Below are 144,179 nucleotides of genomic sequence, written 5' to 3' on the forward strand. Positions count from 1 at the left end.
AATTAAATTACATTAATGCAAGAATATAACAAAACAAGCAGTATCCTTGTGAGGTGCCACAAACTCAACCGCGCAATCTCTGGCTTAGCTGATAGTTTACGTCCCTCTGTAGGAGAGATAATTAGCATATTTTATTTTCCCAGGGCGCATTGCCTGTAAGTAGAGAAGAGCGAATTGAATCCCACGAAGTGGAATTCGATCCGAATTTCAGGATAAATCCGATTCCCCTAGAAGCCGAATTTCCTCGTGCTTCGTGTCAGCGAATCGATTTAACCTGAAATAGTGTAAAAAAACTAAATTTGCTCGCGACGGACCGCCAGCCTCCATCTTGCTAGACGATCTCGGCTGAAATCCCGTGCGGCGCGATATTACATCATCATGCCGGCCGACGTGATTATGTCATACGTCACCACGCCAGTCGGGGTGATGACCCAATCTCGCGTCTCACAGAATTTTAGCCGAGCTCTTCAAGCAAGATGGCGCCGGCCGGCCTGTCGCGAGCAAATGGAGGTGGTAAGTTTGATTTAATTTTTTTTTATTGTTAATTTTACACTCAGATGCCTCGATCATGTATGAACGCAATATCTGAGGGGTACAATGACGGGGGAGGCGCTATCGCAGCTCCCTGTCATTGCACCCGCTACTTACAAAAAAAATGCACTTCGTGACAAAGTAATTCATCAGGAAGCTAATTTTTTTGTGAAATTTGCAGAATCAGCCGAATCGAACTTTTAAGAAATTCGCTCAATCTTCACCTATAAGTCTCCCTACAGCAACTGCATCTCTTCAATGAGAACTAGCCCCTCCTGGAGCAAGGGAAAGGGGGACTTTATAATAATTATGATAATAGTAATGACAAATAAACAAATACAAATAAATATATATATAAATAAATATAATTAATAATTCCTATTGATGCCTATAGATGACAGCATTTTTCTTTTTAACAATGGGGGAGATTTATGAAACTGCCCAAATGAAAGACAATTTTTGCAACCAATCACAGAGCAGCTTTCATTTTTCAAGAGCACTATAAGAAGTGGAAGCGATTGTGTGATTGATTATTATAGGAAACTATGGGGGGGGAGGGGATTTATCAAACTGGCTTACAGTAGCTGCCCATAGCAACCAATCAGATTCCACTTTTCAATTTTCAGAGCTCCTTTGGAAAATGATAGGTGAAATCTGATTTGTTGCTATGGGCAACTAAGCCAGTTGTACTTTACACCAGTTTTGATAAATCTCCCCCAAAGAGTGTTATTTTTCTAGACATATTATTATTGTCCAGTAATAGTGCCACTCTTGCCCATTGGCTGTGTCTGGTATTACAGCTCAGTTACATTCACTTGAACTGCAATACCAGGGACAGCCAAAAGGGATGCTGTTTCTGGAAAAGAGACCCTTTTTTTGCCTAATCCTAGACAACCTCATTAACGATAATTGCAAGACTACATTAGGAGCAAAAATTGTGTAGAGTTTAGGCACAATATTCCATATGGTTTTATTGTTTTTTTTTTTATTGGTGAATTATGATTTAAATATCTGGAATAGTGTGAAACTCAGTAAAATGGTGTAACGGTGATTATATCCTTTGTTTTATTATCTACTATAGCAAACCCTATTAATCCAGCAGATGGCGCATGGCCTCCTTATGAAAATGCAGCGTCACATGTGACCTTTGGACCACGACTAATAGTCTTTAAAAAAACAACAGCTCAGCCAAACGCGCGTGTCACCCTAAAGCAAACACGGGTTCTGTCCTTTAGTCATGGTGAGTTTAACTGTTGTCCGTCTCCTCTAGGTGGAATTAATCTGATAATTTGGAAGAAGAAAAGTTTTGTTTGATATGATCTGAACGATTAACGAATCACAGCGACAATTTGATGAATATCTCGCCCCCTTTTTAGTATTTTTTTTTGTACTATCTCATTGACCAAAGCTACGCTGCAAACTGAGCAACACATTTCCAAAAATGTGCAAAAAAAAAAAGCCTAAAAAAGGAGGCTAGCATTTAATTTCTCCCAAAGTCCTCTACAAATGTAGCAGAGCTGATATTGTGTGTTTGCTATAACTCCCTGTGAAAGTGTGATACGTTTCCTGTAAGCTATTTTAACTTAGAGCACTATGAGTCTTCGCAGAGGATTCCAACCCAAAGAGTTAAATGACAAACCCGGCCCGGCTACATCTATATTATGACTTTTGGTTATACTTTGGGAATAAAGACAAATAATGTTCTGGTCAGCTACTTTTATATATTCACCAATTCATGAACACGTTATCCCTGTGACTGGATATAATCTGGATGGGCTGCATTTACAAATCTATCCACAGCTCTGTAAGATATTCAGTTCTGAAGTGACCAACTGCTCCAATATTTCTGGCCAATGTGTGTAAGAGATTATAGTTGATTGCAGTGGAGATGCAGAATACATTAGTACTCATCCATCATTCCTGCCCACGCTTAATTTTATTGAAATTATTGGTATCATTTTTATGTTTCTTTCACTTTTTGTAAGATATATTTATAAATATGAAATCAAAGATAATTTTGGAATACTTTTTTTTTTAAATTGGCCAATCTGAAATGCATTATGCTTTATTAACCACTTCTGGACTGCTCCTTGACTATATACTGTACATCCAGTTGGTCCGTGTTTACCTCTGCAAGGACATTCCTGAACGACCTCGCAAAGATGGCAGCGGGACACTGACTGTGCAGCCGCAGAAGTCGGGAGCCTGTTGTCAGTGAGAGGCGGGCAGAGACAGCCTTCTCCATTGCTGTATACATGGTGCTTGAAGGGGTTGTTCAGGGGGTTTATATTGATGACCTATTCTCAGGACAGGTCATCAATATCAGGTTCCAACTCAGTTGTTGGAGGAGGAGGTGGTGCTCGTGCAAGCGCTTATTCCTCTTCAAGATTACACTGCACACGCCATCCAGTTTGCAGGGTGGTGCAGTGTAGTTACATGTGTTGATCCCATTTGTGCAGGGTAATCTTGAAGAGGAAGCAATGCTTGCAACAAGAGCAGTCTCCTCCTTAAGCAGCTGATCGGTGGGGCTGGCAGCAGTTGGATCCCTGTCGATCTGATATTGATGACCTATTGAGGATAGGTCATCAATATAAATCCCCTTTACAACCCCTTTAATGAGTGCTGTGTGCACAGATCAGGAATTTGGTCCTAGCAATTATGTCATCACAGGGGGCTGGATAACTGCACGAGCTGCCAGGTTTTTGCAGACCCAGATCAGCTCTTTAGTGAGGCTTGTAAAAAATTTGGGGTCTGTATTTCCCCCTGTAACTGGGACTAATATGTCACCACAGGAGAAATCAGCAATAAAAAATGTAATATTAAAATGTCCCCAAAAGTCTTGTATGACCTTATGGAGGAGAAGGGGGGACGGGACGGGACATGTAAGTGTAAGATAAAAAAATTATCATAATAAAGTCAAAACAAAAAAAAAAGAACAATAAATAACATTCTTCCCTTTAATTACTGTACTGCTCTTTTTTCTTATCTACCTATGTTTCGCATATGTATCTCCTATCTATCTATCTATCTATCTATCTATCTATCTATCTATCTATTATCTATTAATCATCTATCTATTATCTATCTATTTATCTATCTATATATCTATCTATCTATCTATCTATCTATCTATTTATCTATCAATTATCTATCTATCTATCTATCTATCTATCTATCAATTATCTATCTATTTATCTATCCATCTTAAGTCTATATATTGCATATCTGTCTAGATTTAGAAAGCTTCCACTGTCAGCTTAGTGATGGTAATGGCACCAAAAAAAAGAATTGTTTTTATTTTGTCCTGACAGAATCCAGTACTTTACCTTTGGTTTTTACTACTTGCTTCAGACACATTTGCCTACATTCAGGTAAGTTTCAAATTATTGCTTTAAATTTAAAGGGGTTTTCTGGGATTTTACAGCTGATGATCTATCCTCAGGACAGGTCATCAGTATCTGATCGGTGGGGGTTTGACACCCGGGACCACCGCTGATCAGCTGCCCCGGCCTTCTCTGTGCTTATTAAGCACAGTACCGTTACCGTACATTGTATAGCTGCTGTGTTTGGTATCGTGCTGAGCCCCATTCACTTCTATGGTTCTGAGCTGCTCCTAGACCAATGAATGTGTCGTCACTGGCCTAGGAAAAGCTGTGGGAAGGCCGCAGTGCTCACAGGATCCCCACTGCTTTATGAAACAGCTGATTAATGGAGGTCCCATGTGTTGGACCCCCACTGATCAGATACTGAGGATAGGTTATCAGTAGTAAAATCCTGGAAAACCCCTCTAATGAAACGTTTAATTGCTTTTTAGTAGAGACTATACATGACTGTTCTCAGTGGTCTACACCTGAGGACATGCAGTGGTCATGTGCCATTATGCAAGCATATAACCACCGCTGGTTGTAAACAGTGGAAGGAGTACCGGATCAGCGCTGCAGAGAAAGTACTGGAGAAACGGGTGGGCATATCATGTTTTTTTATTTTATGCAATTGTAGGGGGTTGTGTGAGATTTTTAATTATCTTGGACAACCCAATTAACAGTTTTGCTATTTTCACATCTGCATTCAGAGCCTCCATTGGTAATTATGTTAGTTTGACTGACACCTTGACAGTCAGTGGACCCTATAGGGTGACATTTGGATCCACTATCAATAGACGATACTGTAAATCTGCCATACTTTCTGCTATTTTTGAGAATCTAACTTTTGAGAAGCTGCCATTCTCTAAAGCTGGCAGATCTCCCTGGCCATCAGCTATAGTCTGTGTAGATTTTCTCATAGTACATCATCTCCCTGTTTTCCATTTTCACTGGCAGTGTTTCACTTACCACAGCAATAATTAGTGATTAGCAAAAAGTACTCCTAGTGAATACAGAATCTAAAGGGGCAAGATGTGTATACATTACAGCCACCTTATAGGTTAGAAAAAATGAATACTGTTTGCTGTTTACATGCTGTTACAAAATGATTGTGTGAAGAGTCATAACAGTTGCACAGTATGGCACCACCTGGTGTTCACAGTGTATAACAGTGTGCACATCCACCTACTGAACTGAGTGCTGGTGGACATGCATGCTCAGTCACTCTTCCCACAGCCAAGTCTCTGCATAGAGATCCTCTATGCACCATACAGCAGCTAGTAGAGATAGCTTTCCTCCCTACTAGTCAGGGAATAAGCAGAGTCTCCACAGTAGCATGACAGTATAGCTGAGAATATTCCTTCTGCAGGGGAAATGAGAAGGGACTATATTATCAGCTGCTAGAGGGGGAAGGAGACTGATTCAGAGCCTGTCACCAACAATGACATGAATTAACAGCAGTAACTAGGGGGTCACATGGAATAAATTAAGGATGTGTTATAATACTGTAAACACTCTATATTACCGTAAAACAGTTGTTAATGAGGTTGTCCAAATTGAAATGCTATAATACTGCTGTGGGGTTTGTAAAATAATAATAAATATATAATAAAATAACTTACCTCACCTTCACCAGACCCTCCGACCCAGCTCTCCTGCTCCCGGTTGCAGCTAGTGATGGATTGTTATGGCTGCAGCAGTGATTTCCTGTATACTGCTGCAGTCAATCACTGGTCTCAGCGGGCTGTATACCACTGAGGACAGTGATTGGCTGAAGCGATATGGGACAACAGTAAACATGTCATATTTTTCAGGGATATTACATGTATTGAATTACAGTATTAGACAAAAAAAAGCAGGCTAATTAAAATATCCTTGGTGGTCTAAAGGATTTACACGGCCTGATATTCGGGCAGATTATCAGGAACAAATGTTTCGCAAATGCTCGTTCCTGACAATCTGCCTGTCTAAATGTGCACGCCGATCACCCGATGAATGAGCAAAACGCTAGTTCATTGGGTGATTCTGCCGTTCATGCAGGCACCACCAATCATCGTTTCTGGGCAGCAAATCATGTGGTCTAAACAGCGATTTTCTGCCCAGAAACAATTATTTTGTATGGGGACGAGGGATCGCAGTAGCCATCCCTCATCCTCATACTGTGAAGGAGATCACTGCATGTAAATGTTGCGGTCTACTCAACTGAGTGAGCAGCCAACTGTCTGCTGCTCATTGCAAGGTGCAAATCCGGCCGTAGGGGAGATGTTAATGTATCTCTGGTGGTCAAGGATAGTGGCCTGTTCCATGGTAATTTAGATAGAAGAAGAGGTAAATACCTGTTGGCCTAGAGTAAATATTTTATTCTCTAGTGAGTAAAAGTGAGGTTCAATACTTGGTCAATGGTATATTAGGGGGTTAATACATTTTCCCTGTTTGTCTAGTACCACTACTACTGTTTTTTTCAGTTCCTCAGCCTCCAACAATGTGCCTTGCAGACTCGGAGGTGTAACCTGAAGTTATTAGGTTCAGTGTAAATTCAGGCTCCAGCTACCATGTATTTTCTCTAATTCTGATGTCTTCTTCAGTTTCAGTCTGGGAAACACTCTTGACATGGGAACAGTAACTCCCAGACTGAACATTGCTCCTCTGAAGTGAACTTGCAGCATCATAATGATTTATGATGCTGTGAATTCCCATATCACCATTGATCTACTGAACTGTAGTCACTGCATTATGTGACTACAGTTCAGTAGACCCGCGGTGAGATGGAGATTTGCAGCGTCATAAATAATTATAATGCTGCGAGTTCACTTCAGAAGAGTCCACACGGGAGTGTGTTTCCCGGACTGAATACGCTAATGTGAAACTAGCCTTATGTGTCTGAGGGGTCTTTGGACCCACGTGGCCTTACATATTGAACATCAAGTGTGCCAGAAAACTGGATCACATTTAGGGGTTGTTCACACGACCATTGCCCCTCCTTGCCCGTGCTGTGGACCGCAACTTGCGGTCCGCAATGCACGGTCACAGACCGTGGGGCTGCCGCATGCAGATCGCGACCCCATTCAATTGAATGGGGTCCGCGATCCGTCCGTTCCACAAAAAGATAGAGCAAGTTCTATCTTTTTGCGGTGCGGAGGCACGAAACGGAACCCCAGGAAGCACTCCGTAGCACTTCCGTAGGGTTCCGTTTCCGTGCATCTGTTCCGCATCTCCGGATTTGCGGACCCATTCAAGTGAATGGGTCCGCATCCATGATGTGGAATGCACATGGCTGGTGCCCCGTGTATTGCGGACCCGCCGTATGCGGGCCGCAATACGGCAACGGAGGGGCAACGGTCGTGTGAACAAGCCCTTAGACCAAGGCATATTTTTCTTTTTCTGGCGTACTGAACTCCTGACGATATGGCATGATCCACTCTTAAGCTAGCCATACACCTTAGTCTTTTCTCGGCCAAAACTGCCGAGAACGGAGGGCTCGGCCAACTCTTCCCATCAGATGACGTTGGAGAGACAAGGATTGGGTGAAATTAATATTTTTATTTTATTTATTTATTTTTAATTATTTATTTACTCTTAATAATTCTGGTGGATCATCCACCAGCAAGATTTGCTATTAAGACTACAGTCTTAATACTGGAGTTTGTGCCTTAAAGAGAAATGATATTATGATTTCATCTCCCGGCCACCTACTGATTTTAATGTTATCAGTACTTTTAACTCGTGGAAATGCGATACGTATCCATCAACATTTTGCACTAAGCACAATCTTCTTACGTCTGTACACAAACTTCACACGTTACTGAGTGGAGATCAATTATAGACATGGAAGCATTTTCATGCCACAAAAAGATTTATTTTGCATGCATATTTTTTTGAAGAACTTATAATTATTTTTGCATTCATGGGGAGAATTGGAAAGTTGAATTGAACAAAGATTAACTGCCTAAAGGAACTTCAAGGCAAGAAAAATGGAAGAAGGAAAATCAATTTTCCCAGCCAGAGAGATTTATATTGCGTTCTTTGTTATTTGAATCAATAGTTCTGTTCCTGTGAATAGCTGAATAATCACTTTTTTGTATAGTGTTGGTATACATGTGGACTGAGTCACTGAACCTTTGGATGCAGCACTTTTGATCATTAACAAATTTTTGCTGTTATCCTGATTTCTCTACATCTGTGAATTTAAGTTACAGCTTCGAGCAGAGCAATTATTACACGCTGTGTGTCCAGCATGCCTAGCTATAATAAATTGATTCTTCAAATACGCATTTCCTTTAGAAAAAAAATCACATGAAATGTAATTCACAATAGATATTATAAAATGAGCATGAAGCCCCTAGTAGGATGTCTTGGAGTAAAATGCGTTTAGTGACGTGAATATATTCACAGGGGATCCCACTGATGTTGGCTTTTATGGATTCTGCTATCCTTACAATGTGACATTGAGCTGACTTTTCAAACTTTAAATAGGAAGCAATATAAAAAGTTTTTATTGAATCTAGTATATAAAGTTGAGTGTATATATGTGTGTGTGTGTGTGTGTGTATGTATGTTCACTAAAGGAATCCGCACCGTCGCATTTACAATCACAAAATTTGACACAGGTACATCAGGTGTCCGGGAAGGTTTTAGACCGGGTCTCAGCTCTCTAGCATGTACCGTTCCTGAGATTTAAAAAACAAAAATGCAAATATGGCACATCACCTGACCTACATTAGCCAATACAAGCCTGCAGGTCTTTCTTTGCATATACCAACTGCCATACACACTGTCACATGTCCCTTATCAGCTAATAGAAGCTCGCAGGCCCTTAGTCTCCACATACACACAGTTTTACACCAGGTTTCCATAACAACCCAGCTATTTTTCTTCACTGCTGCAGGTCAGCTTTAAAGGGGCAGGGCGCTGTGGAAGACACTGTTAAGGGAGCGGAGTGCTGTGGAGGTCACAGTTCAGGGGGCAGGTAGGGTGGCCATTCAGGCCACTCTCAAAAGACAGACTTAAAAAACCCGCCACCAGGTCCCGCAAAGCCACACCCCTGATCCGGTTAGGCCACGTCCCCTCCCACTCCGCAGCTGACGGGGATTGAAAAAAATGAAGGTAAAAATCTACTTCTGTCAGCTGCAGGTGTGGGAGGGACAGTGACTTTCTCCCTGCAGCTCACGCTCAGACAGCCCAGTGCTGCTGTCTGAGAGTGAGCTGTTCAAAAGGACATCCCTGTATCCGTCCAGGCCCTGCACTGGACAGAGGACAGGGAGTCTGAAAGCCGTACTGTCCGTCCTAAAACCGGACCTCTGGCTACCCTAGGGTCAGGCTGCTGTGGAGGTCACAGTTAAGGGGACGGTCTGCTATGGAGGTCAGTGTTAAGGGGCAGATTACTGTAGAGGCCACTGTTAAGGGGGAGGGTGTTGTGGAAATCACTGTTAAAGAGATGGATACTGTGGAGGTCACTAATAAAGGGGCGGCCACTATGGAGGTCACTGTTAAGGGGGTGGGATGCTGTGGAGTCACTGTTGAAGGGGCGGGCACTGTGGAGGTCTCTGTTAACCGGACAGCGAATGGTGGAGGTCACAGTTTAAGGGACGGTCCACTATGGAGGTCATTGTTACATGGCGGGGTGCTGTAGAGGTCACTATTAAGGGGGTGGGGGTGTTGTGGAAGTCACATTTTAAGAGAACAGAGCTCTGTGGAGGTCACTGTTAAAGGGGCGGGGTACAGTGGAGGTCACTGTTAAGGGAGCGGGGTACTGTGGCAGTCACTGTTAAAGGAGCAGTCGCTGTGGAGGTCTCTGTTAATGGGGCCAGGAATGTCGGATGTCAGTTATGGGGACTGTAATCTATGGTCAGTGTTAAGGGGCGGGTGCTGTAGAGGTCACTGTTAAGGGGATGGGCCCCTGTGGAGGTCACTGTCAAGGGGGTGGGATGCTGTGGAACTTACTGTTAAAGGGGCAGGTGCTGTAAAGGTCAAAGTTAAGGGGGTGGGCTGCTGTGGAGGTCCCATTTTAAGTAGACGTGGGCACTGTGAGGGGGTCAGTGTTAAAGGGTGGGGGGCTGTGGATGTCGATATCTTTTAACAACACAAACAAACATTAAATGAAATAGATTAAATATACCCGTGCGAAGACGGGTCCTTCAGCTAGTTCTACATAGTTCCAAGTTTTGTTTTATTTCATATGGTATGATCCACTCTTAAGCTGGCCATACAAGCTGGTCTTTTGTTGGCCAAACCTGCCGAGAGCAGAAGGCTAGGCCAACTCTTCCAGTCAGATGATGTTGGTGGAGGCAAAGATCGGGTGAAATTAATATTTTTGACCAATCCTTCTGTTCTCCTGAGGGATCAGCCACTGGCAGAAGTGCCTGGCAGCGGCTTTCTCTGCTCTTCCCGTAGAACACACAGATATGTTTGTCAAGCTGGGAGGCAGTCAGGAGAGATAGATGTACATGGGCTCTGTCTGTTATGGCAGCTCAGACTTATATTTTAACCTCAAACAACTGATGATAGATTACAGATTTTCCAGATTATTATACTGATGCTTAATCAAACTAACTTTGAGGGTAGGGCAACACATGAAGACTAGTGGGCGGTTGAGATAAAGCCAAAAACTGCAAGTTGCAGTGGTTTTCTAATAGATCGTCACCGAAAGAGAAGACGTCATCGGCGCAGGCGCACTGAGGGAGTGCTGAGGAGGCGAGCCTCCTTCTCTCAGAGCGCCTGCGCGGAATGAAGACAGGCGCAGGATTTGAAATGATGACAGGGCCAGCCGGAGGAGGAGAGCGCTCGCTGGCCCTGTCAATCAACAGGGGGAGGGGGCGGTTTTTTGCGGCGGCTACCAGCAAGTAGACTCCCTACTTGCTGGTAGTGAAGTGATTTGCATATTTTAAAAGATCGTTTTTTAAGGAAAAGAAGCCACAGACAAAGATAAGATCCCTATATAGGGAATAGTAGTTAAATAAGGATTTTAACAAGCCCAAAAAATAAAAAAGGGTTTTGGGGGTGACAGAAGCCCTTTAATAAATTACTATAAGCATGGGTAGATTAGTGCCAATATTTGAACCTTTTTATAGCTTTAGTAGTAGTGACTAATGTTGATCGCAAATATTCTAATCGCAAATTTTTATAGCGAATATCGGCACTTCGAGAATTCGCGAAAATGTAGAATCCAGTGCTATATATTCGTAATCGTGAATATTCTAGATTTTTTTTCATCAGTACTACTGCTTCTTGCTTGTGGGCCAATGAGAAGGCTGCAATGTCTTTGTCTGAGCTTAGCAACATCCCTAGCAACCAATAGGAAAGTTGCCTACCCCTTACTATATAAGAACCTCCTTAGCAGCCATTTTCTGTAGTTTTATGGAGTTCTGAGAGAGAGAGAGAGAGAGAGAGAGAGAGAGACCAGTGTTATTGCTGTGCTCTGTGCTTTGCAGACTCCTCTGGATCCTTATCCAATTACATTAGATAGTTAGATAGCTCATATATATAATACAGATAGTTAGTGGGAGATAGTCAGTGTAGAATAGATAGTGATATAGTGTAGCTGATAGGTTCCAGTGCAGGGTGTTAGGTAGTGTGATAGGAGTTACTGTTTCTCTGCTGTCCATACATACATGCTACAGACATAGTGCTGTGATGTCACAACAATACTTAGTGCACCAATCAGTAATATCTACTCAGACCTGATAAAATGTGAAGTTGTATGTAATGCTAAAAAAAAATGCGCATCATTAGTGCCGATTTGCGCAATCGCAAAAATAATGACTGGAGCTCGCAATTTCTAGAATTCGCAAATTTATTGAGAATATTATGCAAAAAATTTACGAAATGTCGCGAAAACTAATATTGTCTATGCTGCTTATCACTAGTAGTGACTAAAAGTTTCAGGTATTGCGTAGTAAACCACACCAACTTTTTCAACTTTGGGCAAGCGTGGCAAAAAAAGTTATTTTTAATTTTTTTTTTGCAAATTGCAATTTTTGGAGCTACTTTATACAAAAAAACTGTTGTAAACTGATTAATAAATGTGAGGCTTAGTATTTTCCACTAACAGCTGAGAACAAGTTTACTCACCGGCGAAGAAGATTTCCATTGATCAGACATACAATAGACATAATTATTATTACCCTTGGATCATAGACAACAATCATTATATCTATGGCCTCCATTTATGAGCCTATTGATCCTAATGTTGAACTGATAATAATAGGACTGGCAGAATATTCACAATAATACGCCGCTGTGAAATGGAAAGCAGCCCTGTTTGCTCTTTCCGGTCTAGAAGAATTAAGAACATCTCAGTTTTCTTTTATTTACCTGTAACAATCTAGGTCACCACTTGTAACCATACTTTAATGGTGGCTATTGATGCATTATGTGGTGTTATATGATGATGTACTGTACAACATAGGTGAACTGCTGTGGATCTAAAGGAGCATAGATGCACATGACGAGAACACAGCTCTACCACTTTACAAATCACTAGTCAGACCACACATGTAGTGTTGTGTAGTTTTAGGTACCAGTGCACAAGGAAGACAGCAGAGCTTGAGCAGGTTCAGAGGAGGGCAACTAAAGTAATATATGGAATAGGTGAACTACAGTACCCAGAAAGATTATCAAAATTAGGGTTATGGCTGTGGGGAGATCTAATAACTATCTATAAATATATCAGGGGTCAGTACAGAGATCTCTCCCATCATCTATTTATACCCAAGGCTTTGACTATGACAAGGGAACATCTGTTATGTCTAGAGAAAAGGTTTCTACACCAATATAGAAGGGCGTTCTTTACTGTAAGAGCAGTGAGACTATGGAACTCTCTACCAGAGGAGATGGTGATGGTAAATTCACTAAAAGAGTTCAAGAGGAGCCTGGATGTATCTCTAGGGGTTATAGCTACTAGAGTTTAGGAGAAGGGTTGTTGATCCAGGAAGTTATTCTGATTGCCTGATTGGTGTCAGGAAGGAGTTTTGTTTTCCACTAAGATGAAGAAAATTGGCTTCTACCTCATTTTTTTTCCTTCTTCTGGATCAACTTCGACAGCTGAAAGAATGAGGTTCAAATATACATTTTATTTGAGAATATTCCCGGAAGTACTATATATATTTCACTTGGCATAGAAATCATTGTTGTTGCTGACCATGAAGACAACTGAAGACTTGACATGAACAACTTTTCTTTGTGATCTATTAACAAATGAGGAATTCAGTGAGTGACCCGAACCCCCATGCAGCTGTCTGTCCAGCCTGCCCCTTGTCCCAGTTCAGCAGTTACAGATAATTTGGTAATAATCCCCTGTGATAATGGCTTGGTGTGATTACACATGTCTGTGACCATCTATATTAAATTCAGTAGTCACTGGTCACATTCTGGCTTTCAAGTGTTAATCACTTTTGTTCTATTGTGCCCTTTGACCTGGTGAGGCGACCTAGCAACCCAATTAATGGCATAATTATGCAGAATATTGTTGTGTGCGTGTGTTCATTATTAGCATACACAAGGAAGGGAGGATATGCAGCAATTAGAGGGAGAGGAAGGTGTGTGATTTCCATATTGACTGGAGAAGCATCCTATGTATTAAGTGTGTGTCTTGTCAATCAACGATTCCTAGGGAAAACATTTGGCTGTTACACTTTCCTTTGGGACAATGTGTTACTGATAGGGCATCCAATTACTTCTGTGCCAAACAAATGCTACACGAACCAATAATTGTTCCTATTAGCGACTATTTAATGCAGTGGTAAAACATTATTCATAATGGCCATAACCGTACCTGATTCTCTATATAGCAGTAAAATATTTTCTATTGACATTTAGTCCCTGGACTATGACAGATTATAATTTAATTATTCTTGTTGAATGAGCAATTTGCTACCAGTTCTGGTCCCATTTATATATAGCAATCGTCGGTGGGCTAGTTAGGATATTTCTGCAGACTGCTATGGCACATAATAAAAAAACTTCACATGACATCTTACCTAAATTAAAACCTAAAAGCTCTGTCCAACTTCACAGTAATTTGGCTTTATTGTCCCAATGTATCTAAAATAAAGGAATGAGCCACCTTCCAAAATAGTCTTGATTAAAAAGGGGTCTACAGCTTCTATGCAGCCTTAGGCCCAGGTCACACATCAGTTGTTTGATCAGTTATTTCCATCAGTTATTGTGAGGCAAAACCAGTAGTGAAGCCTACTCAGAGATAAAGTAGAAAGGAAAGATTTGATAATTCCCAAAAAGTTGGTACAAGGCCACCATTGTGTAGCATCCCTTCTTCTTTCAGCAGTCTTCGGAAAGTGAGGAGACCAACTGCTTTTAGAGTGGAATGTTGACCAATATTTGTCTGATGTAGGATTCTAGCTGCTTAAGGACTCATTTAGACTACATCAGTCCAGTATAGCATTCTTTATGGTACTGTTCGTCTGGATCTTCATGACGATAACACCAGAACTACTATCTCACTTAATGTGCCAACATATATTAGTCCAGGGATGCCCAACCTGCGGCCCTCCAGCTGTTGCAAAACTACAACTCCTAGCATGCCTGGAAAGCCTACAGCTATCAGCCTACAGCCGAGCATGATGGGAGTTGTAGTTTTACAACAGCTGGAGGGCCGCAGTTTGAGCATCCCTATATTAGTCTATAGTTGAATAAAAAATGTAGAAAATGGTTAGTAATCACTACGGGTTTGAATTTGGGGCAAAGTGCAATTTTACAAATGCTATTCTGCCATTCTTTAGGGCCCATGCACTTAGTGGTATTATGGTTCCATATAACCACTAAGTTCTATGAAGCTGAAAGGTGGCCTCTATAGTCTTGTATGAGGTCCTACAGTACCTCTGTACACCTCTAATTTCATACAGAGGCAAATGAGGAGATTTCATGTCTCTAATTATACTGTTTATAAATAATCTGTCTATATTTTATTGCTAATGTGGGTTGATAAGACATTCTACTGGCAAAAAAAGTGAAAAACTTCTGACGGCAGAAACGATTTTTAATTTTTTTTTTTATTAATTCCTCTGACTGTAGTCTCAGTAACCATTACTTTTTACATTTTTTTCCATTGGTTTAATAACCACAAGGCAGAGTCTGGACACAATGACGGATTTTGCTCGATTTAATTGTAATAATATTGTGTTACTTCGTGTGTCAAGGTTGCAATTTTCTTATCATGGAAATTGTAGGGTAAATCATCTGCTTAAAAAAAAAGTCAGTTAGCCAGTGTACAAATGCTTTCAGACTAACACAAATGAAATGGCAATTTTGTTGGTGTAATGTGAGTTAAATTCACTGCAGGATCATAACTTTATCTTTACTACATATTTAATTCATCACCAGTGACCTTCGGATGATAGTGTACTATTATGTAAAATTGGATAATGGAAGACATCTATGTTGCTCAGAATAAAGAACACATACAGATACCTCATATTATGTACAGACAGTATTTCCATTGGAAAAATTGTAATGGAATAAAATACACCGAATAATTCTGAGTAGCTCAATTACTGTAATACAGAACTATAACATTTCTGATCCTTCCTTCCCTATGGGCTCCATGGTGGCTCAGTGGTTAGCATGGTTGCCTTGCAGTGCTGAAGCCAACTGGGGGCCACATTTTCATTGAATTTGGGACAATCTCTTTACAGCACTGCGGAATATTTTGGCTCTATGTATATAGGCATACCTCCCAGTAGTTATGCCCACATTTTCACTGCCTGGCCTTGTCAATCAAAAATGGAGAGAACATTGCAGTTGCAGAGAGAGCAGCACCTCTAGGTGTATCGACAACGCCCCCGTTGCTCCTAGGGGCTCATTTGCATATATTAAAACATAATTTTCATCAGAAATCCAGGCACATATGAACATGGGACCAACACAGATGCCTTCAGCTGCCAAGCGCACATGTAACAGGTCAGCCAGTTTCATAGGTACAAATCTGCTGACAGATGCCCTTTAAAAATACATTCTAATCTAATTATGAAAGTGCTTTCTAATACACATGTAGAGTTGAATCACATTCTAAGACTTAGTAATGGCAGGATAAGACATCCACATCATTAGATTTTATTAGGCGCAATTTTTCAGCCCCATAAAATGTAAAGTACAAAGCAGATATCCCCTGAGTGTGATCATAAAAAGGTGAAAGTAAAAATAAAAATGTATAGGCTTGAATTCACTATATATAGATTTTACATTTATTTTTTATTATAGATCCAAACATTTCAAAGAATGTTTAAGCCGTGTATTTTCTTTCAGGTTGACTAATGGATATTGATTTATGACAGAGAAAAGAAACATGGTGGTGTCAAGGCCATTTGCAAAACACGGATCCTGGCCGAGTGCATGCCACCATTTTTTTTTTACTTCTGTAGAAATGTCCTATCCGTATCTGCAAAATGGGCAAGAGTAGGACATGTTCTATTTTATTTTGTGGGGCAGTGGAAAGGAATCCATTGGAATTAATTTCCATTGGCCATGGAAATGAGTGAGAGTGCATCCGTTCCGCAAAAAATGCAGATTCGATGCGGACCAAACAGACGGTCAGATGAGAAGGTTGGGGTGAGAATGACCGAGGTCCCTCATTATAGCAATCAGTGTCAGTTTCATTGGTTGGACTTCTTCCAGTTTAATGTTTATAAATGTTTTTGGTTGGGATAACTCTTTAATTGTATGTATTAATTTTAGTAATTTAGTGGGCCATTTATTAGGCATATTTCTGGAGCAGATTGCGGCACAAAGATCCTTTGCACTGCAATCTGCGACTTCTCCATGCTCATGCCAGGTCTAAAAACTGGGTATGGTGTGGGCGGGAAGGAAGGGGACTGTCTGGCAGGCCCGTCTCCTTTAGCATTTTCTATGCCTGGTTTAGCCGTAGAGAATGGCCTAAATGTAAGACAGCAAGGCTGTCTTACTTTTAGAAGCGGCAGTTTAGAAGCGGCCGATCAGACCTCCATGGGATTGTTCTTACAGTGAAATGCCAAAGTAAACTGGATGACCAGGAAATATGTTTTTAAAAAACTGACTCCCTGTCCCTTGAGCACAATGGTAAATGATTGCCTGAATTTGGCTGATCCATTACATTTTTGGCAGAAAAGTCTGCCATGGGTCATTGTGAAAGATAGTTTGCACAGCTAACTTTTGTCTCATGTGTATGGCCAGCTTGTGTATGTCTCAATATGAGTACAGTTCTCTTTTCAGGAAATCTACTTTTATAAAAACTAGAAAAGAAAAAAGCCTTTCACTCACAGAACTCATCTTAGTATAAAGTTTGCAGAAAATTTAGTCAGTGGTATTTTTGCTTTTTTTCACTTAGAGTCTATTTTCAAAGCTGTAACTGAGAAGCTACTAAGAAGAGTCTGTCTTCTACGTTAACTAAGCACTGAAGACGCCTGATTTTAACAAGTCAGATAGGCAGGTTGATAGGCGGTGATAGTGATAGGCCACATGTCCGTAGTCAGGGACTGACTGGCTGGAAGCCTCTGCATGTTACATCCAGACGTCTTCTGCTGACTGAATATTCAAGACAGTGGGGAAGATTTATCAAACTGGTGTAAAGTAGAACTGGCTTAGGGTACTTTCACACTTGCTTTAAACTTTTCCAGTATTGAGTTCCGTCCTAGGGGCTCAATACCGGAAAAAACTGATTCGTTTTATCCTAATGCATTCCTAATGCATTAAAATACCCCAAGTGTTTTTCCGGAAAAAATGGATTCGGTTTTGCGGTCTGTGCATGCGCAGAACTTTAAAAATGTGAAAAAGATAAATACCGGATCCGTTTTTCGGGATGACAACCGGAGAGACGGATCCGATATTTCAATGCATTTGTGAGACGGATCCGCATCCGGATCCGTCTACAAATGGTATCCGTTTGCATACAGATTTCCGGATCCGGCAGGCAGTTCCGGCGACGGAACTGCCTGCTGGAATCCAACATCGCAAGTATGAAAGTACCCTAAGTTGTCCATAGCAGCCAATCAGATTCCACCTTTCATTTTTCACAGCCAGTTCTATTTTACACCAGTTTGATAAATCTCCCCCAATCTCCTTAACAACGCTGTTAGAGCTTTGCGAAGAAAACACTTCAAACTCTGTTTTCTAGTAGAAAGAAACATCTTTCCCTAATAAAGTATATTACAGAAATGTTTAACATCTCCGTCCCTACTACACAATAGGAAAAATAAACCGAATCAACAGTTACACTTTATATATTATGTTTTTACTGTAGGATGCAAAAATCCTCACCAAAGCCGTAACGGTAGCAGCAAGCTTCCAAGCAGTGCCAGGACGTGCAGAATTCTGTTAATCATCCAAAACAAAATGATGGGAGTTATAGATACAGGCAAAATGTTCTGTCTGCACATGACAGACCCCACATAATTAATTACCGGCGTTGAGGCGTTGAGTCTATGCCAATCTTGTACAAACTATGATGAAGCGCCAAGTGAAAAAAAAGGCAATTTCATGCTTCATTTTGTCATTAATTCTCTCTTCTACTCTTCGAGGCACTAGATGCCTTTGTTTAAGTTTGGGATAATGGAAGATTTAAGTTTTGATTCCTGTCAAATAAGTCACGGGGGTGAAGAAGAGAGACCCCATTTATTGTTTGTTTTTGTGCAGATGACTGCAAGGATAAGTAAGTGAGTGTTACAGGTGAATCCTTTCTTGGCAATAAGGTATAGGGCTTCCATTAGGCCCTATCAAATGCATTAAGCTGGAAGTCAAAGCCCTGCGCTTTCGGCTTGCTGCTTGTCTATGCCAGAAGACAATCAACCCATAAGGGTCATTTTCTGCATGAACTAACCTTTTCCTCTCTTAAGGTTTGAAGCCTTTGTTGGCAATGAGATGCTCAGTGGGAACATTAAATTAACACTTCATATTCGTGGCTGTAAATTTACTGGCGGGCTGAAGGAAAGTCAAGGAAAACAAACACTCCATCATTTCTGCTTCATTTAGCTCGTGAATGGGGACACTCTCACCTGCAGAGAAAGGAGGTCAGGGCAGACAGGGATAATTTTAATCAGACTCTCAGACTGGTCTTTAGTTGTAGTGGATTGAGTTGCATTGTGTGTTGAACGGAAAGGTGAGATCGAGGTGAGAGCAAGCAAATAGATAATAAGTACTCTGTGGAATATTTAAAAGGGCTCATTGCGGTAACCAAGGCAAGGAGTCACACTCTAATCGGTTGCCAAGGAAACCCGACCGTCTTAAAGATTGTTAATTTTAATCACCAGTGGAAGGAAATGTGTTGTCATCTTAATAAGAGTGTCTGATTTGTATAAACTGACTAGAAAAGAGAAGGGAAGTTTCTCTTCTTGGAAGGTAAATAATGATGACAGATGTCTCAGCTTTTCATTAAATGCGTCCTCTCTTCTTCACAGCTGAAGGTTTTGTATCTGAGAGGCGATGAGCAATTAGGCATATTGACTAGTTCACTCTTTTAAAACTATTATACGGAAAGTTCTATAGACTTTGAAGCTTTCTATTTTAAACTCTGGATAAATTTAAAGTGACGCTCCGGTTGAAGAAAAAAAACAACGCATTAGCTGAGGAACAAACAGAGCACTTACCTGGCGCTCGCCTTTTCATATTTTCAGCTGCAGATCCATTGATGCCTGGGCTTCTCTACTGCATCCAAGATGGCTGCACTGCTCCTCAGACTACCTGATGAATACTGTGCATTTGGTAGCCCAAGACACTTCCTGCTGTTCTCAGATTTGCCAGCACTGCTCACATTAGCAGTCCTGGCCAATCCAAGGGTCGAGCTAGGCAAGCGGCAAGTATATTGGACTACTAAGTGCAGTTTCAGCTATAGTGGATAACATTTTTCAGTGTGGTCCATTACATTTTTGGCAGACAAGAGTCATTGTGAATGATAGTTTGCACTAGTTTTTTTTTTAAAGGACAGTCGCCTGAAAACGGCCATTCAGGTCGATCAGATAGTCTAAGAAGCAGGGCGGCCATCTTGGATAACAGGAGTCCAGGAATCAGTGGAACTGCTGCAGAAAAGATGAGATTGCGGTCACCATGCAAGTATTCTCTTCGTTCTCCATTTAATAACAATATACAGTTGCAAGAAAAAGTATATGAACCCTTTGGAATGATATGGATTTCTGCACAAATTGGTCATAAAATGTTATCTGATCTTCAATAGACAATCACACTCTGCTTAAACTAATAACACACAAATAATTAAATGTTACCATGTTTTTATTGAACACACCATGTAAACATTCACAGTGCAGGTGGAAAAAGTATGAGAACCCTTGGATTCAATAACTGGTTGAACCTCCTTTGGCAGCAATAACTTCAACCAAACGTTTCCTGTAGTTGCAGATCAGACGTGCACAACGGTCAGGAGTAATTATTGACCACTCCTCTTTACAGAACTGTTTCAGTTCAGCAATATTCTTGGGATGTCTGGTGTGAATCGCTTTCTTGAGGTCATGCCACAGCATCTCAATCAGTCATCTTTACAGGACAGCCACTCCTAGGGAGAGTAGCAGCAGTGCTGAACTTTCTCCATTTATAGACAATTTGTCTTACTGTGGACTGATGAACAGCACGGCTTTTGGAGATACTTTTAAAACCCTTTCCAGCTTTATGCAAGTCAACAATTCTTAATCGTAGGTCTTCTGAGAGCTCTTTTGTGCGAGGCATCATTCACATTAGGCAATGCTTCTTGTGAAAAGCAAACCCAGTACTGGTGTGTGTTTTTTATAGGGCAGGGCAGCTGTAACCAACACCTCCAATCTCATCTCATTGATTGGACTCCAGTTGGCTGACACCTCACTCCAAATAGCTCTTGGAGATGTTATTAGTCTAGGGGTTCACATACTTTTTCCACCTGCACTGTGAATGTTCACATGGTGTGTTCAATAAAAAAATGGTAACATTTAATTCTTTGTTTGTTATTAGTTTAAGCAGACTGTGATTGTCTATTGTTGTGACTTAGATGAAGATCAGATCACATTTTATGACCAATTTGTGCAGAAATCCATATAATTCGAAAGGGTTCACATACTTTTTCTTGCAACTGTATGTTTATAAATGACTATATTTGTGCCACAAGCATACTATGAATCTTTAGAGCTATACACACACATAATATATACAAACTAGAATTGTTAATAGTTTATTTTTCAAAATTAACAAAATGCACAGTGAATAAAAATCTAGAGAGATATCTAAAGCCAATCAATATTTGGTTTTCCCGGACTTTTCCTTCTCAAGAGCATCAGTTCTTCTAGGTACACTTGCACACAGTTCTTGAGGGAGCTCGGCAGCGAGATTGTTCCAAACATCTTGGAGAACTAATCAAAGATCTTCTATGGATGTAGGCTTGCTCAAATCCTTCTATCTGTTCATGTAATCCCAGACAGACTTGATGATGTTGAGATCAGGGCTCTGTGGGGGCCATATCATCACTTCCAGGACTCCTTGTTCATCTTAACATTTAAGATCGTTCTTAAAGGACATGTGTCACTGAATTATTTTTGCCCTTTAAAACCATATAGCAACACATATCCCTTTTTCCAATGTTTTATTGTCTGATTGTAATTTTTTTATTCTGTTTCCAGAACTGTTCTTAACAGCATTTAGAGAGATGCTTTACAGCAAACACATAGGCCATAGACACAATGGTCAGGAGGGAACCTCACTGACTTATATGGGAGAGTTTTTTAGGCATGCTCTTTGACCACTATTTTATAGTTTATATACTGCATATACATATAATGTAAATCATGGTTTAACTAACATTTTGAATATAAGATTTTACTTATCTTGTACTGGACTATAATACAGGCTGGACGGGTAATACATGCTAATACAAGTTACCTAATTTTCTATGTAGATTTATTCTATATGCAATATGTAAAATTGTATTACTAAGGGGTGTTTGCTGTTCATGGGCCCTGTGTTAGCCAGAGCAGAGATCGGCTACAGACAACCACCATGTTATGCTTCTTTCCCAGTTGGTTAGAGCTAGGTGAGTGGTATCAGCATCCTCGTTATTGCCTATGTTTTTTGACTTATTACTGTATATTATAATATAAGTGAGTAATATTGTATTTGAAAGTATATATATGTAGGCATGTATGGTGCAGTTTTATGTCGGAATCCCATCTGTAACACTTCTCTGCTTGCCTCTGTGAATAATAACATAGGCTTATTACAGCTGAATAGCAAACTATTATTTCACCTCAATAAGAAGATAGACTTGTTAAACTAATCCATTCTTCAAGATGTTCCTGTATTTCTCAGGCAAATATCGTGAAACAAGCAAGCTTTAGCAAGCCTAGCTCTAGTTACGTGCTGCGCTTAAATGATGACCTTCTGCACCTTCAACTTTAAGTGTACCTTCCATTACAAAGAAAATTATCACACTCACCCCATAGGCAGCTGTAAAAGTACAGTTTATTAGATATAGGATAGACATACATTTTGGTTGGCATCTTGAGTGAGCCTACAAATTCCATAGCACTCTAAGGCCGGCTTCCTATCCATCCGTTGCATTCCAGACCTGATCCCATAATTTTCAATGGGATTGTTCCTTGCATTCAGTGCATCAGTTTTGACACCATATTTCTCCTTGCACCAGACTGAAGGGCCCTCACTGTTTACCTTGGCACTGTGGCTCATCCATAGGCATCATATCTGATTTAGTTGTCTTGATCATCTGGGGTTGAAGAGGTTGGATTCCCACCAATCAAACACTGATGGTTTATCCTAAGAATAGGCCATCCATGTTACTGTCCCAAAGAATCTCTTTAATTCTTTACTATCAATCTGGGAGCGAATGAGAAGGTTTCTATATATCTACAGAGAGCCAGGCAACATGGAACTGCACTACAGGCTGCTAGGTGGTGAGGAATCGGTCACTTTCCCATATTATTACAGATATTAGAGAATATATAGTATATTCACATGTAGTGCAGATTCTGGAAAGAAACATAATGGATATGCTTTAGTAAATTGACCTGTATGTGATCTCTTCTCTACCTTTCATTCATATTCAGATAAAATAGCAATATTGCAACAGCTATCCCACATTTTTTTTTACTCATATATATTGATGTTTGGCAATAGGGGAGCATCAACTCCCTGTCAATGGGGTAGACAGTATGAAAAAGTTGAAAACACCAATAGATTCTTTACCTGTACTACACTGCATGTAAACTACAACTAGTGATTGTGGTTGGTAACTCCTAGAATAGTATAATACTCATGAACAAAGTAAAAACTGAAATAAAAAGGCAAGAATAAGTTAAATACAAGCAGAGGACCTCCATATAGTATCACAAATGCATCTGTAAATCAAGATGGGAAAATCCTAAAAAAAAACTAATATATACTTAATAATTGACTTAGGTTATATAAGCAAGCCCTACAGTCCAGTGAACATAATATATTTAAAAAAAGGAATATGTACAAGTATGTAATAGAAAAAAGTATAAAGATGTAAACATACAATGGGGTTAAGATAGCCAAAAAGGGGAGCTTTCAGTAAAAGCACTGGCCTCCCCAAAATGTATTTGCAAATGCACATTTCGGCGTATGGTGCTGGAATAATAATAATAATAATAATAATAATATGAAAAGTCAGTTTTAGTTATATAAAATTACCTCCAATTTTATTTTTATTGTCTCTGAATTCTGCCAAGGCTAAAACTCCATTTCTACTCTACTGTGAGAAGGTTGAAAAGTGACAACCACATGGTATGCATCATGTTTAGAGAAAAGCTGCTACTTTAAACCTCCCTTTCTCATTAAGGGCTGATGCACATGACTAGAGTGGAGATGAGAAAAAATCTCAGGTTCAATTTTGCTGAATTGGTAAACCGATTTAGTTTGGGTCTAAATCGATTCTACTTGAATAAAAAGTGCTCCAAAATTTGCTCTGCTCTGAAAATTTGTGGATGACACTTTGAGGTCTCCTAGGACTTATACTAGTTCTCTCTGGTCTCCCACTTTTTAATTTATTATTTCTTTAATTTTCTATTTCTCTCTCTTTCTCCAAAATTTGCTGAATCAAATAACCAAAAATTCGGGTTTGGATGCAACTTATGGATTTATTCTCTTAGCCACATTCTCTACTATACAGGAGCACCATAAAGCTGTGCATGGAGTGCTTATGACTCCATGATATGAAATTGTGGAAAATGTAGACTTAACGGTCCTTCTACATATTAGCCTGAATGTTCTTAACAATTGCCAGTGAAATCTGTTTGTTGAACCATAGGCAAACAAGCAAATGATCTTTCATGCATTTTTCGTGTTACATTAAAATGATTGGTTCTTGGTAGCACAATTCCATATGTTAATGAGAATGTACTAGCAACAATAATGAAAGCTTATATGCTGAACAATGTATATACATGTAACTGGAGCTAAAGAGCACTAAGTGACTTGCTATATTGTCAACCGGTGCTCATTTTGGGCAGTAAATCTAACTGTGTAGAACCCTAAGGAGATTAAGCCAACATTTTGTTTTATACTGTAATGGTACAGTCTAAACACAGATTTGGGGGAGACCTTTAAATATATTTCTACTTTGGTTTTCTTGCATGAGTATTGTTGCTACTTTACAAATCTTACAAATCTAATAGAGTCCCATGAATATGCATTTTTTTTCTTGTTTTGACATATACACCAATCAGCCATAACATTAAAATTACCTTACTAATATTGTGTAGCCATCTTCCCCTCCCCCAGTGCCCCAACAACAGCTCTGACTAGTTGAGCCATGGACCCAAGTGCTCTGAAGCTGTCCGATGGTGTCTGGGAAAGTTGGAGGCTAAGTCAACACATTGAACATTTTGTCATCTTCCCCAAACCATTTCTGAACAATTTTTGCAGTGTGGCATGTCAAATTATCCTGCTGTAACAGACCGCTGGCTTTACGGTATACTCTTGACATGAGTAGGTGTACTTGACTTATAACAATACTTAGGTAGGTGATGCGTTTCAAAATAATAATGTTAATGCCAGGACCCATGGTTTCTCAGCGGAATATTTTGCAGAGCCTCATAGTCTGTGCTAATTTGCCCTCTTATGATATTTTATCTTAGTGCCATCTCTTCTCCAGGAAAGCAACGCACACCCACCCATGATGTCCACATGATGTAGAAGAAAATGTGATTTATCAGATCTCTTCCATTGCTCCAAAGTCTAGTTCTGATGCATTTTAAGCCATTTCGATAGTGGACAGGCTCAACATAGGGATATTTTCAACAATTTTGGCTACATTAGCTCTGTGTATTTGTTACCATGTGTATCAGAGAGCCTTAAACACCCATGATGACTGATTCACTGGTTGTCCATCCATGAATCACTAATGGTAGGTACTAACCACTGCATACTGGGGACAACACAGAAAACCTACTGTTTTGGAGATGCTCCGATCTAATCATTTAGCCATAGCAAGTTGAGCCTTGCCAAAGTCACTCAGGTCCATACGCTTGCCCATTTTTCCTGCTTCCAGTAGATCAGCTTCAAGAACTGATTTCCTAATGTACCTTAAAGCTGCCTTTAGACGCAGTAAGGAGAAGCCAATTGTCGTAAAGGAAGCGTTCCTTCCTCACAGTCGGCTGCTCATTCAGTGGAGGTGAAGCGCTGCATTTACATGTAGCGATCACCTGAATGAATGAATGAATAACTTATATAGCGCTACAATTGTGAACTAAATCGCCTCAAGGCGCTTTTGCAGCCCTTGACCGCCTGTGGTTTCAGAAGAGGTGGGTCTTGAGCTTCTTCCTGAAGGCTAGATGGTTTTCTTCTGAGCGGATCTCCGCAGGTAGAGTGTTCCATAGCCGGGGTCCTTGGACTGCGAACCTTCGTTCGCCTTTTGATTTGTAGCGGGTCTTGGAGATATGGAGGAGGTTCTGGTTAGCTGACCGGAGGGGGCGACCTGGGGTGTAGTGCTTTATTTTTTCGCAGAGGTATTGGGGTGCTTTCCCTTGTGCATATTTATGGGTGAGGCAGAGGGTCTTGAATTTGATCCTATCCTTCAAGGGTAGCCAATGGAGGGTCTTCAAGGACGAAGTAATAGATTCCCAGTTTTTTTTTCCAGTTATCAGTCTGGCGGCTGTGTTCTGGACAACTTGTAAACGTGAAATTTGATATTTGGGAAGTCCTAGATAGAGGGAGTTTGCGTAGTCCAGTCGGGAATTGATGTTATTCCAACTACTGCTGCTGCGTCTCCTTCAGGGATGAAGGGAATGAGTCTGCGCAGCAGGCGAAGAAGATGATGGGATCCACTGACTACTGATCCTATTTGTGCATCCATTGTCATGTCTGAGTCAAAGATGACTCCGAGGTTTTTGGTGCTGGGAGTAATGGTTTATCCGAGGATGGTGGGTGGCGTGCATGTCATGCTAGAGTTTTTGTTTCGGTTTGCATGAAGGAAGAGGAGTTCTGTTTTGGAACCACTGAGTTTGAGAGAGCTCTCAGTCATCCACTCGTCGATCAATGAGAGGCAGATTTCGAGGGCGTGGTATTGATCTTTTTTGTTGGTAATGCGTAAGTAAAGTTGGGTGTCATCAGTGTAGGAATGATAGAGCAGATCCTGGCTGCTGATGATTTTGAGGAGTGGTTGGAGGTAGATGTTGAAGAGCACAGGCGACAGGAGTGATCCTTGAGGGACTCCGCATGTGATTTTACATGCTTCTGAGGTGAAGGGTCCTAGTTTCACTTTCTGGGATCGGTTCTCCAAGAAGGATGCGAACCAGGGTAGATCCGAGTCTGCGACTCCGGCTACTTCTGTGAGACGAGTGAGCAGGGTTTGATGATTTACTGTGTCGAAAGCTGCGCTGAGGTCCAGCAGCATCAGGAGGCATGATTCTCCTTCATCTGCTGCTTCGAGGGCATCATCCCAGATTTTGAGGAGCGCCGTTTCTGTCCCGTGGCCAGGGCGGAATCCAGATTGAAGTGGGTCTAAGAGTTTGTGGGTGTCCAAATGGGGTTGTAGCTGTTGTACTACTGCTTTCTCGATAATCTTGGAGATGGTGTTGAGGCTTGTAATCGGTCTGCGGTAATTTGGGTCTTTGGGGTCGTGATTGGGCTTCTTTAGGAGGGGTTTAATTATGCCTTGCTTGAGGGCGATCGGGACTATTCCTTCTTTGAATGACTGGTTTATGAGGTGTGTTATGGTGGGTGCCAGAATGTCAGTGCATTCTTTCAAACGTTTTGTGGGAATAATGTCATTTGGGGATGTGCTGTCTCAAAGGCTTCTGATGATGGTTTTAGTGTTGTCAATGGTGATTGGGACCAGAGTAAATCTCGGTGATTGTGAAGTATTTGTGTGGTTTTTGTCTTCTTGCCTTGGCCGAATGGGGTTGCTTGCTATGTTCTGTTGGACTATTTCTCAAATGTTTGTGATTTTGTTAATAAAAAAGTCAGATAGCTCATTGCAGAATTCTTGTGTTTCGTGTGCTGGAGGCTCTAAACAGTTAGGGTTCATAGTCTGAGCGACGAGTTTGAAGAGTTCGTGGGGACGGTTTATGGCTTTTGAAATAGTGTTGGAAAAATATTCTTTTTTTGCTGTGAAGATGGCTTTGTGGTATTTTTTGGTGAGTTATTTGTAATTTGTGTGGTATTCCATTGTTGGGTTCCTTCTCCAGGCTCCTTCAGCTCTTCTGCGTTCTTGTTTCAGTGAAGTAAGGTAGTCGTTGAACCAACCAGAATTATTTTTGCGGGTGGGTGCTCTACGTATTGGTGCGACTGTGTCTGCTGTCTGTAATAGTGCTGTGTTAAGGGTGTTGAGTGTGTCTTCAGTTGTGCGATTTTGTGTTAGCGCAGCTATTTTGTTAGATAGTGTGGTTTTGAAAAGTTGTATACCTCCACAGTATGACGAGAGATCACTGCTATCGGTCGTCCCCATACATAATTATTGCTCCTGGACAGCAGATAGCTGTTTAGACCGCATGATCTGCTGCCCGGGAATGATGTGTCCACACCTCTAATCATTTCACCCGATGAATGAGCGTTTTACATGATATGCAGCACCTTTAGACAGGCTGATTATCGGGAACAAACATTCATAGGAACATTCGTTCCAGATAATCGGCCCAATATTTGGGCCGTGTAAATCCAACTTAGCCCCTTAACTAGTGCCATTGTAATGAGATAATTATGGTTATTCACTTTACCAGTGGTTTTAACGGACATCAGTGGTTTCAGTGTTATGGCTGAACAGTGTATACTTCAGTGTTCTTTTTAATTTCTAATGTAATTGGTTTTGGGCAGGGTTAGGATTTTTTTTGTATTAGAAATAGTAAAATATATTTTTCTTTGACAAAATAATGGACAGTTAAAAAGTCCAAAGCTTTTTTTTCTTTTGGATCATTTATTTTTTATTTCTTTCCTTTTTTATTTTTTGCTTTATTATTTTTTAGGTATGTAATTTGCTCACAATTTATTGTAATGTGTATATATATATATATATATATATATATATATATATATATATATATATAGCGTTACCCAAAGTTCTTTGTTATGCTTTCACAGTTTCAAATGTGTTGGGAAAGGTGTACAGGGTGGGCCATTTATATGGATACACCTTAATAAAATGGGAATGGTTGGTGATATTAACTTCCTGTTTGTGGCACATTAGTATATGTGAGGGGGGAAACTTTTCAAGATGGGTGGTGACCATGGCGGCCATTTTGAAGTCGGCCATTTTGAATCCAACTTAGTTTTTTTTTAATAGGAAGAGGGTCATGTGACACATCTTATTGGGAATTTCACAAGAAAAACAATGGTGTGCTTGGTTTTAACGTAACTTTATTCTTTTGTGAGTTATTTACAAGTTTCTGACCACTTAAAAAATGTGTTCAATGTGCTGCCCATTGTGTTGGATTGTCAATGCAACCATCTTCTCCCACTCTTCACACACTGATAGCAACACCGCAGGAGAAATGCTAGCACAGGCTTCCAGTATCTGTAGGTTCAGGTGCTGCACATCTCGTATCTTCACAGCATAGACAATTGCCTTCAGATGAACCGAAAGATAAAAGTCTAAGGGGGTCAGATCGGGAGACCTTGGGGGCCATTCAACTGGCCCACGACGACCAATCCACTTTCCAGGAAACTGTTCATCTAGGAATGCTCCTGACACCCATAATGTGGTGGTGCAGAATCTTGCTGGAAAAACTCAGGGAACGTACCAGCTTCGGTGCATAAAGAGGGAAACACATCATCATGTAGCAATTTTGCATATCCAGTGGCCTTGAGGTTTCCATTGATGAAGAATGGCCCCACTATCTTTGTACCCCATATACCACACCATACCATCAATTTTTTTGTTCCAACAGTCTTGGAGGGATCTATCCAATGTGGGTTAGTGTCAGACCAATAGCGGTGGTTTTGTTAGTTAACTTCACCATTCACGTAAAAGTTTGCCTCATCACTGAACAAAATCTTCTGCGTAAACTGAGGGTCCTGTTCCAATTTTTGTTTTGCCCATTCTGCAAATTCAGTGCGCCGATCTGGGTCATCCTCGTTGAGATGCTGCAGTAGCTGGAGTTTGTAAGGGTGCCATTTGTGAGTAGCTAATATCCGCCGAAGGGATGTTCGACTAATGCCACTCTCTAGTGACATGCGGTGAGTGCTACGCTGTGGGCTCTTGCTGAATGAAGCTAGGACAGCCACTGATGTTTCTTCATTAGAGACAGATTTCATGCGTCCACATTTTGGCAAATCCAACACTGAACCAGTTTCACGAAATTTAGCAAGCAGTTTGCTAACTGTAGCATGGGACATGGGTGGTCTCGTAGGGTGTCTTGCATTGAAATCTGCTGCAATGACCCGGTTACTGCGTTCACCAGACATCAACACAATTTCTATCCGCTCCTCACGTGTTAACCTCGGCGACATGTCAATGGCTGTAAACAAAGAGAAACTTGTAAATAACTCATGAAAGAATAAAGTTACGTTAAAACCAAGCACACCATTGTTTTTCGTGTGAAATTCCCAATAAGTTTGATGTGTAACATGACCCTCTTCCTATTGAAAAAACAAAAGTTGGATTCAAAATGGCTGACTTCAAAATGGCCGCCATGGTCACCACCCATCTTGAAAAGTTTCCCGCCTCACATATACTAATGTGCCACAAACAGGAAGTTAATATCACCAACCATTCCCATTTTATTAAGGTGTATCCATATAAATGGCCCACCCTGTATATTCTTGTATTTTCTGTAAATTTTGGTTATTGACTACATTACATTTAAAGTGGTTATCCGAGGCCTAAAACTTTAGTTAGATAGCCTTAAGTCGTCCCCCCAAACAACTTTGCAATTTACTAACATTTGGAATTCTGTTCCATTCGTGCTCTGTAAATTGCGGTCTTTTGACCCTCCAGCCGGCTTCAATTAACAACATCCGCTGCAAAGAGTCATCAGGTCCCAAGATGCACAGCGCTGAAGTCAACTGAATGTCATCAGCGCTGCTTCAACACCCCCCTTGCTGGCCATCCCCGTCAACCTCCCTTGGATATGCCCACTGTTCCCCGCTCCTCCCCATCAACCTTCATTTTCTTATGCGCTGTATCAGCGCGGAGTAGCAAAGTTTACCACAGCCTCCCCTCTCCCTGCCCATAGAGGAGCGCACACAGGGCCGGTGCAAGTATTTTTGCCAACACAAGTGAAGCTACATAAAAAAAATATAACTTACCTCTCCTGCTCCTGGACGCCGCCGCTCCTCACTACCAGCGCTCTCTCTCTCTTCTTCCTGGTTCTTGGCTGTCAGCTGTGAAGGCTGCACACATTGAGGTCACATGGTGCGCAGCCCTTTACAGCAGACAGCCGAGCGGAGGACCAGGAAGCGGTGAGTACAGATCCTTCACTGCTTCCCGGTCCTCCAGTACTAATGCAGCGCTTTCAAAATGGAAGTGCTTCATTAATATTTGCCCCATAATACCCAGGGGCGAAAAATCCGGGGTATTAAAAAAATAAGTGAAATTTTGCCCTAAGGCAGCAGCTTGGTCTGCCTTATTATAGCGCCGGCCCTGAGCGCACAGGCAGCTGAGAGGAATGGTGAAGCGGAGAGAGAACGTCTCTTCCATATTGCATGTAGTGTATATGGGGTTTCTTGCACACAGTGTTGTAGCGGTATTACAGAGACATGGGAATGCTCTGGGCGCGCAGAGCCGAATAGGTAGGGAGAGGGGAGGCTGTGGTAAATTTTGCTAATCCCCTCTGATACAGCACATAAGAGAATGAAGGTTGATGGGGCGGTGGGGAACAGTGGTCATATCCAAGGGAGGTTGACGGGGATGGCCAGCAAACAGGGCGTTGAAGCAGCGCTGATTACGTTCCCTTGACTTCAGCGCTGTGCATCTTGGGACCCAACGACTCTTTGCAGCGGAAGTGAAGCCAGCTGGAGGGTCACGTGACCGCAATTCACAGAGCGCGAATGGAGCAGAATTCAAAATGTAAATAAATTGCAAATGCAAAGTTGCTAGTGGGCGATATTAAAGCTAACTAATGTTTTATGTCTGGGATAACCCCTTTAAGAAACATTTAATATTTTCTGTGAGTTACAAGCAAATACATTATTTTTTAATTCTAATTCTTTTAATACATTGTAATAAAAGAATTTAAATAAGTGAATGACTTATTGTCTGCATAATGTACATTACACTTCTTAACTGACCGATCATCAAAGATATGGAGCATTTAGACTATTTAGGAATGACTATTTATAAGATTATACATTATACCCAAATGACGACCACACCATGATTACAAATAATAATTATTATTTAATGTTGCTTTCCTCTATTATACCTCCTAAACATCTTATTAATCTTAGATAAGAGATCAGTGAATCTGTCTGGGTACCAAACCCTTTAACCAATTGGTCAGTGTATTCCATAAAAACTTTCACTCACGATGCCTCAGATCTGCATATGAACAATCCTATTAGGCTAAAATATAGGCAATTGCATATGCAAATCTGTCTCTTCTAAATCTCTATTCATGTTCGGCTTTAAAATTTATCCCTAATTTGCTTTACAAAATGTTCTTTAACTACATTGTACTTCTGTGGAGATTGGTGAATTGTTTACATCTGTCAGAAATATAGCTGCCAAAATTTATTTAATCACAAAACTATTTTATGTCAAATATTTTTATATTATTTTATGACTTGGATGAAAATGCAATGCTTAATATTTATTTGATAAAAAAAAGTCTGAATTTTCTATAGCAAAATACCATTATAACCTTTTGGTTTCTATGTTATATCCTAAGACACTAATATCCAGTTTATTTTTTTTACCTTTTGACCTATATCTTACTTTGGATGCCTACCCCCAAAAAATTTAAAATCAATTTTAGAATTCTAAACAATATCTAAGTATAAACATTGATAAAAAAAAACTTTTGTAAAATTATTAACAATATAATTAAAAGATCATCAATACATTAAATATAGGTTTTTAGCCTTATATAACCTTCAATTTTACTTGACTTAATAGAATGTTTGTAAAAAAAAAAAAAAAAACTAGTTTGTGCCCAGTTGTAATAAATGGATGACCATCATGATATTAAACAATAATTTGTTTCAGTATTGGAAGTTTTGTATTGGAAGTTTTGAAATTTTTCATATTTCAGTTTGTATCTAAAGCTGTCATAAAACAGCAACTTTTTTTTGTAAGTAAATTATTAATTTCTATAGTTATTTATTTGCTTCTATATATAAATAAATAAATATATATATTTTTATTTATTTATTTATTTTTTGTCTGTGGGAGAGTTCAGTTGATACTATATTAAAATGAGCCTACCAGGTGGTCCCTGAAAGTAGACACACTGTGTCAAGTAAACTGAAAGGCTGGAGCTCTTTGCAGTTCACTGGCTGCTGTAGAGCCTGGCAAATGTTGCATGCTGTGGGGGTTGCACTGATGTAGCTATTGAGGTCCCAGGGAATTCTGTGTCAGGCTTGGTTTACTACAATCAGAGTAGTGATTAGATTTCTTTTGATCGCAGGGTTAGTGTTCATCCTATCAAGGGACTAGAAGAGATGGGATACATATTAATGTCTTGCAGTGGGCCCACATAATTTCCCAGAGGGTCACAAGGTCAGGTTTGTATTTAGTTAGCTGTAATGATCTCGTTAGGGATCTGAATGGACCACCGTCCAAGCCCTTTCAGGGGTATGAACGTGCCTCCCCTTCCCCCTTCTTTCCCTACCTTGTGTGGGCTTACACAGGACTTGAACTGTGATTAATGGACTTCCAGTGCTTAATAATTTGCAAAACAGTATTAAACAGGGAAAGTTGAGGACAATTGGAACTGGACACAGGAGGGGCAGGAGGTTGTTGTAAACAGAACCAGTACAATCCCACTGCATGGAATTAACTAAGATGGATGCATACAATGGCACAGCTGGCCGCTGGCAGGGAGCCAGTTCTGGGATAAAGCCCCATTGCTGTGTCCAGGTGGTCAGACTGAGCTGGGCCTTTTAACTTTGCACGTCTTAAAACAAAAATGGCAAGGGGGAAAAAGACTACACTTGCAGTGGGAAAAAAACACAATGGGAAGCCATTGAGCACAAGAAAGAAAGAGATTACGAAGCAAAGAAAGTGACAAGCTGATAATAGAAAACACGTTCAATAGTAGTAATCCTTGACATACAGGCAGAAATATGAATGCTTTCTTCTAGAATTTAGATGAACTTTCACTTCAATAGTGAAATAAGAGTAGATGTTTAAGTCGGTGCCCACTGAACGAAGGATGACTGAGATAAAAAGAAAAAAAAAAGTCTCAAGTTCATGGTATTGACCTGGCCAAGTCGCCCACACAGACGAGCCAACACAAATAAACAAATAAACAAGAGGCGGGCGAGTGGCCCGGTCTTGTGTGTGCCCCTTGTTAGATGTGTCTGGCTGCCAACATGATTTATGGACGGAGTTGTGCTTTGTTTTAAAGAAATCGACATGTCTTCTCTTTTGAATGAGAGTGCTGTCTAGGAGCAGGAGGGCACATCCCGAGACAGGAAAGCTTCTATACTTACTGCATTCTAGGAAATGGATTCTGAAACACAAGGAAATTAAAGGGAAGGTTCAGAAAAAGTTCAGCCCAGCTACGCTTTTTCTGAAATTGTCTATACCGCAACTTCCTAAAATTATTTTATTTTCTGCAGCTTAAATAGCACCAAGATATTCTACTACACTGTACAGGGCTCACAATCTAACGCCTCTGTGTCAGACACATGCACACTAGGGCCCATTGTATAGGAAGGCAAGGGCCTTGTTTATTGAAACCAACAGTAAAACTGCCCGTGTTCCTTCGCAACCAATCAGGGTTCAGCTCTCAGTTTAAGAAATGAAACCTGCGCAGTGATTGGTGCTATGGGCAACATCTTACTTTGATAAATGAGGTCCGATATGTAGTACCCAGAGGAAACCACAGGGAGATAATAGGGGAGATTTATCAAGGCTGATGCAAATGAAAACCCATAGCAACCAATCAGACTCCACTTTTCAGAGCTCCTTTGGAAAATGAAAGGATCAATCTGATTGGTTGCTATGGGCAACAACGTACTTTGATAAATGAGGTCCAATATGTAGTACCCAGAGGAAACCACAGCGAGATAATAGGGGAGGTTTATCAAGACTGGAAAACCGGCTTAGTTGCCCATAGCAACCAATGAGATTCCACTTTCGTTTTTCACAGCTCCTTTGGAAAATGAAAAGATAAATCTAATTGGTTGCTGTGGGCAACTAAGCCGGTTTTCCTTTGCACCAGTTTTGATAAATCTCATTGCCTTCACAGTTTCAGGTTTTAACTAAGTAATCATAATCTTTAAGTTGATTCCGTATGAATATTAGTTCATATTGGTTCATGACATCTTCTAAATCCTATAAGAATCCAGCTTTATCTGAACTGGAAAGAACAGTGGGGGAGATTTATCAAACAGGTGTAAAGTAGAACTGGCTTAGTTGCCCATAGCAACCTATCAGATTGCTCGTTTTGTTTTTCACAGCTCCTTTGTAAAATGAAAGGTGGAATCTGATTGGTGCTATGGGCAACTAAGCCAGTTCTACTTTACACCAGTTTGATAAATCTCCCCTAGTGTGGCTGCAATCTTGTGGATCATACGGATCATTGCAGTCTCCATCTCAGTCTGTTTATCACTTACGCACACGAACCAGCATGGGGTGACATTTCAGTCTTCTGAACTCAGTTTCCAACTCTTTGATATCAGGAGCAATATTTCACTATGTATGGACCTCTCCAGAAATGGATAATTGGATGGAGTAGTAGGGTATGACTGTCTGTAATAAATGTAATGTTGGTAGATGGGTCCTGCTATGTCTTGTACACCGGCTGCAGGGTTCTCATCATTCTTGCTGAAAAGTTGGAGAAGAGCAATGAAATGTGAAGAATGCAATAAGCTCCTTGGCAGGACTGTGAAAAGCTGCAGAAGTTTATTATGTAGTGCAGCACTGTGATTTTGTCTTTGGCTTTTACTGACTAGTTAAAGGGACCTTCCAAGTTTCATAAAAAATGCAGCAGCAACAGTGAGTGGTCCAAAGTAACAAAAGAAGTCGTACTCACCACTTTTCTCCCCTGCCGCTTCCAGAGCTGCGCTGGGTTCAGCCGTGATGTCCCATGCACACCATGTCACCGCTGCAGCTGCTCACTGGTTCCTGTATACTGCTGAGATCAGTGACTGGCTGCACAGGTTAGCTGGTGTATATGGGACATCACCACTGCAGCCAGGAAGATAACATCAGTCATTGGACCCCAGAGCAAAACTTAGTGCCCTGCCCCACCCAGTTTCGCAGTATGGGCACAACAATCACTCCAGGAAATGCAAAGCACAGTGCCCCAGATTTCTTACAATTTTTTTTTTTAAATAAGTATAAGACATTTTAATTTAAAAAAAGCCTCACTCCACCTCACCCACATTTTCTGAATTGTTGGAATAGATTCTTCCTAAATAGGGCGTTCATTCTGAACACCATGTTTCTCAATCTATTCACAACAGATAACTGCCAAAAGTCTACACACCCCTGTTAAAATGTCAGGTTTCTGTGAGACAAAGATAAATCATTTAAGAACTTTTTCCACATTTAATGTGACCTATAAACTGCACAACTCAATTGAAAAACAAACTGAAATCTTTTAGGTAGAGGGAAGAAAAAAATATAAAAAATAAAATAATATGGTTGCATAAGTGTGCACACCCTTAAACTAATACTTTGTTGAAGCACCTTTTGATTTTATTACAGCACTCAGTCTTTTTGGGTATGAGTCTATCAGCATGGCACATTTTGACTTGGCAAGATTTGCCCACTCTTCTTTGCAAAAACACTCCAAATCTGTCAGATTACGAGGGCATCTCCCCTGCACAGCCCTCTTCAGTTCACCCCACAGATTTTCAATTGGATTCAGGTCTGGGCTCTGGCTTGGCCATTCCAAAACTTTAATCTTCTTTTGGTGAAGCCATTCCTCTTCATGTTCATCTTTCTAGCAGAAGCCTGAAGGTTTTGTGCCAATATTGACTGGTATTTGGAACTGTTCATAATTCCCTCTAGCTTAACTAACGCCCCAGTTCAAGCTGAAGAAAAACAGCCCCAAAGCATGATGCTGCCACCACCATGCTTCACTGTGGGTATGGTGTTCTTTTGGTGATGTGCAGTGTTGGTTTTGGGCCAAACATATCTTTTGGAATTATAGCCAAAAGGTTCAAGCTTGGTTTCATCAGACCATAACACCTTTTCCCACATGCTTTTGGGAGACTTCAGATGTGTTTTTGCAAAATGTAGCCTGGCTTGGATGTTTTTCTTCGTAAGAAAATGCTTTTGTCTTGCCACTCTACCCCATAGCCCAGACATATGAAGAAGACGGGAGATTGTTGTCACATGCACCACACAGCCAGTACTTGCCAGATATTCCTACAGCTCCTATAATGTTGCTGTAGGCCTCTTGGTCGCCTCCCAGACCAGTTTTCTTCTCGTCTTTTCATCAATTTTGGAGCGACGTCCAGTTCTTGGTAATGTCACTGTTGTGCCATATTTTCTCCACTTGATGATAACTGTCTTCACTGTGTTCCATGTTATATCTAATGCCTTGGAAATTCTTTTGTACCCTTCTCCTGACTGATACCTTTTAACAATGAGATCCCTCTGATGCTTTGGAAGCTCTCTGTGGACCATGGCTTTTGCTGTGGGATGCGACTAAGAAAATTTCAGGAAAGACCAACTAGAGCAGCTGAACTTTATTTGGGGTTAATCAGAGGCACTTTAAATGATGGCAGGTGTATGCTGACTCCTATTTAACATGATTTTGAATTTGATTGCTTAATTCTGAACACAGCTACATCCCCAGTTATAAGAGGGTGTGCACACTTATGCAACCACATTATTTTAGTTTTTTTTGTTTTCCTCCCTCCACCTAAAAGATTTCATTTTTTTTTTTCAATTGAGTGGTACAGTTTATAGGTCAAATTAAAGGTGGAAAAAGTTCTGAAATGATTTATCTTTCTCTCATTTTTTTACAGCACAGAAACCTGACATTTTAACAGGGGTGTGTAGACTTTTTATATCCACTGTATATATTTATATATACAGTATATTAGATGCAGTGTGTACAGAAGGTGCAAAAGAAGAGATAGAAGGAGGACATCTTACCACTCCATTCTAGTCTCAGTCGAGAGCTCATAGTGCAGTTCTCCATGCTGTTGGGGATTGAATGACCTGTGATGATGCACTGTGTAGTTCCTTTACTAGAGGTACAGGACCTGTTATGATGATGTCATCATAGACCCTGGCAGATGCTCCTATCTAACCTGGGAACTAGACCGTGCTCTGTGCAGTTCCTTTACAAGATGTACAGGACCTCTGAGGAATTCATCACAGGTCCTTTAGCATTCTCTACCGATGATAGGGATAATATATTGGAGCTGATCAATAATGAGTGTAATTAGGGGTTCACTGCAGGCCCTATTTCCCCCACGGGCCCAATAGCAGCTGCGTGGTCTGTCTCTATTGGAGGTATGCAGCTGAAACCTTTCACTTAGCAATCCATTACTTCATTCTGAAGGGGGGGAAAAAATCATCCATATGCAAATGAGCAGTTAGGTGCACCGAAGCTGTGCCCATGCTACTCTGTGCACCCTTGCTCCTCCTGGTTCCCCTGTCAGCCCCTCCCTCGCCTTCTTGATTGACAGGGCCAGAAGTGATGAATATGGCATGTCCAAAGTAGTTTTTCTCCAGGTCAAAGCAATGGGTCACTAAGTGAAAGGTATCATTACATTCAGTTGAGCTCGTCCTACAAGACATTGTGTCTGTTTGAACAATTCATTTCCCAGTGACAGATTCCTGTTAACCACCTCCGGACCGCCTAACGCAGATTCGCGTTCCGGAGGTGGCAGCGCTGCGCACAGTCACGCATATACGCGTCATCTCGCGAGACGCGAGATTTCGCTCCAAGCCGGCCCGCGCATGCGCATCGCGGGCCGGCAAAAGTTAAAGAACAAGTTAGTCACCAGCCTGCCAGCAACGATCATTGGCTGGCAGGCTGGCGATTTTTAAAAAATCCAATCACAAGCCATATAACAGATCATATTAGTAAATATGATCTGTTATATGGCTTGTCTGCTCCTGTGCTGGTCCTTTTCGTCGGTTGGATCCAGCACAGGAGCAGACTTCACAGTGAGTAGCACCAACACTACACCTTAGCCCCAGATCACCCCCCTGCACCCCAATTAACCCTTTGATCACCCCTTTGATCGCCCCTGTCAATCACCAGTGAAAGGAAAAAAAGTGATCAGTGTAAACTGTCACTTTTTTTTTTTCACTAGTATTGGCTGTTAGGTTTTAGGGATAGTTTAGGCCCCTTGGTTAGGTAGTTAGCGTCAGTTAGCGCCCACCCCACCGCACCGCAGTCACTTTTATTCGCTGAATAGCGTATCGCTAATCAGCATTTGTACTTTTATAGTATCTGTAAGTGATCAAAACTGATCACGGTCAGATCTATAATAGTATTAGTGTCACTTTAGTTCGCCCTCCACCCAAAACGCAGTGTTTGCCCGATCAGGCCTGATCGGTCGCCCACACGTGCGTTCACCCACGCCCGCCCCACCGCAGTGACAAAAAATATATATTTTTTGATCACTGCACATTCATTTTACACGCACTGCGGCGATAAAAAAATCAGTTTTGATATTTTTTATCAACCGCAGCGGCCTCCGGTACTTCGCTAGCCTCCCCTTTGTAAGACAGGTTTGCTTTTTTTCTTGGGTAGTCTCAGGGAATACCCCTAAATTTAGTAGTCCAAAATGTCAAACAGGGGGTATTCTTCTGAAGAGGCCTACAGGATTCTGACCCAGTCGGATGAGGAGTGGGAACCCTCATCTGATGAATCTAGCGGGTCAGAATATGAACCTGTGGAAAGCAGTGGCTCTCTGACCCAAAGTTCGGACGAGGAGGTGGAGGTCCCTGGCAGCACCAGGCGTACCCGGCCCCATGTCGCTAGACCACAGGTTATGCAGGATCCGCTTCAAGAGCAGCAGAGTGGGGCTGTCGCTGCCGGATCACGTGGTGAGGCATACACCAGCAGCGCAGCCCTCCCTGGACCTAGTACCAGCACTGCCGTACAACATGGTGACGTGGCGAGCACCAGAAGGGCAGTTGAAGCTGGTACGGTGGCACGTGCACTAGTTACCCCGTCGCAGCCACCGCAAAGACAGGCCCGTAGAGCCCCTAGAATCCCTGAGGTGCTGGCAAACCCTGATTGGCAGTCACCAACTTCAGCCGCACCTGTAGTTCCCCCTTTCACCGCCCAGTCTGGAGTTCGGGTTGAGACGGCTCAAATCGGTTCGGCCCTGGGATTTTTTGAGCTGTTCTTGACTGCGGAGCTCTTGGACTTAGTCGTGGCAGAGACCAACCAGTATGCCACACAATTTATATCCGCCAACCCGGGAAGCTTTTATGCCCAGCCTTTCCGGTGGAAACCAGTCCAAGTTTCCGAAATTAAAATTTTTTTGGGCCTTCTCCTCAACATGGGCCTGACAAAAAAGCATGAATTGCGGTCATATTGGTCAACGCACCCGATTCATCACATGCCCATGTTCTCTGCTGCTATGTCCAGGGCACGATTTGAGGCCATCCTCCGTTTCCTGCATTTTAGCGACAACACCACCTCCCGTCCCAGAGGCCACCCAGCTTTTGACCGGCTCCACAAAATTCGGCCCCTCATAGACCATTTCAACCAGAAATTTGCAGATTTGTATACCCCCGAGCAAAACATCTGCGTAGACGAGTCCCTAATACATTTTACCGGGCGCCTTGGCTTCAAACAGTACATCCCAAGCAAGCGTGCCCGGTATGGGGTCAAATTGTATAAGCTCTGTGAAAGGGCCACAGGCTATACCCACAAATTTCGTGTCTATGAGGGAAAAGATCAGACCCTGGAGCCGGTCGGTTGCCCTGACTACCTGGGGAGCAGTGGGAAGACAGTCTGGGACTTGGTGTCACCCTTATTCGGCAAGGGGTACCATCTTTATGTGGACAATTTTTACACAAGTGTGGCCCTCTTTAGGCATTTGTTTCTAGAACGGATTTGCGCCTGTGGCACCGCGCGAACTAGTCGCGTGGGCTTCCCCCAACGGCTTGTAACCACCCGTCTTGCAAGGGGGCAGAGGGCTGCCTTGTGTAACGAAGAACTGCTCGCGGTGAAATGGAGAGACAAGCGTGACGTTTACATGCTCTCCTCCATTCACGCAGACACGACAATCCAAATTGAGCGAGCAACCCGTGTCATTGAAAAGCCCCTCTGTGTCCACGACTATAATGCGCTCATGGGAGGGGTGGACTTCAATGACCAGATGTTGTCTCCGTATTTAGTTTCCCGCAGAACCAGACGCTGGTATAAGAAGGTGTCTGTATATTTAATTCAATTGGCGCTGTACAATAGTTTTGTTCTCTACAGTAAGGCTGGGAGAACACGATCTTTCCTCAAATTCCAGGAAGAGATCATCGAGAACCTCCTTTACCCAGGAGGTTCCGTGGCCCCATCCCCCAGTGTAGTTAGCCGTCTACACGAGCGACATTTCCCCAGTGTCGTTCCTGGTACCTCAACCCAACCGTCACCCCGAAAAAGATGTCGTGTCTGTAGCAGGAGTGGAATAAGGCGTGACACCCGCTATTTCTGTCCTGACTGTGCTGACCACCCTGCCCTATGCTATGGAGAGTGTTTCCGGAAGTACCACACACAGGTACACCTAGCATAGGGATTGCATCTCACAGGACAGGCACACAGGGCTATTAGGGCCCTTTTACTCTCAGCTGCTGCAAACCTCTCCTTTCACCTGGGATAAAGTGCATAACGTACTTCGCCACATCTTTGGGCGATTTGCGCTTTGCACATTGTCCCATGGGGAAGGAGAGGTTTGTTCTATAAAGGTAAAAAAAAACTAAACAAAAAAAAAATTACCGGTAAGTAAAAAAGTTAAAAAAGTTTAAAAAAGTTAATATGTTCTGTTCTAAAGTTAATAAAGTTATTGCTTTGCGGCCTGGTTTTTTCTTTTTTGTTTTGTTTTTTTTACCTTCCAGGTGGACCAACCGATCGACCAGCTGCAGCACTGATGTGCATTCGGACAGAAGCATTGTGCTGCTGTCAGATTACACGCAAGTCGGTGTATGCGGCGCTGCAAGACGAGATTTCTCCTCTGCAGTAAAAGATATGTTTGCCGAGGCATATGAGCTGAGGAGGTGGCGGTGTTCATATACTTTGGCAAACACTTTGTATATATAAAAAAAAAAATCCCGGCAATGATTTATTCATCCACATCGATTGATGTGAATGGAGAAATCTGGTTTGCCAGGGCATACGAGCTGAAGTGGGTATGGATGTTGGGCGGAGCTCCTATGTCCTGGCAGACGCCTTTCCCCTCCTTTTTCTTTTTTTGGCAGAGATTTTTTCATCCACATTGATCGATGCGAATGAAGAAATCTGTGCCGTTCATTTTTTTCTTTCAGCCCAGAGGCTGAACGGAAAAAAAAAATCTCATTACCCGTATGCTCAATATAAGGAGAATAGCAGAAACTCCTAATGCTGGGCATACATGTAATGATTGCGGAGACCCTCAAATGCCAGGGCAGTACAAACACCCCACAAATAACACCATTTTGGAAAGAAGACACCCCAAGGTATTTGCTGAGGGGCATATTGAGTCCATGAAAGATTGAAATTTTTGTCCCAAGTTAGCGGAAAGGGAGACTTTGTGAGAACAAAATCCAAAAAATCAATTTCCGCTAACTTGTGCCAAAATTTTTTTTTTTCAATGAACTCGCCATGCCCCTCATTGAATACCTTGGGGTGTCTTCTTTCCAAAATGGGGTCACATGTGGGGTATTTATACTGCCCTGGCATTTTAGGGGCCCCAAAGCGTGAGAAGAAGTCTGGTATCCAAATGTCTAAAAATGCCCTCCTAAAAGGAATTTGGGCCCCTTTGCCCACCTAGGCTGCAAAAAAGTGTCACACATGTGGTATCTCCGTATTCAGCAGAAGTTGGGGAATATGTTTTGGGGTGTCATTTTACATATACCCATGCTGGGTGAGATAAATATCTTGGTCAAATGCCAACTTTGTATAAAAAAAATGGGAAAAGTTGTCTTTTGCCAAGATATTTCTCTCACCCAGCATGGGTATATGTAAAATGACACCCCAAAACACATTCCTTACCTTCTTCTGAGTACGGAGATACCAGATGTGTGACACTTTTTTGCAGCCTAGCTGGGCAAAGGGGCCCACATTCCAAAGAGCACCTTTCAGATTTCACAGGTCATTTACCTACTTACCAGACATTAGGGCCCCTGGAAAATGCCAGGGCAGTATAACTGCCCCACAAGTGACCCCATTTTGGAAAGAAGACACCCCAAGGTATTCCGTGAGGGGCATGGCAAGTTCCTAGAATTTTTTATTTTTTGTCACAAGTTAGTGGAAAATGATGATTTTTTTTTTTTTTTTTTTTCATACAAAGTCTCCTATTCCACTAACTTGTGACAAAAAAAAAAAATTTCCATGAACTCACTATGCCCATCAGCGAATACCTTGGGGTCTCTTCTTTCCAAAATGGGGTCACTTGTGGGGTAGTTATACTGCCCTGGCATTCTAGGGGCCCAAATGTGTGGTAAGGAGTTTGAAATCAAATTCTGTAAAAAATGACGAGTGAAATCCGAAAGGTGCTCTTTGGAATATGGGCCCCTTTGCCCACCTAGGCTGCAAAAAAGTGTCACACATCTGGTATCTCCGTATTCAGTAGAAGTTGGGGAATGTGTTTTGGGGTGTCTTTTTACATATACCCATGCTGGGTGAGAGAAATATCTTGGTCAAATGCCAACTTTGTATAAAAAAATGGGAAAAGTTGTCTTTTGCCAAGATATTTCTCTCACCCAGCATGGGTATATGTAAAAAGACACCCCAAAACACATTCCCCAACTTCTACTGAGTACGGAGATACCAGATGTGTGACACTTTTTTGCAGCCTAGGTGGGCAAAGGGGTCCATATTCCAAAGAGCACCTTTCGGATTTCACTCGTCATTTTTTACAGAATTTGATTTCAAACTCCTTACCACACATTTGGGCCCCTAGAATGCCAGGGCAGTATAACTACCCCACAAGTGACCCCATTTTGGAAAGAAGAGACCCCAAGGTATTCGCTGATGGGCATAGTGAGTTCATGGAAGTTTTTATTTTTTGTCACAAGTTAGTGGAATATGAGACTTTGTATGAAAAAAAAAAAAAAAAAAAAATCATCATTTTCCACTAACTTGTGACAAAAAATAAAAAATTCTAGGAACTCGCCATGCCCCTCACGGAATAGCTTGGGGTGTCTTCTTTCCAAAATGGGGTCACTTGTGGGGTAGTTATACTGCCCTGGCATTCTAGGGGCCCAAATGTGTGGTAAGGAGTTAGAAATCAAATTCTGTAAAAAATGATGAGTGAAATCCGAAAGGTGCTCTTTGGAATATGGGCCCCTTTGCCCACCTAGGCTGCAAAAAAGTGTCACACATCTGGTATCTCCGTACTCAGGAGAAGGTGGGGAATGTGTTTTGGGGTGTCATTTTATATATACCCATGCTGGGTGAGAGAAATATCTTGGCAAAAGACAACTTTTCCCATTTTTTTATACAAAGTTGTCATTTGACCAAGATATTTATCTCACCCAGCATGGGTATATGTAAAAAGACACCCCAAAACACATTCCTCAACTTCTCCTGAGTACGGGGATACCAGATGTGTGACACTTTTTTGCAGCCTAGGTGGGCAAAGGGGCCCATATTCCAAAGAGCACCTTTCGGATTTCACTCGTCATTTTTTACTGAATTTGATTTCAAACTCTTTACCACACATTTGGGCCCCTAGAATGCCAGGGCAGTATAACTACCCCACAAGTGACCCCATTTTGGAAAGAAGAGACCCCAAGGTATTCGCTGATGGGCATAGTGAGTTCATAGAACTTTTTATTTTTTGTCACAAGTTAGTGGAATATGAGACTTTGTAAGAAAAAAAAAAAAAAAAAAAAAAATCATCATTTTCCGCTAACTTGTGACAAAAAATAAAAAGTTCTATGAACTCACTATGCCCATCAGCGAATACCTTAGGGTGTGTACTTTCAGAAATGGGGTCATTTGTGGGGTGTTTGTACTGTCTGGGCATTGTAGAACCTCAGGAAACATGACAGGTGCTCAGAAAGTCAGAGCTGCTTCAAAAAGCGGAAATTCACATTTTTGTACCATAGTTTGTAAACGCTATAACTTTTACCCAAACCATTTTTTTTTTACCCAAACATTTTTTTTTTATCAAAGACATGTAGAACTATAAATTTAGAGCAAAATTTCTATATGGATGTCGTTTTTTTTGCAAAATTTTACAACTGAAAGTGAAAAATGTCATTTTTTTGCAAAAAAATCGTTAAATTTCGATTAATAACAAAAAAAGTAAAAATGTCAGCAGCAATGAAATACCACCAAATGAAAGCTCTATTAGTGAGAAGAAAAGGAGGTAAAATTCATTTGGGTGGTAAGTTGCATGACCGAGCAATAAACGGTGAAAGTAGTGTAGGTCAGAAGTGTAAAAAGTGGCCTGGTCTTTCAGGGTGTTTAAGCACTGGGGGCTGAGGTGGTTAACTTGTGTTGACATGGATTTATTTTATATATCTAGGATACGTGTGTTTTTGTAGTTAAGGTAACGGTACATTTATTAGGCTAGACAGGGAGAGGCTGGGTATTGATTTATCATTTTTACAGATGGAGCCCTTTACAATAGAGTCTGTCAGGGGGCCACTATGGTGTCTATTGTTTTAATGGAAAGTATCTGACACAAACAATGCCAGTGTGAATGCCAGCTTAGCAAAAGTGTAAACATAACTTAACTAATGGGTGCCGGCATAAAATTCCTAATAATATTTAACAACCACAAGTGGCTTGAAATATTATACCCTAAGCTGTCCATACACCATCTCATGTGTATAGGGGCCAGGGGTGGATTTAGCATTTCTGGGGCCCCTAGCTAAGCTAAGTCTGGTGACCCAATTGACAAATAAGTAAAAAAAAATAAAAAATAACAAATGAATAAAACCAGTTCCTAATTGTTTTCCTACTATGAGCGCTGCTGGTTCTAAGTGACGTGGGTTCAATTCACATAGACCTTTAAAACCTAATCAAAACCGTGCTGCTCCCAGTCAAGAAGATAAGTTCAAATCAGTTCAAAGTTCATGGACAGTTTTTTCACAGACGTAATCAATCACTGGTATAGAACAGATGCGGAATCCACTGCAATCGACGACGGATGATGGATATTTTAATTTGATGCTCATATACTTATTAAATTTTGTAAGTATAATAAAGCGCTGGATGAATGAAAAAGTGTTCTGGCTAAATACAGGAGACATAGCAGGGATTGCAGTGGATTCCGCATCTGTTCTATACCAGTGAATGATTACATCTGTGAAAAAACTGTCCATGAACTTCGAACTGATTTGAACTTATCTTCAATGGGAGCAGCGCAGTTCTGATTATGTTTTACTGGTGACCCCATTGCACTGCCAAGCTCTGCCCCATTGCACCACTTAGCTTTTCTCTATCACCTTGTTATGCTCCACCCCTATCGGCCAGCTAAGCTCCGCCCTGTCTGCCTGCTAAGCCCCATTCTCAGCAGTGCACCCTGAGCACTTCTACTACTTGTCTACAGCTTTGATGGGCCCCCTATCTCCCTGAGCCCTTTTGTGATCTTTTTCAGCTAACCACTTGTTGTTAGCATGGGGGCCTCTGATCTCTGTGGCCACAGGCATTTACTTACTCTGCGTGGTGGTAAAATCAGCCACTGATGGGGGTCCCGACTCTCATCCAACAGCAGATTTGTGGGTAAATATGGGTCAGCTAAATTGTATTTCAACTACCCAATCCTTTTGTTCTCAAGGAGATAGCCCCCTGTCCTACTGAGAACACATGCTTGCTTGGCTGAGCTGAGTAGGTAGGTGTATAAGGAGATTGAAAGCATTTGGCTGCCGGCAAACAATTATTCTATGAGAAAGAGCAATGGCATTAGTGGTCGCTCCTCGCCATACTGCGGAGAAGATCCCCATGTTGTGGAGAGGATTGCTGCATGTAAATGCAGGAGTCTCCTTCACTGACAAGCAAGCGGTTGTCATGAAGGAATGCTTCCTTCCTGACAATCACTTAGGTCCCTTTCACACGGGCGAGTTTTCCGCACGGGTGCAATGCGTGAGGTGAACGCATTGCACCCGCACTGAATCCGGACCCATTCACTTCAATGGGGCTGTGCACATGAGCGGTGATTTTCACGCATCATTTGTGCGTTGCGTAAAAATCACAGCAGGTTCTATATTCTGCGTTTTTCACGCAACACAGGCCCCATAGAAATGAATGGGTATGCTTGAAAATCGCAAGCATCCGCAAGCAAGTGCGGATGCGGTGCGATTTTCACGCATGGTTGCTAGGAGATGATAGGGATGAAAGCAACCCCGGACCCCATTAAAGTGTATTCCCTGTATTATTTTCCCTTATAACATGGTTATAAGGGAATATTTTAGCATTCTTAATACAGAATGCTTAGAAAATTGTAGATAGAGGGGTTAAAAAAAATAAAATAATGAACTTACCTGTTCCAATTGATCGCGCAGCCGGTATCCTCTTCTTGCTTCTTCTTTCAGGACCTGCAAAAGGACCTTCGGTGACGTAATCGCGCTCACCAAGTGATGAGTGCGGTGACGTCAGCGCAGGTCCTGCTGAATGAAGATAGAAGATTTCTATCTTCATTCAGCAGGATCTGCGCTGACGTCACTGCGCTCACCACGTGGTGAGCGCAACTACGTCACCGAAGGTCCTTTTCCAGCCAGGTCCTGCAAGAAGAAGAAGAAAGAAGACGAGCCCGCCTGCACGATCAAGTGGATAAGGTGAGTTAAATTTTAAGGATAAGGTAAGTTAAAACGCATTGCACCCGCGCGATAAAAACGGAACATCGGAACTCACTGCAATTGCGTACCTACTCGCACGATTTTCCCGTGACGCACCCACATCCTATCCGGCCCTCACACGCGACGCCCGTGTGAAAGAGGCTTTAGGTCATGTAAAGGGACCTTTGGTCTTAAATTATCTCATTTTGCTGCTGACTTATTGACTAGAATTAATCTGTCTTGACTAGAATTGATCTAAAGGTGCCATAAAAAAAAATCTATGTGGAAGACTGAAAAGGTTAAACATCCTTGATTATTCACTTTTTTGGCATGAAATATACATTTCTCTAATTATTTGCTATCATTGATATAATAAAGTGCTATAGCAGCAAAATATTATGCATTCCTGTATTGAGATCTGATCCTGTCCCCAGTGGGGCTCATAATCTGATTTTCTTTGGGGAACTAACTAGATAATAATGTCAATGTCATTAAAAGCAATTTAGCCAGTAGATTTATGGACTGTGGGAGAACATACAAGCTCAACGCAGAGACAGCTCCTAGTCAGATTGAAACCGTGGACCCTGCAAGACTACACAGCATAGTGTACTGCCCATATTCACATAAAATACCATAACTACCTCAACAACCACAACTACTGTAATTGATGGAATTTTACATTGTTATTTACCAATGTTCACAAGGAGGTGAAGCACAAAAAGTAGAACGTGCAGTACAAATTGTAATAGGCAGAGGCGAAGAGCCATACATTGTCCTTTGGTCTAAAGTCTTGGACAAGATACAGCCTTGATGTACAGAGTAGGTCGCGGGGTTGCTCTGAGATTAATTGCTTGTCACAGGTTTGATGCCTGAACACTGGAAAGAAAATAGGTTGAAGGCTGCTTCCATTGAGTACTTGATGATATTAGACTTCCCTCTGTCATATCTATATCTTTCTTGAACAGTGTGTGTTTGAGGATAATAGGTAGAGAGATTTGAGTGAAATATACTGGTTAAGTAGAAGAAAAAATGATATCTAATTTTCCAAACAATGGAGCACATCAAAGGGACAGTCTGAGTGACAGGGCACACACTAAAATAACTTTTCCAATAGGTTTCTATAGGATGATTGCATAACTAAGTACAAAAGTTTTTGACAGATACTTTCATTGCTGAACTTTTTACATCCAAATCCAATTGTTCATTTCTGTCCTACGTGATGCCATCTGGTTCCTCTACAAGAGCAGGGACATTCAGGGCCAAGAGTATAAACTGGTAGTTTAAATAACTACATTTTCTTCATCCTTTAATTTGTTGAAGATTTTAGTTTCTACTTTTTCAGTGTTTCTTTTTTTTGCAGTTCTAGCTTCTTTAACCCCTGGTGATTATCTGTTATTGGCCAGAACCTCGCGGCCATTCAATTGAAATGTAATGAATGTAATGCATGGAAGTGCCAGGTCTACCACATGGGAACTGTTCTTACAGAGTTGCTCTATGGCAGGGATAGCCAACCTGCGGCCAACTCCCACCATGCCCTGCTGTAGGCTGATACCTGTAGGCTGTGTGGGCATGCTGGGAGTTGTAATTCTGCCCCAGAGCCTCAAGTTGGCCATCCCTGCTCTATGTTCTATCCCTGCTCTATCATAGATGGTGTTCCAGAGCTCAGGACTCCCTGCCCTCCCCCTCCATGAGGATATCTATATATTTTTTTTTAGCAGTGCTTAGATATTTTTGTACTAAGTCAACCCATTTCAGAATTTTGCCTCCCAATGCCTACATCTTCTGAAAAAGAAGTAAATCATTATACTATCACCTATAGGAAGCTACTACGTAATGTTCAAGAGCCTAATCAGTATCATGAAGACTGTCACAGGTCACTGATGAAGAAAATATAATCTTAACTCTTTGACCCCCAGAGTCTGTACCGCAGGTTTAAGATCCTGGGCCTTCTGTGGAGGTTGGAGTCCAACTTAGGTTTCCCCATCCCATGCAGGTGGTATAAAATGCTAAATCTCCCCCTCTCCAATGATAACAAAGAAAAAGACCCAACTGATTGTATCTCAATAAGGAATGTAAAGGAGTGTGAACAAGCGAGGGCCTCCTGTCACAGATTGGGTGGGAGGGGTGATGACACAGATTAGCACGAGCATGGGGCTCTGTTTCTGCTATAAAGTCAGTATAATAGGAACATGTGAAATACTTGATATCTTCCACCGGGCAACTTTGAGGTTTAGGCATTTTGGGGGCATTTTGGTTCACAACTGTACAACACTACTATTTTCATACACTATCCTAACTTTACATGTAACTAGTTGATATAAGTATGAATTATTTAAAGGGAATATATAGTCAGACAAAGACCTATTGTTTAAATCAAATCTTTATGTTAAACATTTTTTAGACGTTTTAGTGATTTTTAAAAAAAATATTTCTATAGCGACTATCTACAGTTAAAATAAAATCTAAAATCCTGCAGTTTTTGAACTGGCCACTAGGCCTAAAATATGTCAAGACTTCTTGTTGTTTGAGAACAGTTATATGGGCAATAGACAGAATAGACTGGGGCTGACCTTAGTGACTTTTATGGAAACTTTTTCTAGGCATGCTTTGTGACCTGTGCAGAAGTCAGGAGGGAGTATATAAGCTGTGATATCATCTATTGTGAATAGTGGATCCTGTGTTATCTATTCAGAGGTAATATCTGGCATTGTAATCTTACCTGTGATGATAATATGATGGCTACTGAAAAGTTACCAGTACAGAACTGGAAGTCTTAACATAGGTCTAGTGGCCAGTACAAAAACTGCATGATTGTATTATTTTTTAATAGAGATAGTGACATGGAAAATTAAAACATTACCATTTTGGACAGCTCCTTTGTAAAATGAAAGGTGGAATCTGATTGGTTAAAAAAAACGTAATTTAAACAATAGTCATTTTCTGATGACACATTCCCTTATTTTTTATTCTATGATGGATACAGAGATATTTATAAAAAGAGCACCAGAATGAATGCCTAGTGAGTAAGGCATTTTAGTATAGCGATACACCATAAATACTAATACAATATCCTGCTTTAGCTGGCTACTCTCTTGAAAAGCCATAGGAAAAAAGGTCTGTTCATTCTGCTTGTGCACGTTGTCAGGAGGAACAATTAAGGCTCCCTCATGAGGCTCCATGTATGCCACTAAATGTCACAAAAGGCTATAGATGTTGAGCTTCCAATTAGAACAAATCCCATTAAAAACATATTCAGTGTATCTAATTTAGTTATGGATTGCTAACTGCATGGCTAAGACATGAAGCAGTGAAAGACAGGGCAGGAGATGGAGGGGACAGCAGCAACCTATTTGTTTAAACATTTTGAAACAAATGGCACTTGTACGTGGAATGGTTAAATAGATTGTAAATGAGGGGACGCTTTAGACGCAGTTTATTGTCTTTTGCTAGTTCTAAGAAATGACAAATGCCTACAGTTCATCGGGTTCTCCCTTAGGTAAAATATCAATGTAGACGTTTTCATTTAGATGTAAATGAACACGAAAAATAAATAAATAAAGATATATATATAAAACACAATAATTACAACTTGAGTAATTGGTTCGAAAGACCCAAAATGTCATCCAAGATAACAGAAAATTAAGATTTAAGAAAAATAACTAAGACAGATAAAAACAAGTCCTTAGATATAACAGTCTGGAATAGCTGCTAACTAGCAACTAATACAAATATTTTACCAGTCAAGTGGCTTTGAATGGTTGGATCTGAGGTTGTATTCTGAGGCCATTGTATCCTGAGGGAGCCAATATATATATATATATATATATATATATATATATATATACAGTCAGGGCCAAAAGTTTTGAGAATGACACAAATATTAGTTTTCACAAAGTTTGCTGCTAAACTGCTTTTAGATCTTTGTTTCAGTTGTTTCTGTGATGTAGTGAAATATAATTACACGCACTTCATACGTTTCAAAGGCTTTTATCGACAATTACATGACATTTATGCAAAGAGTCAGTATTTGCAGTGTTGGCCCTTCTTTTTCAGGACCTCTGCAATTCGACTGGGCATGCTCTCAATCAACTTCTGGGCCAATTCCATTCTTTCATAATCACTTCTTGGAGTTTGTCAGAATTAGTGAGTTTTTGTTTGTCCACCCGCCTCTTGAGGATTGACCACAAGTTCTCAATGGGATTAAGATCTGGGGAGTTTCCAGGCCATGGACCCAAAATGTCAACGTTTTGTTCCCAAAGCCACTTAGTTATCACTTTTGCCTTATGGCACGGTGCTCCATCGTGCTGGAAAATGCATTGTTCTTCACCAAACTGTTGTTGGATTGTTGGAAGAAGTTGCTGTTGGAGGGTGTTTTGGTACCATTCTTTATTCATGGCTGTGTTTTTGGGCAAAATTGTGAGTGAGCCCACTCCCTTGGATGAGAAGCAACCCCACACATGAATGGTCTCAGGATGCTTTACTGTTGGCATGACACAGGACTGATGGTAGCGCTCACCTTTTCTTCTTTGGACAAGCCTTTTTCCAGATGCCCCAAACAATTGGAAAGAGGCTTCATCGGAGAATATGACTTTGCCCCAGTCCTCACCATACTTTCTGCAGAAGATCAATCTGTCCCTGATGTTTTTTTTGGAGAGAAGTGGCTTCTTTGCTGCCCTTCTTGACACCAGGCCATCTTCCAAAAGTCTTCGCCTCACTGTGCGTGCAGATGCGCTCACACCTGCCTGCTGCCATTCCTGAGCAAGCTCTGCACTGGTTGCACTCCGATCCCGCAGCTGAATCCTCTTTAGGAGACGATCCTGGTGCTTGCTGGACTTTCTTGGACGCCCTGAAGCCTTCTTAACAAGAATTTAACCTCTTTCTTTGAAGTTCTTGATGATCCTATAAATTGTTGATTGAGGTGCAATCTTAGTAGCCACAATATCCTTGCCTGTGAAGCCATTTTTATGCAACGCAATGATTGCTGCACGCGTTTCTTTGCAGGTCACCATGGTTAACAATGGAAGAACAATGATTTCAAGCATCCCCTCCTTTTAACATGTCAAGTCTGCCATTTTAACCCAATCAGCCTGACATAATGATCTCCAGCCTTGTGCTCATCAACATTCTCACCTGAGTTAACAAGACGATTACTGAAATGATCTCAGCAGGTCCTTTAATGACAGCAATGAAATGCAGTGGAAATTTTTTTTTGGGGATTAAGTTAATTTTCATGGCAAAGAAGGACTATGCAATTCATCTGATCACTCTTCATAACATTCTGGAGTATATGCAAATTGCTATTATAAAAACTTAAGCAGCAACTTTTCCAATTTCCAATATTTATGTAATTCTCAAAACTTTGCATAGGACCTGGCTTTGCACGGGTATATTTAATCTATTTCATTTAATGTTTCTGTGTCGTTAAAAGATATCGATAGTATCCCCCATAACAGTGACCTCTACAGCACCACGCCCCCCTAACAGTGAACTCAACAGCCCCTCACACCTTAACACTGACCCACATTTGCCCCGCCTCCTTAAAATAGGACCTCCACAGCAGCCTATCCTCTTAACTTTGACCTTCACAGCAGCCCACCCCTTTAACATTAAGTTTCACAGCATCCCACTCCCTTGACATTGACCTCCTAAGGGGCCTACCCCTTAACAGGGACATATACAGCGGCCTGCCCCCTTTAACAGTGACCTCCACAGTGCCAGCCCCTTTAACAGTGACCTCCACAGTGCCCGCCCCTCTAACAGTGACCTCCACAGTGCCGGCCCCTTTAACAGGGACCTCCACAGCAGATGCCCCTTTAATAGTGGCCCCTGCCCCCTTAACAGTGACCTCCACAGCAGCCTGCCCCCTTAACAGTAACATTCACGGTGAACACCCCTTTAACAGTGATCTCCACAGTGCCCGCCCCTTTACCAGTGACCTCCAGTCACTACATAACATTATGTTTCTAACATTTGTCCCTGCAGCCGTTTTTGTAAAATAAGCACTTTTATAATATGCTAATGAGCCTCTAGGTGCTATGTGGGCGTAAAATCAGCACCTAGAGGCTCCGTCTACTCACGCTTTATCCCGCCCAGGTCCCCTGTTCTGCCCGCCCCGCTCCTCTTGATTGATGTCACTGTTCCCTGCATCACAGACGAAATCCCGCGCCCGCGCCATTCACTTCTGTATTCGGCGCAGGCGCAGTGAGTGAATGATGCGCTCCTGGTGCCGGATTTCATACTGTGCCTGCGCCGACTACGTCACAGTGAGGAAGCCGGCATCAGGAGAGCGGCCTTCACTCACTGCGCCGAAGACGGAAATGAACGGTGCAGGCGCGGGATTTCGTTAACGATGCGGTGGACCGTGGCATCAATCAAGAGGAGCTGGGCGGTCAGAACAGGGGACCTGGGCGGGATAAAGCGTGAGTAGACGGAGCCTCTAGGTGCTGATTTTACGCCCACATAGCACCTAGAGGCTCATTAGCATATTATAAAAGTGCTTTTTTTTTTTTACCAAAACGGCTGCAGGGAGAAAGGTAAAAAACATAGTGTTATGTAGTGCTGACATTAGCACATCGCTATATCAGTCAGCTACATAACAGTATTTCTGGTGGTAGAAGCACTTTAACAGTGACCTTCACAGCAGCTGCCCCTTTAATAGTGCCCCTTCCCCCTTAACAGTGACCTCCACAGTGCCTGTCCCTTTAACAGTAACCTCCACAGCGGCCTGCTTCCTTAACAGTAACATCCACAGTGAACCCCCCCTTTAACAGTGACCTCCACAGCGCCCTGCCCCTTTAAGGCTAGAGCTACACAACGACATGTGTCGTGCAGCATTTAGTCGTACCATTGTGGCGCAACTATTTTTATAATGATAGGCTATGGAGTCACACTGCGACATGCTGCGATTGCGACACGACAGTCGCAAAAAATCCATCCAAGATGTATGTATGTAGCAGTGTAGTTGTGCCCTATGTGTCATCTTATTGTCGTCATGTAGCCCTAGCCTAAAGCTGAACTATAGCAGTGAAGAAAAATGGCTGGGTTATTATGGAAACCTAGAGTAAAACTATGTGTATGTGGAGACTAAGGGCCTGCGAGCTTCTATTGGCTAATAAGGGACATGCAAAGCTCAGCATACAGTATCACACAATAGACTTAGATACACAGCAGACAGTATCACACATGATAGGATTAGATACACAGCTCAACAGACAGTATCACATATGATAGGATTAGATACACAGCTCAACAGACAGTATCACACAGAATAGGATTAGATACAAAGCTCAGCAGACAGTATCACACATGGCAGGATTAGATACACAGCTCAGCAGGCAGAATCACACAGGAGAGGATATTAGATACACAGCTCAGCAGACAGTATCACACAGGATAGGATTAGATACATAGCTCTTCAGACAGTATCACACAGGATAGGATTAGATACACAGCTCAGGAGACAGTGTCACACATGATAGGTTTAGATACACAGATCAGCACACAGTATCACACAGGATCAGATTAGATACACAGCTCAGCAGACAGTATCACACAGGATAGGATTAAATACACAGCTCAGCAGACAGTATCACACAGGATATGATTAGATACACAGGTCAGCAGACAGTATCACACAGGATAGGATTAGATACATAGCTCAGCAGACAGTATCACACAGGATAGGATTAGATACATAGCTCAGCAGACAGTATCACACAGGATAGGATTAGATAGACAGCTCAGCAGACAGTATCACACAGGATAGGATTAGATACACAGCTCAGCAGACAGTATCACACAATAGACTTAGATGCACAGTAGACAGTATTACACATGGTAGGATTAGATACACAGCTCAACAGACAGTATCACACAGGATAGGATTAAATACACAGTTTAACAGACAGTATCACACATGATAGGATTAGATACACAGCTCAGCAGGCAGTATCACACAGGATAGGATATTAGATACATAGCTCAGCAGACAGTATCACAGGATAGGATTAGATACACATCTCAGCAGACAGTATCACACAGGATAGGATTAGATACACAGCTCAGCAGACAGTATTACACAGGATAGGATTAGATAGACAGCTCAGCAGACAATATCACACAGGATAGGATTAGATACACAGCTCAGCAGACAGTATTACACAGGATATGATTAGATACACAGCTCAGCAAGGATTAGATACATAGCTCAGCAGACAGTATCACACAGGATATGATTAGATAGACAGCTCAGCAGACAGTATCACACAGGATAGGATTAGATACACAGCTCAGCAGACAGTATCACACAATAGACTTAGATGCACAGTAGACAGTATTACACATGGTAGGATTAGATACACAGCTCAACAGAGAGTATCACACATGATAGGATTAAATACACAGCTCAACAGACAGTATCACACATGATAGGATTAAATACACAGTTTAACAGACAGTATCACACATGATAGGATTAGATACACAGCTCAGCAGGCAGTATCAAACAGGATAGGGTATTAGATACATAGCTCAGCAGACAGTATCACACAGGATAGGATTAGATACACAGCTCAGCAGACAGTATCACATAGGATAGGATTAGATACACAGCTCAGTAGACAGTATCACATAGGATAGGATTAGATACACAGCTCAGTAGACAGTATCACACAGGATATGATTAGATACACAGCTCAGCAAGGATTAGATACACAGCACAGCAGACAGTATCACACATGATAGGATTAGATACACAGCTCAGCAGACAGTATTACACAGGATAGGATTAGATACACAGCTCAGCAGACAGTATTACACAGGATATGATTAGATACACAGCTCAGCAAGGATTAGATACATAGCTCAGCAGACAGTATCACACAGGATAGGATTAGATACATAGCTCAGCAGACAGTATCACACAGGATAGGATTAGATAGACAGCTCAGCAGACAGTATCACACAGGATAGGATTAGATACACAGCTCAGCAGACAGTATCACACAATAGACTTAGATGCACAGTAGACAGTATTACACATGGTAGGATTAGATACACAGCTCAACAGAGAGTATCACACATGATAGGATTAGATACACAGCTCAGGAGACAGTGTCACACATGATAGGTTTAGATACACAGCTCAGCAGACAGTATTACACAGGATATGATTAGATACACAGCTCAGCAAGGATTAGATACATAGCTCAGCAGACAGTATCACACAGGATAGGATTAGATACACAGCTCAGCAGACAGTATCACATAGGATAGGATTAGATACACAGCTCAGTAGACAGTATCACATAGGATAGGATTAGATACACAGCTCAGTAGACAGTATCACACAGGATATGATTAGATACACAGCTCAGCAAGGATTAGATACACAGCACAGCAGACAGTATCACACAGGATAGGATTAGATACACAGCTCAGCAGACAGTATCACATAGGATAGGATTAGATACACAGCTCAGTAGACAGTATCACGTAGGATAGGATTAGAAACACAGCTCAGTAGACAGTATCACACAGGATAGGATTAGATACATAGCTCAGCAGACAGTATCACACAGGATAGGATTAGATAGACAGCTCAGCAGACAGTATCACACAGGATAGGATTAGATACACAGCTCAGCAGACAGTATCACACAATAGACTTAGATGCACAGTAGACAGTATTACACATGGTAGGATTAGATACACAGCTCAACTGACAGTATCACACAGGATAGGATTAAATACACAGTTTAACAGACAGTATCACACATGATAGGATTAGATACACAGCTCAGCAGGCAGTATCACACAGGATAGGATATTAGATACATAGCTCAGCAGACAGTATCACAGGATAGGATTAGATACACATCTCAGCTGACAGTATCACACAGGATAGGATTAGATACACAGCTCAGCAGACAGTATTACACAGGATAGGATTAGATAGACAGCTCAGCAGACAGTATCACACAGGATAGGATTAGATACACAGCTCAGCAAACAGTATCACACAGGATATGATTAGATATCCAGCTCAGCAAGGATTAGATACATAGCTCAGCAGACAGTATCACACAGGATAGGATTAGATAGACAGCTCAGCAGACAGTATCACACAGGATAGGATTAGATACACAGCTCAGCAGACAGTATCACACAATAGACTTAGATGCACAGTAGACAGTATTACACATGGTAGGATTAGATACACAGCTCAACAGAGAGTATCACACATGATAGGATTAAATACACAGCTCAACAGACAGTATCACACATGATAGGATTAGATACACAGCTCAGCAGGCAGTATCACACAGGATAGGATATTAGATACATAGCTCAGCAGACAGTATCACACAGGATAGGATTAGATACACAGCTCAGCAGACAGTATTACACAGGATAGGATTAGATACACAGCTCAGCAGACAGTATTACACAGGATATGATTAGATACACAGCTCAGCAAGGATTAGATACATAGCTCAGCAGACAGTATCAAACAGGATAGGATATTAGATACATAGCTCAGCAGACAGTATCACACAGGATAGGATTAGATACACAGCTCAGCAGACAGTATCACATAGGATAGGATTAGATACACAGCTCAGTAGACAGTATCACATAGGATAGGATTAGATACACAGCTCAGTAGACAGTATCACACAGGATATGATTAGATACACAGCTCAGCAAGGATTAGATACACAGCACAGCAGACAGTATCACACAGGATAGGATTAGATACACAGCTCAGCAGACAGTATCACATAGGATAGGATTAGATACACAGCTCAGTAGACAGTATCACATAGGATAGGATTAGAAACACAGCTCAGTAGACAGTATCACACAGGATATGATTAGATACATAGCTCAGTAAGGATTAGATACACAGCACAGCAGACAGTATCACACAGGATAGGATTAGATACACAGCTCAGTAGACAGTATAACATAGGATTAGATACATAGCTCAGTAGACAATATCACACAGGATATGATTAGATACGCAGCTCAGCAAGGATTAGATACACAGCACAGCAGACAGTATCACACAGGATAGGATTAGATACACAGCACAGCAGACAGTATCACACAGGATAGGATTAGATACACAGCACAGCAGACAGTATCACACAGGATAGGATTAGATACACAGCTCAGTAGATAGTATCACACAACATAAGATTAGATATACAGCTCCGCAAACAGTATCACACATGATAGGATTAGATACACAGCTCAGCAGACAGTATCACACAGGATAGGATTAGATACACAGCTCAGCAGACAGTATCACACAATAGACTTAGATGCACAGTAGACAGTATTACACATGGTAGGATTAGATACACAGCTCAACAGACAGTATCACACAGGATAGGATTAAATACACAGTTTAACAGACAGTATCACACATGATAGGATTAGATACACAGCTCAGCAGGCAGTATCACACAGGATAGGATATTAGATACATAGCTCAGCAGACAGTATCACAGGATAGGATTAGATACACATCTCAGCAGACAGTATCACACAGGATAGGATTAGATACACAGCTCAGCAGACAGTATTACACAGGATAGGATTAGATAGACAGCTCAGCAGACAGTATCACACAGGATAGGATTAGATACACAGCTCAGCAGACAGTAGTACACAGGATATGATTAGATACACAGCTCAGCAAGGATTAGATACATAGCTCAGCAGACAGTATCACACAGGATAGGATTAGATAGACAGCTCAGCAGACAGTATCACACAGGATAGGATTAGATACACAGCTCAGCAGACAGTATCACACAATAGACTTAGATGCACAGTAGACAGTATTACACATGGTAGGATTAGATACACAGCTCAACAGACAGTATCACACAGGATAGGATTAAATACACAGTTTAACAGACAGTATCACACATGATAGGATTAGATACACAGCTCAGCAGGCAGTATCACACAGGATAGGATATTAGATACATAGCTCAGCAGACAGTATCACAGGATACGATTAGATACAGATCTCAGCAGACAGTATCACACAGGATAGGATTAGATACACAGCTCAGCAGACAGTATTACACAGGATAGGATTAGATAGACAGCTCAGCAGACAGTATCACACAGGATAGGATTAGATACACAGCTCAGCAGACAGTAGTACACAGGATATGATTAGATACACAGCTCAGCAAGGATTAGATACATAGCTCAGCAGACAGTATCACACAGGATAGGATTAGATAGACAGCTCAGCAGACAGTATCACACAGGATAGGATTAGATACACAGCTCAGCAGACAGTATCACACAATAGACTTAGATGCACAGTAGACAGTATTACACATGGTAGGATTAGATACACAGCTCAACAGAGAGTATCACACATGATAGGATTAAATACACAGCTCAACAGACAGTATCACACATGATAGGATTAGATACACAGCTCAGCAGGCAGTATCACACAGGATAGGATATTAGATACATAGCTCAGCAGACAGTATCACACAGGATAGGATTAGATACACAGCTCAGCAGACAGTATTACACAGGATATGATTAGATACACAGCTCAGCAAGGATTAGATACATAGCTCAGCAGACAGTATCACACAGAATAGGATTAGATACACAGCTCAGCAGACAGTATCACACAGGATAGGATTAGATACACAGCTCAGCAGACAGTATCACACAATAGACTTAGATGCACAGTAGACAGTATTACACATGGTAGGATTAGATACACAGCTCAACAGAGAGTATCACACATGACAGGATTAGATACACAGCTCAGGAGACAGTGTCACACATGATAGGTTTAGATACACAGTTCAGCACACAGTATCACACAGGATCAGATTAGATACACAGCTCAGCAGACAGTATCACACAGGATAGGATTAAATACACAGCTCAGCAGACAGTATCACACAGGATATGATTAGATACACAGGTCAGCAGACAGTATCACACAGGATAGGATTAGATACATAGCTCAGCAGACAGTATCACACAGGATAGGATTAGATAGACAGCTCAGCAGACAGTATCACACAGGATAGGATTAGATACACAGCTCAGCAGACAGTATCACACAATAGACTTAGATGCACAGTAGACAGTATTACACATGGTAGGATTAGATACACAGCTCAACAGACAGTATCACACAGGATAGGATTAAATACACAGTTTAACAGACAGTATCACACATGATAGGATTAGATACACAGCTCAGCAGGCAGTATCACACAGGATAGGATATTAGATACATAGCTCAGCAGACAGTATCACAGGATAGGTTTAGATACACATCTCAGCAGACAGTATCACACAGGATAGGATTAGATACACAGCTCAGCAGACAGTATTACACAGGATAGGATTAGATAGACAGCTCAGCAGACAATATCACACAGGATAGGATTAGATACACAGCTCAGCAGACAGTATTACACAGGATATGATTAGATACACAGCTCAGCAAGGATTAGATACATAGCTCAGCAGACAGTATCACACAGGATAGGATTAGATAGACAGCTCAGCAGACAGTATCACACAGGATAGGATTAGATACACAGCTCAGCAGACAGTATCACACAATAGACTTAGATGCACAGTAGACAGTATTACACATGGTAGGATTAGATACACAGCTCAACAGAGAGTATCACACATGATAGGATTAAATACACAGCTCAACAGACAGTATCACACATGATAGGATTAAATACACAGTTTAACAGACAGTATCACACATGATAGGATTAGATACACAGCTCAGCAGGCAGTATCAAACAGGATAGGATATTAGATACATAGCTCAGCAGACAGTATCACACAGGATAGGATTAGATACACAGCTCAGCAGACAGTATTACACAGGATATGATTAGATACACAGCTCAGCAAGGATTAGATACATAGCTCAGCAGACAGTATCACACAGGATAGGATTAGATACACAGCTCAGCAGACAGTATCACATAGGATAGGATTAGATACACAGCTCAGTAGACAGTATCACATAGGATAGGATTAGATACACAGCTCAGTAGACAGTATCACACAGGATATGATTAGATACACAGCTCAGCAAGGATTAGATACACAGCACAGCAGACAGTATCACACAGGATAGGATTAGATACACAGCTCAGCAGACAGTATCACATAGGATAGGATTAGATACACAGCTCAGTAGACAGTATCGCGTAGGATAGGATTAGAAACACAGCTCAGTAGACAGTATCACACAGGATAGGATTAGATACATAGCTCAGCAGACAGTATCACACAGGATAGGATTAGATAGACAGCTCAGCAGACAGTATCACACAGGATAGGATTAGATACACAGCTCAGCAGACAGTATCACACAATAGACTTAGATGCACAGTAGACAGTATTACACATGGTAGGATTAGATACACAGCTCAACAGACAGTATCACACAGGATAGGATTAAATACACAGTTTAACAGACAGTATCACACATGATAGGATTAGATACACAGCTCAGCAGGCAGTATCACACAGGATAGGATATTAGATACATAGCTCAGCAGACAGTATCACAGGATAGGATTAGATACACATCTCAGCAGACAGTATCACACAGGATAGGATTAGATACACAGCTCAGCAGACAGTATTACACAGGATAGGATTAGATAGACAGCTCAGCAGACAGTATCACACAGGATAGGATTAGATACACAGCTCAGCAGACAGTATCACACAATAGACTTAGATGCACAGTAGACAGTATTACACATGGTAGGATTAGATACACAGCTCAACAGAGAGTATCACACATGATAGGATTAAATACACAGCTCAACAGACAGTATCACACATGATAGGATTAAATACACAGTTTAACAGACAGTATCACACATGATAGGATTAGATACACAGCTCAGCAGGCAGTATCAAACAGGATAGGATATTAGATACATAGCTCAGCAGACAGTATCACACAGGATAGGATTAGATACACAGCTCAGCAGACAGTATTACACAGGATATGATTAGATACACAGCTCAGCAAGGATTAGATACATAGCTCAGCAGACAGTATCACACAGGATAGGATTAGATACACAGCTCAGCAGACAGTATCACATAGGATAGGATTAGATACACAGCTCAGTAGACAGTATCACATAGGATAGGATTAGATACACAGCTCAGTAGACAGTATCACACAGGATATGATTAGATACACAGCTCAGCAAGGATTAGATACACAGCACAGCAGACAGTATCACACAGGATAGGATTAGATACACAGCTCAGCAGACAGTATCACATAGGATAGGATTAGATACACAGCTCAGTAGACAGTATCACGTAGGATAGGATTAGAAACACAGCTCAGTAGACAGTATCACACAGGATAGGATTAGATACACAGCTCAGTAGACAGTATCACACAGGATATGATTAGATACACAGCTCAGCAAGGATTAGATACACAGCACAGCAGACAGTATCACACAGGATAGGATTAGATACACAGCTCAGCAGGCAGTATCACACAGGATAGGATATTAGATACATAGCTCAGCAGACAGTATCACAGGATAGGATTAGATACACATCTCAGCAGACAGTATCACACAGGATAGGATTAGATACACAGCTCAGCAGACAGTATTACACAGGATAGGATTAGATAGACAGCTCAGCAGACAGTATCACACAGGATAGGATTAGATACACAGCTCAGCAGACAGTATCACACAATAGACTTAGATGCACAGTAGACAGTATTACACATGGTAGGATTAGATACACAGCTCAACAGAGAGTATCACACATGATAGGATTAAATACACAGCTCAACAGACAGTATCACACATGATAGGATTAGATACACAGCTCAGCAGGCAGTATTACACAGGATAGGATATTAGATACATAGCTCAGCAGACAGTATCACACTGGATAGGATTAGATACACAGCTCAGCAGACAGTATTACACAGGATAGGATTAGATACACAGCTCAGCAGACAGTATTACTCAGGATATGATTAGATACACAGCTCAGCAAGGATTAGATACATAGCTCAGCAGACAGTATCACACAGGATAGGATTAGATACACAGCTCAGCAGACAGTATCACATAGGATAGGATAAGATACACAGCTCAGTAGACAGTATCACATAGGATAGGATTAGATACACAGCTCAGTAGACAGTATCACACAGGATATGATTAGATACACAGCTCAGCAAGGATTAGATACACAGCACAGCAGACAGTATCACACAGGATAGGATTAGATACACAGCTCAGCAGACAGTATCACATAGGATAGGATTAGATACACAGCTCAGTAGACAGTATCACATAGGATAGGATTAGAAACACAGCTCAGCAGACAGTATCACACAATAGACTTAGATGCACAGTAGACAGTATTACACATGGTAGGATTAGATACACAGCTCAACAGACAGTATCACACAGGATAGGATTAAATACACAGTTTAACAGACAGTATCACACATGATAGGATTAGATACACAGCTCAGCAGGCAGTATCACACAGGATAGGATATTAGATACATAGCTCAGCAGACAGTATCACAGGATAGGATTAGATACACATTTTAGCAGACAGTATCACACAGGATAGGATTAGATACACAGCTCAGCAGACAGTATTACACAGGATAGGATTAGATAGACAGCTCAGCAGACAGTATCACACAGGATAGGATTAGATACACAGCTCAGCAGACAGTATCACACAATAGACTTAGATGCACAGTAGACAGTATTACACATGGTAGGATTAGATACACAGCTCAACAGAGAGTATCACACATGATAGGATTAAATACACAGCTCAACAGACAGTATCACACATGATAGGATTAAATACACAGTTTAACAGACAGTATCACACATGATAGGATTAGATACACAGCTCAGCAGGCAGTATCAAACAGGATAGGATATTAGATACATAGCTCAGCAGACAGTATCACATAGGATAGGATTAGATACACAGCTCAGTAGACAGTATCACATAGGATAGGATTAGATACACAGCTCAGTAGACAGTATCACACAGGATATGATTAGATACACAGCTCAGCAAGGATTAGATACACAGCACAGCAGACAGTATCACACAGGATAGGATTAGATACACAGCTCAGCAGACAGTATCACATAGGATAGGATTAGATACACAGCTCAGTAGACAGTATCACGTAGGATAGGATTAGAAACACAGCTCAGTAGACAGTATCACACAGGATAGGATTAGATACATAGCTCAGCAGACAGTATCACACAGGATAGGATTAGATAGACAGCTCAGCAGACAGTATCACACAGGATAGGATTAGATACACAGCTCAGCAGACAGTATCACACAATAGACTTAGATGCACAGTAGACAGTAATACACATGGTAGGATTAGATACACAGCTCAACAGACAGTATCACACAGGATAGGATTAAATACACAGTTTAACAGACAGTATCACACATGATAGGATTAGATACACAGCTCAGCAGGCAGTATCACACAGGATAGGATATTAGATACATAGCTCAGCAGACAGTATCACAGGATAGGATTAGATACACATCTCAGCAGACAGTATCACACAGGATAGGATTAGATACACAGCTCAGCAGACAGTATTACACAGGATAGGATTAGATAGACAGCTCAGCAGACAGTATCACACAGGATAGGATTAGATACACAGCTCAGCAGACAGTATCACACAATAGACTTAGATGCACAGTAGACAGTATTACACATGGGAGGATTAGATACACAGCTCAACAGAGAGTATCACACATGATAGGATTAAATACACAGCTCAACAGACAGTATCACACATGATAGGATTAGATACACAGCTCAGCAGGCAGTATCACACAGGATAGGATATTAGATACATAGCTCAGCAGACAGTATCACACTGGATAGGATTAGATACACAGCTCAGCAGACAGTATTACACAGGATAGGATTAGATACACAGCTCAGCAGACAGTATTACACAGGATATGATTAGATACACAGCTCAGCAAGGATTAGATACATAGCTCAGCAGACAGTATCACACAGGATAGGATTAGATACACAGCTCAGCAGACAGTATCACATAGGATAGGATAAGATACACAGCTCAGTAGACAGTATCACATAGGATAGGATTAGATACACAGCTCAGTAGACAGTATCACACAGGATATGATTAGATACACAGCTCAGCAAGGATTAGATACACAGCACAGCAGACAGTATCACACAGGATAGGATTAGATACACAGCTCAGCAGACAGTATCACATAGGATAGGATTAGATACACAGCTCAGTAGACAGTATCACATAGGATAGGATTAGAAACACAGCTCAGTAGACAGTATCACACAGGATATGATTAGATACACAGCTCAGTAAGGATTAGATACACAGCACAGCAGACAGTATCACACAGGATAGGATTAGATACACAGCTCAGTAGACAGTATCACACAGGATAGGATTAGATACACAGCACAGCAGACAGTATCACACAGGATAGGATTAGATACACAGCTCAGTAGATAGTATCACACAACATAAGAATAGATATACAGCTCCGCAAACAGTATCACACATGATAGGATTAGATACACAGCTCAGCAGACAGTATCACACAGGATAGGATTACATACACAGCTCAGCAGACAGTATCACACAATAGACTTAGATGCACAGTAGACAGTATCACAGATGGTAGGATTAGATACACAGCTCAGCAGACAGTATCACACAGGATAGGATATTAGATACATAGCTCAGCAGACAGTATCACAGGATAGGATTAGATACACAGCTCAGCAGACAGTATCACATAGGATATGATTAGGTACATAGCTCAGCGGACAGTATCACACAGGATAGGATTAGATACACAGCTCAGCAGACAGTATCACACAATAGACTTAGATGCACAGTAGACAGTATCATACATGGTAGGATTAGATACACAGCTCAGCAGACAGTATCACACATGATAGGATTAGATACACAGCTCAGCAGACAGTATCACACAGGATAGGATTAGATACACAGCTCAGCAGACAGTATCACAGGATAGGATTAGATACACAGCTCAGCGGACAGTATCACACAGGATAGGATTAGATACAAAGCTCAGCAGACAGTATCACACAATAGACTTAGATGCACAGTAGACAGTGTTACACATGGTAGGATTAGATACACAGCTCAACAGAGAGTATCACACATGATAGGATTAGATACACAGCTCAGCAGGCAGTATCACACAGGATAGGATATTAGATACATAGCTCAGCAGACAGTATCACACAGGATAGGATTAGATACACAGCTCAACAGACAGTATCACACATGATAGGATTAGATACACAGCTCAGCAGGCAGTATCACACAGGATAGGATATTAGATACATAGCTCAGCAGACAGTATCACACAGGATAGGATTAGATACACAGCTCAGCAGACAGTATTACACAGGATAGGATTAGATACACAGCTCAGCAGACAGTATTACACAGGATATGATTAGATACACAGCTCAGCAAGGATTAGATACATAGCTCAGCAGACAGTATCAAACAGGATAGGATATTAGATACATAGCTCAGCAGACAGTATCACACAGGATAGGATTAGATACACAGCTCAGCAGACAGTATCACATAGGATAGGATTAGATACACAGCTCAGTAGACAGTATCACATAGGATAGGATTAGATACACAGCTCAGTAGACAGTATCACACAGGATATGATTAGATACACAGCTCAGCAAGGATTAGATACACAGCACAGCAGACAGTATCACACAGGATAGGATTAGATACACAGCTCAGCAGACAGTATCACATAGGATAGGATTAGATACACAGCTCAGTAGACAGTATCACATAGGATAGGATTAGAAACACAGCTCAGTAGACAGTATCACACAGGATATGATTAGATACATAGCTCAGTAAGGATTAGATACACAGCACAGCAGACAGTATCACACAGGATAGGATTAGATACACAGCTCAGTAGACAGTATAACATAGGATTAGATACATAGCTCAGTAGACAGTATCACACAGGATATGATTAGATACGCAGCTCAGCAAGGATTAGATACACAGCACAGCAGACAGTATCACACAGGATAGGATTAGATACACAGCACAGCAGACAGTATCACACAGGATAGGATTAGATACACAGCACAGCAGACAGTATCACACAGGATAGGATTAGATACACAGCTCAGTAGATAGTATCACACAACATAAGATTAGATATACAGCTCCGCAAACAGTATCACACATGATAGGATTAGATACACAGCTCAGCAGACAGTATCACACAGGATAGGATTAGATACACTGCTCAGCAGACAGTATCACACAATAGACTTAGATGCACAGTAGACAGTATTACACATGGTAGGATTAGATACACAGCTCAACAGACAGTATCACACAGGATAGGATTAAATACACAGTTTAACAGACAGTATCACACATGATAGGATTAGATACACAGCTCAGCAGGCAGTATCACACAGGATAGGATATTAGATACATAGCTCAGCAGACAGTATCACAGGATAGGATTAGATACACATCTCAGCAGACAGTATCACACAGGATAGGATTAGATACACAGCTCAGCAGACAGTATTACACAGGATAGGATTAGATAGACAGCTCAGCAGACAGTATCACACAGGATAGGATTAGATACACAGCTCAGCAGACAGTAGTACACAGGATATGATTAGATACACAGCTCAGCAAGGATTAGATACATAGCTCAGCAGACAGTATCACACAGGATAGGATTAGATAGACAGCTCAGCAGACAGTATCACACAGGATAGGATTAGATACACAGCTCAGCAGACAGTATCACACAATAGACTTAGATGCACAGTAGACAGTATTACACATGGTAGGATTAGATACACAGCTCAACAGAGAGTATCACACATGATAGGATTAAATACACAGCTCAACAGACAGTATCACACATGATAGGATTAGATACACAGCTCAGCAGGCAGTATCACACAGGATAGGATATTAGATACATAGCTCAGCAGACAGTATCACACAGGATAGGATTAGATACACAGCTCAGCAGACAGTATTACACAGGATATGATTAGATACACAGCTCAGCAAGGATTAGATACATAGCTCAGCAGACAGTATCACACAGGATAGGATTAGATACACAGCTCAGCAGACAGTATCACACAGGATAGGATTAGATACACAGCTCAGCAGACAGTATCACACAATAGACTTAGATGCACAGTAGACAGTATTACACATGGTAGGATTAGATACACAGCTCAACAGAGAGTATCACACATGATAGGATTAGATACACAGCTCAGGAGACAGTGTCACACATGATAGGATTAGATACACAGCTCAGCAGACAGTATCACACAGGATCAGATTAGATACACAGCTCAGCAGACAGTATCACACAGGATAGGATTAAATACACAGCTCAGCAGACAGTATCACACAGGATATGATTAGATACACAGGTCAGCAGACAGTATCACACAGGATAGGATTAGATACATAGCTCAGCAGACAGTATCACACAGGATAGGATTAGATACATAGCTCAGCAGACAGTATCACACAGGATAGGATTAGATAGACAGCTCAGCAGACAGTATCACACAGGATAGGATTAGATACACAGCTCAGCAGACAGTATCACACAATAGACTTAGATGCACAGTAGACAGTATTACACATGGTAGGATTAGATACACAGCTCAACAGACAGTATCACACAGGATAGGATTAAATACACAGTTTAACAGACAGTATCACACATGATAGGATTAGATACACAGCTCAGCAGGCAGTATCACACAGGATAGGATATTAGATACATAGCTCAGCAGACAGTATCACAGGATAGGTTTAGATACACATCTCAGCAGACAGTATCACACAGGATAGGATTAGATACACAGCTCAGCAGACAGTATTACACAGGATAGGATTAGATAGACAGCTTAGCAAGGATTAGATACATAGCTCAGCAGACAGTATCACACAGGATAGGATTAGATAGACAGCTCAGCAGACAGTATCACACAGGATATGATTAGATACACAGCTTAGCAAGGATTAGATACATAGCTCAGCAGACAGTATCACACAGGATAGGATTAGATAGACAGCTCAGCAGACAGTATCACACAGGATAGGATTAGATACACAGCTCAGCAGACAGTATCACACAATAGACTTAGATGCACAGTAGACAGTATTACACATGATAGGATTAAATACACAGCTCAACAGACAGTATCACACATGATAGGATTAAATACACAGTTTAACAGACAGTATCACACATGATAGGATTAGATACACAGCTCAGCAGGCAGTATCAAACAGGATAGGATATTAGATACATAGCTCAGCAGACAGTATCACACAGGATAGGATTAGATACACAGCTCAGCAGACAGTATTACACAGGATATGATTAGATACACAGCTCAGCAAGGATTAGATACATAGCTCAGCAGACAGTATCACACAGGATAGGATTAGATACACAGCTCAGCAGACAGTATCACACAGGATAGGATTAGATACATAGTTTAGCAGACAGTATCACACAGGATAGGATTAGATAGACAGCTCAGCAGACAGTATCACACAGGATAGGATTAGATACACAGCTCAACAGACAGTATCACACAATAGACTTAGATGCTCAGTAGACAGTATTACACATGGTAGGATTAGATACACAGCTCAACAGACAGTATCACACAGGATAGGATTAAATACACAGTTTAACAGACAGTATCACACATGATAGGATTAGATACACAGCTCAGCAGGCAGTATCACACAGGATAGGATATTAGATACATAGCTCAGCAGACAGTATCACAGGATAGGATTAGATACACATCTCAGCAGACAGTATCACACAGGATAGGATTAGATACACAGCTCAGCAGACAGTATTACACAGGATAGGATTAGATAGACAGCTCAGCAGACAGTATCACACAGGATAGGATTAGATACACAGCTCAGCAGACAGTATCACACAATAGACTTAGATGCACAGTAGACAGTATTACACATGGTAGGATTAGATACACAGCTCAACAGAGAGTATCACACATGATAGGATTAAATACACAGCTCAACAGACAGTATCACACATGATAGGATTAGATACACAGCTCAGCAGGCAGTATCACACAGGATAGGATATTAGATACATAGCTCAGCAGACAGTATCACACTGGATAGGATTAGATACACAGCTCAGCAGACAGTATTACACAGGATAGGATTAGATACACAGCTCAGCAGACAGTATTACACAGGATATGATTAGATACACAGCTCAGCAAGGATTAGATACATAGCTCAGCAGACAGTATCACACAGGATAGGATTAGATACACAGCTCAGCAGACAGTATCACATAGGATAGGATAAGATACACAGCTCAGTAGACAGTATCACATAGGATAGGATTAGATACACAGCTCAGTAGACAGTATCACACAGGATATGATTAGATACACAGCTCAGCAAGGATTAGATACACAGCACAGCAGACAGTATCACACAGGATAGGATTAGATACACAGCTCAGCAGACAGTATCACATAGGATAGGATTAGATACACAGCTCAGTAGACAGTATCCCATAGGATAGGATTAGAAACACAGCTCAGTAGACAGTATCACACAGGATATGATTAGATACACAGCTCAGTAAGGATTAGATACACAGCACAGCAGACAGTATCACACAGGATAGGATTAGATACACAGCTCAGTAGACAGTATCACACAGGATAGGATTAGATACACAGCACAGCAGACAGTATCACACAGGATAGGATTAGATACACAGCTCAGTAGATAGTATCACACAACATAAGATTAGATATACAGCTCCGCAAACAGTATCACACATGATAGGATTAGATACACAGCTCAGCAGACAGTATCACACAGGATAGGATTACATACACAGCTCAGCAGACAGTATCACACAATAGACTTAGATGCACAGTAGACAGTATCACACATGGTAGGATTAGATACACAGCTCAGCAGACAGTATCACACAGGATAGGATATTAGATACATAGCTCAGCAGACAGTATCACAGGATAGGATTAGATACACAGCTCAGCAGACAGTATCACATAGGATATGATTAGGTACATAGCTCAGCGGACAGTATCACACAGGATAGGATTAGATACACAGCTCAGCAGACAGTATCACACAATAGACTTAGATGCACAGTAGACCGTATCACACATGGTAGGATTAGATACACAGCTCAGCAGACAGTATCACACATGATAGGATTAGATACACAGCTCAGCAGACAGTATCACACAGGATAGGATTAGATACACAGCTCAGCAGACAGTATCACAGGATAGGATTAGATACACAGCTCAGCGGACAGTATCACACAGGATAGGATTAGATACAAAGCTCAGCAGACAGTGGGGCGGGGTGCTGTAGAGGTCACTGTTATGGGGGATACTGTTGATATGGGGTCCTTCTGCTAGTATATATGTATATATATATATATATATATGTGTGTGTCTTGATATTTTCATGTTCCTTTGGTGAAGGCATCACTGCTGCACACACTTAAAGGGGTTCTCCCATGACTAATGTATGAAACGAAAATCAGACATCATATAGTACATGACAATCTCTTTGAAAGCTAGAACCAGTCCTGCACCTCACATGAATCCAGAGATCTCCCCATTCATTGCTCTGCTAGATTTACATCAAACTGACAGCTCAAGAGGAGTGTCTTTTCTGCTGCAGCTAAGGGGGCGTGTCTCTGTTCTCCCTATCACAGCTCAGGAGGCAGTTAAAGGATGACACTGAGCATGTGTGACCTTCTTAATGAGTCGGTCAAAGAAATAAGAAATTAAGTGGCACTATACGGATACATTTTATTGAATAACTCAGTAACTATACAATTTTTTTAAAATTATATGCAATTACAGAAGTATTCAGATCCAGGTGCTGGTTTGAAAACTGTAGAATATTTTTTGTGGACAAACCCTTTAAAATACTGGAAGGTTGTCAATTCCAGCCAACAAGGTTGTGGAAGGTTCTAATAAAGTGATTTTTTTTTTTAATGCAGAGTGCATTACAATGTGTACACTAAGTAAAGGCACCCATACACAATCAATAGCTGTTGGCTAAAAGGTTGTTTGTCTGACAGCTATCTCTTCCAACCCCCTCGCAGCTCTCCTATACACATACATGTTTGGCAGGAGCCAAACACTATGCCCCTAAATGTAATAGAGATGTACTGTGTTGCCTGAATATTCTAGGGTCACACACTGTTCCCCCTGAAAATAATAGAGCTAAACAGTGTTTCTTGAGTATAATATATAATACACAATGCCACTTGAAAATAGTGCCCAACATATTGCCTCTGAAAAAATTCAGTGTCACACAGTGCCCTTATAAAATGTGTCACATAGTGCCCCCCCTGAAAGGAATTGCAGGAAATAATTATCCATACAGTAGGTGGTTACCTAAACATTATTCTAAGGTTTCAACTAGACTTTATTTACCATGTCCATTTAAGCCACAGATGTACATGGATACAGCAAAAAAAAAAAATCAATACGTTTATTTGCACATTAGTTGTTTGCTGTGTTGGTGATATTTTTTTATGCTTTGTTTTATGAGCTTTTTAAAGATATAATTGCAAGATGTAAGACTTGATATTAGTGTTTCAGCCTAATCTTGCTTTACTGCCCATTTTGTGTGACTGCATTAACCATCTATTATTCATACAGCGATTGGAAACCATAGTTCTATTATGTAATCTGCATTATTTATATGGAAAAATTCTACTTTATATGTACATATTCCTATTCAGCATCCCAGGACTGAGGTTACACTGAGATTTATTTTGTGTGAATGCCAAAATGAGTGATATGTATAGCTGTCTCTCCAATATTCATATCTATCTCTTGGTAAATGTTCTCCTCCATATTAAGCATTTGAAGAAATACAGAGTAATGCATTAACAAGCCTGCTGTACAGGACAGTGTTACATAGAACCTATTTGATTTCCATCCTAGCGCCTGAGGATTTAGACAAGGAACTTGACACTGTCTGTGAGGCAGGTGCATGGAAATGAAATCACTATGCATGGGGATAATTATTAAACGTGTTACATTTAGAAATCAGTGTAAAGCCAACAGTAAAAGATTAACGGTCTAGCAATAATGAATCCTCAGCATCAATAAAGGATGTGTGTATTATTAATGTATATATATTTACCATATATATATATATATCAGAGAAAAATGGCAGCACTGGCAAAAAGTGAAAGGTTGGGTGCACGTTCTTGAGGAAATAGGCTCCTTACCCCAATAAATAGTCCAGAAAATGAACGGCACTCCAGTAGGTCATGAACAAATAACTCCTTTATTCACCCGTACGGTACAATGTTTCGGCTCAATACTAGAGCCTTTTTCAAGGCTTTTTGAAAGCCTCGCTTGAAAAAAGCTCTAGTATTGAGCCGAAACGTTGTACCGCACGGGTGAATAAAGGAGTTATTTGTTCATGACCTACTGGAGTGCCGTTCATTTTCTATATTTATATATATATACAGTTGCAAGAAAAAGTATGTGAACCCTTTGGAATGATATGGATTTCTGCACAAATTGGTCGTAAAATGTGATCTGATCGTCATCTAAGTCACAACAATAGACAATCACAGTCTGCTTAAACTAATAACACACAAAGAATTAAATGTTACCATGTTTTTATTGAACACACCATGTAAACATTCACAGTGCAGGTGGAAAAAGTATGTGAACCCTTGGATTTAATAAGTGGTTGAACCTCCTTTGGCAGCAATAACTTCAACCAAACGTTTCCTGTAGTTGCAGATCAGACGTGCACAACGGTCAGGAGTAATTCTTGACCATTCCTCTTTACAGAACTGTTTCAGTTCAGCAATATTCTTGGGATGTCTGGTGTGAATCGCTTTCTTAAGGTCATGCCACAGCATCTCAATCAGGTTGAGGTCAGGACTCTGACTGGGCCACTCCAGAAGGCGTATTTTCTTCTGTTTAAGCCATTCTGTTGTTGATTTACTTCTATGCTTTGGGTCGTTGTCCTGTTGCAACACCCATCTTCTGTTGAGCTTCAGCTGGTGGACAGATGGCCTTAAGTTCTCCTGCAAAATGTCTTGATAAACTTGGGAATTCATTTTCCCTTCGATGATAGCAATCCGTCCAGGCCCTGACACAGCGAAGCAGCCCCAAACCATGAAGCCCCCACCACCATACTTCACAGTTGGGATGAGGTTTTGATGTTGGTGTGCTGTGCCTCTTTTTCTCTACACCTTAGTGTTGTGTGTTTCTTCCAAACAACTCAACTTTGGTTTCATCTGTCCACAGAATATTTTGCCAGTACTGCTGTGGAACATCCAGGTGCTCTTGTGCAAACTGTAAACGTGCAGCAATGTTTTTTTTGTCAGCAGTGGCTTCCTCTGTGGTATCCTCCCATGAAATCTATTCTTATTTAGTGTTTTACGTATAGTAGATTCGCTAACAGGGATGTTAGCATATGCCAGAGACTTTTGTAAGTCTTTAGCTGACACTCTAGGATTCTTCTTCACCTCATTGAGCAGTCTGCTTTACAGGACGGCCACTCCTAGGGAGAGTAGCAGCAGTGCTGAACTTTCTCCATTTATGGACAATTTGTCTTACCGTGGACTGATGAACAGCAAGGCTTTTGGAGATACTTTTATAACCCTTTCCAGCTTTATGCAAGTCAACAACTCTTAATCGTAGGTCTTCTAAGAGCTCTTTTGTGTGAGGCATCATTCACATCAGGCAACGCTTCTTGTGAAAAGCAAACCCAGAACTGGTGTGTGTTTTCTATAGGGCAGGGCAGCTGTAACCAACACCTCCAATCTCATCTCATTGATTGGACTCCAGTTGACTGACACCTCACTCCAATTAGCTCTTGGAGATGTCATTAGTCTAGGGGTTCACATACTTTTTCCACCTACACTGTGAATGTTTACATGGTGTGTTCAATAAAAACATGGTAACATTTAATTCTTTGTGTGTTATTAGCTTAAGAAGACTGTGATTGTCTATTGTTGTGACTTAGATGAAGATCAGATCACATTTGATGACCAATTTGTGCAGAAATCCATATAATTTCAAAGGGTTCACATACTTTTTCTTGCAACTGTATATATATATATATATATATATATATATACAGTACAGACCAAAAGTTTGGACACACCTTCTCATTCAAAGAGTTTTCTTTATTTTCATGACTATGAAGGCATCAAAACTATGAATTAACACATGTGAAATTATATAGATAACAAACAAGTGTGAAACAACTGAAAATATGTCATATTCTAGGTTCTTCAAAGTAGCCACATTTTGCTTTGATTACTGCTTTGCACACTCTTGGCGTTCTCTTGATGAGCTTCAAGAGGTAGTCCCCTGAAATGGTCTTCCAACAGTCTTGAAGGAGTTCCCAGAGATGCTTAGCACTTGTTGGCCCTTTTGCCTTCACTCTGCGGTCCAGCTCACCCCAAACCATCTCGATTGGGTTCAGGTCCGGTGACTGTGGAGGCCAGGTCATCTGGCGCAGCACCCCATCACTCTCCTTCATGGTCAAATAGCCCTTACTTTCAAAGTTTTCCCAATTTTTCGGCTGACTGACTGACCTTCATTTCTTAAAGTAATGATGGCCACTCGTTTTTCTTTACTTAGCTGCTTTTTTCTTGCCATAATACAAATTCTAACAGTCTATTCAATAGGACTGTGTATCCACCTGACTTCTCCTCAACGCCACTGATGGTCCTAACCCCATTTATAAGGCAAGAAATCCCACTTATTAAACCTGACAAGGCACACCTGTGAAGTGAAAACCATTTCAGGGGACTACCTCTTGAAGCTCATCAAGAGAATGCCAAGAGTGTGCAAAGCAGTAATCAAAGCAAAAGGTGGCTACTTTGAAGAACCTAAAATATGACATATTTTCAGTTGTTTCACACTTGTTTGTTATGTATATAATTCCACATGTGTTAATTCATAGTTTTGATGCCTTCAGTGTGAATCTACATATTCATGAAAATAAAGAAAACTCTTTGAATGAGAAGGTGTGTCCAAACTTTTGGTCTGTACTGTATATATATACTAGCAGAAGGATCTGGCTTCGCATGGGTATATTTCATCTGTTTCATTTAATGTTTGTGTCGTTAAAAGATATCGACGGTATCCCCCATAACAGTGACCTCCACAGCGGCCTGCCCCCTTAACAGTAACCTCCACAGTGAACGCCTCTTTAACAGTGACCTCCACAGTGCCCGCCCCTTTAACACTGACCTCCACAGCGCCCTGCCCCTCTAATGCTAGGGTTACACGACCACATGTGTCGCGCAACATTTTGTCTCAATAATTTGTATAATAATAGGCTATTTGACATGCTGCGACTGCGACTCGACAGTCGCAAAAAATCCACCCAAGATGGATTTTTCTGTGACTGTCGCGTCGCAGTCACAGCATGTCACATGTCACAGTGCAACACCATAGACTATCATTATAAAAATTGTTGCATGACATTGGTGCAACATCAATGTCATGCGACACATGTAGCAGTGTAGTTGTGCCCTATGTGTCGTGCGACTTATTGTCACGCGACACATGTGGTCGTGTAGCCCTAGGCTAAAGCTGACCTACAGCAGTTAAGAAAATTGGCTGGGTTGTTATGGAAAGCTGGAGTAAAACAGTGTGTATTTGGAAACTAAGGGCCTGCGAGCTTCTATTAGCTGATAAGGGACATGTGTGTGTATGGCAGTTGGGATATAAAGTGAAAGACTTGCAGGCTTGTATTGGCTAATGCAGGTCATTTTTTGGGAATATCTCAGGAACAATACGTCCTAGAGAGCTGAGACCTTCCAGGACACCTGGTGTACCTGTTTTCTAAATTTGTTGAAGATTGGTCCAGTCGTTTGGTCGCACATAAAGAACAGACAGACAGACGTCGGGACAGACAGAAACTAATTGTGTACCGGCATGTTACCTCCACAGTATTTTTTCCCAGATAGTAAGTGATATGTGTACCAAGTTTAGTAGAAATTGATCGTTAAGTTTTTGAGTTACAGAACAATATGTGTGTAGCAAAAACAGTTGGAGCATACAAACTCCATGCAGCTGCTGTGTAGGGGCGTATGACCCCCACAAGATTTCTTTCCAGGTAGCAAGGGATGTGTATACCAAGTTTAGTTTAAATGGATGGTTGCGTTTTTGAGTGATCGGGGAACATACATACATACATACGCACACACATATATACGTCCTTCTTTATATATATATATATATATATATATTTATATATACACAGAAGAAATCCATGGCACTCCTAGTCTTGGCTTGAGGAAGGTTCTGTGAGAGGACCGAAAAGTCACTGCTGTGACATGTGAATAAAGACACATTTTTTTTCACTATCTATAGGAGTGCCATGGATTTCTTCTGTGCATAAGCATACCCGTGATCAAGGGTTGAACACAGGCACCCAGACTGCATTACCAAAGGAGTGCTGCCCCAATTCTCAACTATATATTTATATGTTAGTGTTGAGTGAGCATGCTCGGCTGAATACCACGTGTGCTCGAGTCAGTTTATTTAAATGTAATTTAGTATCTATTTCTGAAAAGTTTCTGCTAGGATTTGAACTCATAATCCCTTGTACATTAGAGGAAAGGGGTTGATCTACTCAGCTATAAAGCTGAATGCTAAACTGTGTCAGAAAAACCTCATAGTAGTTTCTGATTTAGTGAGTATTCCTATTCAGCAGAAGACTTATTTTATATTTCTGTGTAGGTAAACATGAAGATGTATAGTGTAGTGGTTTTTGTAATTACACATTTTTTTGTGCCATACACTTTTTACAATTACAAAAAAAAAATTGAAAATATAGTTCTGAAATATTTCTGCTGGGATTTGTACCCCCAATATTAGAAGCAAGGACATTAACCTCTACACTATATAGCTATATGTTAACCTGCACAGAAATATAGAATAAGTCTTCTGCTGAATAGGAATACTCACTAAATCAGAAACTCCTATGAGGTTTTTCTGACACAGTTTAGCATTCAGCTTTATAGCAGAGTGGATAAGGTCCTTGCCTCTAATGTACAATGTTGGGAGTTGAAATCCTGGCAGAAGCTTTTCAGAAATTAGATTTAAATACACTGGGGTGTCCCTAAGCACTAACTCCCTATATGGATATAGCTATATATGGAGTAAGAGCAAAGGATTCCTAAGCCGAACTAAAGTCCCAATGCCCTTCCCTTTTCAGAGCAGGGGGTGCCTGGAGTTCTCCCATTGACTTTCATTGTGCTCAGGTGCTCAGTAGAACACCCGAGTATCGCAAAGTGTTCTACACAAGGACTTTGGTGCTCGCTCAACACTAATATATATATATATAGTATATATATATATATATATATATATATATATATATACTACCAGAAGGACCTGGCTTCACATGGGTATATTTAATCTATTTAATTTTTGTGTGCTTTTTTTACAGTGGCCCAGTCTAAGAGCTGCACGGGTCCCCTGTGCAGAGGTGAGTGGGGGCCAGGCTCTCACATGAGAGCCACAGCCCTGCTCTAACAGCCCGGACCGGCAGGAGCTGTTTAACACTTTGCATGCCGTGGGCAATGGCGCCTACCGCATTTAAAGTGCTGACAGAGGGAGAGGACTCCCTCTGTCTCCCATCGGTACCCCGCAAATACGATTGCGGGGTGCCGATGTGTGTGAAGGCTGCCTGGGGTCTGATATATGCCCCAGACCAGCCTTCAGTAATTTTAAAGAGGACCTTTCATTACAATAAAAAATCTAAACTAACTTTTTAGCAAATTCTACTGAACCAAAATTCTTATTTTACTTATGTTTAGATAAATCGCAGTGTAGGGGTTATTATTAAGCAAAAAAAAAAAAAACGGTTTAGTGGGCTGACAGAAGCCCTTTAAGGCCTCTAGGGTACAAGCTATCCAGGTCATAGATCCATCGCAGTTCTCTTTTCTTAAGGATTGCTGAACGATCACCTCCTCTCCTAGGAAGTGTAATCTGATCAACAATCCAGCATCTTAGATCCCGTTCAGTGTGTTGTAGGGATCCAAAGTGCCTAGCAACTGGTAGATCGGTGCGTTTTATCCTTATGGAGTTTCTATGATTGTTTAACCTCAACTTTAATTCTGTTGATGTTTCTCCAACATAAATTAAGTTGCAGGGGCAAGCCAACACATAGATTACGTATGATGAGGAACAGGTCAGATGAAATTTAATGGGATATTCTTTATTCGTAGATGGATGTATAAAGGATCTGGATTTACAGATATAGCGGCAAGTGGTGGGATAAAGGAGGACTTTATCTATGTATCCCACCACTTTCAGCATGTTCTGAGGTGGTGGTGATACATAGATGACGTCTTCCTCCTGTGGACAGGCACGGAACCACAATTGATTGAGTTCCATGCTTACCTAAATAGTATTGATACTGATCTCCAATACACAGTATCTTTCTCAAAGACACAATTGTCATTTTTAGACACTAATGTTCGATTGATTGATGGTTCTATTCACACGGGCCTGTTTGTCAAGTCAACTGACAGAAACACACTCTTGCGGTTTGAAAGCAATCATCCCCGTAGCCTAGTCAAACATCTACCTTATTCACAATTTTTACGCACAAAGCGCATTGTATCAGATCAGACCGAGTTAACAACTACCTTGGAGATGATCTCAGGCAAATTTAAAGAACGGGGTTATCCCCATCGATTGTTGGATGAACAAAAAAATAAAATTCTGCGCACTAACACGGAGATTGCTCCAATTGCCCCTCAAAAGACACGAAGGATACCTTTCATGTCCACATATTCCGATCACAGTGTGGCGATAGGACGTGTTTTGAGAGACAATTGGAACATTTTAAGTAGATCCATTAAGGATGTACCTGAATTTAGTCTTCCTCCACTTCTATCTTATCGAAAAAATAAAAACATTAAAGATTATCTAGTGAGGGCAGATGTCGGTCCTAAGAAGGCCAGCATACAGCGGACATTGGCGCCGTTGGGGCTTGGATGTTATCCGTGCCTCAGCTGCGTCAATTGCCGCTATATCTGTAAATCCAGATCCTTTATACATCCATCTACGAATAAAGAATATCCCATTAAATTTCATCTGACCTGTTCCTCATCATACGTAATCTATGTGTTGGCTTGCCCCTGCAACTTAATTTATGTTGGAGAAACATCAACAGAATTAAAGTTGAGGTTAAACAATCATAGAAACTCCATAAGGAAAAAACGCACCGATCTACCAGTTGCTAGGCACTTTGGATCCCTACAACGGGATCTAAGATGCTGGATTGTTGATCAGATTACACTTCCTAGGAAAGGAGGTGATCGTTCAGCAATCCTTAAGAAAAGAGAACTGCGATGGATCTATGACCTGGATAGCTTGTACCCTAGAGGCCTTAACGTTGAGTTTAGGTGAGAGCCTCTAGATCTGTGGTTCGCTCCCCGCTCCCTCTGTGCGGTATACCTTTCTCATAAAAGTATAACAGTGCAAGAGAATTGTGAAAGAATAATATGTAATTGTAATATAATATATACAAACATTAATACATGTATTTTCTCTTTGCCTTTTAGAACATTTTAATACACATGATATTGGATACGGATCCGTGAACTATGCCCTTTTGGAAGCAACACAGACCAGAGTTGATATCATCGTTCTCTCCTCTATGCGCAAACCCAGATTTGTAACTTCTTTTTATTTACACATATTTACACATTTTTGGTGTGATGCTGTTTTACTATATTGAGGGATGATCCCTCTGTGGCTGCATTATTGCTAGCGGTCAGGCTATTCGTGTCGATGTGGTTCATGGAAATGTCCCCCTCCGACACCTGCGGCTCTTTGGTTCGGTGTCCCTCTCGGCAGGGTGGGATCCCGATCCATCTGCTGACATATGTAGGAGATCCCTACTGCGGCTTTTTACCTTATTCAGGTGACATTCGGTACAGCTCACATCAGTGTATTGTGCAAATATATAGAATTATAGGGCAATTTGCCCTTAAACAAGATGGCGATGTTTGTTTGATACTATAGAACGCATGCGCCACATTCTTTGTATCATGACTCATATGATGACGTTTATCTGGACATGCGCATTGAAGAGACAGAGACGCTCAACGAACGAGATGGTCTATGTGGGCGCTATAACTTCCTAAGGTCTTATTTCTACGATCCGTATTTACTATTACATCACTGTTTTTAAATATGATCTTTATTGGCATTATCTTCACATTATTTATATGTTTTGCTACATAAAGGGATCGACTTCCGAGAATGTGGATCATATGGCACATGTCACTTTATGCACATGCACTTTGTTTTTTTGTAACAGATGTATGTAATTGGACTCTAATTGTAACTTCAATGTGATTGGTCCTACACTTATGATATGCCTTTATATGCCCTCACTTTCACTGTCTCTATGCTTGAGGAAGGCTCTTGTGAGCCGAAACGTCGCAAGTTTGCCATACTATGGGTGATTAAATCATTTATTTTCACTATCATTTTGGAGTGCAGTCCGACTTCTTCCGTCTCTACAATATTAGGGTATAGCCGTTACCCCGTGCTGGACTTTGCACCCACACCTTGGTTGGTGCTCCCGCTGGACTCTCTCCTTTTTCTATATATATAGTTATATATATGTTCCTAACTATGGTTCTAGTTATATATATGTATGTATAATCTATGATCAAAGCCTACATATGTCCCCCTGAAAAAGCAGCTCTGTGCAGAAGTATACATTTTGGGTGGAGTTTATCTAAATGAAGGGTCTTTTTGCAGTAGAAGTAGGGGTTTGCCATTTGCCTTTCTCTTATTGTATGTGTTTTGCATTTTATGGCTCATATACAGTGCATACTCATTTCCCAGAATGAGACAAGGTCCAAATACATTTGGGGGTCAACCTTTTGGGTCAACCTTTTGGAAAATCTCCATTTACAGTATATCTGATGTGCCCATGGGCTATTATTAACCAGACATTTACCAAAAGACTGTCCTTTAATAATACGGTTGTCTGTTACACCTTTGCCAATATACAATTCCTTCCACTGTATCAAAAAGTATAGGAAATTACTTTTTAATACAATAGATGTATGCAACTGTAGATGCCACCTGCCAGTTGTAATGCCCAGTGGGGAACCTATAGGCGCTGCAGACATGGGTTTATCTACCAGGTAGAGCAGCTGCTCTGGGGCCCATTAACTAAGAGAGTGCATTTCTGTACATAAGGTGCAGTTAGTGATGCTCATAGAAGGGGACGTGTGAAATTGAATGCAGCTCCGTTCATCATTCCTTCTTTGTGACATAATAATATATTTCCTACACTGTAAAGTTGCAGGTTTTTTATGCGTTATCTTTGTGCTATAATATTATGGTGTCTATTATCTATGCACTGTGACATCACTATGCATGTTATTCCTGTACTGTAACATCAATGTGCATATTATCCCACCATTTGACATAACTGTGCTCATTTTATCAATATTGTGACATCACTGTGCATTCTCCCTGCGCTGTGACACTACTGTGAACATTGCCTACTGTAGTGTGACCTCACTGTGTATGTTATCCCTGTACTGTGACATTAATGTGCATATTATCCCACCATTTGACATTACTGTGCTCATTTTATCAATATTGTGACATCACTGTGCATTCTCCCTGCGCTGTGACACTACTGTGAACATTGCTTACTGTAGTGTGACCTCACTGTGTATGTTCTCCTTGTACTGTGACATCAATGTGCATATTATCCCACTATTACTGTATTCATTGTCCCGAAATTGGGACATGACTGTGTGCATTTTCTCTACACTGCAACTACACTGTGTGCATTAGGGAAGCTAAAATACTCATTAACTGTTCCACATTCTGACCAAACTGCTGAAGGTGGTCATAGTGGAATAGGGCCGTAGAATGAATGGATTGGTCAGTCTGATCAAGAAGGGTGGATTTGTAATCGGTCCAAATCCTGGACTGAGGACAATCTGCAAAAGAGGAGGAGAGGTTCCATTTAGATTTGGGTTCCCTTATAGTGTGCCCTGTGAAAGCTGAAACACAGTTGTATTCCATCGCTTCACCTTATGATCCTCTGGCACTTTGGGAACTCCATTTAGTGGACGTACTGGTCCTCACGAGTTCAGCGTTGACAGATCCCTAGTCCCAACCTTTTCCATTTCTACAATTCTGGAGGATTTTTTTTAGTTCTTTCCAACCACTGATGAACAAACACCATGAGAATCAAACAGCTTTACTTCAACCACGGATTGTAACATCATCATGCAGTCTGGTTATTTTAATAGATTTCAGACAGTGTCTTCATCGTGAAATCCCACATTTAATAGACCATTATGAAAGTCGTCTTCAAAGACTATCAATGCTTCCTTAAGGAATCAGCTTTTCCTATCAAGTTTTAATTTTCTGGAGCAAGGTTAGCAACTGAAGAGAAAAATGGGATTCTTCGGGCGAGGAAAGTAGCAACATCCAGAGAAATTAAGTTGGTAAAATGTAAAGTCTCAGTAGGGAACAGATGAGTCAACACTTATTCCCCATCTCCCAGGGGGGCACCTCATCGGCAGAGTTGGTAGCATAGCCCGGCATTAGCACTACAGTTGTAAAACTTAATGCTAAAAGCTTATCTTATCTGCATAGCTTTTTTCAAACTGTTCATATAGATTTATTTTGATTCTTATCGCATATCTAATTATATCCTAAACAGCTCGTGCCCCTGGTTGCCATTTCTTATAAGATATTACAGTTATCTGGCAGATGCAGCCTGCTCAGCCTCGGAAATCTTTTTTTTTTTTTTTTATAATTTTGCTTGTGTTTTTATCTGGTGAAATGGATTTTTAGTGTTGTACAGCTGGATTAGTATACTGCTGTTTCAAGGGTCAGCTTGTTTCCAGATGTTAAACGTGGATATTAGTAATAGCTTATAGCTGGCAATGTATGAAAGGCACATACAAATTATTACTTTTCATGTGCGTATTTTTTTAATGTTTAATATTAGTTATTAAAAATAGTATTATCTCCTTGAAAAGGTTGTCCAGGATTTTAATATTGATGACCTATCCTTAGGAGAAGTCTTCAATATCAGATTAGTGGGGATCTGACTCCCGTCACCTTCCCCGGTTAGCTGTTTGAAGGCACAGTGCTATACAATCTGTAGTGGCCGTTGCTGGTACTACACAACACTTTGTCCCATTCATTTTAATAGGAGGGTGCTGCAGTACCATAGACAGCCACTGCAAAATATATGGCACTGTTCCTGATAAACAACTCTGCTGAGCTCATCAGAGTGCCGTGACCACTTCAGGTGCAGAGAGTTGGACTCTAATAAGATAGGTGATTACCATTAAAATCCCAGAAAACTCTTTCAACAAGGTATAATATTGTTGATAAATATATTACATATTTTACATTGCCACCAAGCTTAACCCCTTCTACCTCAGTTTTTGCCCCTCTGCCCAGGCCATGTTTTGCAAATCTGACATGTGTCACTTTATGTGGTAATAGCTTTGGAACACTTTTATTTATCCAAGCCATTCTGAGATTGTTTTCTTGTGACACATTGTACTTCATGATAGTCATAAATTTGAGTCAATATATTTCACATTTATTTATGAAAAAATCCCAAATTTACCAAAAATTTTGAAAAATTTGCAATTTTAAAAATTTCTATTTCTCTGCTTTTAAAACAGAAAGTGATACCTCATAAAATATTTATTACTTAACATTCCCTATATGTCTACTTTATGTTGGCATCATTTTGTAAATGTAATTTTATTTTTTTAGGATGTTAGAAGGCTTAGAATTTTAGAAGCAATTTTTAAGAAAATTTCCAAAACCCACTTTTTAAGAACCAGTTCAGGTCTGAAGTCACTTTGTGGGGCTTACATAGTGGAAACCCCCCCATAAATGACCCCAGTGTAGAAACTACACCCCTTAAGTTACACAAAACTGATTTTACAAACTTTGTTGACCCTTTAGGTGTTCCACAAGAAAATGGAGATGAAATTTCTAAATTTAACTTTTTTGTCAGATTTTTCATTTTAATCAATTTTTTTCTTTAACACATCGAGGGTTAACAGCCAAACAAAACTCAATATTTAATACCCTGATTCTGCAGTAAAAAGAAAAGGAGCGCCATATGACTATTGGAAGGCAGATTTTGCTGGACTGGTTTTTAGATACCATGTCCCATTTGAAGCCCCCCTGATGCACCCTTACAGTAGAAAGTGACCCCATTTTGGAAACTAGGGGATAAGGTGCCAGTTTTATTGGTACTATTTTGGGGTACATATGATTTTTAATTGCTCTATATTACGTTTTTTGTCAGGCAAGGTAACAAAAAAATGTCTGTTTTGGCACCATTTTTATTTTTTACAACATTCATCTGACAGGGTAGATCATGTGCTATTTTTATAAAGCAGGTTGTTACAGACACAATGATATCAAATATGTCTACTTTCTTTGTTTCAGTTTTACGTAATAAAGCATTTTTGAAAAAAAAATTATGTTTTTGTGTCTCCATTTTCTGAATGCCATATTTTTATTTATTTTTCTGCTGATCATCTTGTGCAGGGGCTCGGTTTTTGCAGGAAGAGTTGATGTTTTTATTGGTACCATTTATGGGTACATATGATTTTTTGATCATTCATTATTACACTTTATGGGGCAAGGTGACCAAAAAATTGGTTGTTTTGGCATAGTTTTTAGTTATTTATTTTTACAGCATTCCCCTGAGGGGTTAGGTCATCTGCCATTTTATAGAGCAGGTTGTTACGGACGTGGCAATACCTAATATGTATACTTTTTCTTATTTATTAAATTTTTACACAATAATAGCATTTTAAAAACCCCAAAAATTATGTTTTAGTGTCTCCATTGTCATAGTTTTTTTTGTCTTAGGTAGGCTCTCATTTTTTGCGGGATAAGGTGATGGTTTGATTTGTACTATTTTGGGGGCATATGCCTTTTTGATCGCTTGGTGTTGCAATTTTTGTGATGTAAGGTCACAAAAAATGGCTTTTTTTTGGCACTGTTTTTATTTTTATTTTTATTATGGTGTTCAGCTGAGGGGTTAGGTCATGTGATATTTTTAATTAACTAAAATAGAGATAGGTATGCGTACTAAATCTAAAATAGATAACTGCCTGAAAAGAATGCTAAAATAGATAATTTATTATATGATAATTAAAATAGTGGCTACCCGCCAACAAAACAAAACAGGCTAGGTGTGCTGGGCTAGTGGACTGTGTGTATATATAATCAGCAACTATTCCCATACACACCACTAGGTAAAGTGAACTGTATTCCCTTTTACCCTTTGACATCGCACGGTGTATCTCCTGGCACCACATACAGTTCACTTTAACTAGTGGTGTGTATAGGAATAGTGGCTGATTATATATACACACAGTCCACTAGTCCAGCACACCTAGCCTGTTTTGTTCTGTTGGCGGGTAGCCACTATTTTAATTATCATATAATAAATTATCTATTTTAGCGTTCTTTTCAGCCAGTTATCTTCTGAGAGCTATAGTTTTTTTTATGTTTTCAGCAATTTTCTTATGTAGGAGCTCATTTTTTTGCGGGATGAGGCAACGGCTTTATTGGTACCTTTTTGTGTGACATAAGCCTTTTTGATCGCTCGGTGTTGCACTTTTTGTGATGTAAGGTGACAAAAAAATTTGACCCAGTTTTTATTTTATTTTATTATGGTGTTTATTGGACAGGGTGGATAATGGGATATATTTATAGAGCCAGTCATTACAGATGCGGTGATACCTAATATGTGTGTTTTTTTTCCGTTTTTTTTTCCTATTTTTTATCATAAAATCAGGGGAAAGGGGCATTTTTTTATTTTTTTACTTGAAACTTATTTTTTTTTTTAAAAACACTTATTTTTGCTTTTTTTAAAAACTTTATTTCTGTCTCACTCTGGTACTTCTGCAATGCCTTACAATACATCTGTATTGTAATGCATTGCCTGTTAGTGTATTATACTGAGTAATACACTAACAGGTTGCCTAGGAGACCCAGCCTTGGGCTGGATCTCCTCGGCCCACATAGAAGGAAGGTCCCGATGCGGTGCCTTGTCACCCATTAAGGTCTCCGCCACAGCAGCGCAGGGACCCAATGGGCTCCCTCACCCGCCGCATGCACCTTCTATGCCGCAATCAGCGCTGACCATGGCATAGAAGGGGTTAATCCGCCTTCATCGGCTTTTACAGCGATGCCGGCAGATACAGCAGGGGACCGGCTATCAGGGACTGCCGTGCCCCTGCAGTGATCGGGCCCGCACAGCTCCAGTGCCTGCCTGATTACCATGAGTTACTAGTACGTCAAAATGCGGCAAGTCACTTGCTGCCATGACGTACTATTATGTCATATATCGGGAAGGGGTTAATCACCATGACTTTTGGATGTGTCCTTTTATTACACCGTATCCTACATAAAAGTTTCCTATGTGGACAATGATTTGGAAGGTGCTTGTCATTCTGACATAAAGTGTTCCTCTAATTTATCAGACTTGTTGATTGTTATCCCAGTGCTCCGTGCCTGCGCTGCTGGTCCTACCTGCGGGCACGGGCGTTGGGCTCCCTCTTTCCCTCCTGCTGCCGCGTGCCATGCTTACAAGTGTGGACAGCAGGTACCTTAACTGTTGTATCTGTGCTCCGTGCCACAGTTTACTTCCTGTTGGAGACCTGTACTGTTTGTTAAAGCGTACACAGGCGTGTATCATCTCCCTTTTGAGACAGCATGTACACGCCATCTATCTCCCCAGCCTATGGCTGGGTTGCAAGAAGTATTTAAAGACGCTTCCTGCCCCAGGATGGAGCCTGAGCAATCTTGCTCACTGGCTTGTCTAGTTCCTAGTTGAAGGTGTTTTTGGAGTTTCCGCTTTTCTGTGTACCAGATCCTGCTTTTTGGGTTAACAAATTTTGCTTGTTTGCCGCCTGCCTCTGACCTTGGACTTCTTTTACTGACTTTGCCTAATCGCTGCCTGTCCTGACTCCAGACTTTCTGACCATATCCTTCCCCTCGGTGCTTGCACTGGTATCTCTGACCCCCTGGTCAGCTGCCACTGACTCGGGGACTGCTCTGGAGTGGCACCTGGTAACTACCCTAATGGCCCAAGCTTATCCTCACCATCAGAGGCTCTAGTGAAGACCAGGTAGTTACTTAGTTATGCCCCTCCAGGGTATAGCCAGTCAGTGGTGCAGTGGGTCAACACCCGCTTGCATAACATTGATTTTCAGGCTAATTATCGAGAACAAGGGTTCATAGGAAAACTGGTTCCAGATACCAGTAATTGGCCCATATAATGGTACTTTCACCTGTTTGTCAGCTGATGGCCCTTTTTCATCAGGATGCAAGATGAACAACTATCACAATCACGTCTCCCTATGTCATCAGGGATGTGCTGACGATAATCTTTGGAATGGAATAGGGGGTAGAACAATATCAATAACGATATCGATGTCATAGCAATCATTCCCCCCATTCACTTAGCATTGACCTGTAATAGGCCAATGCAGACAAGCTCTGATCAACATGTTTATCAGTGATCAATGCTCATCCTGCCTGAATTTCGGGCAGGGTAACCGGGTCCTAGAAAAGTCTGGGATATTGGGTACCTGCTGTTTAGGTAGCAATTCCTTCTCCTCTCACTTGCAGTCTGTGTAATCTTCACAGAGCTCTTTCTCTGAATACTTACATACTATGTATTCGCGCACCGATTCTGTGATGAATAGATACACATCAACAGGCATGACTCTAGCCTTGCATATATTAGACTTTAATTGCTTAGTACAGTATAGTCATACTATTTTAGTATTTGGTGGTTTTCTGTAATACACACAGAGGGCTGTGGGGAATGTTAAATTCCAGAGGCTGCTAATGGTCTCCAGATCAGAGGCTGCTATGAAACAACCTATGTTTGCTGAATGGCAGTGGTAGGTAATTCAATCTGCTACTGCTATATTGAAAGGGTTGTCTCACTACAGAAACTTATTTGCAAAGGAAGCCATAAGGTGATTTGCTGACTGCCAAAATAATGTAAAAATCAAGCGAATCAACTGAACTAACTAGGGAAAGTAGTGGCCAGTCACAGATTTCAGCAGCTGCTACCGGGGACATGTTGTGTTACTTGCCAGCCATTCAAACAAACAGGTGACCGTATAATATATGTCAGCATTCACCCAAAGCTAAAAACATCCTTAGATCCACATAATAAAAGAGAACATCCTAGGAAATCTTGCTTACATGTTTCAAATCAAAATGGTTCTTAAGACCCCCTTACATGGGTCAATGATCAGGGCAATTACTGGGAAGGAGCGTTCATAGGAGTGCACCTTCCCGATAACTGCCCTTGCCTAGAACTGCCGCAGATTGCCCAATGAATGATCAAACACTCTCATGTTCCTTTTGTGAAGGCATCACTGCTGCACACACTTAAAGGGGTTATGCTATGACTAATGTAAAAAATGAAAATCAGACATCTTATAGTACATGCCAATCTCTTTCTAACAAAACTAGAACCAGCCCTTTACCTCACATGGATCCAGAGATCTCCCCATTCATTGCTCTGCTAGATTTATATCAAGCTGGCAGCTCAAGGGGAGTGTCTTTTCTGATGCATCTCAGGAGGTGTGTCCATGCTCTCCCTATCACAGCTCAGGAGGCAGTTGAAGGATGAAACTGAGCATGTGCGGCCATCTCAGTGAGCCGGAAAAAAAAGAAAAAAACAAACTGCAGGTGGCGCTCTACAGATACATTTTATTGAATAACTCAGTGGCTATGCAAAATTAATTAATTAATTACATGCAATTACAAAAGCATTCAGATGCAGGTGCTGGTTTGAAAACTGTAGAATATTTATCATGGGACAACCCCATTAAATAATCATTTCTGTCTAAACAATGATCTGCTCTCCAGAAACAATGAATATGTATGGGAATGAACGATCTTTTGAGGAATCACTCATCCTCATACAGCGGAGGTGACTGCTGTATGTAAATGCAGCTTTCACCTCCTGTAATGAGCAGGCAATAATCGCTAATGAACTGTTGGCTCACGATTAGTTCAGAGAAAATTTGATTAGCTGCAAAGCCTAATTTCTTCGTGCTTTGTGGTAGCGAATAGATTTTCCCTTAATGGCGGTAAAAAACAAAAAAATCATACTGACCATCTATTTTCTCGTGCCGGCCCAGCCACCGCCATCTTGTTTGAAGATCTTGCATGAAATCCCGTGCGCGGTGACGTATGATGATATTTTGTGCCACATCTTCAATCAAGATGGCGGTGGCTGGCCCATTGCGAGCAAATGGATGAGGTTAAGATTAATTTTTTTAATTTTTATTTTACACTATGTTATTACTATCAGATGCCGCAATCAGCTATAAACGTGGCATCTGAGGGGTACAATGACGGGGGCAGTTCAATCGCCGCTCCCTATAATTTTATCCACTACTTACAAAGAAATGTGCTTCATGGCGAAGTAGTTCGCCCCAAAGCGAAATTTTGGGCAAAATTCGGCAAAGCAGCCAAATCGAATTTTTGAATACTTCACTCATCTCTATTCACGATAATTGCCTTCTTAGTTGGTGAAGGTGCATAGATTGTTGTGATAAAGAACCAGTCTAATAACGACAGCCGCAATGGCGATCAACTGATTCTGCTGGGGAAAGAGTAGCCTGGCCATACATTACCCTGCCACGGCCCCTAGAGGAGAAATCATGGCATTACATGGTGGCCATTCTACCATGTAATACATGGATCATTGAAGTTGGCCGAAGTGAGGGCAACTGTATGTTAGCGTTCTACGTTCTAGAAGATGGATGAGGGTAATATATCCCATTAAAAAATTTCCTATTTAAAGTATTCCATAATATGTCTGTGCAGACTCAACAAAAGTTAACCAGCATTTAAAATATTCAGTTATATTATCCCATATGTAATATTTTAATGTAAAGGAGAAGTAAAATGTGTGCTAAGAAATCTAATTAGCTGCTGTGGCATGCCCATGTCAAACCTATCTTCTGTGAAATACAGAAACAATTATCTGTTTTTTCTTTTTTTCTCTCTCAGGATGGACCGAGCTCTCTTTCAGTTTACGCCCTGCGGTTGGGACCGGGAGAAGAAATAGTCACATCATTGTTTAAATTCGTGCAGGAGAAGAATCTAAGAGCGCCGTTTGTTATTACTTGTGTGGGCAGCGTCACCAAAGCAACACTTAGACTGGCAAATGCGGAGGCGCAGAATACCAATGAGGTACCTGACAGGTCCAATGATGTACTGGCTCAGTTTAAGTCATGCATAGATATAGCAAGATGGCCGTGGAGTGTTTCAAGAGAAGTGTACTGTTCCTAATTATGTAATTATAAGGCTTAGGTGCCAAACTACAAGCTGTTGCCGAAATCTGTTCCTTCTGTGTTTCTCAAGAAATGCAGAGAACGAGATGCATTTCCCCTGAAGGTATCCTGTCATCTTTAATTTGATATAATCTTTAATTTAACACATTGGCAATGCTGAAATAGTAAAATATGTAGGATATTTCTTATGTCACAGAGGAGATACCTCTCCTAACACAGTCTCAATTACCAGGCATACATTGCCTTCTAAGCTCTTAGAATAACAATAATATGGCGCTGGAAGATAAGAACCCTACCTTTATGATGTTTAGTTCCTTAATGTTATATGGGGTGTCATTCAAAGGATATGCAAGAATAAGCAATAAGCAACCCACATATTTATGGTTATGGCATAATTTATGTGTATTCCATTCATGGGCACCATGTTAGATTCCTTAAAGAGGACCTTTCACCACTCCTGACATGCCTGTTTTAATAAAAACGTTATCACCCCAGAAAGGCTGGGAGTGAAGTACGAAAATGCAAAAACAAAAAACCTCCCTGGCTGAAAGTGTTAATGGTAGCACAACTGCTTTAAAGAGGACCTGTCCCCGCTCCTGACATGCCTGTTTTAATAGCTTCATGCATCCCCATGTAATAACAATTCTGGAGCATCTATTCTTATGTCTGTATGTTGTGCCATTCCTTTATTATTTCTACTAGAAGTTCTGAATAATTGCTAGCAGTCTGCAGTAAGGGTACAGAGGGGAGGTAACCAGTTGGGGGTGTGTCCCTGCACAGACTCACTCTATCCAATCAGTGCTGCCATTTTCAGACTGTGCAGGGAAATGCCCCTAACTGGTTACCTCCCCTCTGTACCCTGAGCATGGTCGTACGTGCTCAGTTCGATGCTTGATTTACCACTGGCTGTATGTACTCCATCTAGTTATAAGGAGAGAGCTGCAGACAACTGTAGTAGAAATGACACATCCTCTGAGCTGTGAAAGGGAGAGAGCTGCAGCAGATAGGACACACCACTTGAGCTGTAATAGGGAGAGAGCTGTAGCGGAAAGGACACTCCCCCTAAACTGCCAGTCTGAAGAAAATCTAGAAGAGCAAAAATAAATAACAAATCAGCTTTACTGACCTCCACCAATCCCCCACCACTGCTGTTCCAGCACTGCTCTGCACTTCCTGTCACGGGTCAACACACTGGAAATGGTAGGAAAGACCCACTCTACCAATCATTGTCTTTATTGGGGACCTACTTCAGCCACAGATTGGATGAGCAGGCCATTCCCAGTGATGCCTGCATGTGAAGCCAGGACAGGAAGTAGGCACTGTTTTTTCTTTCATTCTCCTCAGAAAACACCTTCAAGGATCTTTATGAAGTAAAGATTTTTGGAGATGTCACATCAACCCTATACTGGAAATAAATAATTTTCTTCCATATTCTTATATCATTTCATCAATGTATTCCTTAGCTCTTTAATTTGCAAAGTAATTTGACTGACACCATAGGCTAGTTTCACACTTGTGGCAGGGATCTCCGTCAGGCTGTTCCGGTGCAGAACAGCCTGTCGGAGTTTTCCAGATCAATGCTGAATACTGCCACCTTCCCGCCAGACCCCATTGACAATAATGGGTTCCATCAGAGATCTGGCTGCTACCCAGCAAATATGCTAAGAATCGGATGGACAGAAACTGCTGCACTCAGCGTTTTATGTCCAACCGATTCCCGGTATTGTCTGCTGGACCTGTCAGCCAGTACACCCAACCACAGGTGTGAAACAAGCCTTAGGTAATTTCACAAATGTTTTGTTTATGTGCATTACTTTTGTCTTTCAGATAATACATTTAAAAGAGAGACTTGAAATAGTTTCTTTAGTGGGAACATTGAATGAAGATGCACACCTCCACATCTCCCTTTCCGACAAGGATGGGAAGACCACCGGTGGCCATGCTATGGGGGATCTGGAAGTCTTCACTACTGCAGAAATAGTGATTGGAGAGCTCAGTGATCTTCAATTCACTCGGGAGATGGATGAACGCACAGGCTTCCCAGAGCTCGTCATTAGGCCTCGTTCGGAAAATACTACCTCTGCCTAGCTTCTAAATTACGTGCCATTTTTTGTACAAAACAAGAGAATGAGATAAATTTGCCTTGGAACATGTCTTTACGTTGCTCTTTGCATTATTGTATTGATCGCAGCCATTTGATCACGCACAACATAATCAGTCATGTATGAAATACACACAGCAGAATCATCTCGGTAAATTCTTTAAATGTCTGCTCATTAATTTCTGCTGTTTATCAGCATGAGTTGCATTTAATGTTCAGGGATTTTTCTTCTCTCGTCAGCTAAGGCTGATAGGTTCTACAGGGATTTTGCGAGACTGATTGGCCCAGAGAGGGTATAGGACAGTGACAATAGCTCAGAGGGCTAATGAATGTCCTGTTTGCTCATCTTTACACGGTTCCTGTAACACTAATTGGGAGGGACAGCTCAAGCAAGCACAGAAGAATGGTTATGCGCTATGCGTGACATGGATGTAGAGTAGCAGATAGGTGCCTGGTTCTGCGCTATGCTGTTTACTCTCACATATACTTCTTAAATTAATTGAATTTGCTTTAGAATTGATCTTAGAGGTCATACAAAGATAGCATTTTGTGTCCTTGCAAAATAATAAAATAATTACAACCAAAGGTATACTTTTATTTTTCATTCTGTGTCATTGATTTTCATAGGATAGGGTAGATCCATATATTTATTGCATCGGTCTTTATAACTTTTCCAAACCCTTAAAATTGCTTCATACATTGACAGTATACTTACTTTTCAAATGTGGTGCCATCCCCAAGTGGAATCGTACTCCCTGCTATCATCACTGTGTGGTGAAATGTCATCCATCACAGCTACAGGTCACAGGCGACCATATCACCCAGTTGCTGCCATGATATGACATCCATAGAGATGTGAGCAATTGACTGTCATAGTCAGATGTGAGGTGGGGCTGTTTTTGACATCAGGACCAGGCATAAGTGGCCACCCATAGTAAGTGACGCACAACCTGAAGACCAGGGGTATAGGAATGACACAAAAGTTAACTATACTACTATGCAAAATTTTGTGTGTGAATGATGCACAATTAATTGGTTAGAAAACATTTTATTTTATTTACAATTTTTTTCCATTCCATTAGTCATAGTGAGGGTATAGCTGTGTCCTAAATTTAGGTGTTTTGCCATTAAAAGCTCTTGAGATAAGGCATCCTACAGAATAACCTTGCTTACTTCAAGAAAACCCTTTCTTTTTTACTATATAAGAATAATAAATATAATTGTTTTTTTTGCGTTGGAGGAGGGGACGGCCCGGCAATTAGATGATTTAAAAACTGCTCACTCCAAAGGATACATAGCAATATCTACTGCCAACATTATACATACATGGATGTGCCAACTCTACCTGAGTGAAAGTCCCTGTTTGCAGTGCCTCTCCATTCTGCCTAATAAAAGGGGGTCAATTGTGATGAATACCCCCCTGAGCATATGGGGAGAGGTTGTTTATTTGTAAATCTTTCTATTGTAATTATAGTGAAAAGAAAAAATTTATAAAACAAACTTTACATACAAAAGTAAATAAGTAAATCCTGAAGTGCTTTAAAGCAGTGGTCCCCAACCTTTTTTGCACCAAGGACCGGGGTAGGGGGGGGGGGGGGGGGGGGGGGGTCTGGGGCCAAGGTGACATTATACTGTGTGGGTCCACAAGGTGACATTATATTGCATGGGGCCACAAAGATATTATACTGTACGAGGCGGCTGGGAACAAGGTGACATTATACTGCTTGGGGTGGGCCAAATGGTGACATTATACTGCATAGGGTGGGCCAAATGGTGACATTATACTGCATAGGGTGGGCCAAATGGTGACATTATACTGCATGGGGTGGGACAAATGGTGACATTATACTGCATGGGGTGGGCCAAATGGTGACATTATACTGCATGGGGTGGGACAAATGGTGACATTATACTGCATGGGGTGGGACAAATGGTGACATTATACTGCATGGGGTGGGACAAATGGTGACATTATTCCGCATGGGGCAACAATCCCCCTCCATACAATAAATATTTTGTGTCTGCATGGCATAAATAGCTGAGGGCTTGCTGGGATTTGTAGTGCACTTAAGGCCATAGGTTGCTTCTTTAACTAACTTATTGTATGATGCAAACACGAAGCATCACCTACCTCAGGCAGTAACAGTGACAACCCCATGACAGCAGCTAGGGCCCACACAGCAGACAGGGTGATGCACTGCAGGTAGTCACCAGCCCCAGTAAGCAAGCCACACTAACCTGAAAACTCTACACTTCCGACTGCGCTAAGCCCCGCCCCCAATCCATTTATAGCCAATCAGCATTTGTCTTACCACTAATTAATCAGCGAGCCTGTTATAACTGCTCTCACATCAGGTGTACATGAAAGAAGCACTGGGATTGGCTGGGAACAGCGGCCTGAGGGATTGTCATACTGGTATGGAGATTGCCGTCTCCTGCATTTCTCCTTGTCTGTATTGCAGCAGCCCAGCAAACAATCATCCAGAACCCGGTCCTGGGCCGGTTGGGGACCACTGCTTTAAAGGGGTTATTCAAAGTCTAAAACCCCCCCCCCCCCCCATGCCCAAGCTCCTCGCATACATTTTACTTACCTGCTTCCTGGCACCTGCGTCGTTCTGTCTCCCTGCACGGCCACCACTGCACCTCCCTAGCTGCTAGCGACGTGGGTGCCGGGGAGCAGGTAAGTATAATGTATACGAGGGGCCCGGGCATTGGGGGGATCTTTTAGACTTCGGCTAATCCCTTTAACAGAAGGAAAAACAACCTTTTTAACAAATGAGTCATTTACTCTAAGCTAACTGTTCACACAACTTTGCATAAATCAATAGTACAGGTGAATATAAGAAAGTTTGAACTATATCTTATCAGAGAAATGGGTTGTTTTTCAGTTTTGAGCTGCCCCCTTCTCCTTTCCTAAACTAACATTCTCTCTGAAATATATGATACATCCATCTTGTGAGACCAAGACAAGCCACCTGCTGACTCAAGGATCAGATTGCATGATCCCATAAAGGTCTGTGGGGATTAGAGCTGGAAGGGCCAGTGAGCAGATAGACACAGGCATGATTCAGCAGCTTATAGTAAGTGTTATATTTTAACCCCGTGCTTTATTCACATCTAAGCTGCTCAGTTCTTCTCTAGAATGCCCAATGTGGTGCTTCTGAGTGATTTTGAGTGAATAAGAGTTAGGTAGCAGAATCTGCTGTCTCCATGTGATATAATTTCTGTAATCTCAACCCACCAGCTCAGGGACAACTGAAAATTACAGATGTAAGATGCAGAGGGGGAAACTGCTAAACATGGCAGATACGAGTCATTTAATGGTCAGCTACATTGCTATCAGTTATGTATGCACATATGACATCTCCGTCAAAAAAGTTATCTGAAGTAGGTTGGTGTGGTTAAATCCCTTCCTGATGCAGCGATTTTTCAATTTTTGTTTTTCACTCCCAGCCTTCTCGGAGTCTGAACTTTTTTTTATTTTTCCAGTCACATAGTCTTATAAGGCCTTGTTTTTTGTGGGACAAGTTGTAATTTCTAATGACACCATATGATATTGCATATGGTGAAGCTACGGAAAAAGCACAAATTGGCCATTTTAATTTTTTTTTTCGCTATGGCGTTCACCATATAGGATAAATACGTTTATATTTTAATAGTTTGGGCATTTGGGGACAAGGTTATGATCGTTATTTTATTATGGGTAAAGGGGGTAGCCCCAGGAGTGCAGCACTCCCAGGGAAAACCGCTCATATGCCATGGTCACAACTGACCATGGCATCTGAGGGTTTAAATGTCTGCAATCGGTGTTATTGCTGATCGCAGACATTAGCCCTGGTGTCTACTGTGTGAAACTGGTGGCTATGGTGCTCCAGAGCGGGCTTCATCTTTAAAAACTCGACATCCACCGTACATGTATGTGAAGAGTTTAGATGCCCATATATATTCAGTATCTGTTGGTTGAATGCCTATATGCTGACAGATATCTCTCCTGACTCTGCGCTAGAGACAAGTGTATATGTTTTTCAAAGGGGAGAGAGGAGAAAGCAGCTGCCAGAAACCTCTAGCGGCTGCTTATCTTTCGGTAGAATGAAAGGATTGAGTGTTGAAATTTAACACTCCTGAACTCTTCTCTCCCCCACCATCATCTGTCGGGGGGTGAGTTGAAAGGTTTCCATACATTAGATTATCGCCTGGTCCCACCAAGGACGACGAGTTCAGCTGACAATAACTCACTGAAAAAAGTGGCCTAAACGGGTGAAAATGCTCCAAACCCAGACACTGTAGTGTGTCTATAACCGGGGGAGCAATTCCTCCGCATGCGGTCCGCAGACGACGGCAATCCCCAGCAAATAATGCGTACAATGGAGGATGCCGGTGCGGACCGCATGCACAAGAACCTCTTACACAAAATGATACATACATTGTGCAGATGAAAAAATATACATACACAATTCACTGCAAAAAATGCACCAAAATGATACGCAACCGACAATACTAGCTAATTCCGCAGCTGACAATACTCTAATTTGTATGGGAGCCTTCAACCAGCCAGTCCCTTCTCAATGGTTATTTCAGCCCTGTATCCTGTATAGGACAGGATATTGACTGGAATTTAATGTTTGGTATTTATCGAACACCGAAAATGTAAAAAAAGTAAATGTATTTTTTGAATGAAAATGTGCTTCCGAATGTAAAGATCAGATTAAATGAATTCTAAGAGCCACTGAACAATATCGATTTCTGAACAATCTCCAGTGTTTTATCCTTCGAAATAAAAGTGACACAACATCATAAAGTAGCTTCTTATTACTGTAGTGCACAGTTGTGGAGAACACATTCCTCTCTGGCTGCTATGAAACTGAATGTCAAGATTCTCATTTTAGTGACAAACGATCATAGTTAATATATTTGGAAAAAAAAAAGAGGCGCAAGTTCACAGAGTTCATTCCTGTATACGGCAATGCAGTTTTATGTTAATCCATTGAAGGTAAGGAAAGTGGCACAAAAGCCAATTGGTTGGGAAGCCATAAAATTAGGATGGTAAAGTCTCGTGGACAGTAACTCCCTGTGGTTGAATGAATTAAAGGCTCTTCTTGTTTCCCCCTTGCTTTTCCTATTAAAAAACATGTATTTTAGTACACCATGACATAGCGAGAATGTCGTCACTGACACTAGTATAATACTGTATTGTATCATTGGACTTTGACTTAGAGTCCATTAATCAGTATTAGATCAAAAATATCCATAGAGGAATTGGGTAAATGTTATAATGGTGCTAACCTCCAGACATGTTAACAAAGGAAGACTTAAATATGGAGATGACTTTTGCATGATCATATTTTCAGTCTGTAAAAAAGCCGTACCTATATTGCAGAGGTAGGCAACCTTATAAAGGGAGAGATCTGTTGTCGCAACACAGAAGTTACTTGAAAGGACCGGTCACCTCTGATATGTCAGTTTTAGTGACTACTTGCATTCCCCATGTAATAACAATTCTGGAGCAACTATTGTTATAACTTGCCAGCAGTTTGCAATGAACGTTCAGATAAGTGTTACCAGTTTGGGGTTGTGTCCCTGCGCAGCACTGATCGGATAGATTCAGACTGTGCAGTAAAACCCGCACCATCTGGTAACACACATCAGGACCTTCACTGCAAATTGCTAGCAATTCATAACTTCTTGCCCGAATAATAAACGGATGGCACAACATAGTCATAAAAATTGATGGTCCAGAATTGTTATCAGTGAAAAACAATATATGGGGGGGTACATGAGATACCACATGCAAAAATGGGGGGGGGGGCACTAATAATTTTCATTACTTAATCATACTACTGTAAAAAACAAAATAAGTATATATAAATAAGATTACAGAATACGAGAGTATTATGGTATGCAGCGATACCTAATGTTTCCTGATGTTAAATGCCCAAGCCGCATTCTTTTCTGCCTAATCAGGTCCTGCTAGGCTGAAATACACAGGCAGCCAATGGCAGTGCTGCCCTCTCCCTCCCAGCCAATAGCAGCTGAGGTGGGCGGGGGAAGATTCACTTGGCTGCCGACTGCCGAGGAGCCCGTAGTGAAGTGGGTTGGCAGTATGGGCAGTACTTTCAGTTTGGCAAAACTGACAGATCGCCGCTGTACTAGCGGCAGTGGCCAGTGTTTTAAAGGGGAATCAGCAGGCAGTGGCCTAGCGTGGGTTGCCAGCACCCGGGGCAAGCCAAGTATTGCGCCCCCCACCTGTGGCTACGCCCCTTTTACAGATAATGTAGTAGATATTACTTGCAATCCTATATTACACCACAGATAACACAGTGATAACTCTCTGAGTGCAGATAATGTAGTAGATGGGTGTGAGGCCCCAGAATTCAGAACACGCACAGTTATATAAAGACCCGCTGCAGTGCCCCATGTAGTTACAATGACCCTCTGTAGTGCCACTAGATAAAAAGACCTAACCTCCCCTTGTAGTGCCCATATGTATAATGCCCTCTGTATTATTTTAATATATAATGGCCCCTTTGTATTATTGTAATAATTATGGCCCCCTCTGTATTATTATTGTAATAATGGCCCCCATCCTTTTCATATATGATTGCCTCCTTTGTATAATGTCCCTTTACCCCCATAGTACCCCCAGTCCATGGCCCCCATCCTTTCCATATATGATTGCCTCCTTTTATAAAAATATACAGTATAATCCCTGCACCATGCTATACAATATACATTTGAATCCCTGCACTATGCCATACAATATACATTATATTTCATACACCATGCCGTACAATATACAGCATAACACCTACACTGTGGGGTTATGCTATATATTGTACGGCATGGTACAGGGATTATAACGTATATTGTACGGCATGGTGTATGGATTATAATGTATACTGTACAGCATGGTGTAGGTGATATACGGTATATTATACGGCATGGTGTATGAAATATAATGTATATTGTATAGCATGGTACAGGGATTATAATGTATACTGTACAGCATGGTACAGGGATTATACTGTATATTGCACGGCATAGTGTATGAAATATAATGTATATTGTATAGCATGGTGTATGAAATATAATGTACATTGTATAGCATGGTGCAGGGATTATAATGTATATTGTTTGGCATGGTGTATGAAATATAATGAATATTGTTCAGCAAATGCATGGAGGTTACACCATGCCAGACAATATGATTGTTATTAATTGGGAAATGCAAGAGGTCATCTTCACACAGAAAAGAAGCGACTGCTATATGAAACATATTTTGGCTTGTACAAAAACATTTCCATAATCTTTGCTTATATTTTTGCACAAATATGTCAAACTCAAGCAAAGGTACAGGATATCTACAGCATATTATTGTGTTATCGCAGAAGAGAGGGAAGGATGTGTCAGTCAGTTTAACCCGTAGACGACCAGCGCTGTACATGTACGACACTTCGAGCTGTGATTTAAAGACCAGTGTCGTATATGTATGGTTTTTCATAATAAAAAAATAAAAGATTCAAGCAGAAAAAACAAATTTCTCATAAAAAAACACATAAAATAGTAAAAAAAATAAAAAAATAACTAAAAACATATTAGGTATTGCGGTGTCCATAATGACCGGATCTATGAAAATATCACACAATCTACCTTGATGAATGCTGTAAAAAAAAAGAAAAGGTACCTTGATCAGAAAAAGTGTAATATCAGACAATCAAAAAGTCATATGTACCCTAAAATGGCACCAAACAAACCATCACCTCATCCCACAAGAAATGAGCCCCTACATAAGACAATCATCCGAAAAATAAAAAAAATATGGCTTTCAGTAAATGGAGACAGAAAAACATGATTTTTTTTCAAAAATGCTTATATGTAAAACTGAAATTAATTAAAAAAATAGACATATTATTTATCATTGCATCCATAACAACCAGCTCTATAAAAATATCACATGATCTATCCCCTCAGGTGAATGCAGTAAAACATTTTTTTATAAAAACTGTGCAAAATTTTTTTGGGTCACCTTGCCCCCAAAAAGTGTAATATTGAATTATCAAAAAATCATATGTACTCAAAAATAGCACCAATAAATACATCAACTCTTCCACCCAAAAAAACAAGCCCCTACACAAGACAATCATCAACAAAAATAGAAAAAAAATGCTTTTAAGAAAATGGAGCATTTCAAAAATGCTTTATTATGTAAAACTGAAAAAAATTGACATATTTGGTATTGTCACGTCCGTAACAAGCTGCTCTGCACATTATCTAACCTATGAGGTGAACATCGTAAAAAAAAAAAAAAAAGTAAAAACTGTGCCAGAACTGTGCCATTTTTGGTTACCTTGCCTCACAAAAAGTGGTCAAAAATCATAAGTATCCCAAAATAGTACCAATAAAACTGTCATCTTATCCTAAAATTTTCTAAAATGTGGTTACTTTTTTGGGAGTTTCTGCTGTAGGGGTGCAAATGCGACATGGCAACTTAAAATTATCCCAAATCTGCTCTCCATATGTTGCTTCTTCCCTTCTGCTCCCTGCCGTGTGCACATACAGGAGTTTACTGCCACATAAGGTGTTTCTTTAAACTGCATAATCAGGGTAATAAATATAGAGTTTTGTTTGGCTGTTAACCCTTGATGTGTGTAATAGGATTAAAATTGAAAATTAGCAAAAATAAAATGAAATTTTCCTTTAATTCTTGTGGAACACCTAAAGGGTTAAACAAGTTTGTAAAATCAGTTTTGAATAACTTGAGGCGTGTAGTTTCTAAAATGTGGTTATTTATAGGTGGTTTCTACTATGTAAGCCCCACAAAGTGACTTCATAATTGAACTGGTCCTTATTAAAGTGAGTTTTGGAAATTTTAAGAAATGTAAGGATTGCTCCTAAAATTCTAAGGCTTCTATCGGCCTAAAAATAAATTGATATTTACAAATTTTCTGTAAATTTAGGATAGTTTTTTTTTATAAATAAAGGTTAATTATGTTGACTGAGTGAATAAGTTAAAAACTGGTAAAGAGGGAAGAAGGAGTTAGACCATGAGGACTCCCAATCTATGAGGAAAGCTGGAAGGACACAGTAGGTGATAGTAGAAGCTACTCAAATAGTATTGTAGTGGTAGGTTATTGTAGGTTGTAGGCTTTCCTGAGGTGGATGAAGGTAAAGCTGGCCATGATGACTGATTATGGTGATTTTTCACTGTAAGTACCTTTTTTTTACTTGATATGAAAGACTGTACTAGACACTAACCTCAAGACAGTCCTAATCTGTTGGACTTTTTTGGTCATTATCACATACAGCTGTTGGTATTACATCTAAAGTTGTGTGTGCTAAACAATAGTTTTGCACCCTATCAATAGAATTCCAGATCATCAGTCTGTTGATATACTTTATGGCACTGTCATCTAGAACAACAACCATGAAATTAATAACCATAAATTCATTATGAAAGCTGAAATCTCCAGTGTATGGCCATATGGTAAGCCTAAAGCATTAGAATAGCACGTAAGTTTAACATGCAATGGCTCTAGCAAAGTTATTTTATTTTTTTGTTCAGAGCAAACATGAAGATATAGACAAAGATTTAAATGATCAGCAGTAGAGGTGCATTACATGTCTCTGGATAATTTATGTGTTATACAGTATATAGTTGCACTGCTTATATGTATTTGATATTTTTAGTGCTGGTTTACAACCATTTTATACTTGACTTCAGGAGGAACATACTTTGCTTTAAAAGTATAAATGCTATCTCAGGTAATTGTTCAGAGCAAGCTGGCCATTATATTATGTGTAAGCTAGTGGGTAAAGGCTAGCTGGTACCATGTTTACAAAAAAAAAAAGAACATGGAAAAACAGGAAAACAAGGGGATCCTGCTCATTAACCCACTGGTGCACAACGTCAGAAGCAGCAGCAGTAATAAAGGACATTGCACAGCAGAACTAAGCAGTTTAGATATGAATCCTGCAGTGAAATAAGACAGTAAATCACTTACAAATTAGCAACAGTCTCTCTGTGTCAGTCTCTCTGTCTCTGCTTGTCTCAAGCAGCCCATTCCTTATCCTCCTGTCTTCATAGATTGAGGATAGGTCATCAATATTATAAAACCTTTATAGCCCCTTTAAATACAAGCAAAAGTTTCAGGAGCTGGAAGGAAATAGGCCCAGAATACAGAAATGGGTATAAAACTGAGAATTGCAGTTAATATAGGATCCTTATTTTTCCATACGTTCAATAGGAACAGAATAGAGCACATTGCTATGATTTCTTTTACATTGATCAAGTAGTAGTACACACAATTTAGCAGTATTCTCTTTCATGGTTGCTCGAAAGAGTAAAGGTGCACATACACCTTGACTAGCTGTTTTCCTAATGTTTATTTGGGCGAAAACAATCTCTTTCGATTTCCCAATACACAGTTGCACTTGGTTTGGCGAAGCGAATTTGTGTGTTCACTGGGGAGAGAGTGCAGAGCTGTCTCATGCATTTCTGGTAGTGACTTATCTCCAAGAAGAACAAAAGGATCGGATATTAAAATTAAAACACCCGATCCTTTTATCCCCTGACGTCATCTGTTGGGGGAAGGGGGGGGGGGGAGTCGGAGCTTCCCACATTAGACTGCAAAATGCAACCCAGAAATATTGGTAACCTTTAATAACCTGATAGGGTGTCTGGAGGTGGGATTGGTACCACTCTTTTATGTTAATAGAAAACTTGTTCTTGAGTAGATTTTTACAGTAATCCACAGATGTCTTATCAAAGACTGACCGCAGCATATTGAAGCCCAGATTTTTTTCCAGGGCAGCCTTCTCTGGCCGGATGCTTCACCTGTAGCAGACATTGGAGGGAAAGTGTAACATTACGTGGTGGCAATTCAGATGAATGGCTGTAAAGTCATGCATGTCCAGCTTAAGTCAACCAGAAAGGGAGCCTCTTTTAAAGAGCCTCATACAACCTCTTTAAAGGGAATGTGTCGCTAGGAAATTCACTGCACAATGCCTTGTAGGGCTAGCTCAGCTGAATGCATTGGTACCTTTCACATTGGGATCAGTTGTATCATTCTGGACAAAAAAGACTTTTAATCAATATGCAAGCAAGACATTAAGTGCACTGAGGGCAGGTCCAAGCCACTCTGGGCACCCTTACACCTCCTGCATCCTCTGCCAGCCCCTCCCTGTCTGATTGACAGGACCAAATTCCTGCATAGTCGTCTAGCCTGACCCTGCCAATCAAGAGAGAGGGAGGGTCTGGAAGAGGAAGCAGGAGGAGCATGGGTGCACAGAGTGGCTTGAGCCCATCCTTTACTTAATTGCTGATTAAAAGTCTTTTTTTTCCTCCAGAATGAAGCCACTGATCACTAATTGAAAGGTATCATTACATTCAGCGGATCTAGCCCTACAAGGCATTGAACCTAGTTTATGAATGAATTTCCTGGTGACAAATTCCCTTGAAATTGCTTTACAAATTTTGTTTTCTTTTATCATTGTATTACTTTGTAATTACATGTTTTATTCAGAAATTCAGAACTCTGCTGTGCATTTTGGGATTTCAGAAGACAGCTACATACTAGGGTAACAACCAGTCAGACAGCAGCGTGGAGTTGTAGTTTTCCAAAGAAAACCAGCACATTTTCAGTATTAAAAGCAGATGCCAGATATCTATATAAATAGAAAACACCACATGAAATAAAGTGCAAAAAAGTAAAGCTAATTATTTCCAAGGCTACACAACTTTATTTTTTTTTCACATTTCATTGTGCAATGTTGTTCAGGGGTGGAGTAACACTTTAATTCTGTTCAGTCCTTACTCAGTAATATCGAAACGTGGCTATGCTAAACTAAATTTTTTCTCCCCTATGCAAAAAATAAGAAACTGATATGTATCTCTTCTTAGCTCTTGGGTAGAATGACTTGTTGTACCCTGAATGCATTTAGGAACCAGTGCCGTACAAGGGCAAAACAATGGCCCCTTCACTTTTGCATGAATGCCTTCTGTTATGTTACACACGTCCGGTAGTCATCTATTTTGTCCTTCTGACATCTGCGAGGCTTGATTGCTTATAATGCTTTCAGGGCACTCGGCTAGAATGAAAATGCTGTAAACCTTGTTGGTTATTACTATACAAACAGGCTGCATTGTTTTAGCAGGACAGTGCCGTCAACCTGTGGCAACGCAGAGGAGGGGTACAATGCCCTGTATGTCATGCTCATCTACAACCAAGGACATCAGTAATGGCTGATTACTTTGTATCGCTTCTTTAGAACTCATTAGTATATCATCACTTGTTTCTTTACTGTTCTGTAAACACAAATCACAAATGCAAAAAATCCTATAAGAATGTCCCTCCATCTTTTTACATTCCAGCTCCTCTCCATCTCTAAAATAATACAATTCTTTTTAGTGTTTGCTTAAGTGTCCACTTAACATGATGAATTAATTTCGGATTTATTATCCCACACCAGCCAAGAGAATTGTTTAGTATGCATGTCCATGTAACATGCAGTTTTTAATTTTGCAACATAATTTAGAGCCCGTTAATAGACATTATAAATAGCCACTTGTATGGCTGTGCTTTATCTGTATTTAAAAATAAGGATACAGAACTGAACCAATTAACATTATTACAACCTGGATAAAATGTTATTATTTTGTAAAGTATTTTACTGTTAATTGTTACCTTAAAATCACAAACAAGAATGTTTATCAATCCAAATCTGGAGATTGTTGCAAGAACAACCTGAGGAAATATTTTTGAAACAGATAAAAAGTAACATCCAAATAGATACAGATAAAAGTTCTACCACATTCACAGAATCTTACCTGTCACCTTAGAAACGCCTTGTAATCTATGAGCAAAGGATTATAGAACAGGAGGAGCTGAGCACATGGATTGTACAGGAAGATTCAGTATAATTTGTATCTAATCACTTAAATCCCTCCTTATTCTATACTTAGGAGTCCAGTGGGAGGTCCTATCAGTGATCTTCTTTGTATAAGTGTGCATACTGATATAGCTGTCAACCACTGATTAGGACCAGCCACTGGACTCCTAAGTATAGAAAGAGCAGAGATTTCTATATAACTAAATAGAAGTTTTGCTGAATCTTTTCACACAAAACTATATATCAATCTGCTCAGTTCCTCCTGCTCCATAACATGCTGACTGCAGATCAGATGCCACCTTTAAATTGTCAGAGTCCCTACAAAGAGAAAATCTGCTTTTATTATGTATTCTGAGCAGAGTGAAAAGTAAGGATGGATCTTGGCCCTTTAAGTTTAGAGCTTTTAATCATTTGTCCTTTATATAATGCCAGCTTTGGTCCTTGAGAGATGAATTTGGGCACTCAGCCAGTCTATCCAGCACAACATTAGGAAAAACTGGAGGTGGTTATCTATTAAAACATGACATTTATTAAATTCTGAGTTAAGAGAGTACAATCAAAAAATATAGTGCTAGGCATATGCACACCACCAACCATGCAACAAAAATCACCAACAAAAAACAGACAATATTACCAAGGGGGGCCCAGAGTTAAGAGCACCAACCACACGGCAAAGTTACAAAACTTCCCAATCAGGTATGAATGCCACAATATGTAAGGAACGGTCTTACCGTGTGGTTGGTGCTGTTAACTCTGGGCACCCATGGTAATATTGTCTGTTTTTTGTTGGTGATTTTTGTTGAACGGTTGGTGGTGTGTACATACCTAGCACTATATTTTTTGATTGTACTCTCTTAACTCAGTATTTAATAAACATTATGTTTTAATAGATAACTACCTCCAGTCTTTCCAATTTGAATTAGTTGTGGTAGTTGGGGAGATATTCTCATCAATTTTCTCCATTAAGGGCAATTTTTGTTTATTTCCAGCACAACATTACCACTATATTAACGTTTTCTTGAACATTAAATATAAAGAGCTTCTCATGTCAGGTAGGGCACAGTGCAGACTTGACCTCCACCCATATCACTGCTCCTACCTATTTGGACAATCCACCCTAAACAACGCCCCACTACTGGGTGATGGTCTCTGGCCTGACTAAGTGCGCAGGACCTACTTAGAGGAGACAAAAGGGAAGTCAGACAAGCTGAGTCAAAATCAGAGAATACCGCCAGAACCAAGGAAGAAATAAATGCAGAGTAATATACCAAGCAGGGTCAAACCAGGAGGTAACGTCAGAACCAGAATCAGCAGTAAGAGGTGAAGTCACTAGCAAGCAGAAGGTTAGAAGTCCAGGAATCCACAAGAAACACAAGCAAGGTGTGTTAGGCTAAAGACCAAATCACAGGCAACTGTGGCCAGCAGTTGCTTGTTTAAATACACACAGGAAGCATATGACGCCAGTGCTGAAACTGATTGGCCTGGCATCCTTGCTCCCTGATAGGCCAACCAGTTCCAGTGTCAGCAGAGCCGGTTGCTACAGCATTAGAGAGACATTGGTGGCCCAGTAAGTGTGGCTGGACATGCTGCAGGAGCACGAACAGATAAGTACGACAGAGCTTTTGAATGGTACATGGAGAAGGTGAAGGACAATAATATGTGTTTTTTTGCCTGTTTTACCATTGCAGTGCTAATTTACTAAGATCTTATTCACTTTAGGTAACAATTGCATATTTTCTGCATAGCTCTGTGCACTTTATTTTACCCTTAGGTCACTTTTGATACACTTATCCTCTGCAATTCAGTTCTGTTTGCTGAAGTTCAGTAGTTCTAGAATACTATGAAACCAGACTCATGGAGACATGAAGGAAAACGGATGCACTCCTGAATAGAAAAATATGAAAGTAGACTAAATGCAGTGGCCAGCAGGACAAGGTAAGGGAGGACAGAGTCAGAGGACCCCCATTGTAGAAGTACATGTGGGTCGCAGAAGTAGGATTTATATCTATCAGACATTCTTTCACATATGCCATAAATGTCTGAGATTTGAGTTCACCTTTAGAGGGGTTACCTGGACTTTTCGAAAAATATGGAAAAACACTCCTTCCCTATAATAGCACTGATTGTTGGCTTCTGTATAGAGGCCTTAAACGTAGCCAGTATGATAAAATAGTAACTAATACCTGTTCAAAATACCAACACTCAAGTGCCAACACTATAGTGGTCACTGCCGATCCTACAGCAATAACATCATGAAACATCATTTACAGTCAATCACTTCTGTGGCCAGTTATTGGCTGTAGTGGTCCCATGAATGATGAATGACCACCAAAGCAGCATTGCTGGAGAGGTGTGGGGTATTTAATGGGTGAATATTAGGTATTTATGTATTGGATACTCTAAGGCTATATTCACACGGTGGTTTCTATCCTGGTTGTTCACTTTGGATGCTTTTTCTTCATTAAATAGAGCTAAACCATGAGTGGACACCCTTTCCATCTGTGCAGACATCACACCAAGAAAGGACATATCCCTTCTTGGCGCAGTCGTGACTTTAGACTACTGGTCACATGAACCACAGCGCTGCCTCCTATTTTAAACAATGTGAGGCAGACCCCATGGGGCTGCCACCGGAATTTTGGCACAGAGTCCGTTCCAAAATTATAGATGCCTCCTTACAATTTTTGGGAAATCCCATAAAACCTGTTTAATAAAACATCTAGCCATTGCTGGTTTGTCATTACATTACGTGCCCCCAGGTCTTTTCTACTGACATAGGCAGATCTCCACATTCGTATAGAGATCAATGATGTCACCATTTCCCTCTTAGCAAACGGACCACCTCATATAATATTCATACATAGGAAGTCTGAAGTACACCCTAATGAATTAGTACCATGAAAAACTCCATTGTTTTTTGCAGAGTCTCCCTTTAATCGGTTCCATTAAACACCCGTAAGCTTCCTCACTCCCATTAAAGATTTACATTATTATCACACAGAACACTACTCATTTTTATAGAACTCCATATTTTGCATTCCAGCGCTTCATAAGATGTCTACTTTTTTGTTGTCTAACCCAGCGGTCCCCAACCGCCGGGCCGCGGCCCAGGACCGGGCCGTGGAGGATTGTTAGCCGGGCCGCGGCGATCAGGGCAGTCTTTAACTCTGTACTAATGAAGCGCTTCCATTATGGAAGCGCTTCATTAGTACAGAAGGACCAGGGAGCGGTGAAGGATCTGTACTCACCGCTTCCTGGTCCTCGGCTCGGCTATCGGCTGTGCATGTCTGCGCACAGCGTGAGGTCGCTCTGTGACGTCACACTCGGCGCCGCTATACACAGCCGATAGCCGACAGCAGAATGAAGAGGATCGCGATGGTGACCAGGAGCAGGAGAGGTAAGTGTTTTTTTTATTTTATTTTATTTTATTTGCACTGATAGCTGACCTGGGGGACATGGGGCTGACATGGGGGGCTTATGGGCTGGCTGACTGGGGGGGGCTTATGGGCTGGCTGACATGGGGGGCTTATGGGCTGGCTGACATGGGGGCTTATGGGCTGGCTGACACGGGGGGCTTATGGGCTGGCTGACATGGGGGGCTTATGGGCTGGCTGACATTGGGGGGCTTATGGGCTGGCTGACATGGGGGGCTTATGGGCTGGCTGACATGGGGGCTTATGGGCTGGCTGACATGGGGGGCTTATGGGCTGGCTGACATGGGGGGCTTATGGGCTGGCTGACATGGGGGGCTTATGGGCTGGCTGACATGGGGGGCTTATGGGCTGGCTGACATGAGGAGCTAATGGGGGGGCTTATGGCTGACATGTGGGGCTAATGGGGGGCTTATGGCTGACATGAAGGGCTAATTGGGGCTTATGGCTGACATGAAGGGCTAATGGGGGGCTTATGGCTGACATGAAGGGCTAATGGGTGCTTATGGCTGACATGAGGCGCTAATGGGGGGCTTATGGCTGACATGGGGGGCTTATGGCTGACATGAAGGGCTAATGGGGGCTTATGGCTGACATGAGGGGCTAATGGGGGGGATTATGGCTGACATGAGGGGCTAATGGGGGCTTATGGCTGACATGAGGGGCTAATGGGGGGGCTTATGGCTGACATGAAGGGCTAATGGGGGGCTTATGGCTGACATGAAGGACTAATGGGGGGGCTTATGGCTGACATGAGGGGCTAATGGGGGCTTATGGCTGACATGAGGAGCTAATGGGGGCTTATGGCTGACATGAGGGGCTAATGGGGGCTTATGGCTGACATGAGGGGCTAATGGCTGACATGAAGGGCTAATGGGGGGCTTATGGCTGACATGGGGGGCTAATGGGGGGCTTATGGCTGACATTGGGGGGGTTATGGCTTACATTGGGCGGGGTGTATGGCTGACATTGGGGGCTGATAGATGGCTAAAGGTTTGGTGGTTGATCTGAGCCATTGGGGGTCTAATCTGAGGTCTGATTAACATTGGGGGTCTGATTGCTGGTCTGACCTGAGGTGTAATGAAAAATATTTTTTTCTTATTGTTCTCCTCTAAAACCTAGGTGCATCTTATAGGGCGAAAAATACGGTACAGTGCAGCAGAGATCAGTGCAGCAGAGACCAGTGCAGCAGAGACCAGTGCAGCAGAGACCAGTGCAGCAGAGACCAGAGTCAGTTTATATAGTCATTATATAGTGTTATATATTTTAATATGCACCTTTGTGTTTTGTTATGCGCGTGAATCAGTCGGCCCCGCCCACCCCCTAAGCCCCGCCCCGGAACTCCTCCCCCTTCCCCCCCCAACCGGTCCCTGGGAAAATTGTCTTGCATGAAACCGGTCCTTGGTGCAAAAAAGGTTGGGGACCACTGGTCTAACCAATACATGTAAAATATGACAAAGTCTTTATGTCCTGCTTTTTACCTTAATTAAGCAATTGATTTTTGAAAGAGTGCAGAATTAATAAGTAACCACGAAGAAGGAACACAAGTGTTTATTCCTACTTCAAGAAAATGGAAATTTTCTGTGTTCCTCCATTTATAGAGGCATTTTGAATACAATTTTTACCATTTACATTTAAACAGTGTGACGTCCTCCGGCAGAACAAAGGAGATACGTATACATGTAATATATCAGCCTCCACATCGGCAGATTACAATTTGCATTCTAAAATTGGCTGATAGAATGGAGCTGCATTTTCTGCCATCCGTCCATTTTTTTTTCCATTTAGATGGTTTCTTTGCTAAAATGCTAGAGGTCAACTCTTTGTCCCTAAATGAGTTCCTACAAAAAAATACATTTTCCTGTACTTGTGTGGCTTCTTATAACATCTTCCGAGTAATGAAAAAAAAAAATTTGCAGGAATGGCTTGCATTAATTATGTCTTTGTTAAATATGGATATCTACTCACAGTTAGTTAAATAGTTTGAAATAAAATTAGCAGCGAGAAACTCTGAGGCCAGCTTTGGGTTTCTTATCTAGAATTTTTTTTTCTTTCAGTAAAAGAATGCTCCTCTGTGAGTATGCATTATCTAATATATTCAGCCCTCACTCGCTGCTTCTTTTCCCAGATGAAGATGGGCCTAATTGAGGTGGCGCTTTCATGTTTGTAGAGCTCTTGAGCATCTTTATACAAACGCATCTAGAGCCTTCTCATTTGTCTGGAGTATGTTTTAGATGTCTAAATATTATTTACTTTAAACTCAAAATCAAAAGTTAATGTAATTATTTTATATGAAACATGAGGCAGTAGGGGTGTGTGTTTACTCTTTATACTTAGTTTATGCATTTATTGGTTGTTGTTCACTATACTGTTTGGATAAAAAAAAATTACCTTTATGTTTTAAGTAGACATTTCTTTTTGTAAATGCACTTTCTTAAATCATAGAGGGTCAGAAAAATGCATTATGTATAGGGAAACTATTTGTTATTTATGACAAACATATATCTAAAGAGCACCTGTCAGTAGGATCAACCCTATTAAACCAGGCATACTGCCTTGGTTTAGTTACTTCTGCTTATTAATTCTAATACCTGTCTTGGGGAAATTGGTTCTGGCATTCCCAAGAAAAAACACCTTTATTTTGAATGTAAATAAGCCCTTCAGTGCACTGAAGGGTGGATCTAAGTCCCTGTCTCCTGGCACCCTAACTAGGACTAGCCTATACATAACCATTTGGGATATATAGTGAATAAGGAAATAAGTACTTCAACAATAAATCACAACCTTTAACTCTTTAAACTTTAACTTTAAACCGACCCTTGCAGTGATCCACTGGGTCACTGCAATAATAGAAAAAAAAGAAAAATAATCTTCATTTATATAGCGTCAAGATATTCCAAAGTACTGTGCAATTACATGTATGGACAAAATCAATCAATAATGCAAACAAAAGGAGTGAAGTTCTGAACTTCTTACTAGCAAGACCTTTCAATCCTTAATATATTGCTATATTATTATTATAATTTTTTAGTTATTTCCACTATGTTGATTGAAATATTCTTGTTATTTTGGTGCCCAAGGCTGGTGAAATGCCCTTCCCAAAAGATGACACAATTTGTGAGAACACTTGCACACATTACAATCTTGATTTTATCAGGCGGGTGCAGCTATACTGTATATTGATTGCTATGAAAATGAAAGTGCCACCAAATACTCTGTTGATACCAGCATTTCGGTAGTTCAAAATAACTGATCAGACAGAAGAACAGAAAACAAAAACAAAAACACAAATAAAATACAAGATCTATCACTTTATTTATAAATTTTCTATTTTTACTATACTTTTACATCCCTAAAGAGTACCATTCAGTGTGCGCTTAAAACTGAGATCTCCGTACACCACTGACAGCTCAGTGGTGTGCAAAGTACGGAGTACTCATTTTATGAATGGGCAGCAGCAGTGCAGGGAGTACGGACAGGTGCACACATTGCTGCTCCTGCCCGTGGCCCCCTGGAGGATTACTAACTCCTGGCATAGCACATGGATAGCCTGTACCCATGTACTATGCCAGGATTAGCTGAGCGGAGCAGGCTCCTGCTAAGAGAACTGCATCTCAGCTCTCTTAGTTTAGTGGAGCTTGCAAAAGCAGGAGCCCACTCTGCTCAGCTAATCCTGGCATAGTACATGGGTACAGGGTATCCATGTGCTATGCCAGGAGTTAGTAATCCTCCAGGGGGCCACGGGCAGGAGCAGCTATGTGCGCTCCTGCCCGTACTCCCTGCGCTGCTGCTGCCCATTCATAAAATGTGTACTCCATACTCCGTACACCTCTGAGCTGTCAGCGGTGTACGGAAATTTAAGTTTTAAGCGCACACTGAATGGTGCGCTTTAGGGATGTTAAAGTATAGTAAAAATAGAAAATGAATAAATAAAGTATATTAGATTTTTTTTTTAGGGGATTAGGAACAACATATTAAAAATTATTTTAAAAGTTTAGTTACTCTTTAAGCATCTGTTATGCTCAGTTATGCACATTTTGCATACGTTTTAGCCATTTCCATCTGAGATTACTTATTTTAGATGGAAAAACATACTTTGTGTAGGACTTTTTTTCCATCTAAAATAACGGATTTCATATTGGAATCGCTAAAACGTATGCAAAATGTGCATAACTGAGCATAATGGATGCTTAAAATACATGATCTGTTTTTTGCTTTTGTTTTCTGTTAATCTGGTTGATCAGAAGAATAGGAAATAAAATGGTGACGTGAACCAAGCCTAATGTGGGCCAGAGTGATAATTCAGTCTCACCATAAAACATGCTGGCCCATAGCAACTGGAAATGATGCTGGACAGTCATACAGACCAGGTCAACAATCTGTGGTCACACTTGATACAGGAATGGTGGATAGTGGTGGTTATTTAAAATAAATCCTGAAACAGTCACACACTGCATAGTTGTTAGGTAGAGACTAATGATAAGCGAAGTTTTGAAAAATTCGATTCGGTTGATTCGCCGACCTTTAACAAGAAATTCTATTTGTTGCAATTTTTTTTTTCATGAATCTCTATAAATCAGGTATACCTGTAAGTCACAATGGCTGTGGGAAGGTATGGAGCAGACACCCAATGATGGGGAATGGCAATTAGGGTGAATAGGACAAGGGATCAAAAGGTTCTGGATTCTAGCCCCCTAAGGGGTATAAAAGTTGTCACTGTGAAGGTAAAAAAAAAATTGCCCCCCTCTTTCCCAATTTTACATATAAAAATACAGTATATAAGCAAAAAAAACATATTAGGTATTGCCTCGTACGAAATTGTCTGAACTAATAAAATATTAATAAAAATTTCATGTGAGCTGATCGCCATAATGGAAATAAAATTAAAAACACACAATTCACATTTTTTTGTAAATTTTTCCTCCTCAAAAAATTGAATAACAGTGATATAAAAGTCATACATACCACAAAATGGTACCAATAAAATCTAAATTTAGTCTTGCAAAAAACAAGCCCTCATACAGCTCTGTAGACCGAAATATAAAAAAGTTATGGCTGTCAGAAAATGGTGATGGAAAGAAATATTTAGATTTTTTTCAAAGATTTTTTTTTTTAAAGTAGATCAAACAAATATTCAAGTTTTTTTTATCTCCATATTCATATTGAGCCACAGAATAAGGACGTTATGACATTTTCAGAGCCCAGTGAACACCGTGATGTCAAAACCCTGAAAACCTTGGTGGAATTGTAGTTTTTTTCAATTTAACCCCACAAATAATTTTTTTTCTTCCAATTTTCAAATAACAGACATGGTAAATTGAATGGTGCTCTTAAATAGTACAACATATCTCCCCAAAAATAAGCCCTCATATAGCTATTGGAACTTTGTGAGGAAAAAAAGAGAAACCAAAAATAGGCCCTGTACTATTTGATCTGAAAACAATACAAACAATGAAGAACCTTCAAAAACGGGCTGAGAATAAATATAAAAATGTACACATTAAAATTGTAAATGGTGCTGTTCTGCCAAATGGAAAACTATTGAAAGAACAGAAATTATCTTTTAACATTGATTTCCATATTTCAAGTGTAAAATCGAAAACTATACAGATAATGTATATATTATGGACAGGATGGTATTTCAACCTGCTTTGTCCCTGCAGCCTCCCTATTCTCTCCCTATGCTCTCCCTAAAGTGTCTAAAAACTCTCCCTATGATCTTCCTACACTGTCCCTGAACTCTCCCTATCCAATATTTTACAATGAAAAGTTTTCTGCAACACTCTCCCTAGCGCATAAGTGCTTGTCACATCTCTCCCTAAGCTCAGAGATGAGGCTTTTTATAGCCTGTGACATCACAGAGGATGGCTATCTGCTGATTGTCTAGCTGCACAACATTATGGGTCATATTGCATTCCCAGACTTTTTACTTTCACTTTGTAACATGTGTAGAAGCCATTTTAGAAAAAAATCCAATATGTTACCTCGAAGTGCGAGGAAATTCGGCTTTGTGCTGAATCAAATTTTTCCTAAACTTCAGGTCAAATACCGCTTTGGATACTTCGATTCGCTTAACACTAGTAGAAACATAACCAAAATCTGGGCAAAAGTACATCAAGATACATTTTCAGAATAAGGCCTTTTTCCCACAAACAATATGGATTGTGTGAGCATCTATTCAGCGAAAAACTGATGGTTTTGTATGGTTGAATCAGTTTCGTCTGCAATTGTGTTCAGTGTTTCGTTTTTTTCCATGCGGTTGCAATCCGCTTTGATGCGTTTTTCACACATGTGAAGAAACACTGAAGAATAACACCCAACAGCTCTTAACAACCATCAATGTAAAATGCATTGCATCCAGATGCCTTCTATTTTTCACGGAAGCGCCATTAATTTCTATGGAGCCAGAGCTGCATGAAAAACTCACAATATATAGAACATGCTGCAAATTTTCCTGAATGCACAAATGATGCATGAAAAACATGCACATAGACCCATTGGAATGAATGATGGAAAACTCACCAGTGTGAAATAAGCCTTAGAGGCTATGTACAACTTCGGAGGCAATTTTTTTGATGATTTCTCATTGTTACTCATTTTTGGCTAAAAATAATTTTTTAAACTGGCCTTTATTAAAAATAGTGAGCCATTCTGTCACAAAGGGTAACCTTTTCTGGTAATTTCACTTTTACTTTGTGCTGGTCATCTAATAAACCTTATCTCTAAACTACTAAGAGGTCATAAACACTTATTTAAGCCACATTCTTATCAGTAAGATAAGAATTGATCTATAATAAGTACAATGTTGAAGAGATGAAGGAAAAGTGGCACTCACCGTTAGTTGTGTTGATAGTAGCTTTATTTAGGTAAAAACATTTCGCACTTACCAGTGCTTTGTCAAGCCTCCTGTGATGTGGTTGAGGGGCGTAGTAAATACCACACTCACTCCTCCACGTGACCAGTCAACAGGTGAGACAATTACATGTCAATGTATCAAATACACAGTGCATTCATGTATTAAAAACAACATAATTAAATAAAGACAGCCAGGTAATTTTTATTATTCAGACCTAAAGATCCCATGGCATTCGTTCTCATTATCCATTCAGCTTCTTTTTGTAATAATTTACGCTTTCTATCGCCTCCTCTCAATGGTAGTTTAACTACTTCTATGCCAGCACACTTTTGATCTCCCTGATGCATAGTGTGTATGTGTTCAATGGGGCGTGTCGCTCCGATGCAAAGTTTCAATTGATTTTTTATGTTCCCTAAAGTGAATATATAGGGGTCTGTAAGTTTTGCCTATGTAAAATCGGCCACATGGACAAAAGATGACATATACAACATATGTAGTTTTACAATTAATAAACTCTCTGACTATATGCTGTATACCTCCTATATGGATCAGTGTACCTTTGTATATAAAGTTACACATAGAACAGTGTCCACATCTAAAATTTCCCTTTGGCCCCCACTTGTCCAACCAATTTGTTTGTGAACTCACAAAATTGCTATCAGTGATAACATCTCCTATAGTTTTAGTACGTCTAAAACTAACAATAGGCATATTCTGTGTTCTATCTCTCAAGAGATGATCTCTTTGTAGCATATGCCAATTGTTCAGGATAGTTTTTTTTTATTGTTTGGGCCATAGGGGAATATTCAAATGTGAACACCGCTCTAGCGTTTTCTGGAGTATGTTCTCCAGTTGTATTTAATATATATATACAGTACAGACCAAAAGTTTGGACATACCTTCTCATTCAAAGAGTTTTCTTTAATTTCATGACTATGAAAATTGTAGATTCACAATGAAGGCATCAAAACTATGAATTAACACATGTGGAATTATATACATAACAAACAAGTGTGAAACAACTGAAAATATGTCATATTCTAGGTTCTTCAAAGTAGCCACCTTTTGCTTTGATGACTGCTTTGCACACTCTTGGCATTCTCTTGATGAGCTTCAAGAGGTAGTCCCCTGAAATGGTTTTCACTTCACAGGTGTGCCCTGTCAGGTTTAATAAGTGTGATTTCTTGCCTTATAAATGGGGTTGGGACCATCAGTTGCGTTGAGGAGAAGTCAGGTGGATACACAGCTTATAGTACTACTGAATAGACTGTTAGAATTTGTATTATGGCAAGAAAAAAGCAGCTAAGTAAAGAAAAACGAGTGGCCATCATTACTTTAAGAAATGAAGGTCAGTCAGTCAGCCGAAAAATTGGGAAAACTTTGAAAGTAAGGGCTATTTGACCATGAAGGAGAGTGATGGGGTGCTGCGCCAGATGATCTGGCCTCCACAGTCACCGGACCTGAACCCAATCGAGATGGTTTGGGGTGAGCCGGACCGCAGAGTGAAGGCAAAAGGGCCAACAAGTGCTAAGCATCTCTGGGAACTCCTTCAAGACTGTTGGAAGACCATTTCAGGGGACTACCTCTTGAAGCTCATCAAGAGAATGCCAAGAGTGTGCAAAGCAGTAATCAAAGCAAAACGTGGCTACTTTGAAGAACCTAGAATAGGACATATTCTCAGTTGTTTCACACTTGTTTGTTATGTATATAATTCCACATGTGTTAATTCATAGTTTTGATGCCTTGATAGTCATGAAAATAAAGAAAACTCTTTGAATGAGAAGGTGTGCCCAAACTTTTGGTCTGTACTGTATATATCTATAATAAGTGTTTAAAAGGTCAGAGAGCAGAGATAAGGAGTAGTGTTGAGCGCAAAATTTTATCGCGACTTAGAGGATTTGCAAAGATCTAGAATATAGTACTATATCTTCATAATCTCGAATATTCTAGACTTTTATCACTATATAAACCTATAATCTTATTGCATATAGCTTCTCTTTATTTTTATTATGCTATCTATTATTTTACCTATCATTAATAATCTTTTATTATTTAAGTATTTTCCTACCTATCATTAATAATTTCTTTTTATAGATGCTATATTATTTTATTTTTAAATATATAATAAAAATAATATATCTATTTTTCATTACCTATAACAGACAACAATAACACAAAGGCTGTATGCCAACAACCTATCCATGAGACAGGTACAGTCAGCATACCTTACAATGGCAGCCTTGTGTGCAATGAGACACTCAAGACCAATGCTCATCTGACAGAGAGCTAGTAAGCCCCAAAGTTACTTGACTTTCGTTGGATGGCTGGGGGACCTGCGCACCTAGATCATTATCATTAGGGTGACAAAAATTTAAAAAAATTTTTGGGATGCCAGCTAACTCTTCTCTCACTGCTTAGGACGGCTGCATACAAATTTTCAGTTTTCTAATTGTCCTAACATTTATATTCAATAACATTTCTAGACTGTTTTGTCATGTAAACTCATTTGCATAGACATGGGCATATGGGAAAGACATGCAAATAGTGTTTCAGCTGAAAAACAAGGCAGATTCTGCTAATTTTCATGTCTTTCCCATATGCCCATGTTTATGTAAATCGCTAATAAGGAGTCCGTCTGCTCCAGGTCTGACGGAAAAGATAGAAAATTTAAAGGGTGCTACTAGAGCAATTTAAAAAAATATTTTAGCTCACAATGAGTGCAATGCAATAATTAAAAGTTGCCCCCAAAGGTGTACATAGCCTTTAAGGCATGAGGTCACAGGCAACTGGCCCACCAGTTTTCACAGGCAACTGGCCCACAAACAGGAAGTAGAAAAGGAAAGTAAGTAGGGAGAGCTTTGTTTGGATTTTTCAAGTGGGTTGCAGTTGGGCCTACAGAGGTCCCTGTTGTATGCCATCGCTTTTTGATCGATGGGGGTTCAAATGTCCCACAATCCTGGAATGAATTTTTAGAATGAAAGTGTCCCAGTGCTAAACAGCACAGCTCCTGTAACAAATGACTGGAGTTCCTCTTCTGGACTGCTAGTGGTCCTAGAGATGGAACCCCAAGCAATCATAATGCTAGAACATCTCCTAACAGTATATACAGTAGTTCCTTGCTGACCCCCATGAGAATTATTTATTTTTCAATAAAATATATTATAAAATCAATAAATGACAAATAAATATATTTCCCCTAAGTAATCCATTTCTGTCAAGTTGTTAAGAATATATTCAGCTTTGTTTTTTTATTTCATCATATGAAGCTGAGGGACAACTTACCACTAGCTTTCAACTTCAAATGGAAGAATAGAAGTTTTATCAATTTGCTAGAAGAGGGAAACTAAAAGACTTGTATTTACTGGCAAAAAAAAATGTAAGCAATGAAAATAATCTACCAGAAAATATGTTATATTCGACAAATCTAAATTTAAATGGTCTTTTTACAGTCATTTCACAGAAATAAATGGGGTAGTAGAGAAATTTAATCATTTGGCCATTAATTTTTAATTTCACAAAAACAACAACATTTTGTAATATTTTCACTCAAAAATGAAGGAGCAGTTTAAGCTATATATGCAATCAGAAGAAGGTTATTTTGTTCTTAAAAAGTTATTTGTGCTCAATTTACTGACTAAATAATATATTCCACACCCAAGTGCCTACAAATAACTGATTTTAATGAGCACTTACCGTGTTAAAATGAATTGTTGGTTGATTCAGGATATGAGAAGTAAATTGCTAATGTTGCTTGAAGGTAACTAGTTTTTGCTCCTTATTCTGAATGTCCCTAAATGACCTCTATTGTCTTGAAAGAATATTCACTACTTTAGCTTCAAACTTTGTACCGATAAAAGTATTTTTTTTAATTTTAATTTCGTTTTTGTTGTTTCTGTTACATATGGCCACATTTTAAATCCCAGCCATCATTGCTGGTAACCTTATTGGTAACCAGGTGGGACAGTAAAATTCAGCCATGAGGAGCAGTGTAAAGGCTCATACACATGGCCATATTAGATCTATCTGTGTTCTACAGAGCCTTTACGTGCCACCTATAGCCTGTTTGGAGACCATACTGTACCATATAAAATTGGAAGCTTTGGTCCTAGATGAGAATACATTGCCTTAGGAAGACACAATATGGCAGAACATGGAATGCCTTTGGGTCTTCAATATTAGTGATGATCAGGGGCAATATTTGAATTCGCAATATTTTGCGAATATTTTGTAGAATATTTGTCGTATAAGCAAGGTAGGCCACTGCGTAGAGCACACTCTTGCTGGGGGAGCCGCTCTGGCCGCAATTGAAGTCACAGCGCTCTCCGCTCTGACTCTCCTGCGCTACTCTACACCGGCCCCGCCACTCACAGGAGTATACATTTATAAACTGTAATCCGTATCCTGCAGTAACTTTAACTTTAAATCAGCGTTCATCTCTTTACTACCTTACACTCAGCTACGGTAACAGGCAGTGTGGGCGGCGCTCAGTCACTGATGTCACGCGTCTGCTCCTCCCACTAGGCGGCGCAGGCACCTGCCGCCCGCACTGCCTGTTACTGGAGCTGAGTCTAAGGTAGTAAAGAGATGAGCGCTGATTTAAAGTTAAAGTTACTGCAGGATACGGATTACAGTGTATAAATGTATACTCCTGTGAGCGGCGGGGAGGGGGATCTTTGGATGGCACTATTATGGGGAGAGGGATCTGTGGATGACACTGTTATAGGGAGGGGGATCTGTGGATGACACTGTCATGGGGTGGATCTGTGGATGACACATATAGCATAAGATTCTATATATGGTATGTGTCATCCACACACCCCCCATAAGTGTCATCCACAGATCCCCCTCCATAACAGTGTCATCCACAGATCCCCCTCCATAACAGTGTCATCCACAGATCCCCCATAATAGTGTCATCCTCAGATCCCCCATAACAGTGCCATCCACAGATCCCCCATAACAGCTCCATCCACAGATACCCCATAACAGTGACTGGAGCAGACCTGCTGATAAACACACCTAGGCCACCACCAGTCAAAAAACTTACAGTTGTCAATCAGTGTAGGGGGTCATGTAATGTTTTGAGGCCAAAATGGCACAGATGACCACCAGGAATATCTAGAATATCTCAAATTAGCTGGTCAAGTAAAATGTTGCAATCATTAAATAGGTGGCCAACAAAAAAGCGGCGGATCAAAGGGCATGGTCAATGGGCGGAGTCAAAGTGGCGGCAAAATTAGCTTTCGCCTAGGGTGGCAAAAATCCTTGCACCAGTCCTGCATGTATGTATGGACAGCAGAACCTATCACACTACCTAGCACCCTGCACTGCAACAGCTACACTATATCAGGATATATCCTACACTGACTATCTCCCACTAACTATCTGTCTTATATATATAAGCTATCTAACTATCTATCTAATGAGTGGAAAGCACAGAGCACAGCAATGACACTGCTCTCTCTTTCAGAACTTTAAAAAAAACTGCAGAAAATGGCTGCTGGGGAGGTTCTTATATAGTAAAGGGTAGGCAACTTTCCTATTGGTTGCTAGGGATGTTGCTAAGCTCAGACAAAGATATTGCAGCCTTCTCATTGCCCACAAGCCAGAAGCAGGGAGGGATCATGGGTTCAGATGAAAAAAAATCTAGAATATTCGAAAATACGAATATATATCACTATATTCTAAATATTTACAAATTATCGAAGTGCCGATATTCGTGATTAACTTTCGCGATTCGAATATTCGCGCCTAACACTATTCATTATGACTTTGTGCATGTGACAATATGATGTAATACTATAAGTTATAAAAATCAGTAGGTAGAACAGCTGAAATCCATTGTTTAGTTGTCCTTTTCTATTTTTATGGTCCACTTTTTTCAGAATTAAATAATACTTTCCATTTTTATATCATAAAAAATTCTGCCATAGTGAAGTGATGTTCATAAACAGTTCTGACATAACCACTATTCTCCAAAAGCCAACCATACATAATAAGTGTATGGAGGAGTTAAATACCTCTGTTTAGTGCTCTAATGTCTGAATTTGGTGAAATTTTAAAAGGCTTCCATCTAATCTTCTGTCTGGCTTGGATTTCTTCTTCTTACACTCATAGAAACATAGAAGAATGAGGGCAGAAAAAGACCACATGGCCATCTAATCTTCCCTTCTTGTTTTATCATGGGGTAGATATCTATCCTAAACTCAGGATTTCTGTCCCACATTTTATCTATTGCAGTTACCACTTGCCAATTGCCAGTACACAGTTCTACTGTTCTGGTCATATATCCACTTTGCAGTGAAGTCAGACCAGACCTCATTCACACAGTGCAGTTTTGATATATTCTTTTAAGAAGTCAAAGCTAGGGTTGGATACAAGAAGAGAAGTAGAAGAACATGGTAAATGCCCACAGTTCAGTTTTTATAGTATGTGATTTAGCTTAGGCCTGTTGCACCGATATGATTTCTATTTCAGTTTTTGACGTCTGCATTCCATCTGAGTGTATTCAGTTTTTCACTGATCCGATAGACTTTAATGGGTAGTTCGGCCCAGTAAAATCGGGCAGGAATAGGATATGTTCTAAAAATATTGCAACAGATAAACCGATATGTTAAATTAAATGGTGTACATTATGTCATTGAAATGCATTGGTTCTATTACTATCTAAGTGACATCAGTTTGTGTGCAAGGGACCTTTGTGGGGCTAGTGGCTTTCCTGTATGCAAGGCACCTCCCTCAGCCAGCCAAAATCCTACTCCATACTGAGAAGAGGCAATCATCCTGAAACAACTGTCGATATTTGGCTTGGCTATTTTCCCTTGTCTTGTCCTAAGGCTTGTTAAAAATTTGGACTTTGACTCATAAGGAGCCACTTCCAAAAGGTGTTACTAGCACGACATAAGATGTGAACAAAGCTTTAGGTGCAAGCTTGTGTTCATACACATCAGCTACAGTATGATGCAGTTTTGTCAGGTTTATGTGCCTCTAAATATCTATTCTGAAGGGGTTACAAATAAAAATCATATTGGCTAGAAAAGAATCTTTAAAAACAGCATCAAATGCTGCACTGTGTGACATTGGCCTTAGGGTTTTTCCACTGTTTTATAAATCAAAGTAAATAACTGGAACTAAAGAAAATAGAGGAATAAAGCTTTCCACAACTCACTTTAGGGTCCTTTGCAGGTTTTGACTAAAACTACAATCAAAAGACATGGTCCGTACAAGAGAAATTGATTTTCACTTTAAAGGGAATGTGTCATCAGAAAATGACCGGCTGTTTAAATCACTTTTTTATGTATAACATATTTTTTAAATAATTTTTGATTATGTTATTTTTAATTTTCATTTTTTATATTTAAACTATTTTTAATAATTGGCGCAACTTCTTGGTTTGTACAGATTACTTTACTGCAGTTACAGTAACTTATTCTTATCCTACCTATAATGGTATCACCTCTGTGAATAGATGAGACAGGATCCACCATTCACAATAGGTGATTATCAGAGCTTATCTATTCTTTCCTTGTACAATGACCTCTGCACAGGGCACAGAGTCCATTGTGTCTATGGCCCATAGGGCTACAAGTAAGGCTACTTTCACACTCGCGTTTTGGACGGATCCGTCATGGAGCTGCAAAAACGGATCCGTTACAATAATACAACCGCATGCATCCGTCATGAACGGATCAGTTTGTATTATCTGTAACATAGCCAAGACGGATCCGTCATGAACTCCATTGAAAGTCAACGGGAGACGGATCCGTTTTCTATTGCACCAGATTGTGTCAGAGAAAACGGATCCGTCCCCATTGACTTACATTGTGTGCCAGGCTCAGTTTCGTCAAGCGGACAGCAAAACGCTGCTGGCAGCCTCTAGAGCGGAATGAAGACTGATCGGAGGCAAACTGATGCATTCTGAGCGGATCCTTTTCCATTCATAATGCATTAGGGCAAAACTGATCTGTTTTGGACCGCTTGTGAGAGCCCTGAACGTATCTCACAAACGGAAAGCCAAAACGCGAGTGTGAAAGTAGCCTAAAGTAAAAAATTTTATGCTTTGTAAATCCTGTTAAGAACAGCTCAGGCAAGATGGCCGCCCCCATAATAATGTTCAGGAAATAAAATTAAAAAAAAGTCTACAATCAGAAAATAAAAACAGATTAGAAAAAAGGAGATGTGCTACTATCTGATTTTAACTGGCAGGTAACATCTTTAATGACACATTTCCTTTAAAGCTCCAAAGGTTAAACATAAAGTGAAACTCCAGAGGGAAAGAAAGCATCCTAAGGAGGATCCTAAATAAACTTTAAGATTTCTGAGTGCACATAGAAATAGCTTGCTCGCTAGTCCTATGATTACTGCAGCATGGGCTCTAAGTAAAGGAGTGCATACGAGTGTTCTAACGAGAGAGAGAGAGAGAGAGAGAGGGAAGGAGAGTGAAGGAGTGGCAAGCATAATTGTGAGCTAGCGTCCTCTCTGGAAACAGTGACCAGGATACCCATCTGTCAAAATAACATAGCAACAATGATAAAAACTCCAGTGCCAAAAAGGTACCTTATACAGAATAAAGATCTAAGAGCACTGTGAATGTTTTATTTTTCACTGCAGATACATTTTGAAGGGGTTGGAACATTTTCCTTTTTCAAACTAGCTCCCACTACTTAATTGGGACAATATATTGGAATTCTCTTTACCTGCTTGCTCCCGATCAGAACATCTTAGGAGACTGCAAGTGTTGTCATGACCCACAATGATTTATAGTGTGGAGTACTGAACTTAGTGGATCATAGCTCTGCTCCCTGCGGGCTACCCAATTATCTCTGTATATAACTGAAAGAATTAGAACATTATACTTACAATAAAAGTACAATTTGCAGGAATGGACTATAGAGATAAAAAGAGGCCAGCTTCAAGCCTCCCCCACACACCTCACCCCAGATGCCTAGGCCTCAAAAATATTTTTAAACCTATGTATATAGTGTATTGTGATATTATTTGGGTGGCATGTGTTGATATTACATAGTCACTGCATATGTTTTTGGGAACTCCTATTTAGGTGCTGTGGTGGTATAATGTTAAGAGTATTTTTAAGTACTGATTGGTTCTGTCCCTTTAATTCTTTACCCTTTTATTATTACCATTCTGCCTTGTAATCTAGTACCCATCCCTCATTGTGCTGATAAGACCACATTCCTGAGTGATCTCAGAGACATGCGTGCTGCACACTGGAGGAGGGGCTAAAAGATTTTAAATCTGTGACACATATACATTCAGAAGACTCTACTAAGAACTTCATTCTAGGTAGGATGCATCGCCCTATCTCTTGTACACCCTGGGGTGTTGGTCATGTGTTATAATGTGGTAGACAGCCATGTGTTATAGCATGATCAACAGTGTCTCCACCCCATTTAGGCTAGTGATATATTCACTTTTTATTATTCACTATGTGATTTGTTTGGGTTATCTTATATTTAATCAAACTTAGTAAATATATTTATTAACTTAGCCTACGTAAGCTTATTTATTCTCAAATCTTTTGAATTCACTTTACATTACAGGTGGTATTATTTGGCCACTTTATGGTGGTATCATTTGAGCACTGTATAGTTGTATTATTTGAACACTGTTATTTGTGCACTGGGTAGAGGTTTTTGAGGGACAATTATTGTTATGGTGTTAATTTTTGTAATACAGTATTTCCATTGTATCTATCCAGCAATATTTTAATATTTACCTGTAGACCATATTTCTCTACGGATAATTATCTGGCCCTGTGTGCTAGGTATAATTGTGTTTCTAGCATAGAAATATGAATACACATACTAGGCAGTCTTAGCAAATAAATTGTGCAATGCCCTATATGTAGGTGGTGGCAGATACTTCTGTGACTATGAGATTATTAAATATTTGTTAGCGCATTGAAAGTGGTGGAATCTGCAGCCCAGGGGTAAGTAGTCACCAATTTCTGTACCACAACAGGGCTGGAGGTGGCCAGAGTTTTCTGAAAGCTTGGAGAACACCTTTAAGTATACAGAACATATAATCTGAGTATTGGATGTTTCCAAATAAAGTAAAGCAGCACTAAATAACAAGATTCGATAAAATTGAGGTATACTAGACATACTGTATGCTATATAGTGGCATGCTTGCCCACCCCTGGTCAAGATTACTGTCACTGTGAATAGTTAAGCAAGTTGATGATGAAATGATCCCCAAAAGAAATAAAGTTAAAGATGAACATACTTTTCAACATTTTAAGCAATATTAGTGTCTTATTTTTGTACTATTTTAGAGTGGAAAAAAAAAATGAGTACTTTGCAAAAGTATGGGAACCCAAGGAGACTTGAGCACTTAGATAAGTTTGACTGAGGTCTCAAACCTTAAATAGCCTGTTAGGGTTAAGACTTGTTCACAATCATAGGAAAGGCCAGGTGATATAAATTTCAAAGCTCTTTAAATATCCAGACTACTCTAACTTTGTCCTTAAACAGCAGCCATGGGTTCTTCTAAGCAGCTGCCTAACATTCTGAAAATAAAAATGGTTGAGGTCCACAAAGCAGGAGAAATCTATAAGAAGATAGCAAATTATTTCAGGTTGCCATTACCTCAGAATAAAATGTAGAAAGAGGAGGTCTGAAAGACCAAGAATAATTTCAGAGGCAGCTGCTTATAGGATTGCCAGAAAGGTAAATCATAACTCCCAATTGACTGCAAAACACCTTCAGGAAGATTTAGCAGACTCTGGAGTAGTGGTACATTGTTCTACTACACAAATATAGCCTTCATTGAAGTTTGCAAAAGAAAATATAAACAAGGCTGATGCATTTTGGAAACAAGTTTAAAATAGAACGCTTTGACGACAATGAGGAAAGGTATGTTTGGACAAAAAAGGGCACGGAATTTCATGAAAAGAAAACCTCTCCAACCATTAAGCATGGGGTTGGATCAATCATTTCCCAAGTAGAGGGAATAATAGATTCAATAAAATTCCATCAAATTCTGGAAGCAAATATAACACTAACTGTAAAAAAAGAAAGCTAAAGTTGAATAGAGGACGGCTTCTACAAATGGATAATGATCCTAAACAGACCTCAAAATCCACAATAGACTACCTTAAAGGGCGCAAGCTGAAGGTTTAACCATAGCCCTCCCAGTCACCTGAACTGAACATCATTGAAAATCTATGGACAGACCTCAAAAGAGCAGTGCATGCAAGATGGCCCAGGAATCTCATAGAACTGGAAGACTTTTGCAAGGAAGAATGGATGAAAATCCCTTAAACAAGAATTGAATGTCCCAGATGTCCCCTCTACAGTGATTGGCAGGATATCTTTGAGACTGGCAACACGTCAATAGGCGTCTGTGTTGTTTCTGGTACTGGCCACACCCGTAACCTTCAGGTGTTGCTTTTGTTGTCATTTTACTTTCCCTATTTATAGTTGTCTCTCCCACAATGCTGTGCGGTTTATAGCTTCAGTTGGACCTGTGGATAGCTGGTGTTTGGATCTCGGATGAGTTCCTGGTGCTGCAATAGCTTCTTGGAAGTTAAGTGTTACCTTTCCCTTTATATTTTGGCTTTTCTGTGTGCTGCATTTCTTTGTGGTTTTGTATTAGGCCTTAGGGAGACTTCTGTTCATCCTTCCTTTTGGAGGAACAGGATGTCTCATTCCTGTCATTAGTACCAGGGTCCTTTAGGGTTAGATAGAGTTAGATAGATTTTAGGTATTCCTGTGTATGAACTCACCTACCTCTGGGGTCTGTTCATACTGGTAGTCAGTCAGGGCTTTGATTAGGGTTCTCACTAGGAGGTGTCCATCTTCCTTTCCTAGTTTTTAGGCCTTATTTCCTTTTCCTTTTCCCTCCTATGTTCGGTGTGGAGGTTTCCCTCCCACACTAGAGCGTGACATTAAAAGACCCTCGGTACAAAAAATGTTTACAAACTGTGCTACTTGCCAAAGGGGGTGCTACTAGGTACAAACCATACAGGGTGCCCAAAGTTTTGATTTGGACCCTTTTCCTTTTTTGTTATTTTCAAAATCTAAAAGATGGAAAAAAATAAAAATGTTTTTGCTTAAAATACAAAAGGCATGTGTCATATTTAACTTTATGCTTTTTGGAGATCGTTTCATCTTCAACTTGCTTAACTGTTCACAGTAACAGTAATTTTGACCAGGGGTGCCCAAACCTTTGCTATTTACTTATTGGTTCTGAAGGCCCTTACAAAGGGTCTGGCCACATGTTTAGGTTTTGTAATGTAGTTTTGGAAGCCAAAACTAGGAGTGAATTAAGAAAAGAGGAGACATCATGTCTGTCCTTTATACTTGTCTCTAATTATGATCCACTTCTGATTTTGGCTTCCGAAACTGCATCAGGAAACCTGATCATGTGGCCTTACCCTAATGGGACAATTGGGGTGGCAAAGAATAAATAAGAGGGATATGTACTCTGTGAATATGGTTGGTGCTTGGAGACCTAACTACAATAGTGACTATATTAGTGGATGACAGCATGTCTAGTGCTTAGACTAGGTTCATATTATACTGGGGCACTATGTTTGGTGGGATTGAGCACATGCTGTTGAACATACAACTCAGATGTATACCTATACAGTTGCATATATCATCCATTTGGATTTCTAATCAAGGACAATTTCTAAAAGTGCAAAATATTCCTAATGTTATTCTCTGCCTTGTATTTGTGACCCTACAATGTAAACTCTATTTGATCCTCAAGACTACAGCTGAATGTATTAATAGTAAAAAGTGCAGAAGAAAATCTATAAAATATTGACGCCATCTAGGTACCCTTAAAGATGGAAGAAAGACGGTGGCATTTAGCAAAAAGGTCCCTGTTTAGACTCAACGAGGCATCAAATCTGTAAAGATCCATTTGTCGTAAAGTTATTTTAATGCAAACATTTGTTCATTTCGATGAAGTGTTTTCATCACTAAGCTAATTTTGCACACAAAGTGATGGGGTGATGGGCTGGATGGGAGGCACTCACAGACAAGACACTGAATTTTACACTGGCTCATCTTGCTGTCAGATACGTCTTCATTCGTTTTTGCTTTTTTTGTCATTTGCTGATGGCAAACATTGTATAAATGTGATGGCAATCAGGTCTGCCTTGATATAATGCCTTATCTTATTACTTTTCACATCAAAGTTAATCAGTACTGTGAATTGTAATTGCGGCAGAAGACAATGGAATAGATCACTGGAACCCCCTTTTCGGCATGGCATCTTGAAACATCAGCATGCTGTTGTGAGTAGATAGGGTCTGAATTAGAGCATGATGTGAAAGGCATAATAAGCAAGCTGCTTAGAAATAATGAGCTTACCCAATAAGAAAAGAATAACCAATCAATGTGAGATGGGCAAATATAATTTAGGAATAATTACTTGATTGGTTGTCTATAGTAAACTGATTTGACCACACATGAGGATTAAGTATTAAGATGTCAGGGGAAGGGGAAAAACAGAGAAATCTGGCAAGTGCAAGGATGGTATTTTATTTACTGCAGTCTATGCTGCTGCAGAACATTGATCATGAGGACATCACTATGGATTTGATTTGTTTTCTTGATTGACAAAAATGACTGCAATCTATTTCTAATGTACAGGTTGTGCTTAAATATACGAATATATGTATAATCATGACAAAAATACTAACTACCAAAATAAATAAATAAATATCAGGAAACTTCTTCAATGTTTTTAGAGGAGGACCTTGTAGATATTTTCAATTTAGTATCTGCAGGTATCTATCTAATAATCCCAGTGTTTAACTTTATTAATACAATTTAGTACAATATTAGAAGCAATTTTATCATCTATTATCTGTATGTCTATCTATCTATGTATCTATGTATCTATCTATCTATCTATCTATCTATCTATCTATCATCTATGTGTGTATACATGTACTGTATGTATCTATTTACCTATTATCTGTCATCTATCTATCTATGATTCCAGCATATAACATAATTAGTAGAATTTAGTAACATTTTAGAAACATATTATGCTCTAAAGTAACCAATTTTGTAAACATTCTTTCAAATCTTAAAACTACATCCCAGTGTAAAATTCTAAGATATTTATGTGCCTTTTTACCTGCTTGTTTCAATTAAGTCAATAAGGAAGAAAATAACATAAAAATGCCAAATCCTAGGCATGTGTTGCTGGCACACAGAGCTTACAATCTATACAATACTACCTACAGTGTACTGGTGTCTATGGAGTGAAATTGCTTTTCTGTCATTGCACATATTTCAGGAGAAGGCGTAAATGATGAGGAGAATAATAAAGCTTAGTGTCACGGTTATTGAGACATTAACAGTGTTTGCTTTCTACAATGCACACATGCTTTTCAGACTCTTTCACCAGAAGCTATACACATTTAATCAGGCACCTTCCTATTCTCCCTATCTCTACTACAGTAAAGGTTCAGCCAGAAGGTAAATTTGCTTTGATCTACATTATACCTAATTGAGTCACCAGCAATGTCTCTATCCCAACATCAAGAAATGTGAAAATGTTAGATTATTTCACTGGGGATTAAACCTAATTTTCGCGTGTTCTGCATTAACCTATTAGGCTGACTGATCTGCATTGCTAATGTGGCTCAGGCAGCTGTCACTGCCAAAAGAAGACATGATCGTGCAATCCTTGAATGAATGATTCCTGCACTGATTAGTTTTAGTGAAGTTAGCTGAGCCACGGTGATAAGGAAGGAAAATTCCCAAGTTGCCAATAGCTTTGAAAATTATCAGACTGTAGGCAAAAAAATGTACTGGCGGCTCGTGGCTGTCTGTGCGGACTACAGTGATAATATTTATGGCCGCTGTTGACTCCTTTACTAGTTTATTTAGTGTATTGCATTACTTTAGGAGAAGTTGACCTGATTTTAATTACTTTCACCTTTTGTTGTCATGGCAATGACAATGTATTTCTCTACTTTGTACTACAGTGTCATCTGGAGATGTATCAGCAGTTAAAATAAATGAAACAATAAATATACTGTGAATAAAATATACAGCATTTTCTACTATATATATATATATATATATATATATATACTCATACTTTATATATCGCAGCATCATTTTCCACAGCAATGCATATAGTACTAAATACATGGAATAAACCAGATGAATACTAATACGGTATGCAGTAGATATATTAGGAGAGAGCCCTCCACATATTAGTTTTTTTTTGTTTGTTTTTGTGTCTTTTTTTCACTGTTCACCTATTCCTGGATGTCTTGTTTGTAATGTGTAATTTGTTGGCTGATATTCGAAAATGGCCTTTTTTTCCAACTAGCGATTTCATTTCTGATAAATTCTGCAAACAATATAACGGCAGTAAATACTGCCCATATAATAGTGCTCAATGGTGCCTAGCTGCCGTGCCGTATTCCCGCGCTACTGCTCATCGATGGTCTTTGTCTGCATTGTGAGAAGCCATTGCTGTAATCTCAAGCCTGTACTTGCTGCTTTCTATCTCTGTGATGTAAATAGGGATGCGAGGCAAGTAACAAAGGCACATCCCCTTGAGATGTGAACATTTTCGGAATGAGTTTAGAATCCTAGCTGTAGAGCTAGCAACCAATTTAATCCGATTAGTACAAGCCAACAATGGATGTTGCTAACCCATTGTGGACAGAAGTCCTTATTTTATTTGTTTCTATTAGTCAAGAACTGGAGTTATCGGGGAAACGAGGACTCGGCTCCATCAGATTTCTTGTGCACTCCACAAAACAAATTTAGAAAATAAATCTAGTGTGTCAATATTTATCCGTGGCCTTAATTGTATATAAGAAGAGCTTGTTAAGTGTGCAAAGTTTACAGCATTAGGTTTGTCGAAGAGCTCTTGATTCTTCCTATTGTGTCGTTATAGTGCCATAGCTCGGAACATGATAATGGTTAAGAAGGACTGGAGCGGGGAATATACAAAAGAGGCAATGGAAAGGAGAAAAAGAAGAGCAAAACAAACTGTAGCATTAAACACCCATTGGGGGCGAAGCTTGATCGGTGAAAGTATTAACTAGACGTGCACATATCCTTCACTATCATAGCAGTGGGATGTTCCTGCTAGAAGACGAGCATGTGGGACTTCGAATGTTTAAAAAACCCACAGTTATTCTGCTTAGCATGTTCTTGTTGAATTTCAAGTGGCGTGTATAATCGCAAACAATGCTTTACTTAGCTCCGAGTACAATGCATTGTTCTCTTCACTTCCTGTACTCCCCATAAATCTCTTTGAAACCACACAGTTGCTGGTTCCCTCACATAACAATGAATCCACACACAGCCCTATAAATCTTACTCAATGGAAAACATTACTAAATAGCCCTATTGTGGTTGCAGTGTTCTGAAACGCGTTTGCCTCTTACAAAATGTTAATGAGGAAACCACACTAAGTAAAAAGCACAGTATAATTAATAAATCCACTAATTCTGGTGACGCCATGCTAGTAAAGTCAAGCATTAAGTCATTCCATGGGATCGCTTCAGATCATTTAACTCTTCGTTGGTGCATTGAGGCAAAAATAAGTTTAATAAATGTTGTATGGTCTAATAGGAGCTTAGTGAAATTCCCTAAGATGAATATGCTAAACCTTCTTGTGCTTAGTGTTGCATTTTTTCTTTTGGATTTTATTTCACTTTTAGGGTTTCATGTTCATGAGCATTCTCCCAATCTTTCATTGGTATGGAGGTCATGTACAATGATTGTAAATACGTGCCTTTACTTGGGAAAAAGTGAGTGAATCCCCTAACTGTGGTCAGGCAGTCTGTAAGAAAGAACATGACTAAATAAAGACTTTATATTACAGAAAAAAATTCTTTCACAAAAATTTCACAAAAATTCATCTTATTTTGAACATATTTTCTACTATCTTCAGTTCCAGCCTTAGAGTTGTGCAATGTATGCAGTTGGCACATCACTTGCCAATACATAAGGGGAGCCACTGGTCCTGATGAGTTTGCACTCCTGATCACTCACTAGATGCTTCAAAACCTACAGGTGTGCTATAAGGAGGGGTGCTGAGGTGCAGTCACATCCAAGCCCTGCCTCTTGAGGGCTCCTCTGCTGCATAAAAATATATTAATGTTATCAGTGTCATTTGTTAATGCCGGGGGGACCATTACAGATTTTGCATTGGGGCCAAAGATCTTTAAGATGCAGATGGCATAGCAATTGTAGGTATTTGTACTGTCTGTCATTGAATTATGTCTGCACTATATGATGCACCATTAGGGTCAGGGATGTGAATAGCAGGTTCTGTACATGTAAACATTAGGTTCACCCTGATATCCAAAAATCATAGTATTCCTTCTAAGCAGGAACAAAAAGAGTAACAATGGTTAAGGTGAAAACCAGTGTGGTTGGAATAAAGTGCAAGTTTAAATAAAAATAGAGCTAGCCTTGCAGTTTGCCCGGCGGTCGTTTCATGGCAAACTTTGCGAACATATGGCGATGTCCGCCGGTGCCATATTTTTTTGCATTGCGCTGAACTTTGACCCATGACACATCCATCAGGTGGGACAGGACAGCCAATTGAGACGTTTCAGCATATGGACACACCCCCACCCTATCACAGAACCCGATCTGGCAGCCATTTTACATTCTGTGTTTTGCCGGTGTAGCGAGAGGTTGCTTTGTGGAGCAGGGACAGGCTGTTAGGGACAGTAAACGCTAGCTAATAGGGCCACAAAAGTCCTTTTAAGGACTGGTATAGGTGTGCTATCAATAGAAGTGATATACTGAGGGGTGTTATATACCTATAATATACTTTCTAACATAGAAAGTATATAGTGCATTTGTATTGTGCAGCAGTTGTGTGTGGTTCTGCTGCGATACCGCAGCTATATAGAGGGACAAGCGCTATTGGAACAACTAATTGCAATGGGTGTGATATACCAAAAAAAAACTGATTGAGGGGATTGATATACCTGCTTCCACAAAATACTGATTGAGGCCTGCGATATACCTGCTTCCACAAAGTACTGATTGAGCGCTGCGATATACCTTCTTCCACAAAATAATGATTAAGGGGTTCGATATACCTGCTTCCACAAAATATTGATTGAGGCCTGTGAGATACCTGCTTCCACAAAATACTGATTAAGGGGATTGAAATGCCTGCTTCCACAAAATACTGATTGAGGTATGCGATATACCTGCTTCCACAAAATACTGATTAAGGGGATTGATATAACTGCTTCCACCAAATATTGATTGAGGCCTGCGAAATACCTGCTTTCACAAAATACTAATTAAGGGGATTGATATACCTGCTTCCACCAAATATTGATTGAGGCCTGCGATATACCTGTTTCCAAAAATTACTGATTAAGGGGTTTGATATACCTACTTTCACAAATACTGCTCTTTTCTAGGGACTTAGGCACAATGTCATTTTGAAAATGACAGGCAGTGAACGAGGCAGGCCGTTCCGAAAGGGTGGTAGGGGTCGGGCAGTTGCACCAGGCCGGAGCCTAAGTGGGAAGTTGGAGAAGGCGCGTGCAATTACTTCAAAGGACGCACCAGAGTTGGTTGAGTGGCTCATTCAGCCTTCCGCTTCTGCACCCTCTTATCCTCTGTATCTGCACCCTCTTCACTCTCTGCTGTGTGCACCCCAAAAGACACCACCACCACCACCATAGCCCCTCCACTCGAGTTAGTGTAGTTATTTTCCCATCCATTCCCAGACCGTACCGATGTGCAGCCATTCTTGACATCGGATGAGGAAGAGGAGGTGTAACGGCTGCCACCCAGCGGTCTGACCCAGATCAGCCCAAGGAAGGAGGTCCCTGCTGTTGCTGCCTACTCCAAGATCTCAAAATGTCAGTGGTGGTGAAGGTGACGATGATGACGTGTCGATGGACGTCACGTGGGTGCCCACAAGAGAGGAAGAGGAGGGGAGTTCAGAGGGGGGAACGGAGCAGCAGAGAGGGAGGAGAAGGAGGAGAAGCAGGCAGAGATCGCAGGGCACAGGTGGCAAAAAGCAGACTGCAAATGTATCTGGAGCGAGCCATCAACCATGCACGGTCACTTCTGGAGCTCCCAGGACGCCGGCACATGGTTTGGCAGTGTGGGCTTTTTTTTATGTTTCACCTGCTGACAATAGTGTTGCCATCTACATCCTGTGCTGTCAATGCATAAGTCGCGGTAAGCCCAACATTCACCTAGGGACAACCGCCTTAAGAAGGCACCTGGCCTCCCATCACCGAGCCCAGTGGGAGCAACGCCGTCAGAACCCACAAAGCCACACTCCACGTCCTGCCTCTTCTCCTTCTCCTCTCTCCTCCCATTTGTCCACTCCACTTTCCACAGTGCTGTCATCGCATTCATATGGCAGAAGGCAGGCTTCCGTGGCCCAAATGTTCGAGCATAAAAAGTTGATGACGCCGGATAACCCTCTTGCCCAATGGCTGACCGCTGGCTTGTCGGAATTGCTAGCCCGCCAACTACTGCCATATAAACTGGTGGACTCGGAGGCCTTTAGAAAATTTGTGGCCATTGGCACACCGCAATGGACGGTCCCCGGAAGGATATATTTCTCCCAGAGAGGGCATCCCAGAGCCATATAGCCACATTCAGCGGCAAGTGAATATATCTCTGGCACACAGTGTCAGTGCCAAGATACATCTGACACAGACACATGGTCTAGAAAACACGGGCAGGGAAGGTACATAACTTTTACTGCCAACTGGGTGAACCTTCTGACAGCCGTCAAGCATGTAACCCGTTGCTCCCGTGTGGATTTGGTGTTACTGCCACGGATTGCATGCAGGCCTGTCTCTTCTTCTCCTCCTCCTACTCCATCTTCCGTCTACTCATCGGCTGACTCCTCCTTTTCTACTGCTACCGCCCACTCCGCTGCACCCCCCAAGCTCCCCAGAACCTATTCGACGTCCCAGGTGAGACGTTGCCATGCTGTGCTGCGGCTGTTGTGCCTGGAAGCCAAGAGCCACACCAGTCCTGCACTCCTTTCAGCTCTGCGGTCACAGGCCGATCAGTGGCTAACTCCGCTCAATTTGACAGTTGGTAAAATGGTGTGCTACAACGGTGCCAATCTGCTGAGTGCGCTGAAACAGGGCAAAATGACACACGTGCCATCCATGGCACACGTCCTGAACTTAGTCATGCAGCGATTCGTTGATAAACACCCCGAGGTCCAGGACGTCTTGCGGCAGGCCAGGAAAATCTCTGGCCATTTTAGAAGATCATACATGGCCATGACGCGCCTTGCTGACGTTCAGCGGTGAAACCACCTGCCCGTCAGACATCTGATTTGTGACAGTCCGACGTGCTGGAACTCCACCTTGTATATGCTTAATAGGCTGCTCCAGCAGCAACGTGCCGTTAACGACTACCTGTAAGAACTCTGTAGCAGGACAGGTTCTGGGCAGCTTGGTTTCTTTTCCCTGCACCAGTGTCTGCTCATGCGCTACGCATGCAGACTTCTGCGGCCATTTGATGACATCACCAAACTGGTCAGTCGCATCCAGGGCGCCTTCAGTGACATCGTACCTTACGCCTTCTTTCTGGAGCGTGCATTGCGTCGTGTCATTGATCGAGCCATGGAGGAGCTGAAAGATGAGGAAGTCGCAATGCTGAATGAATTTCCAGGGGGGCTACTCCATCTGAGACAAGTCAGCAGTTGTCTGAAGAGGAGTCAGATGAGGATGGTGGCTGGGGGAGAGGAGGAGGAGCAAGAAGAGCAGGCTTTGAGGGGGACTTTAAACTTTTCGGGGATCCCTGGTGTTGTCCGTGGCTGGGGGGAGGAGACCGAGGACGACATTCTCCTGGGTGATAAGCAGGAGCCAGGGCGCTCCACCGCTTCCAATTTAGTGCAAATGGGGCCATCATGCTCCAGTGTTTGAAAAGGGACCCCCGTATAAAAAGCATAAAGTGCAAGGACCAGTACTGGGTGGCAATGTACTTAGATCCCCGTTACAAACACAAAATGGCGGACATGTTACCAGCATCACAGAGGACTGGCAGAATGCAGTATTTCCAGGCCTTGCTGCAAGAGATGCTGCATTCTTCTGTTGCAGGCGTTGGCAGAGGAACTTCCACCCACAGCGAAATGTAAAGCAGGGTTAGGTTATAAAAAAATATCCCAACCTCTGAACATCTCACAGAGCAATGTTCAATCCATCGTCCGAAAATGAAAGGAGTATGGTACAACTGCAAACCTACCAAAACATGGCCGTCCACCTAAACTGACAGCCCAGGCAAGGAAAGCACTAATCAGAGAAGCAGCCAAGAGGCTTATGGTCACTCTGAAGTTGCTGCATAGATCCACAAATCGTGTACTCCACAAATCTGGCCTTTGTGGAAAAGTGGCAAGAAGAAAGCAAGGCATAATAAGTCCCAATTGCAGTTTGCCACAAGTCATGTAGGGGACACAGCAAACATTTGGAACAAGGTGCTCTGGTCAGATGAGACCAAATTTGAACTTTTTGGCCTAAAGGCAAAAGGCTATGTGTGGTGGAAAACTAACACTGCACATCACCCTGAACATACCATCCCCACCGTAAAACATGGTGGTGGTGGCAGCCTCATGCTGTAGGGATTAGTGTTGAGCACGAATATTCGAATAGCGAATTTTTATCGCGAATATCAGCACTTTGAGAATTTGCAAATATTTAGAATATAGTGCTATATATTCGTTATATCGAATATTCTGCATTTTTTTCCATCTGAACACATGATTCCAGGAAGCAATGTCAAGTTCACAACAATACTGCACCAATCAGTAATCTGTAGTCAGACCTGCTAAAATGTGAAGTTCTCCAGTCTCAGGAAACTTATACCAGCTTGAATAATGTAGCCAAAGTGATCCACGCTTGTATTTAGCGTTACGAATACGCATTACGCAATTTCTACTGTAATGACCGACGACACGCACAGGGAGGAAAACAGGGAAAGCCCTGCCCAAGGGAGAGGGAAAGGTGGTGACCCCTAACTCACCTTGCGGCTGGCACCTGACTGCCCTGACGTCCCTAGACGGGTTCCTCACCCGTGCGGCGATCGCGTGCCTAAACCCTGGCTTTCCCTAATATGAGCCCTGGATAGTGAACAGGCCGGTGGGATCGCTAGTCCACACCACTATCACTAAGAGGGAAACACCAGGGAGAGGACAGACAAAACATACAAACACATACACCCAGGTGGGCGACCACAATAAACCAACAAGGTCCAACAGGGATCTGGAGGGTAGCGTACTGGACCAACTACCAGCGAACGCAGCAACACAGCTCCAGAAGGTCAGAATAGATGTCCAGGCAGGAAGCTCTATCTCTGGCAACCAGAGAAGTGTGAGAGAGAAATATAAGGAGGTCTGGGAGTGCTGGACAAGGAACAGCTGATGAGAAGGAGCTACGGATCCCTGAGTGAGCCAAAAGGGTTTGCTAAGCAAACCCAGAAAGCTACCATAAGGAAAACAGCCCTATCTTAAATAGAGCGTGCAGCCAACCGCTGCGACTTCCTGACCCTGGGTATAACGGAGTCAGGCGTGGTCCTCGACACCCTCGTGACAGTACCCCCCTCTCTACGAGGGGCCTCCGGACACTCAGGACCAGGTCTCCCAGGATGAGAGGCATGAAAAACCCGAACTAACCTGTCGGCGTTTACCTCAGACTCAGGAACCCACATTCTTTCCTCGGGACCGTAACCTCTCCAATGCACCAGATATTGAAGAGAGCGGCGGACCCGACGAGAATTAACAATTTTGGATATCTGAAATTCTAGGTTACCATCCACGACAACAGGAGGGGGTGGCAGCGGTGATGGTTCTAGAGGTGGAACATATTTTTTGAGTAACGACTTATGAAAAACATTATGAATTTTAAAAGTCTGAGGTAACTCCAGGCAAAAAGCCACGGGGTTGATGATGGCTACAATTTTGTAAGGGCCAATAAACCTAGGACCCAGTTTCCAAGAGGGAACCTTCAATTTAATATTCCTAGTAGACAACCACACATAGTCATTCACTCCTAGGTCCGGACCTGGCGACCGTCTCTTATCAGCCATGCATTTGTATTTACCTCCCATATTTTTCAAGTTAGCTTGCACCTTCTGCCATACCGATGAAAGAGATGACGAAAACAGTTCCTCTTCGGGAACCCCAGAAGACCCCCCCTCTTTGAAAGTACAGAATTGGGGATGAAAACCATATGCACCAAGAAATGGTGACTTGCCAGTGGATTCCTGACGACGATTATTTATGGCAAACTCAGCTAACGGTAAATATGATGACCACAACTCTTGGTTTTCAGACACAAAACATCTTAGATATGTCTCAAGGTTTTGGTTGGTACGCTCAGTCTGTCCATTCGACTGAGGATGGAAAGCAGAGGAAAAGGACAAGTGTACCCCCAAACGAGAACAAAAAGCTTTCCAAAATTTAGAAATAAACTGGGTACCCCGATCCGAAACAACATCGGAGGGGACCCCGTGAAGCTTCACGATTTCACTGACGAATACCTGAGCAAGAGTCTTAGCATTAGGTAGTGCGGGTAACGCAATGAAGTGTACCATTTTGCTAAACCTGTCCACTACTACCAAAATAACTGTTTTACCCGCAGACAAAGGTAAGTCAGTGATAAAATCCATTGACAGATGTGTCCACGGTCTATTGGGAATGACGAGTGGTAATAGAGACCCTGCAGGACGTGTATGTGAAACTTTTGCGCGCGCACAGGTAGAACAAGAAGACACAAAATCCAATACATCCTGACGCAACCTTGGCCACCAAAAACGACGAGACAATAGTTCCAAGGTTGCTTTACTACCCGGGTGCCCAGCAAGTGCCGAATTATGATGTTCCTTTAATAATTCGAAACGTAAGTTCAACGGTACAAACAATTTCTCTGAGGGGCAAGAGACCGGGGCGTCCCCCTGGCCCTCTAACACCTTCCCCTCCAAAACAGAGTGTACCGCAGAAACAACCACTCCTCTTTGAAGAATGGGTACCGGATCACTCACATTACCCCCTCCAGGGAAACAACGAGATAGTGCATCAGCCTTGGTGTTCTTTGCCCCAGGACGATAGGTAATCACAAAGTTAAACCTGGTAAAAAAATAGCGACCACCTAGCCTGTCTAGGGGTGAGACGCTTAGCTGATTCGAGGTACAGAAGATTTTTGTGGTCCGTAATTACAGTGACGGGGTGGACTGCCCCCTCTAAGAAATGACGCCACTCCTCAAACGCAAGTTTAATAGCTAATAGTTCTCTATTGCCAATATCGTAGTTCTTTTCTGCTGCAGATAGTTTTTTAGAAAAGAAAGCACAAGGACGCCATTTGCCAGGAGACGGACCCTGAGACAGCACCGCCCCCACTCCCACCTCTGACGCATCGACTTCAACAATAAAAGGCTGAGAGACATCAGGTTGGACCAGTACAGGTGCTGAGGTAAACCTCTCTTTTAGAGAGGAAAAAGCAACTTTAGCGGCGTCAGACCATTTAGAAAAATCAGTCCCCTTCCTAGTCATGTCAGTAAGCGGTTTTACAATAAGTGAATAATTTTTAATGAATTTCCTATAGAAATTCGCGAAGCCCAAGAACCGTTGTAGTGCTTTGAGGTTCTCAGGAAGATCCCAATCTAAAATTGCCTGGACCTTCCTAGGATCCATACGGAAACCTGACGCAGATAAAAAATAACCCAGGAATTGTATCTCCTGAACGGCGAAGACACATTTTTCAATTTTAGCATATAATTCATTCGTCCGTAGGACCTGCAGTACTTGTCTGACATGCACCTCATGTGTTTTCAGATCGGACGAATAAATTAAAATATCATCTAGGTATATTACCACAAACCTGCCGATTAGATGACAAAAAATGTCATTAACGAAATGTTGAAAGACGGCAGGAGCATTGGTCAGACCGAAAGGCATAACTAGATTTTCATAATGCCCCTCAGGGGTGTTAAACGCTGTCTTCCACTCATCCCCCTCCTTAATACGAATCAGATTGTAGGCACCCCTAAGATCAAGTTTGGAGAACCACCTAGCACCCGCAATCTGATTAAACAGGTCAGGAATGAGAGGAAGAGGGTATGGGTCTCGGATGGTTATCTGATTTAATTCGCGAAAATCTAAGCAAGGACGCAGGCCCCCATCTTTCTTTTTAACGAAGAAAAACCCTGCAGCCACGGGTGAAGAAGAGGGTCTGATGTGTCCCTTAGCCAGACTCTCGGAGATATAATCTTTCATGGCTTGTCTCTCTGGACCCGAAAGATTATATAACCTGGTCTTGGGTAATTTTGCGCCGGGAATAAGGTTAACCGGGCAATCATAAGGACGATGAGGTGGTAACTTCTGACAACCCTTTTCAGAAAAAACATCCTCAAAGTCCGAAATAAATGTAGGTAGGGTAGTTATGGAGGCGACTAAGCAATTGCTATTTAAGCAATTTTCTCTGCACTGCTCACTCCACTCCAATATCTCCCTGGCCTGCCAATCCACCACTGGATTGTGCGCTACCAACCAGGGAAGACCCAGCACTACTGGAGTGGGAAGCCCCTCCAGAACATAACCTGAAAGCATCTCGTTATGGTGGTCCCCTACCCGAAGGTGTAAATTATGAACCATGTGCGTGAGGTTTCTCTGAGACAGGGGAGCAGAATCAATAGCGAATATGGGAATAGGTCTCTGTAGCGTACAGAGAGACAAACCCAAAGTGCGGGCAAAATGGGCATCTATCAAATTTACCCCTGCTCCACTGTCTAGAAAGAAAGAAATAGTCTCCGTCTTATCACCAAAAATAATAACCGCTGGCAACACAAATTGCGATGTACGTATGGAGGAAACGTATACCCCCCGGCTGACATCCTCCACACAGCCTGGGGTTAGTAGTTTTTCCGACGGTCTTTTGTTTCTGAGGAAAGAAGGACAGACATTAATGAAATGACCCCTCTCCCCACAAAAAAAACAAACCCCACGCCTACGGCGAGCCTCAGGAGGACGGACCTGACGAGTAGTTCCTCCTAGCTGCATAGGCTCGTCTAAGTCCGTACAGACTAACTGCTGCTTGGGAGGGGTTACCAATTGCTCCGGTTTTTTCAACCTGACCCTAAGGCGTCTATCTATTCGGATAGAAAGGGACATAACCGCATCAAGGGAAAAGGGGGTCTCATATAATGCAAGCGCATCCTTAACCCTTTCGGATAACCCAGAGCAGAACTGACTCCTGAGAGCCGGGTCGTTCCATTGGGTATCCGTAGCCCACCTACGGAATTCAGAGCAATACTCCTCTACCGGCCACTCTCCTTGTAAGAGTCTCCGTAATCTTGATTCAGCCAGGGCGACTCGGTCAGGGTCATCATATATGAGACCCAAGGCCCCAAAAAACTCATCCACTGACCGAAGAGCCTGGGAATCAGTAGGTAAAGAGAACGCCCAGGACTGCGGATCCCCCTGCAGCAGGGAAATAACAACCCCCACCCGCTGATCTTCATTACCAGAGGAGTAAGGGCGCAGTTTAAAATATAACTTACAGGCCTCACGGAATGTCAAAAACTTGTCCCTTCCCCCAGAAAATCTGTCAGGGAGAGGGACCTTGGGTTCCGCAACAACCTGGTTACCAGTAGCAACCGCTGGGCTTGCAGTCAGTTGTAATTGCTGCTGTTGCTGGAGGACCGACGCCTTCAATCCTACCACCTCCAAAGACAGGCCATGAAATTGTTTGGACAGAGCAGCAATTTGATCCATACTGGATTCTATTTTTTTTTTTTTTTTACCTACACAAAATAATGGCCAAAGATAATGTAATGACCGACGACACGCACAGGGAGGAAAACAGGGAAAGCCCTGCCCAAGGGAGAGGGAAAGGTGGTGACCCCTAACTCACCTTGCGGCTGGCACCTGACTGCCCTGACGTCCCTAGACAGGTTCCTCACCCGTGCGGCGATTG

At 41.0% G+C, this 144,179-nt stretch overlaps 1 protein-coding gene across 1 annotated transcript; it reads left to right on the forward strand.

The window, feature by feature from the left end:
- The first annotated feature begins 1,693 nt into the window (after positions 1–1,693).
- LOC120998845 (bifunctional protein GlmU-like) lies at positions 1,694–94,124 on the forward strand. Its single transcript, XM_040429696.1, has 4 exons — positions 1,694–1,771; positions 3,843–3,902; positions 91,688–91,870; positions 93,799–94,124. Exons 1-4 carry the CDS (start codon positions 1,769–1,771, stop codon positions 94,057–94,059), a joined length of 507 nt encoding a protein of 168 aa, XP_040285630.1. The 5' UTR covers positions 1,694–1,768; the 3' UTR covers positions 94,060–94,124.
- Positions 94,125–144,179: the final 50,055 nt, after the last annotated feature.

The sequence above is a fragment of the Bufo bufo genome, chromosome 4 (assembly GCF_905171765.1).
Source record: "Bufo bufo chromosome 4, aBufBuf1.1, whole genome shotgun sequence".
Classification (NCBI taxonomy): domain Eukaryota; kingdom Metazoa; phylum Chordata; class Amphibia; order Anura; family Bufonidae; genus Bufo; species Bufo bufo.

Bases quoted from the DNA above. Each gene is read 5' to 3' on its own strand.
- LOC120998845 (XM_040429696.1), top strand. The intron at 3,903-91,687 runs GTAAGTTTCAAA...TTTCTCTCTCAG, and splicing joins ACACATTTGCCTACATTCAG to GATGGACCGAGCTCTCTTTC. The intron at 91,871-93,798 runs GTACCTGACAGG...TTTGTCTTTCAG, and splicing joins AGGCGCAGAATACCAATGAG to ATAATACATTTAAAAGAGAG.